Here is a 144179-nt window from a genome sequence, read left to right as displayed (position 1 = left end):
CTGTAGGCTTTCAAGATTACCTGAATCAGTTGATAGAGCTTCTCCTGCATTGAAATTGTTTTTTTCAAAAACACAAATAGATTTTTTTATATTTAATTTTGAAATTTGACATGGGGCTAGCCATATTCTTCATTTCCCAGGGTGCCACAGCCATGTGACATGTGCTCTGATAAACTTCAGTCACACTTGCAGTCGCTGCAAGTTGGAGTGATATCCCCCCCCAGCAGCCAATCAGCAGAACAGTGGCAAGGGAGCAAGATAGCAGCTCCCAGTAGGTATGGGAATAGCACTCAATAGTAAGAAATCCAAGTCTGGCTTGGGACTCTGGACTAGGTTGGGACTAGGTTACCTGAAAGCAGTTCTAATGTGTAGCGCTGGCTCCTTCTGAAAGCTCAGACTCAGGCACAATGCACTGAGATGGCGCCTACACACCAATATTACAGCTAAAAAATATATTTGTTGGTTCAAGAATAAAATTGTAAAAGGTAGAGTGAATTATTTGCTATATAAACAGTGTAATTTAGAAATAGAAAGTATACCATAAAATCATGACAGTATTCTTTTAAGATCGCAATTCAAAATGCTAATAGGCTTATATAATGCATTCAGTCTTTACATTTTTATCGGAAAATGGTGTCAGTGAAAAACATAATAGCATTTACTCAAAATAATAAAATCAGATGGGATTTATGAATATCAATAGCTAGGCATTGAATATTTCCCATACAGTGACATTAATTCAGCGCCATTATTCTGTACATTACAACGCTCAGACTGTTCCAACATTAAACAACTCATCTCATCAGCTTTTATGTTAAGTACTGACATTGAAAAAGCAATTTGAAGTACCGGATAAGTGAAATGTTTGTATAACTATGTCAAAATGTGGGATTCATTTCAGTGATGTTTGCTTCAAATAAATGGAAACATTTGTACTAATCTGATAACTATAATCTTTGTAAATAAAATGGCAGATTCTAACATTGTTAGAGAAAAGCTAGAAATTGCATTTTAGCAGAATAAATAACATTTTCTTAAAGATCCAAATTCCAGACCATTTTCTGTTTTTACTAATGCTTTATCTCCCATAGCAACATATGGTATATGACAAGGTACCCAAACTTTGAGGTGGGCCAGCCTATAGGCCAACAAGAGTAATATATGGATAAGGATGTTGCATATATCTGATGCGAGGGAAACCAAATCATTCTGACAATGTCTGTCATGTGGGTTTATCAGAATAAGGATAAGAGATTTTTTTCGCAAAAATGTAAAGGACCTAATTAAATTTTTTGGATTTAACTGGAAATCATTGAAGCAAATAAAACAATAAAATGGCTAGAAGCTTTATATGCTTCCCATAAATGTGGAAGAGATTGTGCCAAATCTTCATTTAGACCTTTTTAAGACTTCTGATACATGTGAGAGGGTTTCATTTTATCTCTAGGTTCTCTAGGAAGAAATGCACCTAAAACTAAAAAAATATTGTTAGACCAAGTGATAAGATTAATTTCAATGGTATATTCGTGAAATAAAGAAGTATCTATGTGGCTATGGATGCTTTGGGCCACTGAATAGTCTGTGGATCATAAATAAAAGTTTGCTATGTTAGGCTAATGCCACACGGAAAACTCAAACCGAGAATACCCTCCTATGCTTGACAATCCTCTTACCTGTCCTGCACCCAGAAGCATTGAATATGCCAAAAAATGTGGGACTTTGGTCGCAAAGTACGAAAAAGTCGCCGAAAATACGCCGATCAAATGATCGGAGCGTTCGTGCATTAGTAAACGTGCCCCTTAGCATTTTCGGTGGATATCGGCTATATGTGCCTGCACCCGAGTGTATTCAATACTATCGGGTGCAGGCACAGGTAAGAGGATTTTCAAGCATAGGAGCATATTCTCAGCCGATGCCGAGCCCTCAGCCCCCCGCACTTTCCTTTACAGCACCAGAGGGGGTCCGGGGGGTCACATCGCTAATGTAGAGGGCGCACTGGAGTGATTATTTGCCGCCCTGGTAACTTTGGTGGCACTGCCGCCTGAGGAGCCCCTGGTTCAATGGAACCATTGTGATTGGATGTCTGTAACTGTACTACCCTAAGGGGCTGATTTACTAAGACACGAATTCCGACCGAATTGGAAAAATTACGATTGGAAAACGAACATTTTGCGACTTTTTCGTATTTTTTGCGATTTTTTCGGCGCCTTTACGGCTTTTCGGAAATTATCGCGACTTTTTCGCTACCAATAGGATTTGCGCGAAAAAACGCGAGTTTTTCGTAGCCATTCGGAAAGTTGCGATTTTTTCGTAGCGTTAAAACTTGCGCGAAAAGTTGCGCTTTTTTCGTAGCGTTAAAACTTAAAAGGCGCAACGTTTTGCGCAAGTTTTAACGCTATGAAAAAAATCGCAACTTTCAGAATGGCTATGAAAAACTCGCGTTTTTCCGCAAAAATCGTATTGGTAACGAAAAAGTCGCGATAATTTTCCTGAAAAAAACGCAAAATACCGATTATTACGAAAAAAACGCAATCGGACGCATTCGGCCCGTTCGTGAGCAAGTAAATGGGCCCCTAAGGGTTTAAATCCTGGGAAATTCCTTTCCACTCAAATGAGCAGTGGTGACTTTTTTTGATGCATTAGCACCTTTTTTGATGCGACCAAGCCCGTTTTTTTTTTCCACGCTGAATTTTCGTATAAGTTTCACAAAACAATTCGCTAATGGCGAAATGCAGAAATTTGTTGTGAATCCATGCTGGGAAAAACTTTGCCCATCACTGTTTCTTTAGCAGAGAGTCCCGCTACTTTATATAGATAGAGTACAAGTATACAATTTAGTGAAAATGTTTATAGAAGCAATAAGACTGAACATTACTTATAATAATGTCAAATCAGCTTTTCAATGTGTAATTAATACCCAGAGACTTCACATCTAATGCTCAAATGCACAGATGTTAAGTATCTGCTGGGACATTGGGAGAATATAAATAAATGCATAGCAATAGCAATAATCAAGACAAGGATGACCGTAACCAATCATTGGAAAATATTGGTCAAATATTTTCCTAATCCAAGTCTTAAATGAGGACACCATTCCATAATATGTATTATTCTTAGAGGATTTATGCTTCCGTCAAAAAACCGCTTTGCATGGAAAACATAACCAAGGTATCTGAGTTTATTCTCACTGCACTTTCCCACCATCCTAATATTAAGTATTTTCTGTTCCTGGTTTGCTTCCTAATATATCTAATGACTTTATTCATAAACCTTCTGATCCTTTTCCTGTCCCTTACAGATGCTAAGCTACACACCCCCATGTATTTCTTTCTTGGGAACTTGGCCTTTCTAGACATGTCATACTCATCAGTCACTGTACCAAGGATGCTCTCTGACTTCATCTCCAAGAGCACAACAATATCCTATCCTGCCTGTATCACTCAAATGTTTTTCTTCATTTATTTTGCCAGTGCAGAGCTTTTCTTGCTGGCAGCCATGTCCTATGACAGATATGTTGCTGTCTGTCACCCTCTGCATTATATTCAAATCATGTCCTGGAAGGTTTGTGCTCAGATGATATCTGTTGTTTGGATTTTTGGGCTTCTTTATTCATTGATGCACACTCTCTTTTCACTGAGACTGACATTCTGTAATTCAAATATCATTCATAATTTCTTTTGTGACCTGCCCAATCTATTACACCTATCTTGCACTGACACCTTCATTAATTTTATGGTGGCATTTGTTGCTGGTGGAGGACTTGGAATGGTGGCCTTTACTATGACTGTCCTTCCGTATGTCCAAATCATCAGCACTGTCTTCAAAATCAAGAGCATTGATGGAAAACGTAAAGCTTTCTCCACCTGTACATCACACATCACAGTGGTCTCAACTTTCTATGGCTCTATCATTTTCATTTACTTTGTTCCCACGACAAGTTACTTATTCGTGCTAAACAGCCTGTTGTCAGTAATTTACTCTGTAATCAACCCTTTTCTAAATCCCTTAATCTACAGTCTGAAGAACAAAGATCTAATTTATGCATTTAAGAGAGTTTCACTTTCCACATTGAGATGCAGATTGTAAGAGTTAAAAGGAGAATTAAGCTGGCCATACACGCACCGATACTATCGTACGAAACCTCGTTTCGTACGATATTCGGTGCGTGTATGGCATGTCGGCGAGTCGACCGATATTGCAGGAAGCTGCTGATATCGGACGACTCGCCGATCGGCCAGGTTAGAAAATTTTGATCGGGCGCCATAGAAGGCGTCTGACCAAAATCTGCCGTAAGGGCTGAATCAGCAGAAGGAGGTAGAAATCCTATTGTTTCTACCTCCTTATCTGCTGTTTCAGCCCTGACTGTGTGTGGCGGATCTGACGATGTTTCGTGCGACCGATGGTCGCACAAAACATCGTCAGATCGACACCTGTATGGCCAGCTTTAAAGCCATAGAAGAACTCCAGTTATCTCCACAGACCACCTACCCAGGTTGGTGAGTGCCAACTCACACTACTTGGGGGCCTTTTCGTTGCAATGAGCAGTTAAAGCTTCAGCCTAGCATGGTCCATGTTAGCTGGATCGCAGGGAAGAGCACCCAATGCAGTGCAAGATAGCATTCACCAACACAACAGTGCTACTAGCATCTGCCTGCTTAGTTCCCGGTGTTGTGGTTAGGGGGCAGAGTTGGAGGTCTGCAGAGAACTGGGCTTCTTCTCAGGCTTTCCATTTTTTGAACATAGGGAACATTTATAGAATCTTTGTCATGTAAATAATAGAAAGGTAAATTTGTTGAAAATTTTGAATTTTTCACCTAATTAACAAGCATAGGTCATTTTTACTAAGGTGTAATGATGGTTACTGCTCAGTATGAGTTAGCAATAATTTCAGGCTTATCACATTATTTTGGCAATATGTGCCCTTTTATTAATTATCTCTCTAATAGCTATTTCAATTATTTGCTTTTCAAATTTTCTATAATGGGGTACAGGAAAATGACATTTGGACTAGTCCCTGCATAAACCTAAGGGTGCTGCAGAATTTAGTGTAAATACTGCAGGATTTTGGGTAAGGTTTCCCTTGGGGCTTGGTATCAATAGACTGTAAAGTGTTATAACAACTAAAGCCCCAACTCTAATTAGATAATCAATAGACTGTAAGGCATGGTTAGTTTTCCCTTAGGGAGGGCTGTCCAAATTGAGGCCTGTTAAAGCAGTCTTCTGTTACTTCATTGACTTTATTGGATGGCATAATAATTTTCATATAATTTAGGCAACAAATCTTTATCAATCGATCGATTTGTGAGTTTGAGAAAAAAAATTACCACTATACTTGAGCATTTTATTTTACACAATCATGTTTTTTTCCCATTGATTTAGGTTACTGGAGACTGCAGATGAAAACTGGATACCAACTTGCTTGAAAGCTTAAGTTACACCCCTTTGTTTGAAACACAATTATGATTTTAAGCATACAAAATCTATTTTGGTGCACTTTGCACACTGCGTGCTGTATTTGAAGATATCTTTCCCCTTGCATTGGGCACTGCCGGTGCTACTCAGCACTCAGTCCAAGAGGGGCAAGCAGAGGAAGGTACATAGGCATCCCCCCACCTGTTTCCTAACTTGTGTGTCATTCAGATGGGCAAGTTTGGAAGTATCAGGAGGCTTAGGCCACACTGGGGCCCAATCTGTACAGCCTGCCTACAGCAGTGCTTCTCAAGTGAGCATTAAGAAGCATAAGGGCTGATTCACTAAAGTGCATTAAAACGTGCGTTATTTATAGCATGCGTTAAAATTTTTATCGCGTCTAATGTTTCGCGTCTTAACGCACGATTCACTAAAAGCATACTTGCGTTAATTTACACACGCTGCTGCTTGCGTTATTTTAGTCGCGAAGACTATTTTCGTGCGGTATTTGACGGAACGAGCGCTAATCAACGCACCGTGTACAAATATTTGCCACTTGCGAAAAAAACCCACGCCATGTTAGCCATACACGTCATTACTTTTGGAAAATGACTGTACTGAAAATGACCATTTCCCTGCAAACTGGCGGCTGCATCACTCTAGGGCCAACACAGACTTGAATAAATCCCACTGCAAAGTCCATATTGTGTTGCCAAAAGCTCATGAACTGTACTTTTCTATAATTACCGCCTGCCCCAAATAGGTGTTAATTTTCACATAGACTAATGCGATATTTAGCGCGTCTAAGTTTTTGTGAATCATGCGTTAGTATTATTTCAGCGAGCAAATTAACGCATGCGGTAAAATTAACGCATGTGGTAACACGTAAATTAACGCTTGCGATATGCGACGTAACGCATGCGATAATACTATAGCGAACCGTGCGTTAATTTTCACGTCTATCTTAACGCAAAAAGGCGTGCACTAAAACTTATCGACCTTTAGTGAATCAGCCCTATATGCTTTTGCCCCAGCAGAAAATATATGATGCTTAATATGTCCAATTGTGATAAATTTAGCCTGTTATTAAACGGCACTGCCTTTCAACTGACAATGTTTGTCTGGTGACAAAATGATACATACATGTACAATGCTAATGCTCCTCATTCTAGAAATAACTGCAGCAATACCTCAAAGATCTTTTTTTTGATATTCAATAACTTCAATAATATATGCTATTTGATCAATAAAGGTTATGATGTTGAAAAAAAAAAACAGCCCTGCCTTTCACTATACACCCACATAAAAGAGCCATAGTGCCACTACCAAATTGTAACGGTACCTGGTGGCCTCTTCGTCATATATGCTGATGCCCACGCCCTCCTGTTCTGGCGTGCAAAAGTGCCCGCGTGTCCTTTTTAACTTGGTGCAATGCGAAATTCAAATATTTAAAGGCGTCTGCACATAATTTTGTCACCCAACTTTGTTTCTGCTTCCTGGTTCCTGGGTGTGTTATTTCTGATTGATTCTTCGTGTTTTGACCCTTGCTTGACTTCATTGATTGCCACCTGTACTGATCTTTTGCCTGTTTTCTGACTATGTCTTCTGGATCTCAATTTTGTACCTTGTTGCTAGCACGGTTTTGACCTTGGCCTGTTCCACCTTCGTCTCCAATCCATAAGTCTGCTTAAACACTAGGTTCCCTAGCCTGCCCAGAACAATTGCCCTGGTTCTCTAACCCGAGTAGCGGAGGGCTTCTCCCGAAGTGAAAGGTGGCTGTTATTGCACATTTGTCACCTTTTGTTACACAATATTTGTGTCACGCATGGCATCCCAAACCCAGAACAAAAGCCATGATCCTGGTCAGAGCTCACTCTTCTTCATATAAGTCTAGTTCTCTATGACAACCAAACAGCTGATAGCCTTTACTAGTCACCTGTTTAAAAACAAGCATCTTATTAGTCTGTTGGTGCTCTTGAAACAACCTGTGGGAATCCTGCAGCTACCGCCAGGTCCATGATGGTATTAGCTTCAGGGTTCCCCAGTATCAATAGGCACAGTTATGCATCAGAAGAGGCAGGATGGATGTCAACCATGTGGAAGTGCAGGAGCCTGTGTTGAAGCAAGTACCTTAATTTCATAAATATGCACTCCCTATTGCATCCATTTTAGAGTGCAGGCAATGCATTTATAAATAACCCCCTTATTTTGTTTCTGGACAGCCCTATGATCCATTCCACATTTTTGTGGACAGGCACAGAATGAGTTAGAAGCTTCTGGTTTCATATCTCCTCGCTTGTTTTTACAAGTTGGTTTCTAAAAAGATGTGTCAAACACAATGGTGGTTGGTTATGTGCCCGATTTATTTTGCCCTCTAACATCTGGAACTGGAACATTTGGCAGTGAGTTTGAATCAGGAATTAGGAATAGGTGTAAGGGGGGGGCATATTCACAACCTTGCTCATCATTTAGAGGTGCAGGCTAGGGAGCACCAACGGACACTGGGTGCTAGGGAGCCATGTACTTATCTGAGTAAAAAAAACCTTTATGTCCAGGAGTATCTCACTCCAGGTTATTAATACATACAAGATATAGATCACAGCAAATAGGCAAATGGACAAATGTGCTCAGTGGGTGTGTCCTAACAGGTGCTAGTTTGTGCCTTTTAGCTCTTATATGAACTATGTTTAATTTACTGTTACTTGCTGGCTTTAGTTAGTGTGTTTTAAATGCAGATGGTTTGATGGAATAGTATGTAATGTGAAAACAACAGTGTTTAGTAGTGAAGCGTCTACACCTTTCGTCAAACCGCCCACTTCCGGTAAAGTGACAGGTGCCCCGCCCCTTTTCTGGTCTAATGCGTCAGATGTCCCGCCCCTTCCGGTTTAAGTCCCACCCACTACACCCATCGATCGACGCTTGAGCCCCGCCCAGTACACCCACAGGAATGTCACCACGTGACCCTGAACAACCAATGGGATGTCTTATTCAAGGGGCGGCACCACGTGACCCTGAGCAACCAATGGGGATGGATTCATGGTTATTGAGGACATGCCCGGGCATGTATAGTGTTATGCCCGGACACGTCTGTGACTAAAAAAAAGGATTCTGCGCATTGTGGTTATAGTGGTTGTTGCATTACAATCATGCCACGACGGAGGAATAAAAAACACATATTACAAAGGCAATATTTTAACCCCAGAGCACCTGGCTCTTATGGCGGTATTGAAAACCTGTACAGAGAAGTAAAAAAACACAGGTTAAAAAGAAAAGATGTAAAAGAGTGGTTAAATCAGCAAGATGTCTATGCACTGCATAAGCCTGTTAGAAAGAACTTTAAAAGAAACAAAGTTGTGGTTTCAGATATCGACTCACAGTGGCAAGCAGATCTGGTATCCATGATAGATTTGTCTAAAGAAAATGATGGTATAAAATATATTTTGACAGTTATAGATGTCCTATCAAAATATGCCTGGTGTTGCGGCCTGCGCAATAAGACAGGGACAGCGGTGGCCACGGCCTTTCAGAGAATATTTGAAGAGGATCACCGAACACCGATTAAAATACAAACAGATCGTGGTAAAGAATTCTTGAATAAAGAAGTAAAGCAGCTTTTTGATAAATACAAAATAAGACATTTTGTTTCATCAGACACTGTGAAATGCTCTTTAGTGGAACGGTTTAACCGTACATTAAAGACTAAAATGTGGCGATATCTCACAAAACGTAACACTTTTAGATATATTGATATTTTGCCCAACTTGGTATATAGTTACAATCACACATATCACTCATCAATTCGGTGTAGACCAGCTGATGTTACAAAACAAAATTCATTAAAAATCTGGAAGAATCTTTACTATGAATATTTTTCTTCTAAAAAGATTAAACCCAAATTCAAAATCGGTGATGATGTCAGAATTTCTAAATATAAAGGAACTTTTAGTAAAGGGTATGAGCAGAGTTACACAGATGAAATATTCACCATTTACGATATAAACACCAGGGGGCTCAGACCGCTTTATAAACTGAAGGATCTGGCTGATGACCCCATAGATGGCTCTTTCTACGCAGAAGAAATACAAAAAGTTCCTCCAGATCAGAATCGCATATACAGAATAGAGAAAATTATTAAGAGAAAAAATATTGACGGCATTAATCTATTCTTTGTTAAATGGATGGGTTACCCCCCAAAATTTAATTGTTGGATTGAAGAGAATCAATTGACTGATTTATAGACCATGGATGAGGGATCATTCTATATGACCTTGCCCAGCAATGCATCCTCCAAGATATATCCTGACAACACCATATCTAATTACACAACTAAATTAGCAAAAAGTGTTGACCTTCGAGGGCCATGGGAAGTAGCCCTTACAGAAATACAATACCCCCACACATGGAACACCTTTGACCCCCATGAAGGTAATTTTGTCGTTGGGAAACAGGATGATCTTTTGAAAGAGTATCATATTAAATCGGGGTATTATAACACTATTAATGAGGTTGTGAAAGCAATAAATGCGAGACTTGATAGTTTAAAAATTCCACATGAGCATATTAAACTGCGTTATGATGATTTAGAAAGAAGCGTATCAGTATCTGAATCACCAATATACACTTTTGCACCCGGAGAAAAGCTTGCCCATATTTTAGGTATGGATGGTTATATAGCTCCATACGGTACCTCTCTACCAAAAGTCAAAAAGATTTATGCAGATATAAAAGCAGGATTTTACACAATGTTTGTGTACTCAGACATAATACAACATCAACTAGTGGGCGATAGTTATGTACAACTTCTCCGGACTGTAGAAATCAGTGGTAAAAACAATGAGATAATCACACAGCGATACACACGACCAGATTACATACCTGTATGCAAACAGCACTTTGATTCAGTGGCAATTTCAATTTATTCAGACCAGTGTAAACCAGTTAAATTCAAGTACGGTAAATGCCTGGTGCGATTACATTTTAGACCCCGCAAGGAACTGTCATACTAAAAATGCTGTCCAAAAGAACGTATGGGGATCCGGCTGTATATACCCATTATTACATTACACAAAGTGGCCATGGGCTGGATGGGTTCCGTGGCAGTGAATATATGTATGGAGCAGGAATCGGGGGTCTCTTCCGCGGTTTTTTTAGGACTATCTCCCCGATTTTTCGAAGAGGCCTAGAAATTATAAAACCACATGTAAAGAATGCTGCGAGAAACATAGTCAAAGACGCAGTTGCCAATGTCTCAACAGCTGTTATGGATAGAATGACCCGACCAGCGCAAGAACAAGAAGGATCAGGCATTGCATACATAAGTAAAAAGCCAAGGAAATATAAGAGGCGTTATAATTCAGCTTTCTTAACAATGGCAACCAATAAAAGCACACAACGTAAAAGACGCCGTGTGCAGAAAACAGCTAGACGTTCACCCGGTGACATCTTTTAAGAGAGCAACATGGCTTTTGTACACGACAGTTCTGATGAATGTGCTAAATCTGAACTGGACATCTTTCAAATACCTCCTACACAGACAAGTATTGAAAAATCCCTATATGTAGAGTCTCAGCCCATAGCGGCACTTGCAGACAATGCGCCGCTGGAATTTTTTATATCAGGGAGTGGTGAATATTATTATGACCTAAATAACACACTCTTGTACATACTTTGTAAAATTGTTAAACAAGATAACACAGTTATAGGGGATGGGGCTCGTGTGGGCTTTATCAATTACCCTATAGCCAGTCTCTTTAACCAAGTGGATATAACTTTGGGTGATCGACTCATTTCACAATCTGATAATCTATATACTTACAGAGCTTACATTGAAACCCTCCTGAACTATAGCCCACAAACTCTATCTTCACAATTCACGGCCGGCTTATTTTATAAAGACACAGCCGGCCATCATCATGATAGGACGCCTAATGGGGAAAATACAGGATTCAACAAAAGGGCCCGGTTTACAGCCGGCTCAAAAACTGTAGAAATTATAGGGCCCATTTATGGTGATGTTTTTAATTCACCGCGCCTGATTCTGAATGGACTTGATCTCAAAATTAAACTATCCAGAAATAAAGACGCTTTTTGTCTGATGACTGCTGATGCTGAACACTATAAAGTGCAAATATTACAAGCGGCCCTCTATGTTAAAAGAGTGCAGGTCTCTCCAGCAGTCAGAATAGGCCACAGCCAAGCGCTGTTGACAACAAACGCAAAGTATGCCATTGATCGAGTTTCTCTGAAAGTATACAGTATACCTGCAGGCACAAGGATCACAAACCACGAAAATCTCTTTCTGGGGCAAATTCCTAAAATTGTAATATTAGGATTTGTGGATAATGAGGCTTTCAGTGGAAGCTACCAGAGGAATCCATTATGTTTCCATCATTATAATATAAGTCACGCGGCTTTATATGTTGACGGACAACAGGTACCTGGTGGGAGAGGATTTCAGCCTACCTTCCAAAATGACGCAGCAATTCGTGAATACATGGCCCTTGTACACCTTTCTGGCAAGCAAAAATCAGATAATGGGATTTCAGTGGATCGTGAAGAGTTTATGAATGGTTTTACTTTATTTGGATTTGATTTATCACCAGATCAAGAACCCGGAGCACATTTCTCTCTAGTAAAGACGGGCAATCTAAGAGCTGAAATAAGATTTGCAGAACCTACACCAAACACCATTAATATGATTGTATATTCTGTAAATGCAAACATTATTGAGATCAATAATAGAAGAGAAATATTGTATGACTACAATTAAAAATGAATAACTTGGAAATTACCCACATTATGAAATCAGATGCAATTGCCCAGAGAATGTTTATGGGTGTGTTTCCATGTGATTTATTACCGCGACATAAGGTCCAACAGAAGCCTGCTGCATATATTGTAAATACAGACAGTTCAGAAAAACGAGGCCGTCACTGGATCTTGATCATTTTATGTGATAATAAGAACTCTATATTTTTTGATAGCTATGGGTTATCACCAGAAAATGTTGTATTTCCTAAGGATTTTATACAATTTTTAAAAAGAAATTCTACAAGAATAACATACCAAAATAGACAGCTACAGGATACTGTTAGCTCATACTGCGGTCATTACTGTATATTCATGTTACACCATATAGCCCGTGGTGTGTCTTATAAAAATGTATTAAAATTCTTTAATAGTGATTTTAAAAGAAATGATAGAATAGTAAAACATTTTGTAAATAAACGTATGCTGTATTTAACATTTAGACTTAGACAGTGTTGTCATAACAATCAAACATGTATACCGTATTGTGAAAACACAGCTATGATCTGTAACTGATACTATTAAACTATACAATAAACTTATTTAATAATGGACAACATTTGTGTGTATTTTCTAAAGCAAAAGTGATACATGCTAGTTTGAGATGCAAAGGGGGGGGGGGGGGGGGGGGGGGGTTGTCAGTGAACATATTAGGGAAGTGTGACCGTTTCAAATATATAATCACTAATGACAGATGTATGCCCTTTGGCCATCAGTAACTGACCAGAAACAAAAGACAAAAGCACATATGCTATATCAATTATATTGGCAATAAGTACCACATGTGTCTGGGAGATATGACCTCGGGAACTGGCCAGAAACAAAAGACAAAGCACATATGCTATATCAATTATCTAAGCACTCAGGACACTCTGTGTCTGGGGACTCTTGACCACAGGAACATGATCAGGGACAAAAGCATATACAAATTAGCAACATATGTTTAAATGGTATCTAGTCTAATTAATTATAAGTTGAGGGGGAGTGTTAAATATGGTAATATCTAAAACTTATAATTTAAGCAGACCCAATAGCAGTGCAGATAGTTTTGGGGCGTAATTTAGGCCTAGCCAATCGCAAAAACAAGGCATCTATGGGCGGTAATACAGGATGGCCATAAATACAGCGTACCATGAGACCTGGACAATACAAAAGTTTTATTCACAGAAACATTTTTCTGACGATAAAAAAACAAGGTATGTATTATTTTATATCTTTCATATTTTTATACTTGTAGATTTATATATATATATATTTTTTTTTAGTTATACCTTATTAATTGCTATATATATTTTTGTAATTGTTATATACAGAACATTTTAATCGCATTTATTTCTTAAAATTAATTATTATTTAGTTATTTGATGGCTTTTGTTCTATATTTTGTGCAACTAAAGCTTATTAAAATGTTATACTTTTATGTTCTGTTTATGCACATCATTTTAGTATACTCTGTAAACAGCCTGTTGTTCACACATAGAGGGCTGATGGTTTCCTAAAATTTAGACTGTTTTTTCAGACGCTTATTTTAGTATATATTATAAGGATAACGTCCCAGCGTAGATTTATAAGTCTGTTAAATTGATGTAAATAATGTTAGTATAGCTTCAATATTACATTACATTATTTGTATTGTGTTGTATTTCTAGATGTCTCAACACAGCGCTAATAGCATGTTTAACAACTTTGGGGACATTACAGATTCTCAGTTAGGTATGTTTTTACTTTATCTTTCTATGTAGCTATCTATCTATCATCTATCTATGTGTCTATCTATCTATCTATCTATCTATCTATCATCTATCTATCTATCTATCTATCTACCTGTCTTTACTGTATGTTTGATACAGTAATCATTGTTTAATTAGTAAACTTGCTATCTTTTTTTTTTATTTATTATTTCATTTTTGTTATAGCGGCTGTTATGGATGTTGTATTACCACCATTGCCCTATTCACAAACAGAAGATATTTTAGGACTAACAGCTAGAGGTAAGCGTACTGTATTGTTTGTACATTAATCACAGTTATTAGTATAGGGCTCAAATATAACGTATGATATCATAACCACGGCGCTTAGAAAACTATATTTTTATTTTAGACCTAAACATTCTTGACTGTGCAACTCTAAAAGAGCCCGACATTGAGATCATTGCGCATAATGTTGAGAGCCGTGCAACACACAAAAAACCATCACAGACTGAAAAAAGGGGGAAAACATTTCGTGAGTGTACATTAATAAGACATGTTGTTGCTTTGTTTTTGTTTTGTTTTGTTTTTTCACCAAGGTACCTAATTAGTTTATGATTTTGTCTCTTCAGGTAAAAAAATCAAGGCAAATAACGCATCAGAAAAGGAGAATATTCCCCCTGTAGAGCGTGTTTTGATGCCTTCAGCCCCACGTAAAGTAACCCAAGCTGAAATACACAATAGAACAACTAAAACATGTAAGTACAGAACTATAGCAAACTAATCTTCTTTTAAATAGTATTTACATTTTTTTTAATTCTATTTTTTCTTGTCTCTTTACAGCTAAGAGAAGTAAAACAGGCCAGATATCTGATACAAAAGAAAGAAGAGCAACCAAAAACATCACAAATCCTGTTGTTCCTGGACTCCACAAAACAGAAGTCGTTAAATCAAAGCCATTACTAAAAAATGATTTTAATGGATCAATAAGGACCTTGCCATTGTCTCCAGTTTCTAATCTTGATGAATCTACATCACAAGCTGTCAAGGGTGGTGAGTCAGCATGTATAATACCAAGTAATGTTATCAGGTATGTTCCAAAGCAGTCTGTTATACAGAGCACACCTTTAGCTGGTAGGGGTGTAAGTAATGTGAAGAGGCAACTCACATATGAAAATACCCCACCTGCTAAACAAAAACGCGTCGCAGAAACACAAACAGAAAACAGTTTAGATGTTGCGTTACCAGCAGAAGGCCTGTATACTCACATTTTACATTTTACAGGTCTTAGAACTTGGAGTAAAAAAGTACAGAGTGCATTGAGTCATATGGGGAGTCTAAACCACAGATGGCTTAACATGGTTAATTTTTTAGGGCACCTTAACAGACAGGCCATGGCATTAGGTAGTACGGCGCCTGAAGAGTCTAAGGGTGCAGAGATAATAGCTGTTTCTGAAAAGTACACAAAATTAAGTAAGGTTCTTAAGGCTTTTGAAAAAGAAATAGGTGAAACAGCATGACTAAAAATGGTTGGTGGTGGTAGGTTAGAAAAATTTCCCAAACTGTCTGTGAACAGAACTAAAACTATCAATCGGGCTGTTAAAATGTTAATAAGTGCCAGGGCTTCTTTGAAGGCTAGGGCACATAGACGTCTTTGTTGTAACAATGCAAATCTGCATGCTACAACATCGACTTCTTTACCCATTCAATCAGGGGTCCTCAAAACACATGACACACCACACAAATCTGATAGGTTACAAATACAGGCCACGCAACAGAATAGTGGGCGCAGTAATGTACAGGACAGTGACCAAAGACTGTGTTTGGAAGCTGTTAATGCTGATCATGATCAAAATACTGGTGTATATTTAGATGCTATTTACCATCAACAGAGAGACCTAGCCAACTTTAACGGTGTTATGTATATTGACCATTTTAGATTTATAAACTTAGACAGAATACACTCATTTGTGGATGCTGTTAATGCTGTGCATTCCAGTATTCAAAATTTACTGAACAGAACCTTACCAGACATAGCACCAGGAGATTTTGTACAGTTGCGTCTTGAGGGTGGGAATGCTTTTGACCCTGTATATTCCACAAAACAGTCTAGTGAAGCTTTTAATGCTGACACTTTTTTGAATTGCATTGCGAATGCTTTACAGAGTAATGCAGAATGTCTTGCTGGCAATTCTCTAAAACTTGTGGTAGTTGTGATCAGGAATAGGCGCGGTGGTGTGAAAAAACGGTTGCGTGCAATCCCTTACAGCAAAATTATCAGTGGTAAAAAGCAATGGTTGTATGATTTTAACAATTATACTACAAATCTGTGTCTGGCAGCCAGTCTATACGCCTTGATGGATAATGATGATGTCGGTGATGCCGTTTTACTAGAACGTGCCAAACAGTTACACAGGGTTCTAGACATACCAGAGGATCAGCTAGTGTCTTTTAATGACATTGCGGAGTTTGAAAATTACTTAAACGTTAACATTAAAATTCTGTATTTCAGTCAGGGGCGCTGGCAGTTTTATCATACAGGGGCGGCATCCAGAGAAAAGATTTTATTTGTTTTACACCATGAAAACCATTATTATGGTATTAAAAATGTGAAAAGTTTTATTGGTGAGTCATACTTTTGTGAGAGATGCAATTCTGTGTATCACCACAAGAATAATCATGGCTGTCAGCAGTTTTGTAAAGCATGTCATAGAATGGATTGTAGGGATGAAATAGGTATTCATCCTAGGTGTTTTAACTGTCGTGTGTTTTGTCGTTCAAAAGACTGTTTGGAATTGCATAGACAGCTGGCTCTTGATGACGAGAGCATTTGTAGACTTAAAACGTTTTGTGACTCCTGCTACCGATATGTGTGTAATGGGGATGAGCATAAATGTGGTGGGCTGCGCTGCAGTGTGTGTGGTGTGCGTGTTGGGAAATTTGACACACACATTTGTTACATGCAAAAGTGCAAAGCACAAAAAAGGTGTGAAAAATACATTATCTATGATTTTGAATGCATGCAGGAGACAGGCACACACATTCCAAATTACATCTATGCCGCAAACTTGCACGGTTCCCCCGCTTGGGAGTTTGAAGGTAACGACTGTGTGCAAAAATTTGTCCAGTTTTTTACTAGTGGCGTATTTGACCATTACACATTCATTGCACACAATGCAGGGAGGTACGATTCGTATTTTATTGTTCAAGAACTGATCAGGGAAAAACTCCAAATACAAATAATAAATCAAGGGGGTAAACTGTTGTGCGTAACACTACCTGATTTGAAAATGCGGTTCATAGACTCTTTAAACTTCCTGCCCATGAAGCTCAGTAAATTACCAGAAGCTATGGGCTTTTCAGGGTCCAAAGGTTATTTTCCACATTTTTTTAACACAGAGCAAAATCAAAACTATATTGGGCCCATGCCAAGCATCAAATTTTATGGTACAGATTACATGATGCCTGGTGAGAAAAATGAATTCATGACATGGTACACAGAACACAAAGATGACACATTTAATTTTCAGAAAGAACTAAAAGCATATTGCAAACAGGATGTGGAGGTTTTAAGAAAGGCCTGTGAGTGTTACAGAGACAGGATCATGGCAATGACAAAAAAGAAACGTACATATTACTGTAAGCGTAAAAAGAGGCGTGTTGTAGTCCGTAGATCTATTGATCCTTTTCAACTTGTTACACTGGCGTCTGTCTGCATGGCTATGTACAGATTTAAATTCATACCATTAAACACTATAGCCATTGTACCAGGAGACAATTACCACAAGACACAAAAACGTTTTTCTACACCGGCTATCCAGTGGCTTTTGTATGTAGCACATACAGAAAATATTCCTATACAGCATGCATTAAGGGGTGGTGAAAGGAGGGTTGGAAGGTACTTTTTGGACGGCTATGCTTTTGTTGATGGTAAGCACGTTGCTTTTGAATTTCAGGGCTGTTTTTATCATGGTTGTCCTGTTTGCTACAATGAGGCTGACTCCAATGATGTAACAAATTCAACATACGGACAATTATACTACACATTTTTGGTTAAAAAAAGATATCTGCAAGAATGTGGCTTTATAATTCGTTTGATGTGGGAGCATGAATGGCATGAAATGCTTGAAAAGGATGAACGGCTTAAAGAATTTATCCATAAAATGCAGTTTCCAATACCCCTGGATCCCCGTGATGCGCTTTATGGCGGTAGAACAAACGCTATCAAACTGTATCACAAAGTAGAGGATGGTGAAAACATAAATTATTATGATTTCACTAGCCTTTACCCCTTTGTTAATAAAACCAAGACCTATCCAGTTGGGCACCCAAAAATAATTTACGAAAATTTTGGTTACATCAAAAAATACTTTGGTCTTGCTAAGGTCAAAGTATACCCACCAAGGGATTTGTTTTTTCCAGTCTTACCTATGAAACTGAACAAAAAACTCATGTTCCCTCTCTGTTACACATGTGCTTTGAATTGTCAGGCAGAACTATGCACACACTCTGATGAGCAGCGCTCTCTGACTGGTACGTGGACGACTATGGAACTAGAGGTAGCTATAGAAAAGGGTTACAGAATAGCACAAATCTATGAGATCTGGCATTTTGACAATTCCAGCAATGACTTGTTTACACAATACATTAATCTACACCTCAGGGACAAACAAGAAGCATCAGGTTATCCAAACTGGTGTACTGATGCGGCCAAGAAAAAACAATACATTGCCGCATTTTATGAAAAAGAGGGCATACAGTTACGTGCTGATAAGATAGCCGTAAACCCTACAAAACGTCAAATTTCCAAATTATTTCTCAATTCATTGTGGGGCAAGTTTGGCCAGAGGTCTAACCTACCACACACCAGCATTGTCACAGACCCCGATGAACTTTTTAAGTTAGCATTTCTGCCTTACTATGAACTTTCTGAGGTTAATTTTATAAATGATGAGACAGCTGCTGTAAATTGGAAATACAGTAAGGAACGGTACACAATCAATAAAAACACCAACATCTTTATAGCCTGTTTTACTACAGCATATGCCAGACTAGAATTATACAAACTTCTAGACAGGCTACAAGAAAGGTGCCTCTATCATGACACAGACTCTGTTATTTTTGTGAGTAAAGAAGGTGACTGGAATCCACCACTGGGTGATTATCTGGGTGAACTGACCAGTGAGGTGCCAAATAACACACATATCACAGAATTTGTATCTGCAGGGCCCAAGACATATGGTTACAGGCTTAACACTGGTAAAACAACCTTGAAAGTGAAAGGCATAACGCTCAATGTTGCTAACACCCAGGTTATTAATTTTGACAGCCTGAAAGATCTGGTTCTGGATTACCCACACAATACAGATGTTAAGACGCAAAAGACAATAGGAACAGAACAATCTGGTATTGTCAGAAACAAGAAACGTTGGCAGATAGAGACCAGGACACTACGGAAAACACAAAAGTGTGTTTATACAAAGAGACAGCTGTCAAACGATTTTACAACATTACCTTTTGGCTACTAAATAGAGGCCATGGATACACGGCTTCAACATCCATTCTCCTGTATTTTAGCAGGACCATCAAATTCAGGGAAAAGTTATTTTGTAAAACAGCTATTAGTCAATGCTGAGACACTTTTGTCACACAAACCTGATAATATTGTTTGGTTTTATGCATGCTGGCAAAAATTGTATGATGAATTATCTTCTTCATTTCCCCATATTAGGTTTATTGAGGGTCTGCCTCAAACATTTATGGATGATGATTTGTTCCCTCCTGGTAAGGTAAATTTGACAATTGTTGATGACCTTATGGAAAGTGCTAGTGAGAATGTTGAAATAGAAAAAGCATTTACCAAGTATGTGCATCACAGAAATTTAAGTATTATGTATCTTGTGCAAAATGTGTTTTGTCAGGGTAAGAAAAGCCGGACAATAAACTTAAACACCAAATATATGGTGCTTTTTAAAAATCCGCGTGATAAGTTACAAATTATTACACTGTCACGACAAATGTACCCTGGAAAAACACGTTTCTTTTTAGAAGCTTTTGAGGATGCAACAAGTCAACCCTATGGGTATTTACTAGTTGATTTAAGATCCAACACCCCTGAGGAACTCCGGTTAAGAACGGGTCTATTCCCACCATCCCTACCAGCGGTGTACGTAGTTAAGAAAAATTGCTCTAAAAAGTAAGTTTTTTCATTGTTGTGTGCATTCTTAATACTATATGCATTGGTGGTAGGATGTCTAGCAGACTGCGTCGCAACTGGGCCCTTTTAAAAGCCCTTGTGACCGCTAGAGCATCTGATAGAAAATCTATTTTACGAAAAGCCAGTAATGATTTGATAGCCGCCATTAGTGAAATTGCTCTTAATGTGCTTAAAGGGCGAATACCTCTAAAAAAGCCCCAAAAGAGCATTCTAAAGAGGTGGCGAAAAGCTATAAAAAAACTAAGTGATAAAAAATTTCCTATCAGAGGTAAAAAACGGCTTGTGACACAGACAGGGGGTGTCATTGCTCCTCTTTTGAGTTTTGCGATTCCGTTAATAGCTAGCTTGTTTGGTAATAAGACTGCTAGCTAATCATAATGGAAAATGCTGATAAAATGTACCTGGTATCCAAGCTTGAACTTGACAGGCTAAAAAGACCCCTTCCCGCAGTACCTGACATCCGCCAGAGTGTTACACAGCGTTTAGATACTGAAATCAGTGAAATTTTACATAGGAATGACTTATCAGATGATGAAAAAATTAAAAGATACACAACTGTGTTGCAGAGATACTTGGTATTTGCTAAACAGGATGCAAAGGAATTGTCAACTTTAACATTGCTAATGCCTAATAGTACACAACAAACACCAAGTGCCATCAGTAACGAAGATAATGCTGTCCCAGAAATACTAAGACATGTAAATGTCCGTTTCAAGAAAAATGCAGAACTATTGTTAAACAAACTGCGACAGGCTGGAGAAATCACATCTTGGAATGAAAGAGGGGAATTTATTTACAAAGGTAAAACCCTCCCTGGCTCCAACATGTTGGACTTGGTACGCACTACCACACAGAGTCACGGAATGATCAAAAGCAAAATGCCGCATGGCTGGGATTCTTTTATGCACGCCATGGCTGAATTAAACATCCCCTCTACAGTTGTTGGCAATTCAACTACGAGATCACTTCTGGACAATGTAAAAATACAGTTACATGGGGCTTCTTCACCGCTGAACACTATGTCTCTTGGACCTTATAAAAAACAAGCTTTAACAACCGCATCACCAGGATTAACACAGGGTAGTTTACTTCCAAAGAAAAGAGGTTTCCCTTTGTTACAGACAACCTGGTTGACGCTGTAAATATTTTGTAACACTGTAAATACATGTTGTGTTTTAATGTGAATATTGATTGTATATTACATTTTTGTTTCTATTCATACTGTTTACCATTCTACTGTATGACTTGTTATTTAATAAAGAGAATTTAATGGATAAAAACGGTTGTGCTATTGTTATTTTAATAAAAGTTTAATAGAGGGCATAGCGACATGTTACAGAGAGTTTGTGCTTTTACAATATACAGCAAAAACTATAACCACACTGCGCAGAATCCTTTTTTTTTTTTTTTTTAGTCACAGACGTGTCCGGGCATAACACTATACATGCCCGGGCATGTCCTCAATAACCATGAATCCATCCCCATTGGTTGCTCAGGGTCACGTGGTGCCGCCCCTTGAATAAGACATCCCCATTGGTTGCTCAGGGTCATGTGGTGCCGCCCTTAAATAAGCCATCCCATTGGTTGTTCAGGGTCACGTGGTGACATTCCTGTGGGTGTACTGGGCGGGGCTCAAGCGTCGATCGATGGGTGTAGTGGGTGGGACTTAAACCGGAAGGGGCGGGACATCTGACGCATTAGACCAGAAAAGGGGCGGGGCACCTGTCACTTTACCGGAAGTGGGCGGTTTGACGAAAGGTGTAGACGCTTCACTACTGTGTTTCCTATAATACACCTTGTCACTTTTCTTAAAGGAACAGTAACACCAAAAAATAAAAGAGCTTTAAAGTAATAAAAATATAATGCACTGTTGCCCTGCACTGGTAAAACTGGTGTGTTTGCTACAGTAACACTACTATAATTTCTATAATAAGCTGCTGTGTAGCCACGGGGGCAGCCATTCAAGCTGGAAAAAAGGAGAAAAGGCACAGGTTACATAGCAGATAACAGACAAGTTCTGTAGAATACAATAGTGTTTTATCTGTTATCTGCTATGTGCCTGTGCCTTTTCTCCTTTGAATGGCTGCCCCCATGGCTACATAGCAGCTTATTTATATAAATTATAGTAGACTTTCTGAAGTAAACACACAACTTTTACCAGTGCAGGGCAGCAGCACATTATATTTTAGTTACTTTTATACACTTTCATTTTTTGGTGTTACTGTTCCTTTAACCAGCACCTACATATCATCCATCTCTGTTGCCAATTACTCATTGTCCATTGTTGGCCATATCTGCTCTCCATCCTCTCCCTCAATAATAACTGTTTTAGGGCTCATTTACTATTTAAAGGAGCAGTGCTAGACACAAATATCAACTCTCCTCGCAAGTGTATACAATTTATAGTAACATGATGTTGAAAAAAGACATGTCCATCAAGTTTAACCTGTCTATCAAGTAGAAATCTGTCTACTACTAGTTAATTCTTATTCATGGGGTGCTAGTGTGAACAGTAGCAATGCACAGAGGAAACCCTGTACTTCACCCCAGGGCAATGGCACGTGTAATAGCTAGGCCTCCCTGGTCCAGTTGGTCCTTTTTCAGTTCAAGTCCCCCCTTGGAGGTCCAGCCTTTGCTCAGGAACCACTTTAGATCATAGCACCAACCATTTAGCCGTGGTAACAATAATACTTTTTCACCCTAACTCACATCACAAATGTAATCTCACTATACTGCTATTTTAAGTTCAGCACCAATTTCTTTTTAATTAAGTTACTCCAATCATTTATGAGAATTCCTCTTAAAATCAAATCAGCTTCTCTAATTAATATCCGGAGACTTTAGGCTTCTGCCATAGATCCTCTCACTCAGATCCCAGATGTACATTATCTATTGGGACAATGCTTGGCTATAAAAGCAGGGATCAACTTGCAAAGAACATTATGTCAGTGACTGATGTATGGTGATTTAAATAGCTCCCACTCCGTTTCTTTTTCAATATATATAAATACCGCACTGTACATGTTATTATTTTAAGATGCAGGTTCACAAAAAATTGGAAAGAAATGGAAAACATAACTAAGGTATCTGAGTTTACTCTCACTGCACTGTCACACCAACCCCATGTTAAGTATTTTCTATTTCTGGTTTTCTTACTAATCTATTTAATAACATCATTGATAAACCTTCTGATCCTTTTCCTGTCCCTTACTGATGCTCAGCTACACACCCCCATGTATTTCTTTCTTGGGAACTTGGCCTTTCTAGACATGTCATACTCATCAGTCACCGTACCAAGGATGCTCTCTGACTTCATCTCCAAGAGCACAACAATATCCTATCCTGCCTGTATCACTCAAATGTTTTTCTTCATTTATTTTGCCAGCGCAGAGCTTTTCTTGCTGGCAGCCATGTCCTATGACAGATATGTTGCTGTCTGTCACCCTCTGCATTATACTCAAATCATGTCCTGGAAGGTTTGTGCTCAGATGATATCAGTCGTTTGGATTCTTGGGCTCCTTTATTCATTGGTGCACACTCTCTTTTCACTGAGACTGACATTCTGTAGGTCAAAAATCATTCATAATTTCTTTTGTGACCTGCCCCACTTGTTCCAGCTCTCTTGCACTGACACATTCATTAATTTTGTTGTTATATTTGTTGTTGGAGGAATTTTAGGACTTTTAGCCTTTGCAATTACTTTTCTTCCATATGTCCATATTATCAGCGCCGTCCTCAAAATCAAAAGCAATGATGGAAAACGTAAAGCTTTCTCCACCTGTACATCGCACATCACAGTGGTTTCTATTTTCTATGCATCCATCATTTTCATTTATTTTGTTCCGACCACAAGTTACCTATTTCTTTTAAACAGGATAGTGTCTGTAATCTACTCTGTAATTAACCCTTTGCTAAACCCCTTAATCTATAGTCTAAGGAACAAAGATCTTATGTCTGCATGTAGAAGAACTTTACCTGAAACGTTTGCTCTAAAGTGTAAACTGGATGATTCTGCCTAAAGAATATGAGAGCATTTATAGCCTTTATGGCTGACTGGTTCTAAACAAAAGGTACATGGTGTTTATATTTCTGGTCTTCTGCAATAAGAATGAAGCTGGTTTGGTCTATAGAACAGCAGTCCCCACTGTAATAATAGTATGAAAATGAATTAATGCGCTTGAGTTAGTAGTCTTTATATTCTTTATATGACATTGTCTATCTCTCCTGCTCTTGCCACTGTTGTAAATAGGATGGGAGTTAGGCTCTATTTTAGTAATGGGGGCCATTCAAAGTGTAACATGTCAATGTGATTAACCATAACATAGTATTCTCCATTCCTGAGTTGCTAGTCTTTGCAAGGAAGACCCAGATGCTGCCCAACTGGACCCACCAAAACAGAACTGACATACTCCAAATACAAACTGCAAAAGAACCCCCCACTACACAGATAGGACCAGGCCCAGACTGGCAATCTATAGGTTCTGGATGGATGGGAGATGGCCTTCAAAGTTTTCTGGATAATGGGTTTCCAGATAAGAAATCCTGTACATATACATTCTTTTTTTCATTTCTTCCCTTCAAAATAAATGAAGTGACCCTTGGCTATGTGGTCCATATGCACTTCAAACTCCCAGGTGAATTAAAATATGCATAGGTTTTTTTACAATAGTTAGTACAAGTAAAACATCTGTTTTCCGGTTAAGGGGTCTTTCCCTCATACCTTATGTCTGCTAAAAATCTTTCAAATGTTAATTTAACCCAACAGGATTTTTTTACCGCCAATAAGGATTAATTGTACCTTAGTTGGACTCATGTACAAGGTACTGTTTTATTATTACAGAGAAAAAGACTATCCTTTTAAAAATTAAAATGGACGGACATGCATGTACATCCTTTTAAACCCTTATATTAATTGTTTTGCAAAACACCAATAGAATGCAAATTTCCAGTATTGATGTAACCTTGGAATACATTTGAGAATATGAGGGAACAGGTATACAGTTATTCTTGTACATCTCACAGCATCAAAAAGAGAAAAAAAATGAATAAAGTTGTGCATAAAGTACTCAGCTCTTTTGTCATATCCTTAAATGGTTAAAAGATGAGAGGGTAAGGTACCGCTAATCCTATAGTTTATCCAAGGCTGCCAGATCTTTAAAGGGACAGTAGACATAAAACAGAACTTGTGCTGTGTTGCCTATTGTTTTAAGTAAGAAATATCCATGGTTTCTGTTGTATCTGCCACTGCACAATATAAATCTGGTTTCCCTTCCTGTGACTTTCTGATCCCTGATCAACTTCAAAGGAGCTGAGAAAAATAATTACCAGTCCACTGAGAATCACCTGATGAGCTACTCAAAGGCTGCTTAGAAAAGGTTTGTTTTTTCAGCAAAGGTGTTTTTCAGTGTATACTGCCCCTTTAAGAATAAATCATATTTATCTGTGATGAGACTGTTTTTTCATTTTTTTATTTACAAAGATTCAGTTGATTTTGTTTTTTAATATTTCAGCATTTATAGATGTGGACCTTCTGCCTTGCTGCTAGGAAAATGTGATTAAGTGAATGTTGTTGAATATGAGAAACACCTGCAAGGCGAGTACCCATGAGTGCCATATAAGGATCTTTCTGTCGATTGGCATACATAAGAAAATACATCAAGTTATAAACTCTTAATCAGATTTGAGTCACTGATGGGCAAGACCACCATATATGAGGCCTATTTACTTGATAAAGGACAACCTCAAAAACATTGATTATCTGAATTATTGTACGACTTTAGAGCTAAGTACTAGTGAAAGAGAACTTTATACCCCCCTTCTAAAAGCACTGTATTGATGGAGTGTAAGGTTATACCAGAGTTTGTGCCATTATTTCTTTGTCAAGGTTCTGCCCAATTCACCTTCATAGGTTTTAATGTAAGTTATGTCTGTAACACTGCTACTTGAGAGCAGGTAGAGCAAAAATGTAGCATGCCTCAGCCCAAGGCTGAGACAGACTATGCTGTTATAGCTCAGGGAAAATGGGTATGTAGGGACAAAAATGATTTAGTCAAATCTCTCAGTAAAGTGGTAACATTCTTTATTGCTTTGCACAGTTTACTATTATAAGCAAAAGTACATACATTACTTCCAATGCCCACCTCAAGGTCATTAATGAAACAAATTAAAAAACAAAGGACCAAGGACATTCCACAACTCTTTGTACTTTATTCTTCAGTTAGATCTATTGTTGTACTGTATCTAAAGCTTTAGCAAAGTCTAAGTAGTTCACATCCACTGCCATCCAAGAGTCTAGGTTCCTGTTCACCTTTTCACAGCAGGCAATTCTAATTGTCTGGCAAGATCTTAAATGCATAAAACCATGCTGGCATAAACTCATAGTACTGTGCTTTGAAAAGTATTGATATATCGTACCCCTGATGATCCTTTCCCTCAAACTAGGAGGCCAATAGTTTTTAAACTGAGCCTTTTTGAATAACGACACCACATTGGCAATTTGCTCATCTCTCAGCACCATGCCAAACTTAAAGAATCCTAAAAAATTAAATAAAGAGGTTTGGCAATCATACAGCCAAGTCCTTGAGCCTTGTTTACCTTCACATGTTCTAGTCCTCCTGAGTCACCTATTAATCAACAGTTATACAAATATGTTATTCAAACCTTCATAAACTGGTTCCTCAGTTAAGCTGACAGGTAAAAAGTAACAGTTCAGAATCTCTGTTTTTACTCTGCTCTCATCAACAAAATTACCTCCTTCAGTTACTAAGGCACCCACTGCTTCTTGGTTCATTTTTTTACTATTTACATATTTAAAAAATAATTTTGGATTCATTTGCTTCTATTTAGTATCTTAGTTACTCCCTTATAGAGTTGTCTCTGCAGCATAAGCTCATAGGAGATTTTTAAAATGCTCACCCACTCAGATGCTAGAGATGAATTCAGTATTAGTATCAGTTATTACAAGATCCAAAAGAAAGTCTTTCCTGGTAGGTCACCCATGTTAACAACTTGACCTATTTGTGAAGCCTCTTCCATGTATAAAAGTAGCTGGCCTGCATTGTTCTCACTTATGCTGAGTGGTTTGTAGCATGAACCAATGCTAATGTAGGGACCCATAGGGTTAAGCTCCCCTATGGCTTTAAACCCTACCTCTTCCTGATTGTACTGTTTCTGGGCAAAGTCCCATGTATCTAGTTTACAGTTATGTCACTATGCTTTATTGGTTAGCTGGTTGACCACACCCATTTCAGTCTCATATAGTGTCTAGCAAGGAGGTGTGGCTTCCTCTTTGGCTGCCTTCTGAATCTCAAGGGACAGTTCTACTGAGCCTGGGATCAGAAATAGGCCCCTGTAAAGCCAAGCCATTGCCCCAGAGCAACATCCACTCTGGTGTAGTCGGGGACAGAGCCCCGTGAACGAGGACTAGAAAGAATAGCAGAACACTATAGCACTCTCTAGGAGAGTGAGGTAGTTAGATCTAGATAGCAATGGCAGTTTAGGCCCCAACGAGAAGGACAGCTGTAAGTACCCTTCCATTTGGCACTGTTGCCTAGGGCCACGGATAAGATGCAGGATACAGGTTAGTGTAAAACCCTGATCCATGCCCAGCCATAGGACCCATACAAGTTAAAGGTTATCAACCTGAGAAGTGGAGTAACTATCCAGACTGTTCCCTCAAGGTGGTGCCAAGCTGACAGGTGCTTTACCCTGCCCAGTCTCCAAAAGAGGCGAGATAAACCGGTGGCATCCTCTTTTCCTATCCCTATAGGTGTCTCCTATATCTGCATTGTGAGTATATGATTTATCCCTGTATTTCTACATCTTGTCTTGGACAATAAAGAGTTAAACTTTGATTGCAAGAGCTCCTGGCATCCATCTATCCTTTAATCTGAGCTATTTCACTACACAGTGGCAGTGGGAGTTGTAGTGTAACAATACCCTCCAGCTATTTCCTTCCATATAGCGAAGGCCCTTTCCAGAGAAAGAGAGTTGCATGTACCCCATGTTCTACCAATAGCTAGTGTTTAAGCGCTTTTCAGCCAAAATTTTCTCAGTTACAGCAAGGTTCAAAATTATAGATAATGAAATACATTGGTGCATCAACCATTTAGCCATATTTACAATAATCTAAGTCAGAATTTATTTTTTACCCCAAATCACAACCTAGTTGACCTTTAAGATGGGCACAGAGGGGGAACCCTAGTTTTGGGGGTTTCTTACATCACTTAATATGATCTTAAGTGGCTACCATTTTAAGTACAATGCCAATTATTTTCTCATCACTCATTCACATTCAATGAGCATTATATCTGTGACTGATATTATATATATATATATATATATATACATATAAATAAAGATTGCACTATATGTATATATATATATTCTTCAAGTTTGCAAGTTCACGAAAAACAAGTAGCAATGGAAAACATATCTGAAGTACTTGAGTTTACTCTCAATGCACTGTCACTTCATCCTTGTATATTTTCTGTTTCTGTTTTTTTTTCCTAGTTTACCTAATGACTTTATTGACAAACCTACTGATCCTTTTCCTGACCCTTACTGATGCTCAGCTACACACCCCCATGTATTTCTTTCTTGGGAACTTGGCTTTTATAAACATGTCATATTCATCAGTCACTTTTTGACTTTTTGACTCTGCAGTGTGAGTCACATGGGAGCTGCCCGCTCCCCCCTCCATCCCCGAACATAGCAGCACCGGACCATGTGTAACTTTAGCAGCCAATCAGAGGAGAGGCAGGAAGAAAGAGACAGGAAGCAGACATGTGCAGTGGCTTTAGAACAGGGGTCCTCAAACTACGACCCGCAGGCCGGATACAGCCCCCCAAGGTCATTTACACAGCCCCTGCTGCATCCTAACCCCTGGCTACTACGTGTCTGCCTCAGCATATGCCACACTGAAGCACACAGGTACTAGCCCCCAACAGTCTGAGTTTAAAAAGCGTATTGAAGCATTACACAGAGCTTCAATACGCTGACACAGGCCTCTGCAGAAAGGGGTCGGCGACCCCCCCCCCCCCCCCCCCGGTGCCTCCACAGACTCCTGCCCTATACAGAAACACTACCTTCAGAGGTTATTTTCTCTAAAACAGTAGATATTTTCTTAAAGAGATACATAACATATTTTATTAAAATGACCTTTTATAAGTAAGCCCCTATGTTGTTTCTGGACAGCCCTATGATCCATTCCACATTTTTGTGGACAGCTACAGAATGAGTTTGAAGCTTTTGTTTTTTATGTCTCCTCTCCTGTTTCTACAAGTTGGTTTCTAAAAAGATGTGTCAAACACAATGATGGTTGGTTATGTGCCCGAAGTAGTTTGCCCTCTAACATCTGGGACTGGAACATTTGGCAGTGAGTTTGAATCACTTTAGCTCTCCTGTTATTTGGGCAGGAATTAGGAATAGGTGTAAGGGGGGGGCATATTCACAACCTTGCTCATCATTTAGAGGTGCAGGCTAGGGAGCACCAATGGACAAAGGGTGCTAGGGAGCCATGTACTTATCTGAGTAAAAATATCTTGTCCAGAAGCACTTCACTCCAGAATATTAATACAGTGCTCAGCAAATGGACAAATGTGCTCAGTGGCTTGTCCTAAGAGGTGCTAGTCTGTGCTTTTTAGCCCTTATATGAACTATGTTTTATTTACTGTTACTTTCTGGCTTTTAGTTAGTGTATTATAAGTGCAGAGGGGTTTACTGAATAGTATGTAATGTGAAAATAATTTCCTATAATACACTGTGTCACTTTTCTTAACCAGCACCTACATATCATCCATCTCTGTTGCCAATTACTGCTTCCCTGTTCAGTTTGTTACTCATTGTCCACTGTTGGCCATATCTGCCCCCCATCCTCTCCCTCAATAATAATAAGGAGCATTGCTAGACACAAATATCAACTCTCCTTGCAAGTGCATACAATTCATAGTAACGTGATGTTGAAAAAAGACATGTCCATCAAGTTTAACCTGTCTATCAAGTAGATATCTGTCTACTACTAGTTAATTCTTATTCATGGGGTGCTAGTGTGAACAGTAGCAATGCACAGAGGAAACCCTGTACTTCAACCCAGAGCAATGGCACATGTAATAGCTAGGCCTCCCTGGGCCTTGGTCCAGTTGGCCCTTTAGATCAAAGCATCAGCCATTTAGCCGTGGTTACAATAATACTTTTTCACCCTAAATCTCCCCTGAACTGACCTTCAAGCTGGGCACAGAGGGGAATCTCATTTTTTTATTTGCTTATTTTTACATCACCAATGTAATCTCACAAAACTGCTATTTTAAGTTCAGCACCAATTATTTTTTTATCATTTCCAGTTTCTTTTTAATTAAGTTACCCCAGGCATTAATGAGAATTTCTCCAGAGACTTTAGTATTTAAGCTTCTGCCATAGATCCTCTCACTCAGATCCCAGATGTACATTATCTATTGGGACAATGCTTGGCTATAAAAGCAGGGATCAACTTGCAAAGAACATTATGCCAGTGACTGATGTATGGTGATTTAAATATCCCCCACTCCGGTTCTTTTTCAATATATAAATACCGCACTGTACATGTTATTTTTTGAAGATGCAGGTTCACAAAAAATAGGAAATCAATGGAAAATATAACTAAGGTATCTGAGTTTGCTCTCACTGCACTGTCACACCAACCCCATGTTAAGTATTTTCTATTTCTGGTTTTCTTACTAATTTATTTAACAACATCATTGATAAACCTTCTGATCCTTTTCCTGTCCCTTACAGATGCTAAGCTACACACCCCCATGTATTTCTTTCTTGGGAACTTGGCCTTTCTAGATATGTCATACTCATCAGTCACCGTACCAAGGATGCTCTCTGACTTCATCTCCAAGAGCACAACAATATCCTATCCTGCCTGTATCACTCAAATGTTTTTCTTCATTTATATTGCCAGTGCAGAGCTTTTCTTGCTGGCAGCCATGTCCTATGACAGATATGTTGCTGTCTGTCACCCTCTGCGTTATATTCAAATCATGTCCTGGAAGGTTTGTGCTCAGATGATATCAGTTGTTTGGATTCTTGGGCTCCTTTATTCATTGGTGCACATTCTCCTTTCACTGAGACTGACATTCTGTAGTTCAAACATCATTCATAATTTCTTTTGTGATCTGCCCCACTTGTTCCAGCTCTCTTGCACTGACACATTCATTAATGTTATGGTGGCGTTTCTTACTGGAGGAATTTTAGGACTTTTAGCCTTTGCGATTACTTTTCTTCCATATGTCCGTATCATTAGCGCTGTCCTCAAAATCAGTAGCACTGAAGGAAAACGTAAAGCTTTCTCCACCTGTACATCGCACATCACAGTGGTTTCTATTTTCTATGCATCCATCATTTTCATTTATTTTGTTCCCACCACAAGTTACCTATTTCTTTTAAACAGGATAGTGTCTGTAATCTACTCTGTAATTAACCCTTTGCTAAACCCCTTAATCTATAGCCTGAGGAACAAAGATCTCATGTCTGCATGTAGAAGAGCTTTACCTGGAACTTTTGCCTTGTAAACTGTGTAAACTGGATGATTCTGCCTAAAGAATATGAGAGCCATTTATAGAATTTACGGCTGACTGTTAAATAGTTCTGAACAAAAGGTACATGGTGTATATTTCTGATCTTCTGGTATAAGAATGAAGCTGGTTTGGTCTATAGAACAGCAGTCCACACTGTAATAATAGTATAATAATTTAATTAATGCACTTGAATTAGTAGTGTTTATATTCTTTATATGATATGGGAGTTAGGCTTTTACTATTTTAGTAATGGGGGCCATATGCAAAGTGTAACATGTCAATGAGATTAACCACAACATAGCATTCTACATTCCTGAGTTGCTAGTCTTTGCAAGGAAGAAGTCAAAATGTTTCATATAATATAGGCAACAAATCTTTATCAATCTATTAATTTTTATGTTTGAGAAAAAAAATTGGCACTATACTTGAGCAATTTTTTTTTACACAATCAGGTTTTTTTCCCATTGATTTAGGTGAATGGAGACTGCAAACGAAAACTGGATGTCAACTTGCTTGAAAGCTTTAGATATACCCCGACTGGTTTTTTGTAGCATAGGTTTACATTTGAATTTTTGTTTGTTTGAAACACAATTCTGATTTTTTTTTTTTTAATTTTATTGAGATTTATAGAATAACAATCTGGTTCAGCACACTTATGGTACATTAACATTTGACAGTACAAATAGTTCAGGTTGTGCGAGATCTATGGAAACATTGATCATGATGGAATGACAAAACACATTAACGGTGACAATTTTTCCAAATGTGTGGGATTCCCATCAGTGAGGGCCAGTCCTGTGAGCCTCAATGCAGATAGTGTCTCTTGGGTCCATTTTTCATGTATATACAGTGGGGAGGGGTAATTGAGAGAAGGGTAACAAGTCATGTAACCAAGAGAAGAACTAAAAGGAAAGTAGAAAAACTGTGAAGGCGCAGTGCTCATTCATTTAGTTGATTACTCCAATATGGTTCTATGGTCCTTTTGCACTGATATAAGGAAGCATTTAAGCTAATATCTGTGCCGCTTGTCCATGTCATTTACACATACCAGACCAGGAGAAGTCAGCTAGGGGAAGAATGGTTATAGGTGCTATTACATCTGGAGTGCAGTCGTCGGAGGCCAAGGGGGAGTAAGCCGGTGAAATATAATATGTAATTCATTTTTATGCAGGTTAGTAGATCAGTGGGTTCTATGCCAGGTGGGGCAGCTCAAGTACAGAGTCTTAAGTTGTAGTCAATCTTTGATATTGTTCAGAATGTCCAAACTGGTTCCAATAAAACCACTTCTGTATAAATTTTCTTGATTCCTTATCAGATGTTGGTCTCATCTCCTCAAATCTGTAGATTTCTGACAGATTATACAGCCAGTCCTTTATCTTGGGGATCTTCGTTTGGGATTAGCAAATTTTTATTAGCAGAGTAAGATAATGGTGCATTGGATAGTGGTACTTTGGGGATGTCGGTGTCAGTTATTAATTTGATGGTGTCTCTAAACGGTGTCCCAGAATGGCTTAAGTAAAGGGCAGCTCCAAAAAATATGGGTTAGTGTTCCTGGGTTGCTTTTACATCCCTATAAAAGGGGTGATGCTGTGCAGTAGATTTTTGCTAGTTTTGAAGGATACCTGTACCACTGTGTATATATTTTATAATTCAGTTCCTGTATTTTAGTGCAAGGGGATGTTGAGTGAATTAGACGTGTTATTTTACTCTATTGGTTTGGCTCTATATTGATGTTGGGGTTGGGGTTAGGTTAGGTTGGAGTTAGGTTTAAGAGACATTTGAATAGAAGAGAGATTGCTCTAGCTGGTCCTTTGTTTAGGCTCCAGACCTGTTCTATTTCCGTAAGCTCAGGTCTCAAGTTTTGTGCTGGACTATGAAGCAAATGACGTAGCTGCCGATATCTAAATCTATCTAAATCTGTTTTGGTGCAGTTTGGTATCAGGTCTTCGATCTTTCTAATCTGTTGGCCTATGTAAAAGTAGTTTGCTCCGGAGTGTAGTTTCCTTAAAATTGTCCAGGTCTAACCCAGGGAGGAAATCTGGGTTGCCAAAGAACGGTGTAAGCGGAGTGGGTGTATTCCGCCATTTACCTGTGCAAGTTAGTGTATCCCAAATGCTAAGTGTGTACTTTTATTTGCTATCTGACTTGTCTCTATCCATAAACTAGCCCAGAGTGGAGTTACAAGTGATTCTTGTTCGATCCGGGTCCAGAGTTTGGTGTGTCTGTGAAAGGACCAGTCAAGACATCAGGTTAAGGTGGCTGACTTGTGGTATGCTTCCCAATTTGGTAGCAAGTACCTTAATTAATTTCATAAATATGCACTCCCTATTGCATCCATTTTAGAGTGCAGGCAATGCATTTATAAATAACCCCCTTATGTTGTTTCTGGACAGCCCTATGATCCAGTCCACATTTTTGTGGACAGGCACAGAATGAGTTAGAAGCTCCTCTCCTGTTTCTACAAGTTGGTTTCTAAAAAGATGTGTCAAACACAATGGTGGTTAGTTATGTGCCCGAAGTAGTTTGCCCTCTAACATCTGGAACTGGAACATTTGGCAGTGAGTTTGAATCACTTTAGCTCTCCTGTTATTTGGGCAGGAATTAGGAATAGGTTTAAGGGGGGCATATTCACAGCCTTGCTCATCATTTAGAGGTGCAGGCTAGGGAGCAGCAATGGACAAAAGGTGCTAGGGAGCCATGTCTTGTCCAGAAGCACCTCACTCCGGAATATTAATACAGTGTTCAGCAAATGGACAAATGTGCTCAGTGGGTGTGCCTTTTAGCTCTAATATGAACTATGTTTCATTTACTGTTACTTGCTGGCTTTTAGTTAGTGTATTATAAGTGCAGATGGGTTGACTGAATAGTATGTAATGTGAAAACAACAGTGTTTCCTATAATACACCGTGTCACTTTTCTTAACCAGCACCTACAAATCATCCATCTCTGTTGCCAATTACTGCTTCCCTATCCAGTTTGTTACTCATTGTGCTTTGTTGGCCATATCTGCCCCCCATCCTCTCCCTCAATAATAACTGCTTTAGGGCTCATTTACAATTTAAAGGAGCAGTGCTAGACACAAATATCAACTCTCCTCGCAAGTGCATACAATTCATAGTAATGTGATGTTGAAAAAACACATGTCTATCAAGTTTAACCTGTCTATCAAGTAGAAATCTGACTACTACTAGTTAATTCTTATTCATGGGGTGCTAGTGTGAACAGTAGCAATGCACAGAGGAAACCCTGTACTTCAACCCAGGGCAATGGCACGTGTAATAGCTAGGCCTCCTTGGGTCTTGGTCCAGTTGGCCCTTTAGATCATAGCATCAGCCATTTAGCTGTGGTTACAATAATACTTTTTCACCCTAAATCTCCCCTGAACTGACCTTCAAGCTGGGCACAGAGGGGAATCTCATTTTTTTTATTTGCTTATTTTTACATCCCCAATGTAATCTCACTATACTGCTATTTTAAGTTCAGCACCAATTATTTTTTTATCATTTCCAGTTTCTTTTAAATTAAGTTACACCAGGCATTAATGAGAATTTCTCCAGAGACTTTAGTATTTAAGCTTCTGCCATAGATCCTCTCACTCAGATCCCAGATGTACATTATCTATTGGGACAATGCTTGGCTATAAAAGCAGGGATCAACTTGCAAAGAACATTATGCCAGTGACTGATGTATGGTGATTTAAATATCCCCCACTCCGGTTCTTTTTCAATATATAAATACCGCACTGTACATGTTATTTTTTGAAGATGCAGGTTCACAAAAAATAGGAAAGAAATGGAAAACATAACTAAGGTATCTGAGTTTGCTCTCACGGCACTGTCACACCAACCCCATGTTAAGTATTTTCTATTTCTGGTTTTCTTACTAATCTATTTAATAACATCATTGATAAACCTTCTGATCCTTTTCCTGTCCCTTACAGATGCTAAGCTACACACCCCCATGTATTTCTTTCTTGGGAACTTGGCCTTTCTAGACATGTCATACTCATCAGTCACCGTACCAAGGATGCTCTCTGACTTCATCTCCAAGAGCACAACAATATCCTATCCTGCCTGTATCACTCAAACATTTTTCTTCATTTATTTTGGCAGTGCAGAGCTTTTCTTGCTGGCAGCCATGTCCTATGACAGATATGTTGCTGTCTGTCACCCTCTGCGTTATATTCAAATCATGTCCTGGAAGGTTTGTGCTCAGATGATATCAGTCGTTTGGATTCTTGGGCTCCTTTATTCATTGGTGCACACTCTCTTTTCACTGAGACTGACATTCTGTAGTTCAAGTATCATTCATAATTTCTTTTGTGACCTGCCCCACTTGTTCCAGCTCTCTTGCACTGACACATTCATTAATTTTGTTGTTATATTTATTGCTGGAGGAATTTTAGGACTTTTAGCCTTTGCAATTACTTTTCTTCCATATGTCCGTATCATTAGCGCTGTCCTCAAAATCAGTAGCACTGAAGGAAAACGTAAAGCTTTCTCCACCTGTACATCGCACATCACAGTGGTTTCTATTTTCTATGCATCCATCATTTTCATTTATTTTGTTCCCACCACAAGTTACCTATTTCTTTTGAACAGGATAGTGTCTGTAATCTACTCTGTAATTAACCCTTTGCTAAACCCCTTAATCTATAGCCTGAGGAACAAAGATCTTATGTCTGCATGTAGAAGAGCTTTACCTGAAACTTTTGCCTTGTAAACTGTGTAAACTGAATGATTCTGCCTAAAGAATGTGAGAGCCATTTATAACCTTTACGGCTGACTGTTAAATGGTTCTGAACAAAAGGTACATGGTGTATATTTCTGGTCTTTCTGTAGGGACAAAAATTATTTAGTCAAATCTCTCTGTAAAGTTGTAGCATTCTTTGTGCATTGTTTTGCACAGTGTACTATTATTAGCAAGAATAGATACATTACTCACAATGATCACCTCAAGGTCATTAATAAAACAAATTAAAAACAAAGGACCAAGGACAGTCCCTGTGTTACTTCACTAACAAAACTGATCATTAGAATATGTTCCGTTTACTACAACTCTTTGCAATTTATTCTTCAGCCAGTTCTATTGTTGTACTGTATCAAAAGCTTTAGCAAAGTCTAAGTAGTTCACATCCACTGCCATCCAAGAGTCTAGGTTCCTGCTCACCTTCTCATAAAAGGCAATTATATTTGTCTGGCAAGATCTTAAATCCATAAAACCATTCTAGGAGGCCAATAGTTTTTAGGCTGAAACTTTTTGAATAACAACACCACATTGGCAATTTGCTCATCTCTTAGCACCATGCCAAAGCTTAAATCCTAAAAATTTAAATAAAGCGATTTGGCAATCATACAGCCTAGTCCTTGAGCCTTGTTTACCTTCACATGTTCTAGTCCTCCTGAGTCACCTATTAATCAACAGTTATACAAATATGTTATTCAAACCTTCATAAACTGGTTCCTCAGTTAAGCTGACAGGTAAAAAGTAACAGATCAGAATCTCTGTTTTTTTCCCTGCTCTCATCAAAAAAATTACCTCCTTCGGATACTAAGGCACCCACTGCTTCTTGGTTCATTTTTTTACTATTTACATATTTAAAAAATAATTTTGGATTCATTTGCTTCTATTTAGTATCTTAGTTACTCCCTAGAACTGTATTTGCAGCATAAGCTCATAGGAGACCCTGTTATAATCACTGTTTTTGAAATAGTGATAAGACAAAACAGAGGCGCCAAAAGGATAAAATTAGCTAAAAACACTTAAAAACCCAATGGGTAATTGTTTTTGAAATGCTCACCCACTCTCATGCTAGAGATGAATTCAGTATTATTAGTTTTTACCAGAGCCAAAAGAAAGTCTTTCCTGGTAGGTCACCCATGTTAACAACTTGACCTATTTGTGAAGCCTCTTCCATTTATAAAAGTAGCTGGGCTTCATTCTCCTCACTTATGCTGAGTGGTTTGTAGCATAAACCAATGCTAATTTTCTCAGTTACAGCAAGGTTCAAAATTATAGATATTGAAATTCATTGGTGCATCAACCATTTAGCCATATTTACAATAATCTAAGTCAGAATTAATTTTTTACCCCAAATCACAACCTAGTTGACCTTTAAGATGGGCACAGAGGGGGAACCCTTGTTATGGGGGGTTTCTTACATCACTTAATGTGATCTTAAGTGGCTACCATTTTATGTACAATGCCAATTATTTTCTCTTAATTTCTAGTTTATTTCAGACAACTGAACATTGTAACTTTATAGTTAACAAGTATTAATGATAATTTCTTTTGATGTCAAATCAGCTTTTCTAATTAACGTCCAGAGACTTTAGTATTTATGCTTCCGTAGCTGATCCTGGGGCTCAAGTCACAGTTGTACATTCTCTTTTGAAACATTGAGTGAATATAAAAGCAGAGATTCACATTCAATGAGCATTATGTCTATGACTGATATTATTTATGTATGTATATATATATATATATATATATATATATATATATATATATATATATAAATACTGCACTATACATATATATTCTTCAAATTTGCAAGTTCACAAAAAATAAGTAGCAATGGAAAACATATCTGTCCGTTTCTCTTTTTTTTCCTAGTTAAACTAATGACTTTATTGACAAACCTTCTGATCCTTTTCCTGTCCCTTACTGATGCTAAGCTACACACCCCCATGTATTTCTTTCTTGGGAACTTGGCCTTTCTAGACATGGCATACTCATCAGTCACTGCACCAAGGATGCTTTTTGGCTTAATCTCCAAGAAAACAACAATATCCTATCCTGCCAAATGTTTTTCCTCATTTATTTTGGTGGTGCAGAGCTATCCTTGCTGGCAGCCATGTCCTATGACAGATATGACAGTTATCTATTACCCTCTGCATTATATTCCAATCATGTCCTGGAAGGTTTGTAATCAGATGATATCAGTTGTTTGGATTCTTGGACTTCTTTATTCACTGGTTCACACACTCTGTTCATTGAGGCTGACATTCTGCAGTTCAAACATCATTCATAATTTCTTTTGTGACCTGCCCCACTTGTTCCAACTGTCCAGCGCTGACACTTATTAATTTTGTTGTTACATTTACTGTTGGAGGAATTCAAGTAGCCTCTGCATTTACTTTTCTCCCATATGTTCGTATCATCACCACTGTCCTCAAAATAAAGGGCAATGATGGAAAACAGAAGGTTTTTTCCACCTGTACATCACAAATCAAAGCAGTTTCTATTTTCTATGCATCCATTATTTTATCTATTTTGTTCTCACTACAAGTTACCTTTTTCTTCTAAACAGGATAGTGTCTGTAATTTACTATGCAATCAACCCTTTTCTGAATCCCTTAATCTATAGCCTGAGGAACAAAGAGCTCATCTCTGCTTGTAGAAGAACTTTACTTTTATCTTAAAGTTTAAACTGAACTGGATGATTCTGCCTAAAGAATGTGAGATTCATTTATAGTCTATTATATGTTTATTCAACATTTATTTTGTGGTATCAAAGAGTTGCATGTACATTACATTAGTAATATTGCATTCACAATAATCATTTATCATAGAACTTCCGTATTTAGCAGTTTGGATCATTCTACGTAGGATTTATTATCTTGTATAAATGTTTAAGGCTGTAGTATTAAGTGAGTAACCACAAAAGTACCTAACAAATTAGAGCAAAATAAATAGGGAACAATAGGTCCCCTGTTACATAAAACATAAGAACATAAAAATGTTTTGTCCTGTCTCGTTTAGAATGTTTTATTTATTTAAGTTTACCTATCCTTTCTCCGTGGTTTTTTTTTTTCCTCCTAGGTATCCCCCTTCTGTTTTCTGTTATGTCAAGGTAAGTACCCACTATTTTCCCTATTTTTGAAATATAGATATTTCTTTCTAGGTCACCTGTCAGTGCTTGATGTCCTAAGCTCCCTTATCTGTAATTTTCCCAATTAATTCTTTCCATGGTAACCATATCGCAGCAAAGTAGGTATTTATTATAGATTGAAGATGTCAGGTCTTCCATCAGGCATATTTCATTCACTGACTCTATTGTTGGGGGGTTTTCACCATGAGAGCACCACAGCAATTCAAAGTCATGTGTGCCATAGGCCTTTAGAATGAATGAGATATAAAAATTAGACTAATTAAACTGAAGCTTTTCCAGCAGGATTGTGATTGGCACAGGAATGCTTGTATGGCTGTGATCCCCAACCAGTGGCTTGCGAGTAACATGTTGCTCACGAACTCCTTGGATGTTGCTCTCAGTGCCGTCAAACCCAAGTTCCTGACTTGGGGGCAAGTTTTGGATGAATAAAAACAAGATTTAGTACCAAATAAAGCCTCATGTGAGCTGATAGAGGCTACCTAATAGCCAATCACAGCCCTTATTTGGTACCTCCATGAGCTTTTATGGTGCTTGTGTTTCTCTCCAAGTCTTTTTACATTAGACTGTGGCTCCCGAGTAAGAAAGGTTGGGGATCCCTGCTGTATGGCATCATCTGAGAGATCCCAGGAAATTGTTTCTACTCTGAAGAGCATCATGCATGGCCTTGTTGGGTTAAACAAAGTAACAGGCAAATGTATATATGTATAACTTTATTTAGCACTACTTGCCATGTTGGACCCGCTCTCAAAACATTTTTTCCTGCTTTTCCCACCAAACCTATTTATTTTCCTATTGTTTTCTTTTTACATACTATCTTCTATCCTTCTCATTATTGTGAGCAGGAGGGCCCTGTGACTCCTGGACCAACCAGGAGTTTTCCTGGTATCCTGGCAGGCCAGTCTGACACTGGCTACTTGTATAAAAATAGTAACAGTAACAATGGAGGTTTTTGCTCTGTTTAGCTTACAGTTTAAGTTGGCAAGCTACTTACAAGCACAAGTTGGCAAGCTACTTACAAGCACAAGTTGGCAAGCTACTTACAAGCACAAGTTGGCAAGCTACTTACAAGCACAAGTTGGCAAGCTACTTACAAGCACAAGTTGGCAAGCTACTTACAAGCACAAGTTGGTAAGCTACTTACAAGCACAAGTTGGCAAGCTACTTACAAGCACAAGTTGGTAAGCTACTTACAAGCACAAGTTGGCAAGCTACTTACAAGCACAAGTTGGTAAGCTACTTATAAGCACACATAGCTTTGTTAAGCCTGTGGATAAAGAGTGTTTGTTCACTGAAAAAGCTGCCATTTCTAACAGCCATGGTATTAAAGAAATGTACAAGAATAGATGCTCTTACCTTACTGAATTGCTGCCGGTAGTTATTTCAGCTCATTAAGAAGGCAGTATACAATAGTATTTACAAATGAGCAAAAGAAATAGAACTGCTAAAGAAGCCAATAACAAATATATCGTTTTTTTCTTAGTTAAAAAGAAGAAAATGTGTGTTTTTCCAAGTACTGTTAATTGAACTTATGTTGAATAAGAGCATATGCTTTAACATGTACCCTGGAAATTAGTGATAAGTGAAATATTTAATCAGGTTTTGCCGTGAAAAAACACCCATAGACTCCATAAAAATAATGGAGTGTTTAAAATCACCATATTAATGCAGAGCAGCATGTAGGCATTAGCCTCTCCTGCCCCTACATGTATTTTAACTTGCACCCCAAATTATTAATCTAGCATGGGGTGTATAGTACAGGAAAAACCCAGGTGCAAGCATTTGCATAAGCCTCTAATTATAAAGATGTATCAAATATGCTTGTATCATAAACAAAGCATAATAATGTGTTTTGTCTTAATAAGAATAGCAATGACAAATATATTACAGGTGTAACTAATCCCAAGACATTAGCAGGTAAAAGATTTAATGGAGGAACTGAATGATGAATGAGAGTGAGGCATGTGGTGTATGTATTTCTCGTGGGGAAGAACATATCGCTAATGTGTACAATTTGCAAAAAAATAGAAATGTAGAATATGTTGTAAGCATTCAGAGAGCAAGACTTAGGTAGTGTTATTGTTTCTGGAAACAGGGACTTGGAATCTCTGGATCAATGCCACTACCCTTGAAATTAGAGACTCCAAACAGTAAAATCTCCTTTTGCTGCTAATCTTAGACTTAAGAATCAGTTGTAACCAAATTCTTCCCTCAGTGAAGTCCCTGGAAAATAACAATCTTTGTTTGTAACTTCAGTAGGCTATGCACTCACACTCTAGGGCACACTAGCAACACTGGGGGGTAGTATTCACCCACTGAAAAATGTCCTTTCAGCTCCTCGGCACAACACACTTCTCTCTCAGACATTTACATCCTCCTTTTCCTACAGGCCTTCCATACAGGTTGCACTTTAGTTAGAACCTCTCAGCCACACATCACAGACACCCCGAAGAACAAGATCTTATAAAGATCTTATAACATACTGACTTAAATTCCAGATATTGTACCAAATACACTTAAACCATGATTACAGCACTTGCCATGCAACAAATACATCAGTTACCTTTCCATACCGCCCAACTGTCCCGCTTTCTGCGGGACAGTCCCGGTTTTGTTAGCGCATCCCGCTGTCCCGGATAGTTCCATGAATGTCCCGCATTTCCGTAATGCGGGACATTCATGGAGATTATCCCTGACAGCGGGATGCACTGGCTGTAGTCAGGCGTTCGGTTCCTCTTCTTCAGCATCTCCTCTATATGCGGCTCCTTGTTCGGCGGAGCCAGGCCCTTTTATAAGGTTGCACCCGTGCGTATTGACGTCACACGCAGCATGTATGGAGGCACTGTGTGGGGGGGGCTACTGTGTATGGGGGGCTACTTTGTATTGGGGGCTTATGTGTATGGGGGGCTTATGTGTATGGGGGGCTTATGTGTATGGGGGACACTGTGTGGGGGGGCACCTGTGTATGGGGGGGCTACTCTGTATGGGGGGCACCTGTTATTGGGGGGGCTACTCTGTATGGGGGGCACCTGTGTATGGGGGGGCTACTGTGTGGGGGAGGCACCTGTGTATGGGGGGGCTACTCTGTATGGGGGGCACCTGTGTATGGGGGAGCTACTGTGTGGGGGAGGCACCTGTGTATGGGGGGGCTACTCTGTATGGGGGGCACCTGTGTATGGGGGAGCTACTGTGTGGGGGAGGCACCTGTGTATGGGGGGGCTACTCTGTATGGGGGGCTACTCTGTATGGGGGGCTACTCTGTATGGGGGGGCTACTGTGTGGGGGAGGGACCTGTGTATGGGGGGGCTACTCTGTATGGGGGGCTACTCTGTATGGGGGGCACCTGTGTATGGGGGGGCTAATGTGTGGGAGGCACCTGTGTATGGGGGGGCTACTCTGTATGGGGGGGGCTAATGTGTGGGGGGGCACCTGTGTATGGGGGGCTACTCTGTATGGGGGGGCACCTGTGTATGGGGGGCTACTGTGTGGGGGAGGCACCTGTGTATGGAGGGCTACTCTGTATGGGGGGGCTACTCCTGTATGGGGGGCACCTGTGTATGGGGGGGCTACTGTGTGGGGGAGGCACCTGTGTATGGGGGGGCTACTCTGTATGGGGGGCACCTGTGTATGGGGGGGCACCTGTGTATGGGGGGGCTACTCTGTATGGGGGGGCTAATGTGTGGGGGGGCACCTGTGTTGGGGGGGCTACTCTGTATGGGGGGGCACCGGTGTATGGGGGGGCAAAACTGGTACATAGTTATAACTCACTGCTCTTCTCTCTATATTTGTATTTTAATGTAGGAGTTGCTATATTGTTTTCCTTAGGTAGTACAGTATGAGGGTATAGCACATTTGCGTCTGATCCCGCCATTTCATCTATATAAAAGGAGTATTTTTTAAAAAAATGGGGTGTGGTAATTGGGGCGTGGCCACAAAAGTGGGCATGGTCAAAAACTGCCACGCTGCGCGCGCCAAATCTTTTTGTCCCTCTTTTCATTTTTCAAATGTTGGGAGGTATGCCTTTCTATGCAGGTGAATTCTTTGCTTGCTTTAGTGACACCAACTGTCTCTCAAGCCTTTATTTGTTTTTCATAACATCAAGAGAATGGTCTTCCAACGGCTTGACTGGTCCTTTGGTGACAATCTCCAGACCTGTGGATGCACACGCTGCTCAGGCAGTTGCCATAGGAATACATGATTTGCAATTTGTATTGTTTTGTCCCTGATATCAAATCTTAAAATCACTAGATGGCAGAATTCCCTGCATTGCCTTGTCTTCTATCACCTTTAAAAAATAAGATTAAGGGGCCACCATGTGCATGGGGGGTACTCCATATAAAATGTCTGAAACAAACACCTCTGCTAAGATCTTTACATCCCTTTATGACTTTAAGAGGTTGCTAATAGAAAACATTCCATGTATCATATATATTTATTTTAAAATTTCAAGGTTTTGCAGGTGTTGCTGCTGAATCCTTTTTACATTATGTTCCCATTTTTCGTGCTGCTGAATGAATGCAATAGCAAAACAGTGAATGTGAAACTGTTTCTCTCCAGTCTGTCTGACCATCAGAGTAATCAGCTTATTCTCTTCCTGACCTTTCCGTTCTTGTACATAATTACACTCATTGGGAACCTTCTCATCCTTTTTATCATCATTACGGACACATATCTTCATTCCCCTGTGTACTTTTTCCTTGGAAACCTAGTTTTGCTGGACCTGTGCTGTTCCTCCATCACAACCCCAAGGATGCTTTCTGACCTGAACACTAGAAATCACATGGTTTCCCTGTCAGCTTGTATCACCCAAATATATTTCTTTATTTCTTTTGCTACATCTGAAATCACCTTGCTGGCCGTGATGTCCTACAGCCGCCATGTTGCTGTGTGCTACCCCCTGCACTATATGCAAAGAATGACTTGGAAAGCTTGTGTTCAGTTGGCCATGGGTGTTTGGCTTCTGGGGTTCTTATATTCATTACTGCTTACACTATTCACAATGAGTTTGACTTTTTGTGATTCAAACACTGTACACAGTTTCTTTTGTGATTTGACAGATTTCTTGCACTGACACCTTCATCAGCACTGTAATCATTTTTATTTTAGGGGGATTCCTTAGATTAGGTTCTTTCATAAAAACCTTTTTTTCTCTACATCAGTTTATTTACCACTGTGCTAAGCAATCAGTACAGAGGAAGCAAAATGAAAGCACTTTCCACATGTACATCCCACCTCACAGTGGCTTTCATCTTCTATGGAGCTTTTCATTTTAACTACAAAATGGTTTCTGTTTTTTACACTCCTACAGTATATTAAACCCTATCATTTACAGTCTTAGGAACGAGGAGCTCAAGAAAGCTGTAAAAAGACTACAAGTATGAAAAGCACATAAGCTACAAATCTCCCAGGCAATTACGCTGACATTTATATAGAAGAAATAGCTAATTATCAATATCCCAAATGGAAAACAGCTTTTTTAACAACTACCTAAACAGACTAAGAAGTCCAGTAAAGATGTGTGCTCTTATTTTGTGCTTCTTTCTGCCTGTATGTGTGTAAATGCGACATATATTTGGATTCTTATCTTCAAAATTGGGAATACTTGTCAAAATCTTGGAGCATCAAAATTATATATCGAAAAGTTTTCTTCTATTGGGTAGCGACTGGGGTCGTACTGGGCCGCTGGGACACTGGGAAAAAACCCAGTGGGCTCTCTCCCAGACCCGATCCCAGCTGCCCTCCCTCTCCCGATAGTGTCTATGTGCGCTGGGGGTGGATGGGTCCCCTATGGGGGGGCATGTGCAGGAGGGGGGGTGTGGGGCCCCTGGTGTGGCAGCCCCAGTGGGCCAACACACCACAGTCTGACCCTGCCCCCTCCCCTTCTTTTGTCAGGTATGGAGGACTGAGGATCAGTGTGCAGATTGTCAAAGATTACATAGGAATAACAGCAAATTACCAATGTCCTAACCACCAGCTTTTTAACCACCACCTAAACAGACTAAGAAGTCCAATAAAGACATTTGCTCAATTTTGTGCTTCTTTTTATCTGTACGTGTGTAATTAACACAGATATTTGGATCATTGTCTTCACAATGGGGAATACTTGTCAAACTATTGGAGCATCAAAATTATATATCCTCTTGCCCCCTGTAGTAAATTAGACTATAATCTCTGCCCTTCAATAACCCCCTGTAGAGCAAAGTTTACCTTGGAAGGATAGGGCTACTAATGGGTTCCCTCCTAAAAATTTGCATTTTATTTTTCATTTTTTGTGTTAGAGATTTTTTTTTTATTTATTTATAAGGAGGCTCTTCCATTAAGGCTGTATACTAGCTTGGAGCTTTAGTAAGTTCTTTGCTTGTACTTTCCTTGTATTACTTGTAAACTGACCTACTTTCCAGTCACCTGATTCTATGTTTATCTAGAGTTGAGAGGTCAAAAGATTCCTAAGACAAGCCCATGGTCGGAATTTCAGCGTGCTGCAGGGGTTGGCGTAGAAGTGTTGCTGAACTACAGTATAGGTATAGTTACCAATATAGTTATATAGTTATATATATATAAATAGTATGTTTTCAAACATATGGGGTATGGAAGAAAAAACAACCTTTAAATGGGAAGGTTGAGAAATGATAAATGAAGTGAGAGAAAATGTAGTAAAATGGGAGTGTGAGCAACAAAGGCCCTTTGATTAATGTATGGCAATGGGTCTAAAGTAATGCTGACACCTTCAGTGTAAATGTATTATTGTTTTAACTCTGCCAGGTACCTGTATAAAGTCAAAACTCAAATGTTTGCTCCTTTATTATATGATTAGATTGATTGACTAAAACCATGAAAAAAAAAGCATCAAAGTTGTATTCTACTTAATGGGTCTACAAACTCTATATACAAATACTACAAAAGTCTACAAATACAGGTATCGGACTCCTTATCCGGAAACCCATTATCCAGAAAGCTCCAAATTACGGAAAGCCTGTCTCCCATAGACTCCATTTTAATCAAGTAAAGATTTTTAAAATTTATTTCCTTTTTTCTCTGTAAAAATAAAACAGGACCTTGTACTTGATCCCAACTAAGACATAAATAATCCTTATTGGATGCAAAACAATCCTATTGGATTTAATAAATGTTTTATTGGTTTTGCAGTAGACTTAAGGTATGAAGATCCAAATGACGGAAAGACCCCTTATCCGGAATACCCTTGGTCCCGAGCATTCTGGATAACGGGTCCTATACCTGTACCTGTATTAATATTTATATTATACAGTATTTTCTTAAACAGTTAGAGAGGCATTTTGCCTGCAAACATCACCTCCAAAAGTAAATTCCCATATGTCAATAAGGTATAATCCCATCTTTATTTGTTGGAACTATTGCGAGTAAGTGGGTAGGTCTGCTGGAAGCTGTGGTATAATGACATTCGGAGCAGGCTATTATTTTGACTGTTTGACTTTTATTTTTAGAATATTGTGACCTATCACCTTAAGATAAACATCTTTCTCAGTTTACAAGAAGTATAAGGAAAGAATTTTCTACAGCCTCTAGAGCCCTAGGCTAGTTTATTTTGGGATATGACCTTAATTGGAAGAAAACCCTCCTTATAAATAAAAGTAAATTCACAGTGAATATTTAAAATAATATATTTTGTGAGGATTAAGAGGGAGATTTATTAATGTTCAAATTTGATTTTTTTTTTTTTCACGATTCGAGTTTTTTTTTTTTTTTTTTTTTAACTCACACAATTAAATTTATGGTTCAAAAACTTAAAAGTCTTATATATGTCTTATAAGTGCAAAACATCCAAAAACTCAATTGCAAAACTTGGCCATCTAAAAGCTTGTGAATTTATGTAGAAGTCAATGGTAGTGATGAGCAAATCTGTCCCATTTCGCTCTGCCGGAAAATTAGCAAAATAGCGAAAATGTTGCTTGTCAAAAAAAATAGTTGCGTGCAGCGTTTTTTTATGTGCGCGACTTTTTTTCTTTGACACACAGCATTTATTTACACGTGACTATATTTTTTGACACGGGTGACAATTATTTGTCGTGCAGCAATTTTTTCTGTGGCTAATTTTATAAACTTACAAATTCCAGTTCACAAACTTGAAAATTGATAAATAAGCCCATGACTGTCCTTTTATAGGGGCAGTTACCTTTTAGTTAACTTTTAGTATGTCATAGAATGGCCAATTCAAAGCAACATTTCAATTTTCAATTGCCTTCTTCTTCTGACTCTTTGCAAATTTCAAATGGGGGTCACTGACCCCAGGAGCCAAAAACTATTGCTCTGTGAGGCTTCAATTTTATTGTTATTGTTATTGTGTTGGGTTGAAAACCCCCACAGACTGTTCTTCCACTTTAGCTTATTCTTCTGCTTCTGCTTCCGCTTCTTCTTCTTCTTATTCTATACCCCTACAGTTTTAGGGGTACAACACCCAAACTCCCCACACTTCTTTGCCCTATAGCGGAGCAGGTTGCTTGTGCTTTTCTAAGCGATCCCGCCCCCCATCTTTTTGTGGCGCCGCTCCGAACCCCCCAATTTTCCCATTGACTTTGTCAGGGAAGATTTTCAAACTGATGCCACTCTTACAGCTTTGAAGCTACACCCCCCAAACTTGAATAACATAATAATGGGGTCACCCCAAATAAAACAGCAACATTTGTTGGATGACCAAAAGTGGAAGGGGCCAACAACAGCCAATCAAATTTCACCCATCTACTTTAATGGGGAAATTGAAACTGCTGCAGCTTTGAGGCGACACTCCCCAAACTTGAATCACATAGTTAAGTCTGAATGAAAATATGATGATTGTTGGATGCCCAAAAGAGGGCGGAGCTGTGAACAGCCAATCAGATTTTACCTATTGACTTGGTGGAATCACATTTCACCTCACAATAATCCCTTTTAGAATTAACAACATACAGTACCTTTCCTAGGGCAGAGCCAAGAGCGTTGCAGTGGGGTGGGGGCCACTTCTGCTCACAGACTGCCTAGTATTGACTGAAGCGATTACTGCCACAAAGCTGTGACTACACCAAACATGGCAGCCACCAGCCCTGCTGCACAGCTAAGTACTTTAGCACCAGGTACAGGGCTGAGATTCTGGCAGTAAAGTTGATGAGTTTAGGAGGGGTCGGAGGGGCTCGAGGGTAAAAAATGTTGTAGAAATTGTTTCACTTTTTAAAAGAAGTTGTTAGAGGGGGCTCCCCAAGTAATTACAGCAAGCAATGCTTCATACTCGAGCATATTAATGGAAATGACCCAAAGCTTGTAGTACAAAAAAATAAAATTCATGCAATGAGCAAATATCATAGTTTATTTGTAATCAGGATATGAAATGCTGCTTTCAAATAACTATGAACCATCAGTGTATAAATAACATAACTGCAACCTCTTGAATACAGTATTTTAGCACTAATCACTTATATAGTATCAATTATAGCATAGCATCAATTAGAATTACTGCTACACCATAAATTGGTCACTTGACGGTTTAGGCCACAGACACACAGGCGTTCCATCTGCTTCTCTCCAGTCACAATCACAAACTACATGATACTTGGTGGCTCCAGCATCCAAACTGTAATATGTGCATTATGGGTTATCATATACCCTTCATCCCCAGAACTCAATACAAAGGCATCCAAAGGCAAAATAACAGTAGAGTGTAAAGAGGCATCACCGGCCTTTTTCTACGTAATGTTGGGCTTTTTAGGGTTTTTGGCTCTTTTGACTCTTACAGTTGCTTTCCTGGCAAGAAAATTACCAGATGGCTTCAATGAGACTAAGTTAATTGCATTTAGCATGTTGGTTTTCACCAGCGTTTGGATCACTTTCATTCCAGCCTATGTCAGTACTGTAGGAAAATATACTGTGGCAGTGGAAATATTTGCAATAGTATCATCCAGCTTTGGCCTTTTGGTGTGTATCTTTGCTCCCAAATGTCACATTATCATTCTTCGACCTCATCAGAATACTAGGGACTTTTTAACTGGTAAAACTTAGTTTAAAAAATTAAAAATAAAAATCTGGAGTTCACTTCTACAGGCCAATAGATCTTAATTTCATTTTATTTCTTGCTTTGCCTTAGTACTTGAATGTACATGCAGTGGAAAGTGCTTATATGACAAAAAGCATAACTGACTCCTGACTCCTTTTATTAGGAGTACTTATTGGTCCTTCAAATAGCTAACTGGTCCACTGCTCTATTAACCTGGAACTTTCTTACCTGCTTTGATAACTTTTCTCTAACTTCCAATGCGTCTTTCATGTCCTTCTCATATTCCTGCATCTGGGCCACTCTTGGATCTCCGTTCTGCTAACCTCTGTGTCATTCTCTTGACCTTTTCTTAATTAACTGTTTCCCCACTCTCTATTTCACCTAATGTACTTATATTTACTTATTTCTTCTTTACTACATCAACTTGCTTTCCACTCTGACCTCGCTATCATCAAATGCTTCAAGTACTTTTTCACTTGGGTTGTTATTCATACAATATCAGCAGCAGCATTCACAATGCCCCAGAGGTAGCACTTTGGTGCACCAATCCCTAGTGCTAGGTGAAGCTAACAGTGATGTATTACAGCAGGAATCAATCTGTTCCTGAGCCTGACCACTTGAGTCACTATACTGATTTTCCTTAAGGGAGGGACCTCAGAACAGGTCTGTTTATTTTGTTTGGGACATGTCATGGCCCATTGTGCACACGGATCCTTAAATACCAGCTTATAACTATACTGTGCGTAACTATAAAGTGTGTTATCGGTGTCTCCATTTCCTTCCTGTGTTACACCCACTCTGGGTGTGTCACAAACCCAGCATATTGAGTGTTCAGGGTTCTAAAAAAACTCAGGGTATCAATACTTGTGCCAGTGGTGCTATTATCTTGAGATAATTGTGCAAAACTAAATATAACCTCAGTCAATTAGTGGTTGTTAGGTATAATATGCTTAGTTTTCCTCTTTTTTATTAGAAATTAGGCTTGGAGCTCCCAACTTAGAGATGTGGAACCTTCCCTCAACCCAAAAACACTGGCTACACATAGAAAAGTATGTGATTCATCAGCTCACATTACAGCAGCTTGGTCCAATTAACCAAAATCACTAACAACTCCAACACTGTATCATACATACTGCTATTAATATAATAGTAGTATAAGATTTAGAAAGAAATATAAAGCATAACCACAATTCTCAGCAAAGCGAACACCTAGCAGTGTTCTTGAAACAAGAATTCCTGGCCTTTCCAAGAACTGGGAAACAAATGGCCTGAAAACTATGGTGCAACTATTCAACCCTAACATTCTAAAATCATTTGGAGATCTCCAGGTTCAATGCAACTTACCCAAACAGGACATATCTAAATATTTTTAAATACACCACCATCTACTCATATACTGTACCTGAAAGAGGGCCCACAACAGCAAACTGCTTTTGAACTTTTCTGCTACCGAACAGCAGGAAAATGAAAGGACTTATCAAACAAACACAAGGTCATAAACCATCCCACCGCAGAAAAACCAAATCACATCATGAAGCAAGAACAAGACCTGCATATAATATTTATGATGCCCCAGTGGATTCAGGCAGCAAAAGCACCAACCACACAGAAAATTAGAGGAAAATATTATGCAGATGGTATAAAATACCCAATATATTCCTTTACATGTTACTATAGGTCTCTGCAAATTGCTAGAGATGTAACAAAGCTGAAGGGACATTTCTCCACATATGGTCTCTTGCTTAGTGCTCTCTTCATTCTAGAATGATGTATCACCGTTACTACAAGAAACCACCAATCTACTTACTCAACTCACCCTTTCCCTAGCCCTAATCAACCGCAGATTACAGCATTGCCCCCCTCACCTAGGTTCCTAATACCTTGAGTCCAAGATGGTGGGAAACCACTGAAATCCCAAATACAGATAAACTGGTCAATCTCCCCATTTCCACTATCCCCTTTACTTACCTCTCTCTAGGGTTGATTCACTAAAGTGCGATAAAACGAGCGCTATTTATAACATGCGTTAAAAATTGTAGCGCGTCTTATTTTTCACGTCTTAATGTACAATTCACTAAAAGTATATTTGCGTTAATTTAGACGCAATGCTGTTTGCGTTAAGTCGCAAAGACTATTTGCGTGCGGTATTTGACGCAACGCGCGCTAATTAACGCAGCACGCTACTTGTCGTAGGTGCTAATTAACACACGTGCGCTACTTTTTGCGCGAACGCCATATTAGCCATACACACCATTACGTTCATATAATTACCGCCTGCCCCAAGTAGGTGTTCGCATAGACTAATGTGATATTTAGCGCGTCTAAGTTTGTGAATCATGCGTTAGTATTATTTCTGTGTGAGAATTAATGCAATGTGGTAAAATTAACGCATTCGGTTGCGCTCTATTTAACGCATGCCATATGCGATTTAACGCATGCGATAATACTTAAGCGAATCGCGCAATCAACCCTTCTTTCTTCACTTTCCCTACTTCTTTCTTCTCAATCTTCCTGTAATGACTTCATTATACATTACACATCGCTAATTTCTTCTACTATACAAACTAAAGATCTCAAGTTATTAAAATGATTTGCAAAATAATCACAATCTCTATTGAGAAAAAAATATACAGTAGTGAGCTAGTTATACTGAAACATTGACAAAACTGCCTCTTATTTCCTGCTCACGAGTAACCCTGACACTACTACTGGTGAATTTCAACCTAAAGATGCTCTAATGTTTTTAATGTTGTTTAGGGCAAGAACCACTCGTACCAGCGGTGTCAGGTAGTTCCCACTGATGCCACCAGGAGTGTTTCCCGCCAGCTAAAATACACCATTGGATAAACACCCCACTCTTATTAAGCTGAATAATTCTGCCCAGCATATTTTTCAATAATGGTAATAAAATTGTGTTGTTTTTAAAAATCACACTATATTAAAAACTACAACAAAGTGTCAAACAAGATTATCTTTCTTTTAAAGTTTTATTGATTTAAAAAAAATTACATAAAATGTGTTTAATCTGCTTATGTTGGTCAGTCCATGGTGCATCGGATCCAAAGTTCTGCACCATCTTTACATCAATAGTCCATAATGTTCATCTGCAGGACTGTCCATCTTCAGGCCTCTGGTTAAAATGTGGACCTCCAAGGTATATTTATGGCCACAGGTCTACATTAGGACTCCATCAACTTCTCTGCTGCCAGTTGCTTTGCTGAGCAGGGGCGTAACTAGAGACCTATGGGCCCACATCTTGGATCCAGTCCTCTCTCCTATTTCCAATATCTGCCAGGCCACCAACAGTGTCCTGCTGTTCTGGGGGGGAGGAAGAGTGTTCGCATCTTTTCAAACTGGTACAACGCATGATGTCATTGCGCAAGGCACGAAATTCAAATATTTAAAGGTGCCTGTGCATAATTTCATCATCAACTTTGGTTTAGCTTCCAAGTCTCTGATTTTGCCTATTCTAATTGCCTCTTCATGTTTTGACCCTTGCCTGACCTTCGCTGTTTGCTGCCTGTACTGACCCTTTTGCCTGTTTACTGATTACGCCTTGTGGATCTCGACTCTGTACCTCATTGCCTGCACGGATTTGACCTCGGCCTGTTCCACATTTGTCTCCTATCCCTAACTTTGCTCTAACGCTAGGTTCCCTAGCCTGCCCAGAACATTGGCCTTGGTTCTCTCACAATAAGACCTGGGTGGGACCCGAGTAGCGGAGGTCTCCTCCCAAAGTGAAAGGTGGCTTTTATAGGCAGAAGAGTGAGCTCTGACCAGGATCTTGGCTTTTGTTCTGGGTTTGGAATACCGTACGTGACAGTACTGTATCCCAAACCCAGAACAAAAGCCAACATCTACAGTATCTAGTAGAATTAAGTCTAAAACAACTGGACTTTTCTGAGTTTTTCTTGAAAACGTTTCACCACTCAGCCGAGTGGCTTCTTCAGTTCAAATGACTGGTAGGGAATTCCCCAGCATTTAAACTCTTGAGGGTAGTACACTCACAGACATCCAATCACAATGGTTCCATTGAACTTATTCAGTTAGGTGTTGGCTGAAACTGACAGGTGTAAGAAGGTATGATCCAATCACAATGGTACCAAGATTCTCATTGATGAAGGGGTTAATCCTTCAAAGTACATGACTGGAAGTGTGAACTGTTGTGAGGATGTCAAAGCAGCATTGTATGTTGGTGACAAGCGGTGTCGCAGGCCTCCTCTGTTCAGGGATGGTTTTTCCAGGCTGGCATAAATGGCCTCTTTCACACCTCTTTCAAACCATCTGTCCTCTCGGCCCAAAATATGCACGTTACTGTCCTCAAAGGAGTGACCTTTTTCTTTGAGGTGTAGATAGACTGCTGAGTCTTGTCCTGAGGATTTCGCCCGCCTATGTTTGGCCATTCTTTTACAGAGAGGTTGTTTTGTCTCCCCAATGTATAAGTCAGAGCATTCTTCACTACACTGGACAGTATATACCACATTAAAAGTAAGCTAAGGCTAAATCTTTGGCCTCATAAAACCTACTGAAGGGAATGTGGGATATAATTAAAAGCTGAAATGACACCCTGGGTTATGAATGCAGAAGTTCTTCGACTTTAACTTATTCTTCCGCTTTTTTTTCTTCTTCTTCTTCTTAGCGCCCCCCGTCCTATTGTGGCGCCACTCCGAACACCCCAATTTTCCCATTGTCTTTGACAGGGAAGATTAAAGTTCTTGAATAAATTTGCCTTTCTCTTCTGCCTCTTTCCAGCTTTCAAATGGGGGTCACTGACCCCGGTAGCCAAAAAAAGTATTGCTCTGCGAGGCTACAATTTTATTATTATTGTCATTTTTATTACTTATTTTTCCATGCAGGGCCCCTCACTATTCATATTCCCATCTCTTGTTTAAACCACTACCTGGTTTCTAGGGTAAATAAGACCCTAGCAACCAGATAGCTGCTGAACTATCAAATGGAGAGCTGCTGAACAAAAAGCTAAATAACTGAAAAACTATTAAACATAAAAGAGGACCAACTGCAAATTTTCTCAGGATATCGATTTCTACATTATATTAAAAGTTAATTTAAAGGTGAACTTCCGCTTTAAGCTAACTGATCACAAACACAAATGTTTGCAGATCCCCTCACACAAGTGCATGTATAAATACTTTCACATCCTAAGCATTTTAGGGTAAAAAAAAAGCCATCCCACCCGCACTATTGCATAGAATCCCTGGGAGTCAGTGGAAACCGTAATATGTAGTTGGGAGGTTCATTTTTACACCAGCAGCGAATCCACTAAGTCTCACATTAGCTGTAGGTCAGTCTATATATGGCCCATCTTTAGCCTCCCCAAACAAAAAAGTCACCCTCCGCCTATGCCACTATTTAAGGATCCAGCCAAACCCTGAATCCTGTGTGAAAGATTCGGCTGAGTACCAAACCAAATCTGAAGTCTCCTTTTCATACAATATTTTTATACCACTGTATTTTAGGTATGCAACCCCCATAGAGGTTATGTGATCCTCATGTGATTGTTTAAAGATCTGCAAAATCCCTAATCCATCTTTCAGTCCATTGGCTTCAAATAAACTGTTGCTGCTTCCAGGTTATTGTGTTCCACATCTCCTTGCTTAGAGCAGACATACCCTCATTGTTTTACTGCTTCACATACTCCTGAGAGAGGACAATTATGTCTTGTTCTCAACATTGTTATGCATTCTAGTGCAAGATGGGAATTGCCAAGCGTGCTTGCTGCCTGTTAAATTACTGCCAAGTGGATAACTTCCCAAAATTGCCAATCATTCTGCAAATTGCATTGTGATAGTGAAAATATCCTTGAGTGATTATTATGTAAAAAGCACTGTATTAGCTCTTCTACGGCAGGTTCATGATTTCTCTGCCTGTGATCATCATCTGGGCTTCTTTAACCAATATATTCTTGGCAGTGTAAGCGAATTAGGAATGTGTTTTGCTCCATTCTCTCCATCCTCTCTGTAAGAGAAGTCTCAAAGGCCCATTGCAGTGTTTCTAAACCTTTAGATAATCTTCTTTCTTTCAAGTGCTCTTAACATAGTGTAACACTTGTTTGGCTATGGATTAGTTAAACCAGGCTAGTATTTAGGTGAGCATGTGTTACATGTGACCCTCTTTCTTAGGATGGGCCTTCACTTAGGTGGAAGATACCTGAACAGAGCAGAGGGTGTAGTTGAACTACAACTCACTGCAGCTGTGTAGTGCAGTTGGTAAGAATGGACGCCAGAGAAGTTCTTGTTGTTTAACTATGAACAAGTTTATTGTCAGAGACAATGAAATGCAGGGTTATCATATACTCACAATACAAGCCAAAGAGGAAGTCACACCCTCCTGCTAAACACTATATCAGTCTGCAGGGGGCGTGAACAACCTGACTAGACCAATAGGGAATAGTGGTTTAAATGTAACCTGTAAAATAACTGTAAAATGCAAGCTTAAATATAAAGCTTTTTTTCCCATCCCCAAGTCCTTAGCATCATTTAAATTGTTCTGTAGAGATTGTGTTGCTTGTATGAATATTTATGGTACAAGTATGGAATTCAAAATGCTTGTGACCTGGGGCTTTCTGGATAAGGGATCTTTCTGTAATTTGGATCTCCATACCTTAAGGAGGTTTTTAGTGCAGAGAAAAATGCGCAACTTTTCCCAGATTTACTGTGCAGCTAAAAATCCAAATCCAACAATTCTCCAGCTAAAACTTGCCAAGATCATGTAGAAGTAAATCTGCCCCATGTCTACTAAAGAATCATTAAATAAACTAATAAAACTGTTTTGCCTCCAATAAGGATTCATTATATCTTAGTTGGGATCCAAGGTAGTGCTTTATTATTACTATTATTATTATAAGTACAAGTTTAATTTATTTGACTAAACAGGAGCTTTCTAGATAATGGGTTTCCGGATAACAGATCCCATACCTGTACTGTGATATCATATACAAGTACGCATGCAATAAATAAAGAGATATCAGTCAATACAAGGTAATCTAAAGCCTTTTCATGTCTTTGCCTTTACCCCGTGCTTTGGTGTCAATTTATGGATGACTGTGGTTAGAGACCTCCAATGTACCATAAATATAGTAAAGGTACTCACAAACCTTATGCTACACACAACACATTAGCTTTTTTTAACAACAGTTATCAGCCCCTACATCCCTCATTGAAGGGTCTTTCTCTATTACCCGTAGGAGACATGGCTGAGGGGTCCAGCTCTGTTGTTTTGCCTGTGTGGAACAATTGCCAAAACTAACCTGATAAGTAAGTGTGAATATGACTGGAAGATGGAAGGAATCCTGCTTTTCTATATAAAATCATTCTCAATGTTTCTTCTCTGTTTGACTTTGGCTCATTCTCTGCTTTCACTAAATCCCTGCCTGTCCCGTGTTTTATGATTTTTGCTCCCTTTGTCACAAGCCTTATTAAATTCCCCCTGAATTCCTGTTGCTGTTTAAGGAGATAGCTCCTGTGCCCATACAGAGCTGCAGTCTGGAGCTGAGTAGATTATGTCTATTGTTTTTGCACATAAGAATGTGGAATATTGCAAACAATGCAGTATTTATTTTACAGTTTACCATCTACTGTTTGGTAAACAAATCTAAGTTACTCGTACTTGCTCGGCTGCCTCTGTTTCTGTGCCACCTACACACAGACTCATGCGAGGCACAGGAACCGCACATATTAATGGAGACAAGAAATGACATACCTCAATCTGACAAGCACATATGCTATTATGCTTACTATATTATAGCAGATACAGCGGAGCAACAGGAATCTGGCTTTGATGGTAATGTTCTATTCTATCAGCAGTAGAACTGGCTTATGATTAAATAAACAGAGTGCCATGTTGTATAAATCAGCATTAAATTAATATTTGCCTACAGTAGGATAGCAAGTTGTTTTTGTCCAATAAAGGCCAATGGAACCGCAGTAGCCAAGGGCTTTTCCTGGATAAAACAGAGATACAAATTACAGTGGGATTTGATTTTCCTCGTAATCAGGTATTTATAACAAGCTGCCAGAGATTCTTCTCAGACTGGTGTAGATTGGTGCAGCCTGAAACAATAACAACATTTTATTTCCTAATAAATTTCACAAACTGTAAAATCTATAGTCTGGCAAAAAAGTGCTTTAAGTTACAACTGTGGTGTTAGCTCTGTAGGAGAAAGGCATGACTAAAAGTTTACATACAGTATATGTAGTTGGCTTGCCAGTCCGGAGTGCTATGTCATTTTAAAGCTTTAGCATAGCATGAAACCTCCAATAATTCTCTCATATAGTTCTGTGTACATTAGCCCTGCAATATTTAGTTCCCAATGTCCCCACCGCGCTGCAGCTCTGCAGGAGATATATTTGTGGTGGTATGGAACATTGCTCCATAATTTTGCAAAAATTTGCCGATCTTTATTTCTAGTTTTGCGCTCAGTGTGACTCCTTCTAAACTTCACATAAAGCACTCGATATCTCTGTTTGCTACTTAATAATACAGATGACATTAAAAATAAATGTTTATATTCAGGCAAAAACAACTCAATGTCAAGAGAAAGAAAATGTGAATATCTGATATTAGTTCCCATGGATGCCCAATCAATATAAGTGTAAGATCCCACAATACCTTGGGATCAAGGTTTCAAAATTAGACTTGTCCCTGGGAAACAAGTCCAGATGGGAAAACTGTCCCAGGAAACATCTCCCCTTGCTATGGGAGCTTTCTGGATAACAGGTTTCCTGAAAAATGATCCCATACCTGTACTATGAATAAATATTTATAAATCTACCCTATCTATCCTAATCTTTAGCTTTTAATCTTCTAGACATAAAGCAGACCCGGCAATGTAATAATGAGCTTCATGTATATTGTGCAGGAGACCTTGGCTCAAGGATTACTTACGTTGATATTTAAGGACTGGTTTTCAGCTTAGCTCTTATTAACATCTTTAATTAAAATAAATCATTATTGTGATCATTCAGTTTCCAAATTGTACACATGGCATGTAGTAGTAAGAATGTTTTGGCATGCCACACATTGTAAGTGAAACACAACACAGGAAAGGATTAGCAGGGCATGCTGTACTGGGTGCCAGCCATACATCTTAACTGTGAAGTCTGCAGCCCTGAGGCTCCCACATAGTGGGGTTGTAGTTCTACAACACCCCGGGGGGGGACCTAGTTTGACTTCCTTGGCCTGGCATAACAAGATGGCTAGCATAAGCCCTGTATTTACTGCCTGGACAGAAAAAGACAAGGCTTGGCTGTGCCCCCCAATGCTGCGACAGACTTTTTATCCAGTACAGACAGACCCGGGCAGAAGCAAGCTCTCTGCATGAGCACTAAGGGGTGAACTCTTTATAAATGACTTCTATTGTGTTGGACTTTGAATCAAATTCCTACATGCAGAAGTCACCAACAAGGATTAGGGGTTAAACCCATGCGCAATGCTAGTAGACATAGTAATTGGGCAGAGATTCCAACACTAAGTACTTAACATGGAACTGGATTCCAAGGCACTGGAAGTATGTGCTGGAATTTGCCCTTGCTAGGAATGCCAAATGACTTTCTAAAGTGTTACAGAGCACATGAAGGCAGAAAAACTGATAGAAAAGGACATGTTAAACATCCTTAGACATGAAAGAAATGTTATATATATATTAAAACTAGGAATACTGCCCCAAATATAATTAATTGAACAGAGTGATATCTCTACAATAAACCGACCTTTTATAAATATAGAGGTACTAAAACTGTGATTTATTAAGTTCTATTAGCGCTCTAGGCAACACGTCTGCTCGCTTGGGAGGAGGAACAGGGCCTTTGGGGGGGTATGTGCATGTGGGGGGCCCCTGGCCCGGTGGGCCCGCACACCCCCAGTCTGACTCTGAGCAATGTCATGAATTGAGGAGTGGGTGGCAGGGGAACGAGGGACAAGGCTAGGGGTGCAGAAGAAGTACTTGCCTAGTGCCCCTTCCCCCACTGCTGTACCCTAGGCACGTGCCTCTTCTGCCTACCCCTAGTCCCGGTTCTAACAATCACACAGAAACAAATCAACTCTCTCCCCCACACTGAAGCTGTCTCACACTCTGTACTCACATACAGCATTACGTGACCAGGTTGTAAGTCGGGATGACGTGGCGGATATAAGCAAAGTGTGAGTTCATATTTTAAAGCCAATATCTGCCATTTTTTTTCGCAGGCCAAGAAATCAGCTCCATGTGGAACTGGAGTTAAACCCCATTAAAGGCAGGGCCATATTTACAATAATAGCACTAATAGAAAAGTGCCCTGAAATAATCAGGGGAAAAACAAAAGTGATAGTTGCCTTTCACAAATAATCAGATGTTTCATAATCAGAGGCTTTTGTGCACAGATCTTTCAGACAAGTTTATTAGCAAATTCAAGGACACAGTGTAACAGCATTTGATGCCACTGAAGGAGTCGTTCTGCGTATTTGTACAGACTGACATGGTTTTTATTACAATTAATAGCAAACAGACGCAAAGCAAATATATTTATGCCATGGGCTGGGTTATTTAGGCACTAAATGTCAAGAAGTTCTAGGAAAATATTAAAAAATAGCTTAAGGGCTCTGGCACACGGGGAGATTAGCCGTCCCGCAACAAATCTCCCTTGTCACGGGCGACTAATCTCCCCGAACTACCATCCCACCAGCGAACATGTAAGTCGCCGGTGGGATGGTACATGCTGCGCAGGCGATTTTGGCAAATCGCCGAAGTTGCCTTGCGATGCATTTTTGTCGATTTGCCGAAATCGCGCCGCTGCGTGTGCCATCCCACCGGCGACTTACATTTTCGCCGGTGGGATGGCAACTGATGGCAACTCGGGGAGATTAGTCGCACGCGAACAGGGAGATTTGTCGCGGGCGACTAATCTCCCCGTGTGCCAGAGCCCTAAAGGCTTGAAGGCACTTGTGTGGCGCACCTTGACATTTCCATTTAGTGCTCTGTACTTCTGAACTCTTCAGCCATGAACGGATTTATGCCATTAGCAAGGCTTTCTATGAACACCCAGTTTGTTCTGAAATTATAATTATGCCTGAATCCAAGGCTGTCTGCTGTGTAAAATGCACTCACTGAAAATATGAAGGAGATATGACTACTCCCCAAACACCCAAGGCCACACCCACATTTTGTCATGCCCAGTTATGCGCATAAGCCCCTACTATTTTGTAGTAAGTCCCTCCCATGTGTTGTTAAACCAGTGGCCCATCAGATGTTGCTCAACTACAACTTCAGTACTAAAGACAATGTGAGCTATCAGCCGGCATCAGCTGGAGAGGCAAGTATCCACCCTGGTGGCTCACTAAGGATGCACATTGAAGGGCACTTAAGGGCTGAAGATCTGACGTATTAGCGAATAAGTTCCAAGTGAGGCTATTATCAGTCTGTATACGTGCACCAGGAATGTTTAACCTGCTGAGGGGATGCTGAAAGTTGTAGTTTAATAACAGCTGTAGGGGACAACACCCCTGTTGTATTCTGTACATTTGTTATATTTGTTCATATGGGTGAGGTACTTTTATTCCAAAATCACAAATTCAATGGAGGTGGGGCATGGCTCTGGTAGAAGTTAATGTCTCACATTTATTCAACTCCCTTCATGAATTCCAGAAACTCTGTAAAATAAAATGGATTGGATTAGAACATCATGATTAGGCATAATCTTTAGCCTAGCAATAGCCTCTGGGACTTTGGCTGTCTCAGTCAAGTGTGGGCACAGATTGCCTTATGATTCACTATATTCCATGTATATAGGATACCTTCCCAGTCTATGAAATAAGTGTTGCAGTAACAGGGCTGTAAATACAGGGATTCCATAGCAATAAGGCCTGGGCACCTTTGGGGAACCAATGTCCCCATATATAGGGGACAAAGAAGAAGGAGACTGTAGCATTAATTATCCATTTTACAATGCCAGGGTTAAGTGATATGGGTAAATAAAGGGTTCGGGATTAAAAAAACTGGATTAATAAATTCAGTTTAGAAGAAATCAACTCTCCTTAATCACAGCAACTCCAGTATGAGATCCTTTTGGAAACAGGACAGGTGGATACAACAATACCAGGCCCCAGAATCCCCCAGGCCCTGAAAGTAATGATCAACACTAATGGGATTGTATTCTTAGGGCTGGGGTAGTGTAAAGGAAGTTTCTAATTGTGGCCTTGCTTCAATAATGGCACAGGAAAGGGAATGCAATGTAAAGAAGAGGGCTCCTTGGGATGTCATAACCTTGACAGGTTTCATGTTCCCACCAACCATCTGGCAATTCTGTGTTTTATGGCAGTCACCTGCTGCTGGACATTGCTACACTTTTAAAAGTAACACTTTATGGCAGGCACCTGGTGCTGGGCATGTGCTATGTGTTATTTTGGGGCCTTTAATAGAATGTCCATAATAGCTTTAGCTGTAAATTATCGCAAAGGTGCCTGTCAGTAGCACTGTGTATGTATATTATGATCCATAGATCCCATATACCTACCGTCGTAATCAATCCTGCCGTCATTATTTTTATCCCCATCTCGCATGAGTTCCTCAATGTCATCTTCTGTGATTGTCTCTCCGGTAGCTTCAAGCATCATTTTCAGCTCATCCAGGTCAATGTAGCCATCTGCATTTCTGCAACAAAAAAATTCCTCTACCGTCAGCATGTCCTAAAGTAAATGTATAATAAATAATACAATATATAGTCCCTGTATATATCAATTCCCTTATATAAAGAAATTCCATATATAAAATTGGGCAATCAACTCACTGCTACAAAGAATACAACTAGTGTAGTAGTGTAATGCCACCCCAAAAATGTAGCTCCAACTCATATGTATAAGGACACTGTCCAAAAGAGTATTTTGATCACCATTTTGTTTTTAAACACTTTAGGTTGATGTCTTCTTTGTGGCAAAGGGCCTGCCTTGCTGATCAGTATGATCATTGCTGAAGAATACAATAGCTACAATATTGGAAGCATGAATAACAACCATTCCTTTGTATTTATAAGAGTGTAAATTGCTGCATTGCAGGGCCACTTTAAGCTACTGCTGGGTCCAGGCATCCAAAGTTCTTTTCAGTACCAGTACTTACTGTATATACTCGAGTATAAGCCTAGTTTTTCAGCACCCAAAATGTGCTGAAAAAGTCACCCTCGGCGTATACTCGAGTCAGGTGCCATGGGTCCCCCTAGACTAGCACCCTCTCTCCTTTGTGTGCAAATTAGGCCACCCGTAACCAGATATCCAGTGCCCTGGCCCACGCAATACTTATTCCCCCTTAAGTGTCCTCCGGGACCGGGTCTGCTGCCAGTTTGCCAATGCGCAATGAGCATAGGGTAGTACTCATATTGTTTTTGTTGACCCTCTTCTCCACTTACAGAGCTAGTTTACGGTTTTTCTTTTAAATAAATATTTAAAAACATATACCCCACTGATGCCTCAATTTATGTAATTTACTGGTTTTTATTGGGATTATTGAAACTTAGCAGTAGCTGCTGCATTTCCCACCCTAGGCTTATACTCGAGTTAATACGTTTTTCCAGTTTTCTTAGGTAAAATTAGGTACCTCGGCTTATATTCGGATCGGCTTATACTCGAGTATATACGGTATTCAGTAAATGTATGGGGTCTCTAATCCAGCAACTGCTATCTAGAAAGCTCCCATCTCCCATTTTAATAGGTTTGTGTTCCAGAGAAAAACTAATCCTTAATAAAGTAGTAAAGTTAATATAAATATTTTTAATTGAACCTATGGGCATTTACTAAAATGAATTCTACCTGGCATGAAGGTGCTTTTCGTTCAAATGAAATATGGCCTGGGCCCTGCCCTTAGAAAAATAAAGAAAATAAATAAGAGTAATTATATAGTGAGGGGTCCATCATGTAGGAGTATGGCCCCCCTGTCCTAGTGTACCCTGGGCTAATGCCATTTTGTGCAAGTGGCCCAGTTGCATTGTGTGCCTTGGATCAAACATTCCATAGGGATGAAAGCACCTTCTATTTTTGACCACAAGTCAGTGCAGTCATTTATCTTTGAAAAATGCCTCTACATATGTCTAATGGACACAGAAGGAATTCTTTGTTCTGGCATATATGCACTCACACCATTGCCTATTTACATGAGGAAATACTTCAAGTTAAAACCTTATTAGTTTCCTGTAAGTATATAACAGGGGTATATAAACATTGTTCTGACCCAAAGGGTTAACTGAATTTCTGATGGTAGTAAAGTTAATTATACAATATATCTGCCCATTTCACAGTCATGCTTTTATATCTGTTTCAATCTGAGGTACAAAATGCAGTGCTTCACGTTTACCTACTTGTCAAACATTCGGAAAAGGTCTGATAATTCTTCTTCTGATTTTCCTTTGCTGTCGTCTTTCATACACCGGACCATCATGACCAAGAACTCATCAAAATCTACCGTGCCACTCCCTGAAGGTAGAAATATTTACATGAATAACTGCACAAAAAAGATAAGGTCAATAGGGTACAAATTTGGCCAATAAAACCCATTGAGCTTCTGTGCAAGTCAATCAGAGGTTTATTTTAAACATTTAGGCAATTTCATTTTTTAAGATTTTTAAAACAGTCAATGCAAATGAATGGAACTATGCTATTTTCGTTTGGGATTAAGTTTTTCCGATTTGAGTTCATTGTGATAATTTAAAACTCAATCAAGTTTGATCACGATTTTTAAAACCATTTGGAATTTTTTTAAAAAACGCAAACCTGAAAATTGAGAAATCGGCCAACTTGTAATTTTCATAAAGAACATAATATAAAAACAAACCATCTTCATCCACTTCATCGATCATTTCCTGTAACTCCTCAGGGGTGGGGTTCTGCCCCAGCATCCTCATGACCTTCCCCAGTTCCTTGGTGCTAATGCAGCCATCTTCAGCGTCTTGCACGAAAATGTCGAAAGCTGCCCTGAACTCTATAAAGCCAGGCAAACAGAGAACCATTGTTACCCTCATACGCAGTGAGTTTCCTTCATACTTCAATTGACAAAGCCCCTATGTAAAAAAAACAGTTGACAATCCCTGGTCTTACGTTGCCCTTGGACTGGCCATTGCGCCTGGTAATGGGCCCTGCCTGATTCCAAGCCTTATTCTATTTTCTACTCATTCCCTTGCCATTGTAGGTCAATATATATATATACAGTATGTATATATATATATATACATATATCAGGCATATGCTACTCTCCACACTTAGTTCTTGCTATACTGAGCAGTCTGGGTCAATGTTATTTAGCAATTAGTGCAAAGATGCAGATTTTGGCTATTGGTTCCGTCTGTCTTGTCTGAAGTTCCAGCTCATTGGCCTGTGTGTCACCTTGGCTGATCAATAAATGATTGTACTCAGTTTGGATGGTTCCTAAAATAGTGGCTTTGGTGCATCCTTAATATATTTATCTCTTCATTATTCCATACAACTAATGCAGATGGATTTTGAAGGGGGGGGTTATATAAATTTAGGTAACCCTGTCCCCGTTACTGTCCCTTGCATACACATGCTCCCACCCCTCTCGTGTCACCGTGCATGCATGTGCTCGTCCACGTGTGGGGGCAGAGAGGTAGTCAGCCGGGATGCCTAGGGCACTGCCAGCTAAAGACAAATGTTATATGGGCAAAAAGAATGGCAATGGAAGCTGTTATCTGAAGGTTTCATTACTTACCATTTTTTTGCTCTTCTGTAAGTTGTTCAACCTAAAGAGAAAGAATATATAATCAGTGTATGTTCTGTTACTGAGCATCCAAGTACATGCCTCTGTATATGAGAAAACTTGGTGTTGGTTGTGTACACTTATATATGCCTTTGTTCAACATTAGCAAATTAAATGGGACTCCCATGTTCATTTTTATACTAAAGAACTTTGTTTTGTGTTTACCCTTAGTACCTCCATTTCTACTACCTCCAGGCTTCGACCCCCATAGTAATGAGGAGCATTTATTTAAATAAAAAAACGTCTGTGTTCACCTAAGGTTTACATAAAAGAGGTTGACTGTGCATATTTATATATAGTTATATAGTATAATAGTGATTATAAAAATCTCTTAGGGAGGTGACAGACAGGGAGATTAGTCGCCCCGCAACAAATCTTCGTTGCCGCAGGCAACTAATTTCCCCACAATGCCATCCTACCGGCAAGAATGTAAATTGCTGGTGGGATGGCATACGTGTCACTGCGATTTCCAGAAGTCGCCCGAAGTTGCCTTGAGAGGAAACTTCGGGCGACTTCTGAAAATTGCAGCAATGCGTATTCCATCCCACCGGCGATTTACATTCTTGCCGGTAGGATGGCATTGTGGGGAAATTAGTCTCCTGTGGCAACGAAGATTTGTCGCAGGGTGACTAATCTCCCCGTCTGTCACTCCCTTACACTGTAGAGGATATTTCCTAAATTTGTTTTACAAATAGTTTTTATTCTTTTTTTTTTCATACATTTTATCTGTCAGTATCTATGGGGGTTTTTTTGCAGCTGCAACCAACACAGTCATGCTGAGAGTCGCAGACAGATTTCACATAATGTAATGGGCTGATTCCAGAATGATCCAGCAAATTGCAATGCATTGTCTCAGGAAAGGAAATAACTGTTTGTGAAGAAGGATTGTAAAATACCCACTGTGGTTTTGCAAGTTTGGAAATGAAATGTTGTTTTCACTGTTTGCTCTGCATTGTGCAAGAAATGATCAAAACCATGGCATTAAATAATGTATAGATTCCTCAATATGTTAGCCCCCTCCATGAGACCAATTGCATTCAATGAGAGTTTGTTTTTTCTAGCACAGGGTCCACTCATGACAACCCCTTTACCAATTCACCTTTCCTCACCCTTTTAATACAACAGATAAAACGTATGTTCAGCACTAGCCCCGGTCAGTAAGGGCTATGGTTCATGTAAAGATCGCCCCTGGTAAATCTGCTCTTGTATAAATGACAGCACACATGGACAATAGTAGCCTACGTTAAATCCATTCTACTGTGGTAGAATAGCCTCAAAATGTTTGGGAAAACATACTGTCCTTCACGTAGTAGCCTGAAGTTGCATTGCATATGTTTGTCTACTGGCCATTAACATTACTGTAAGTAGGAAAGTATTTTCAGGAGATTAGTTATTATTATTAGTAGTAGTAGTAGTAAATTTACCACAGGCAACTAATCTCCATGTATGCCATCACCCCAAACTCATTTTTAACAAGGGGGCATACTGCCCCTTTATAATATATTTTATAATATAAAATAAAAGAGAGAAAAAGGGACAGTTGCTCATATATTTCAATTGTCATACAACTATTATCTCCTGTAATTGTACAGCCACAAATGCACTAATATGGTTGGACACCCAATCCACCATAAGTGCACTCTAAAGCTGGCCATACACACACCAATAATATCATACGAAACCTTGTTTCGTACGATATTCGGTGCGTGTATGGCAAGTCGGCGAGTCGACCGATATCGCAGGAGGCCGACTCACCGATCGGGCGGGTTAAAAGATTTTGATCGGGCGCCATAGAAGGCACCCGAGCAAAATCTGCATTCAGGGCTGAATCGGCAGAAGGAGGTAGGAATCCTATTGTTTCTACCTCCTTATCTGCCTGTTTCAGCCCTGAACGTTAGTGGCGGATTGAACGATCTTTTGTGCGACCGATGGTCGCATGAAAGATTGAAAATCGCCACGTGTGTGGCCACCTTTAGTGCAAGACAGTCCGTTGTGCAATCTTATTGGATCCCAGTTTGCACCGTCCTAACAGATAATCTGATATAGGTACAGTACAGTACGGCTGTTCTCAAGTAGGGTTGTCACTTGTTCCACCTTAGCCCTCTCCCAATTCCCATTTGAAGGTCAGTCCTGTACTCTCTGATTTTACTCTCCCCCTTACCCAGCTCGAAATATATTCTTAACTATCAGCTGGATCCTTAGCTCCTTAGGTCACTGCTCCTCCCCGCCCTGCCTTGCATCACAAACCCGCCCATTTTTTTGCATCATAACCCCAGCCCTACCTGACCCCCCATCCCCTGGCCAGTACTATTAGTGACAAAAGGTGGTGTGGGGTAAAGAAGTAGAAGGGGTGGCAGCTCCCATTACTGGCCAGGGGATGGGGGGCCATTACATATACAAATATGTGTTAGGTCACATCAGCCAAATAATGAACAAAGTTCTGTCTTTTACTCCCACACTTCTTTCCTGTTGCAGCATTATTTCTGAGGGAGCACACAGCCCATCACAAAATGGTGGCTCAAGTGAAAAGATGTAAAAGTTCCCTTTTACATCTTTTCCCTTAAGACAGCATTATTTATATGTATATGCCAATTTCCTTATTAGCATATACATTATCTGTTGGTGAGGCTTTTATTTACTTCACCAGTGGCCTGGATGCTAAAGGGAAACTGTAACCGTCAGCCAGAATTCTGGGTATTTTTACTCAGTGACAATGTAAAATGTCTGCGTATGGAACTAGGCCAAGCAAGGTGCTATAAGGGTATCCCTTAAATGTGGACCAGAAACTCAAACAATAATCAGAGAATTAAACCCCCACACACGTATTGTAGCATATAATATACCCTGTTTACTTGGGCAACTTTTTTTTCCCACACGCCTCTTTTATCTCACTATAAATACATTGTCAATGGGTGTTTTTTCTCACGCCTAGCAAGCAACATTTTTTTCAATTCAAAACTCATTAAGATCAATTCACCGCAGTTTCACAGAAAAATTTGCCAATGGGAAACGCAGAATTTTGCTGCAAATCCATGCCTGGTGGAAAAATCCGCTTATCACTAGTTATGTTACATAAACACTGACAGTTGTGAGGGCACAGCTTTGAGTATGAATGGAAAATTGCTTCTGTGTAGCAGTAAGGAGTGAGAGTTGCCATCTTGCTTGCTTGGCTATTGCATCTTCCATAATGAATATTAAAGGCACACAAAGCAAAATATTGGCGCAATTACCGTGTGTTTTTCCCACAATGCAGCACTTTTTTTTAATAATAGTGTATGCCCACAAAACACCATGTGTCATGTGTTCCCAATTCACTAGTGCAAGACAGCAGTTTTCAGTAGGGCTGGCCGCCTAACCAGGTATCCCTTGTGTCTCTTGGCATGTTATATGCTCAGACGTGGCTGGAAAAGTTAGTGCAGTAGTATAGGATATGCCTGGTTATGTAGGGGATAATGGCAGAGGATTTCTTGCAGAAAACTACCCTAGCCTAGTGCCTTTTTCACAGAAAATAAGCATTAGCCCAGGCCAAGAGCTAAGCAGTGTCGGACTGGCCCACAGGGATACCAGGAAAACTCCTGGTGGGCCCAGGTGTCTGTGGGCCCTCCTGCTTCTAACCATTTGGCCTAATTCATGGTCATTTTCTATTTCTCTATGGGAACAAATCGACTAAAAATATAAAAAACTATAGAGGTTGAGTGAGAAGGGGATGAAAAATAGTTTGAAGAGTGGGTCCACGGTCTAAGGTTTTCTGGTGGGCCCCTAGCATCCCAGTCCGACACTGGAGCTAAGCAATTAGTCACTGGGGGTTGCCAAACAAATTGTCACCCCACAGTGACTGTAGTTTCCTTGTCCTTTAATTTGAAATGCAATTTGTACTTTAGATTTGTACTATATAAATGTGACAAAGCTGAGGTAAACGATGTGGCAGCTGCCAGTCATAGAGCCAAAGGCCTACTCCAGCCCCACCATAAGAGGCTGCTAGGTTATAGCCACACCCTCAATTGTTTCTACATGGAAAAATTAACTATTTTGTTATAAAACCAAACTTGAGAGCCAGGAAAGCCATGAGCAAAGGAATATCACTACTGCTCAGCCAACCAGTGCTATTTCCTAGCTTGTGAAACACAAACAAATCCTGTCTGTAAGCGAGAAAAACAAAACAGCTGCTCTTTTATTGTTTTGGCCGGGCAGCGGCATAGCTATGGGCTTGGTGGGCACTGTATGGGGCTGGGAGACATTTGCCTGGTGCTGCTTTTGTATGCTTGGAGTAACCCAATCCATGTCCCTTGCAGGCTATTTATAAAGTGAAGATACAGGCGCAGGGAGAGAAAGATAAAGTATCCAATTGTTCCCATTTACACAGTGACAGTGGCATTTAACCTTAGGCCCTTTTATCTCCGCTGCACGCTTATCTCTGCCTCCATTATTGGTATTGTCATTCAAGTCTGAACCGAACACCAAATTTAGCTGAGCTCATGCATTGCCTTATGTAGGCATGAAGGTGTGGAGTTATTTGTACAAGAGGGGCTTATTACATTGCTCGGAAACTCAGTGCACAAAAAAGTGCCATGCATCACCCTCTTAGATCTCAAACCTGTGGCTTTGCAGCTGTTGCTGATCTACAATAGTCATTATTATTATTCTTCAGGGGATGCTGGGAGTTGTAGTAGAACAACAGCAGTAGAATCATAGCATAAAGGCCACTGCCCAGTTTTGGACGGTTCTTATGGGTTGGGCACATTATAGCATTAACAGAGAGCGGAACTTTGAAACATAAACTGAATTTTACACAGTATTTTTATACTAGTCTTAAGGGATAACCTTTTAGCTATACTTTAGCTACAACTCCCAGCATCATTTGTTGTTATTTGGTGCTAGAAAGCATATTAATACATCTGTCCCATTCTTGCAGGCAATAAGGTTAATGTCACATATAAATATAACAGACTATATAAGGGGAAGTCGTTTGCACAAGTTTAGGGTAACTTGCTGAATGGGGTGCCTAGCTGGCTGGAACTGCTGTTGCCTAGGAAACTAGAGCTGTCAGTTTCTGCCTCACCAGCTCAGGGTCTGTAAGGCAGAGAGTTATTGGAAAGTCCCTAATGCTTTGTGTAGTTTATCCTTCATTCTACCAGCCAAAATTAAAAAAGGGATTATAGATCTTCCCCATCACTGGCTAGCCTGTACTTGCAATGCCTTTTAAAAACTCAACCATGAATTTTACAAAATAAATTTGTCTACATTAATGTCCTTTTAAGGCTCTTCCGAATTAGAAGAATTCGGGACATGGCGGGCGCAGCCTGAACAATGGCTCTTTTTTTAGCCTACCCTTTTTGTAGCCTGAGTCGTTTTCATTTTTGGAATTGCACAGGACCCAAATAACTTCTGGGATTTGCCTCCTGTGTGCCGGGCAGTTTGTCAGGACAAATGGCTGACGTCTTTGGGCCAGAACAGCTGTTTGTGGATAATACAAGTGGCTTTGCATGGCTATTGTTCAGCATGTCTTGTATTAATAGCAGGAGGATTTGTCTGCTCTCTGGCTTGACAAGTAATTATCTGCACATAGGAAGGGGCCACTCTGTTAGTGCTGCCCCAGTTTTCTTTTCCGCTGATTATCTGCTCATTAAAGGACAAAGAAAGGTTAATACACTAGTGACAATGTGTCACCCCCATTGTACTAAATTTTTAACTTTTTTCCCATGTGTGGGGATCTTAAGGTGACCATACATTGTAAGATCCGATTGTTTGGCGAGATCACCAAGCAAGCGGATCTTTTCCCGATATGCCCACCTATGGGTAATTCGGCCAGGCCAAACAATCTTATTGTCATCGGTTCGGAGACCACATCAACAATCTGACCGCATCAAAAATCAAACCTACCCAATCAAGATCTGCCTGATTTCAGGCCAGGTGTCAGTCGGGAGGCCCGTCGTTCGTGCCCATACACAGGCAGATAAAATGCCAAAACGATCTAAAGGACCGATAGTGGCAGCTAAAATTGGCCTATGTATGGCCATCTTTACTCACTAAGCATCTTTTCTGGAAAATAATTAATTTTTACTAAAGTGCGGACATGAAAGCCTAAAAAAACCGCAAGGGAGCCTTGGGAAATACCACAAAGATAGATATGTGGGGGCTCAGAAAGTAAGATCCCTGGTGCAATTTTTATTAAACAGAAGCACTGGTCCTTAGTGATTTAAAGGAACAGTAACACCAAAAAATGAAAGGGCTTTCAAGTAATAAAAATATAATGCACTGTTGCCCTGCACTGGTAAAACTGGTGTGTTTGCTACAGTAACACTACTATAATTTATATAATAAGCTGCTGTGTAGCCACGGGGGCAGCCATTCAAGCTGGAAAAAAGGAGAAAAGGCACAGGTTACATAGCAGATAACAGATAAGTTCTGTAGAATACAATAGTGTTTTATTTGTTATCTGCTATGTGCCTGTGCCTTTTCTCCTTTGAATGGCTGCCTCCATGGCTACATAGCAGCTTATTTATATAAATTATAGTAGACTTTCTGAAGTAAACACACAACTTTTACCAGTGCAGGGCAGCAGCACATTATATTTTAGTTACTTTTATACACTTTCATTTTTTGGTGTTACTGTTCCTTTAACACACTAGATGGTACCTAACATATTGGTACAGCCCAATATATTAACCTTTCTTTATCATTTAAGCCTGATATTTGCTAGCTAATCAGGTAAACACTAGCCAGGCGGCAACCATAGGCTATTTCAGACTATGGTTATCTGTTAAGCCACTGGCTTTTTGATCTTTGGGGGGAGTTCAAGCCCCCACTTTGATATCCAACATTTGGTAACGACTCTCTTTAGCCTATAACAATTTGCTGACACATGAAAGCATTTTTGTATTTGTTATAGTTAGTAAGACACCCCAAACCTTACTCTGACTGGCATCTAGGATACCAGCTCATTGGTCTGGGTCAGAACCTTGCCTTAGGTGGCAGGAAGCAGCCAGTTACTAGTGGTGGCAAAAAGCCACCTCTGGTAACTTTAAAAACAGAATTTTCATGTTTTAAAATGAAAATTCAGCTCTGCCAGTGCAGAGAGTGTAATAGCACTGCATACCAATGCAGCCCCACTAGACCCACTCTGCTGCTAGAATTGTAAGCATGGAATGAGAGAGAGGGGCGGCATTGGCCTCAGCTGGCAGCAGCCCCAAGATCATATATATAGTGGGCAGGTTAGAAAATTCAAGGCAATTTAGGGCAAATTAGTGCATTGGTGCAGCCAATCAGATCAGCCCAATTTGGCCTGGCATGTAAGTGACCAAATCAGACAGACAGATATGCTCATTTGGTGACCATGCCAGAAAGTACGTTAATAAGTGTACAGTCAGCTTAAGCCCAAATAGATATTTTCAATAAATCTTACCCTTGAAAAGACGGACAGAAAGACAGAGATATATGGATGCTCTGGTAGATGGAGGGGCAGTATTTAAACAAACAAATGAATATACAGATAGACAGGCAAAATGCCCATTATCCCTGTAGAGTTTGTATAGCCCCACCATAAAGTCAGTGTGTATGTGTGGGTCAGGGGGGCGTTGGAGTGCTGTGCATGCAGCTGGTATATGCAGGACAAGGAGAAGTGAAGGACAGTGAGTGTGAGTGCAATGTGGCTCATTCTCTGTAATATAATTACTGCAAAGTACCTGTACTTCCATCTAAATCTCCTGATATCTCCAATAGTAGGACACTGTACACTCCCCTTCAAACTCAACATTGCATTAGGGGCATTACATGGTACCAACTCTGCAAGAGGGTTCTATACATGATGAAACATGCTGTATATTATTTCATACTGGCCCATTGTAGACTATGCCTGGCTATGATTTTTCACACTCCTGTTCAGGTCTGGAATGGGATACAAAATAGGCACTGGCATTTCAAGTACACAGAAGCCCAAACAGCCCCCACCAGCCCAATAAATAGTGACTGTCTATGGCACCTTACAGCAGCCCCTCTGGCATTTCCCAGAATCTACAGATTGCCAGTCTGAGCCTGCCCCTGGTAATGAGCTCTAGGGATGCACTGAATCGAGGATTCGGTCCGGGATTCCACCAAAATTTGGAGTTTTTCAGCACAATTCAGATTTGGCCAAATCCATTTGCCAAATTCAAATCCTTAATATCATGTGACTTTTCATCACATAAAGATGAAGTTTTTAGGCACACTCTGTGAGCACGGTTCTCTTTGTCCCATCCCTAGCCTCATTTGACTATGGAAATTAGGATTTGGTTCGGGATTCGGCTGAAAATTTCATGAAGGATTCAGGGTTTAGCCAAGTCCCAAAATAGTAGATTCAGTGCATCCCTATTAATGACATTTGGTATTTCAATATCCTCCGACCATTAATATGCAGAATGCAGCTATATGGGAAAATGATGCTGCTACAGTTTCATTGGCCCCCTGTGCGTTTAGGCCAGTACCAGTACCCTGCGGGATGTTGTATAGGTCCTTACTGAGCCCTACAGACCTGCACAAATCCCTAGATGATGCTATGTTACATATGCTATATTATTCATTATCTAGCACACAATTAAACCTGTCATAAATCTCTATTCATCTGATTAAAATAAGGCATTTACAGTTTCTATTTCAGAGATGTCTTCCCTGTGTTACTGCAGATAATGTGTAAGTTTATACAGAAAATGATTTACCCCTAATTGTAAACTATCAGGATATTAAAAGACACCTAGGAGATCCATGACCATACAGATTATACAGGTCATGAAGTTCTGGGGGACATTATTATAACATACATGTTTCAGCCAGTCATGTGACACAAGTATCATCATTAAGCACTGTTTAAGAGAATACATTTTAAATGTTCATAGTTATACTGTACATTTCCATTTTACATGAATATATGCAGCAACTGACAATATTTCCCATAGACAGCAGTCAAACAGCAGCAGAATCTGATTTGGGATCTGAATCCCATTTGTAAATGAACATCCCCAGTAATGCAGCTGAAGGAGCTCTACAAAGTATAATAACAAGGTGATAGAATCCTTTAAAGTTATTGTGCTTTGACCATATGAGCAGTCATAATTCATTGTTAAAGGTAATTCCTGTAACAATATGGTCAGTGCACAGTGTACTTAGTATATTAATATTTACAGGAATCTCACCCTTCCTAAAACCAAGGGAACTGAACAAGTTGTATACAAATGCCGATCTATATTGCAACCCCTGCATCAGCACCAACCCAGAAGGAGCCCCAGGAGACGGGCTGATGAGCGAGCTTTCAGCTGTAAGGAGTAGGTTAAAGAGAATGCAGAAAGTTGAGCACATACCGCTGCTTTGTAAATATCATCCATTGTGAGTGATGCTGGTCAGGAGCCCAGGAGCCAATTGTGCAACACTGGTGACAGCTGATGGCTCAGTTTATATACCCCCCCCCCCCCCCCCCCCCGGCACTGTTTGCTCCTCCTGAGCCACACGTCAGCCTTCCCCTATCAATGGACACTTTCCAGGACATCCCCTTGGGAAGACAAAAGAGCCCACCTCATGGTTTCAAGTGCATTTATTTATATACCCAGCAGGAGCTGTGTGGCCAAAGATTTCCTTTTTCAGAGATGGAGGCCACAGGTTGGTACTAACATATTCAATAAGGGAAATATCATCACTTCAAAACCATTTTATTCTTTTGTACTGTATGCTGTCCATTTATTTCTATATTCTGAAATAACTGTCAGATACATAGGAGCTGTCCGACCTGCACCCTCCCTGCTGCTTTTCACAAAACAGAGAGCAAAAACCCTTTTCTATAGGATATTTTTCCTTTATTTCATATATATAACATTTCATGCTGTTCCTGGTACCAGCTGTCTGTGCTGCATCCTCACCCCCCGTCTTGGCTAAAAGATAAATTCACTGCACGACTGAAAAGAGTTCTTTAAAGAGTTCTAAATGTGTCAAAACAAACAAAATGCTGGAATTCATTCTCAGAGTTTAGAGGGAATGCCATATGTTTTCGCCTACAGAAACACTGCTACTACTGACAGGTGCTAAAGCAAGTGTCTCTGAGCCGAGGCTACTGGTCACCGCCAGCATGTTTCCCATAGCTTGCTAAAGGGAGCAGTGACAAGATTTTGTGTGTTGTGACTGACACTGTCCTATACTATAGGCTTAAAGTTCTAGGGAAGAAAAACAAAAACTAAAGTAAAATGAATATATTAAATTGTGTGAAAACTATAGGATAATACTATAGGCACCACCTCTCCCTACTATACCTGCTATCCCACAGCCCCAGTCCCTTCCCAGAGACTATTATCCCCACTGCTACTATAGGCACCATCTCTCCCTACTATACCTGCTATCCCACAGCCCCAGTCCCTTCCCAGAGGCTATTATCCCCACTGCTGCTATAGGCACCATCTCTTCCTACTATACCTGCTATCCCACAGCCCCAGTCCCTTCCCAGAGGCTATTATCCCCACTGCTGCTATAGGCACCATCTCTTCCTACTATACCTGCTATCCCACAGCCACAGTCCCTTCCCAGAGGCTATTATCCCCCACTGCTACTATAGGCACCATCTCTCCCTACTATACCTGCTATCCCACAGCCACAGTCCCTTCCCAGAGGCTATTATCCCACTGCTACTATAGGCACCATCTCTCCCTACTATACCTGTTATCCCACAGCCACATTCCCTTCCCAGAGGCTATTATCCCACTGCTACTATAGGCACCATCTCTCCCTACTATACCTGCTATCCCACAGCCACAGTCCCTTCCCAGAGGCTATTATCCCCCCACTGCTACTATAGGCACCATCTCTCCCTACTATACCTGCTATCCCACAGCCCCAGTCCCTTCCCAGAGGCTATTATCCCCCCACTGCTACTATAGGCACCATCTCTCCCTACTATACCTGCTATCCCACGGCCCCAGTCCCTTCCCAGAGGCTATTATCCCCCCCACTGCTACTATAGGCACCATCTCTCCCTACTATACCTGCTATCCCACAGCCACAGTACCTTCCCAGAGGCTATTATCCCCCCCACTGCTACTATAGGCACCATCTCTCCCTACTATACCTGCTATCCCACAGCCACAGTACCTTCCCAGAGGCTATTATCCCCCCCACTGCTACTATAGGCACCATCTCTCCCTACTATACCTGCTATCCCACGGCCCCAGTCCCTTCCCAGAGGCTATTATCCCCCCACTGCTACTATAGGCACCATCTCTCCCTACTATACCTGCTATCCCACAGCCACAGTACCTTCCCAGAGGCTATTATCCCCCCCACTGCTACTATAGGCACCATCTCTCCCTACTATACCTGCTATCCCACAGCCACAGTACCTTCCCAGAGGCTATTATCCCCCCCACTGCTACTATAGGCACCATCTCTCCCTACTATACCTGCTATCCCACAGCCACAGTCCCTTCCCAGAGGCTATTATCCCACTGCTACTATAGGCACCATCTCTCCCTACTATACCTGCTATCCCACAGCTACAGTCCCTTCCCAGAGGCTATTATCCCCCCCACTGCTACTATAGGCACCATCTCTCCCTACTATACCTGCTATCCCACAGCCACAGTCCCTTCCCAGAGGCTATTATCCCACTGCTATTAGATTGCCTGCACAGTCAAGAGGAACATTTGCAGCCCATTACTTTTTAATAACTTTTTAAAAATACAACTATTTGTGGGGGCATGTTTATGTTGCCCTAGGCTAATTCACACTCAGGTAGAATGTTTGTTATTAGGCTATTATCCCACTGCTACTATAGGCACCATCTCTCCCTACTATACCTGCTATCCCACAGCTACAGTCCCTTCCCAGAGGCTATTATCCCCCCACTGCTACTATAGGCACCATCTCTCCCTACTATACCTGCTATCCCACAGCCACAGTCCCTTCCCAGAGGCTATTATCCCCCCACTGCTACTATAGGCACAATCTCTCCCTACTATACCTGCTATCCCACAGCCACAGTCCCTTCCCAGAGGCTATTATCCCCCCACTGCTACTATAGGCACCATCTCTCCCTACTATACCTGCTATCCCACAGCCACAGTCCCTTCCCAGAGGCTATTATCCCACTGCTACTATAGGCACCATCTCTCCCTACTATACCTGCTATCCCACAGCCACAGTCCCTTCCCAGAGGCTATTATCCCACTGCTATTAGATTGCCTGCACAGTCAAGAGGAACATTTGCAGCCCATTACTTTTTAATAACTTTTTAAAAATACAACTATTTGTGGGGGCATGTTTATGTTGCCCTAGGCTAATTCACACTCAGGTAGAATGTTTGTTATTTAGTAATGCATAAATGCCAAGGTCACAGAGGGCATAAGCCAGTCATTGAATAGCCCCAGGTATGGCTTTTCCCAGACAGGTTATAGTAAGTACCAAAGTCAAGCCACGGTCAAGGTAGGCAGAAGAATATCAGAGCAGGAATGGGTCAGTAGTCATAAGCTGGTGCAGGTTGGGGTAGTATGAGAGTAGTGCACAGGTGGATATTGGAAATGTAGGAATCAGAACAGCAGTTAAACTGAGTCCGGAACATAAAATAACCATGGGCATTAAAGAGCAGAAAACTATGAGCTACAAAAGGCAGGCACAATGTACTTGCTTGGACTTGATCTTTATATTGTCTGTGCTAAAAGAACCAAAAGCCATTAATTGTATCCAAGCATTCTACAGAGAGGCCTGACATAAGGCCGGAACATTTAGTGTCTCCATAAATATTAATATCTGTGTAGTTATATGCTGTTCAGGCAAGTCTTGCACTACATTGACTTGCCAGACACATTTATTTACATCTTATCTCTATTACTTATGAATCCATATTGCTCCTGGCAAAACAAAAGCCAAGTTCATCAAAGATCCATAACCAGCAGACAATGCATTTACTCATTAACTTAGCCCCCAATTCTAATGTTTGTAATATAATGCATGGTATCTGTATTGAATTGTACTGTACAGTCCTTATATAGAGCTGCACTGCACAAAACTACCCAGGCAGGCCTCAGCTAAGGCAACATATACATTGAGGCTGAACACAGCGGAGCCAATTGCAAACACACTGCAATAAAAACCGAGACAGCAACTTCAAAGAAAACTGTTTTTTCTATCCATGAGAGAGATATAAAACCTATTACATTCATTGCTGGTGTTACCGGCCCTTTCATTTACAAGAAAAGCTCAGTTTGGAGTTCAGGGATCAGACCTGGACTGGGATACAAAAGAAAATCTCATTCAGTCTCCCTATTTATCAGAATGTAAGAGTAAGGGGTGAAGAGTAGGAACACTATTACATCTCTACAGAGTTTAAGGCACTATTTACAAAGGGTCCCATGGTCATTTCTTTACCGACGCCTTCTTGAACAGCAAGGCATGAGGAGGGCCAAAATCTATATTGGGATCAATGTCAACTGAAAGGTTAAGTGAGATGACAATACGGCTCAGCATGCCAGCCCTGGGCGGCTTTGTCAGGGGGATAAGTTAGCACGCCACCTGCTCCCACCAAACAGATGAGCCTCTGAGCAGGTCAAATGCTCTCCCTGTCACTGTGCAAGCAGATACACTTTGTAGTATACTGGTACATATAACTAAAGGAATAACTTGCAATTGGTCTTCATTTTAATTATTTAGCATTTTGAGCAGCAGCTTTCCAGTTGCTAGGGTCCAATTTTACCTAACAACCAGGCAGTGGTTTACACAGAGACTGGAAGATGAAGAGATGAGGGCCTGGGTAGAAAGATAAGTACAGGTATGGGATCTGTTTTTCTGGAAAGCTCTGAATCAGTCTATTGGCTATCTCCAATAGACTGCATGTTAATCAGATAATTTCAATTTTTTGAAAATGATTACCTTCTTCTCTGTAATAATAAAACAGTACCGGTACTTGATCCCAACTAAGATATAATTACCCCTTATTGGGGCAGAACAGCCCTATTGGGTTTATTTAATGGTTAAATTATTCCCTTTTCTCTGTAATAATAAAACAGTACCTGTACTTGATCCCAACTAAGATATAATTACCCCTTATTGGGGGCAGAACAGCCCTATTGGGTTTATTTAATGGTTAAATGATTCCCTTTTCTCTGTAATAATAAAACAGTACCTGTACTTGATCCCAACTAAGATATAATTACCCCTTATTGGGGGCAGAACAGCCCTATTGGGTTTATTTAATGGTTAAATGATTCCCTTTTCTCTGTAATAATAAAACAGTACCGGTACTTGATCCCAACTAAGATATAATTACCCCTTATTGGGGGCAGAACAGCCCTATTGGGTTTATTTAATGGTTAAATGATTCCCTTTTCTCTGTAATAATAAAACAGTACCTGTACTTGATCCCAACTAAGATATAATTACCCCTTATTGGGGGCAGAACAGCCCTATTGGGTTTATTTAATGGTTAAATGATTCCCTTTTCTCTGTAATAATAAAACAGTACCTGTACTTGATCCCAACTAAGATATAATTACCCCTTATTGGGGGCAGAACAGCCCTATTGGGTTTATTTAATGGTTAAATGATTCCCTTGTCTCTGTAATTATAAAACAGTACCTTGCACTTGATCCCAAGGTGAATATAATTAATCCTTAATCCTGGTTTTAATTAATGTTTAAATTATTTTTTTAGTAGAGTTAAGGGAGAACTAAAAAATGAATATGGTTAAAAATGCCATATTTTATATACTGAATTTAGTGCACCAGCCTAAAGATTCAGAATCTTAATAGCAGCAAGAACCAGGACCTCAAACTTGTCACAGGAGCTCCCCATCTTGGAAAGTGTCTGACACTGCACATGCTCAGTGAGCTCTGGGCAGCTGTTGAGAAGCTCAGCTTAGGGGTTGTCGCAAATTATCAAGCAGAAAATGAGGTTGACCTGCAATATAGACCGATGCTACAGGGCTGATTATTAAATTCTGATACTAATTGCACTGGTTTGCTGAGCTGTCATGTAATAATTAGCTGTATTATTACTAATCAGCCTTATATTGTGACATTTATATTCTATATATACAGTATATTGTCAGCAGCACAGAACATGTGCAGGGAATCAGCAGAAAAGAAGATGGGGGGCTACTGGGGCATCTTGGGGGGCACAGATCTTCCCTGCTAAAGGGCTGTGGTTGCCTTATGCTGGTAGAGACAGAAGCCCAAAACAAAATGTACAGCATTTCAGCCCTTTAGTTAGGCTTTAGTTTTCCTTTAAAGTATGAAGATCCAAATTATGTATGATTCACTATCTAGAAAACGCCAAGTGCCAAGCATTCTAGATAACAGGTCCCATACTGTAACAAAAGGTAACAATAAAGATGTAGCCTCAGAGAGAAGTGTTTTTTTTTTTTGTTACCAGGGTCAGTGACCCCCCCCCTCAAAAGCTGGAAAGAGGTAGAAGAGGAGCAAATAATTCCAAAACCATAAAAATGAAGCACAACCGTTCTATAACATAAAGAAATGCATAAATCCACTCATAGTGCAAAAAGGTGATTTAGCACATGAAATAAAGGCTCAAGCCCATGTGAGAGAAGTCTCCTGAGCATAGGAACAGACAAGAACTTCTTGGAAGGCATGGCACAGGGTGCCCGTGGCTGATTGTCTGTACCGCCCAGGTGCTGTACCCCCTAGAAAACAATAAGATGGTCGCTATAGGCTATTAGACCTGTACCTTAATTTGTCCCTTTTATTACAAAAGTGAGAGGTACTTCTTATTGCAGGAAGGTGACCATGAATATCTTCCAGAGCCTTATTAAACAGAAAGAAAGAGAACAATAATATATATGTGTGTGTGTGTATGTATCTGAACGCTTTGGTCTCAATCTCTTTTTCTCTTTAGCTAGTGCAGTGTTCAACCTTCCAGCTGTAATAACAAATATATAATAATAACAGGTCCTGCCTGTGTACATGTTCAACAAAAAGCAGCAGCCCTAAGGGCTCTGGCACACGGGGAGATTAGTCGCCCGCGACAAATCTCCCTTGTCACGGGCGACTAATCTCCCCGAGTTGCCATGACCCGCCATCCCACCGGCGAACATGTAAGACGCCGGCGGGATGGCACACGCGGCGGCGCGATTTCGGCACATGTGCCATCCCGCCGGCGACTTACATGTTCGCGGTGGGATGGCGGGTCATGGCAACTCAGGGAGATTAGTCGCCCGCGAACATGGAGTTTTGTCGCGGGCGACTAATTTCCCCGTGTGCCAGAGCCCTAACAAATAAATCAACCCGTGTGTGTCCATGCCCTTAAGTGTCTGCTATTTAATGGGATTATATCTGTTTACCAATGCCAAATATAAAGTGAAGCTCCTCAAGTTGATTGCAATTAGAAGTCTGCCATATAAACATATGTATCCTTTGTATGTGCTTTTTCTCTGTAATAAAACAGTACCTTGTACTTGATCCCAAGTAAGATGGAATGAATCCTTATTGGGGGCAAAACAATCCTATTGGGTTTATTTAACATTTAAATGAATTTTTTAAGTAGACTTAAAGTGATACTGACAGCAAAAAAGTACTTTTCAAAATATGATTCTACATCCAAACATACCTATAGGCCATGCTGACCATTTTTTCCTGAAAGTTTTGTTTTTCTAAGTAAATCCTGTTAAAGATAGCTGGCCCCGACTGTCTGGCAAGCCGACTGTAGCTTCTGAAGCCGTCTGTCAGAAGTGGAGTAGCTGACGTCAAAAAACTGGGAGGATCCCAACATTACTTTAAGCAGCGTAACTAAACATGACCATGTGACCTCCCTTCCCAATGCTTGTGAGCCTGCAGCATTTACCTGTGGATGTGTTCTCTCGCTGTTTGTGAGTTTATTTTGCAGCTTTTTATGGTTCTCTTTCCCCTTTCTCTCACATTCTTGCAGTCCTTAGCCTGCTTCAAAAGGACTCTCCCCATCCGCATTACACGCACAGAGAATTAGCAGACGCCATCAATCTTTCACAGTTGAGGTCCGATTCCAACCACAATACAAGCTTGGAGAACGGTTACTTCAGCTTTACTCTGATTGATGGTTTCTGTTAATTCTCTGTACGTGTAATGCGGAGGGGAAGAGTCCTTTTGAAGCAGACAACGGACAGCAAGAGCAAAGTTTATTTCTATGTGTGTGTGTAACAGAAGGGAGGAGAGCCCCCTAAAAGCAGGCAATGTGATTGGGTGATTTTTTTTGATGGAGGCGTTTACATGGCAGTGCAGAAGAGCAAACATGGCTGCCTTGTGGAGTAGTAGTTGATCTGCTCCTAATAGTAATGTGACCAAACTGGATTTTTTTAAAATAACAGTTTAGAAGCTCATAACATAAACACAATGGCAGGTGTAAAAAATAAAAACGGGTTTAATAGGTGTCAGTATCACTTTAAGGTAAGGAGATCCAAGTTACAGAAAGATCCCTGGGTCCCAAGCCTTGTGCATAACAGGTCCCATACCTGTATTCTACAGGCCATGAGTAATGACCCAATAGTGACAAGACCATTAAGCCAGTACATGTACCCGTACCCGTAATACATAGAGAAAGTTGAATTCTCAGTGTTGCTGGTGTTTTCTTTGTTTCCAAATAGTCCTGTTACTTTGCACCTGGGTGCTGAAATGAGTTGGAGTGCTGTCTGCTGGAAATACAGGTATATGGTGTTTTTTAATGTTTCTAGACATACATTTTCTCAGCTCAAGGAAACCATGATCTGCCTGACTAATCTCCCAGCTGCCTCCACCCCCTTTAAATTGGCAGCATTATTCTACCCTTCCCTCATCTTGTTTCATGCCATGATGGATTCTGGGAGTTGAAGTCCCTCCTAGAGAATCTATGTACTGCCCATTGTGTCTCCATGTCTTCTGAAGGTTGGGATAACATCTCATGCCCACCTCAATTGCAATTCCCTTTCCCATAGCGCAATGTGGGGGCTAACCCTGCCCACAATCATCCCCTTATACTATTTGCTGAACTAAGAACAGTCCTTCTGCATGCTGAAAGTCAGGGATCCCCAACCTTTCTTACTCGTGAGCCACATTCAAATGTAAAAAGACTTGGAGAGCAACACAAGCACCATAAAAGTTCATGGAGGAGCCAAATAATGGCTAAGATTGGCTATTAGGGGCCTCTATGCACAGTATCAGCTTACAGGGGGCTTTATTTGGTAGTAAATCTTGTTTTTATTCAACCGAAACTTGCCCCCAAGTCAGGAATTCTAAATTACTACCTGGTTTGGGGGCACTGAGACCAACATCCAAGGGGTTGGTGAGCAACATGTTGCCCCTGAGCCACTGGCTGAGGATCACTGCTGTAAATGGACATGGAGCCACACAGGTTCTCTAAAAAGCACAAAGACATCCCATAATCCCTCACTTTAACATGGAACAAGGTGAGGGAGGGGCTGAATGATGAAATGGTCTGTGAGCTGGACACCGACCCTTATGGATCCATACCATACAAACAATGATGATTTCAGCACTACATTCCAGTTTGGAGATACTTGTCACACGTTATATTATTCCCCCACCCACCAACACCCAAACCCTTTCCAGGATCAAAGCTGGTCAACTTTTATTTACCTTTTAAACAGAATAAAACAAAGATTGTGTGGAGTAAGCACATCAATTTCAATAAAAACAAGTGTCTCCCCCCCCAACCACCCTAAAGCTCTATACTAACCCAACTGGGAACAAGGTGTCCCTGCTATTGACAGTAGAAGTGAGTAGGCTTGTATTTCTATATTATTTTAGCAGAGAGTTCATGAGGTCCTTCTGGGCTCGCCTACATACATAGATATACATATACAGTCTCACCTCTCCATACAGCTTCAACCAAATCTTGAGATTTAGAACTTTACACATCCCCATTTAAATAGTTATCTTTCAATAAATATACAATAGAATATAATCTGTGACATAAAGGCAATAAGGTCCATGTGCAGAAAAACTATTTGCCCCTTAGTGAGGGGAGTGGTGCTTTATGGCACATTGTCAGACAGGCACACTAGTAGCCAAATACAAGATCTATGTAATAATGAATGCATCTATGTGCTTCTGTTGTGGATTCCAAAATAGTGGGCACACACAAGCAGTGCTGTGATCACCATGCAGGACTCTCCAGTGGTTCCCCACAAAGTACATGCAGTCTGGCCCAATTAATTCACAATGATAGAGACTTATGGAAGTCATAATAAAGGTAGTAGAATTCTTAACGAAGAATGTAACAAATGAAAGTGAGTGTAGGACTGGCCAGACCAGGAATGACTTGACATAGTAGGCCAGCTTGAATATATTGCAATATATGGACAAACAATCCCTGTTTTGTTTAAAGGGGAGGGCATTTCTTGGTAGCTAAAGGGCTCTGGCACACGGGGGATTAGTCGCCCACGACAAATCTCCCTTGTCGCGGGCGACTAATCTCCCTGAAATGCCATCCCACCGGCAAAAATGTAAATCGCCGGTGGGATGGCATAAGCGGCGCCGCAATTTCCCTGAAATCGCGGAACTTGCCTTGATAAATCGCAGTGCCGCGTATGCCATCCCACCAGCGATTTACATTCTCACCGGTGGGATGGCATTTCGGGGAGATTTGCTGCGGGAGACTAGTCTCCCCATGTTCCAGAGCCCTAATGCACAGAATGTATTAATGTGTTTAGCATATTGATAATAGGTGAGTGTAGTGGATCTCTATTCTTTGTCTGTATTTATGGCAGTCATACACATGCTTATAGAAGCTTCACATCCAGATTAAATCAGCAGTTTTCCCATGTATAGGAAATAGCCTGCCCGGCCAATATCTGGAAAGTCAGAAATCCTGTTGGGAAAGGATCAGATTGGGTTTTTGATGCAATCCTCTCCCGTACATATCCGTACACCACCATTATATAGGGCCACAAAATCAAAGCAGCCCAATTTGGTAACGGTCTGCACATGAGGTTTGGCAGCCTCAGCAGAGTTGGACTAATGAGGAAATACCTTGTAATGGAATTACCTGGAATGCAACACAGCAACAACACCAACTACCCATGGGGATTCATGCTGGAAATTAAAATGATCAGGAAAAAAAAAAAAAAAAAATACAGTAACAGGTGACAAATTGCCTGTCCGATGTACAGAATGTTTGAGATTAAGTAGAGCATTTCTGCACAACTTTATGGGAACACCTACAGAACTGATTCAGTGATCTCAGCACAGCAGGATACATAGGGTACAGTTCATATAGAAGGAGTATCATTGTAACATTTTGAAGAAGGAGCAACTATAAAACTTATGGACCATGGAAACAAAGTCCTAATTCAAGAAGGAATAAGGTGAATGATGAAAATTGGAAGTTAGTAAACTGGAAAAGCAGGCACAGTGTGCAGAATCTTTTGAAGGCTCAACTGAAATTACTTAATTACAGATGATTTCTTTTCATACCAACAATTCCAATACAGTTTGGGGGGGGGGGGGGGGATCATGCCCTAGACCACGGAAATCATCACCTCACCAGCAGAGAATGCGTTCCCTGGCCTTGATATAGGCAGTGTCAAAACAAGAAAGAGAATAAATGTAAACTTCATGTCACGTCTCCTTCATTTCTCAGGGTAAAAACAACTTTCTATGCATCGTCAATCAGTTTCTCCCCATTCTCTTCTTCATTTCTCTTCTCAGCCTTCTCCTCTTCCTCCTCATCTATTCCATCAGTAAAGGTATCTCCCTGACCATAGGCAAGAGTTGTTTTAGCCAAGTCCACCTCAATAGGGAAGATGTCGGCCTCCTTGAGTACTTCATAGCACTGGTCATTGTATTTGGACATTGCTGAAACAAATCGTTGCAGCTGGAACACAATATCGTGCACTGGAAAGAACAAAAGCATAGTGAGAGTTAATGGGGCAAATCTAGGAAATTCAGCTAGAACAGTGACACTACATGAATGTAATGTATATGCAATCAGCTGGCCAGGCTTAGGGATCTGGCAAACTTAATTTAAAAGTTATTCCCTTTTTCAACTAGAACCTTTAATACGATTTGCAATTTGTCCCTAGTCTATGGTAAGAGCTCATCATGATCCAAGAGAAAAAGGTGGACATTTCAATGTCTGAGCCAGAGAGTTTTTCATAGTACGGATCTAGCACAGATGAACTTTGTATGTGGCCAAACTAGTGGCAGGCAAAGGCTGTAGGTTTCCCATGACTGGTCTCTATACTACCATCTGGGAATTCCTATACACTCACCATGTTTTTGGTCAAGCAGTTCAATCTTCTCTAGGACATCTTTCCTCATCTTTGCAAAGCGCGCGCGTGCTTCCTGTCGGCACCGCAGAATGAGCCGATACTCATAGTTCCCGGTACCAACACGATATAGGGGTTCTCCCAAGGCCTGTAAAAAAACAGAAAAATACATTAAAGGGGAACTCTGGCTTCTGAACCAAAATTTGTTTGAGCCCCACACATTTCATTTCAAATCCTGGCGGGTAGGAGGGACTGTGATGTTCCTTTCCTTATTGACATCAAGTGTGCAGGGAATTGTGTGATTTGGATAAAGGGGAACAGAGGGCCGGGCTTAGGAAACTGTTCCAAACCATAGTATGACATTAAAAACAATGATGGTGCTGCATATTTTTTAATTGATTTATATTGCAAAGTTGCTTGAAATTGTATTTACTTTTCAAAAAGCTTAAGTTGTGTTTGGGTGGCATTCCCCTTCATTTTAGGAAGTTATGATAACTTTAGTTGTATTATAAAAAGCTCAGGATGGCACGTCAAGTGCGGAACAGTACACACAGCCTAAGGCTTTTGTCACCCCAGACAGGAAAACAAGTGTCTGGAAAGAAAATATAGGTAAGTTTAGGCAATACTCACAATGCTACTGTATTCTTCATCATCCATTTCCTTCACCTTCAAGCAGTATGACTAAAGAAAAAAACATTTTTATAAAACTTCAACATACACTACTGCTTCCTCCCTCACTATCCTCTGACAAACCCCAGGTCTGAACAAATAAACCAGCATGGAGCTTGCTTAAAAACAAAATTATCACTCATACACAAGGTTTGGTAGACTCTAACAGAATCAAGTCTAAAGCAACTGAACTTTGATTTTTTTTATTAAAACATTTCACCAAGCTTTGGTAGAATGTATATAAAAAAATAGCCATAGCAACATAATTGTATCGTTTATACAGGAGCAGTTGCCAGCTCCATGTTGAAACTACAGTCAGGTGATCCCAGCGGAGCCAATAAAAGGAGGAACCATTTGGGAGGTTTAACCTTGAAGGCAAGCAAGTTGCAGGTAAAACAGTCCCTGTGTAAAATGTATAATAAACAGTAGAATTCGTAATGAATTAGATGAAAGTGAGAATTTGCTATAATGGTAATATGTGTTCTCTGCCATGCAATGGACACTGATAAAGGAAGCTGTAACTGACCGCACAAACAAATCTGATACTCATATGTAGTATGTGCTTTCTGTCTGGTATTGTCCCATTAAGTATAAACAATTGGGAAGATACTCCAGCCAGTCAGTTGGCCACAAATCACAGTGTGTGCAGCAGGGATGTCCCACTTACCTGACTCACTGGGGCTCATTTATAAATACTGGGCAAATTTGCACCTAGGCAGTAACATACAGCAACCAATCAGTGATTTATATTTTTTAAATCAACAATGAAAGAAGACTTCAAATTGGTTGCCACAGGTAAATGCCCAGGTGCAAATATAAAGGACCCCCCACTGTAGTGTCACTGAGGAGTTCCGTGACCATATACAAGCATAAGGGTCAATAGCCAAGTGCTATGGAACTCCGAGGTGACTTCTAATATCCTCATATTTTACAAAAGAGGGTACATTATTTATTATAATACACAGGTTTCAGCAAGTCATGTGAATGAAATTACATATCTAAACACCTATTATAACAGCTGACATCACTAAGCACTTTGTATAAGGATATAATTTACAGGGAAATCATGGCACTCGGTTTATGTACTCACCAGATATTCAAATTTCACATCAAGGTATTTCCGGATGGTGAGCTTGGTGTCAGGAATTGCTTTATTAAGGTAAGTGTTTAAGTCACTCAGCATCTGTTGGGAGAGACAGAGAACTCAGGGCTGCTAGTAGAAAGTAATGCCCTCCTACACAGTCAGAAGCTTTGCATCATAGAGATTATTCCATAGTCTGACATTGTTAGCAATGCATCCTTTAGTATAACCCTGCCCAGAGCAGGATAACAATAGCATATGATTGGCCAATCACTACTCATACCGGTTTTATGGTCTTTAGAAGGCCAATTCCAAATTTTTCAATGCTGCGATGTGCGTCTGCAAACTTGACAAAAGCTTCACTTGCAGCCGGCTGTGGTTCCCGCACTCCGATGACTGAGAACACATCCCCGAAAGCTGCAGCAAAAAGATTTCAGATAATGTTACACGTGCACCGGTTATCACTAATGGTACAAAATGCAGAGCAAAGCAACAGGACAGAGGAGTATGTGAACACAAAGTCAGTCAAGGGGAACTTCACCTGTACATTAACTATCGATAAGTTTACATAGATCTATTCTAAGCAACTTTTCCCATGTCATGATGTTTATGGGGTGGTTTTTATTACTAAATTACACTGTGTACATTGCAATTTTTATAGCTGTTATACCAGTGTGCAAGCAGCCTTATCAGCAGATTGTGCACGATCCTGAGCTTTCAGTATGAACCAGCATTGCACAAAGACACTTATTTGAGAGCTACCATTTCTCCTATTCAATAATATCTGGATAAGTCCTGGGGTCCTGGTTCTGTTTCTTCTGCTTGTGTGCAACTCTCATATCTACCACTAGGTGGGGCTCGGAAGCATTTTTAGCAAGGCAAACAATTTCTGACTTTATTTTGATCTATACAATGCAGAAACCTTCTACAGAGTAAAGGCCCCCATACACGTGCCGATAGAAGCTGCCGATATCGGTCCCTTGGGAAGAAACGAGCGGCCTGGCCGACCGATATCTGGCCTGAAATTGGCCAGATATCGATCGGCCAGGTTAGAAAGTCCAGTCGGATCGGGGACCGCATCGGCTCGTTGATGCGGTCCCCGAACAGACTGCCCCATGGCCGCAACTGTAATCCGATCGTTTGGCCCCAGGGCCAAACGATCGGATTATTTTTTTTTTTAAAGCAACTTCCTACTCGATATCGCCCACCTGTAGGTGGGGATATCGGGTAAAGATCCGCTCGCTTGGCGACATCGCCAAGCGAGCGGATCTTATAGTGTATGGGGACCTTAAGGGTGGTGTGAGGTGCCAAAAACCATTGCATCTCACTGTATATAATGTATTTGGAGCTAAAGTTCCTACCGTTTCTTAATGCATTTAATGTATTTCGGAATGAAGTTCCCACTGCCTCTCACTGTATTTAAGATGTCACCCAATGTGTTGCGGATTACTGAATGGAAAATACATTGCAGCAAGCAATGTGGTTTAAATGTGACTATCCAAATGTTGGAAATCTGCAATACCTGTGGGTGACAAATCTGAAAATATCTTTTTTTTTTTTTTGGTGTCCGTGTGAATTGTGGGTATTAGAAATGGCTGCAACACCATGGGAAACGAAGAATATGGCTAGCCCCATGTGAAATTTCAAAATGAAATATAAAAAAAATCTGTTTGTGCTTTTGAAAAAACAGATCTCCATGCAGGAGATACATGATAGAATCCCTTTAGTTTTTAGTAACATTTTAAATTTTTGCCCCAGTATGTCAAATAAAATATTACCTCTGTGTGTCTGGGAAAGCTCGAAGAAAGATCTTAAGAGGCGCTTGGTGTGTTCCATCATACCTTGTTGAGAAAGAGATACCGGTCAATGTCAATGACAGAAATCATGCAGGTTATTATCGGTGATTAAACTAGACGTCTTATGAGAACTATGTACCGATGGATAAAGGGGAATGCAAAGCTAAAGGGGAAAAGAGAAGCAATACAGGTGTCATTGCAGCTCAAAGCTAGTGTCACATGACCAGTTTCCCTATAGTGTATAAAGGGTCAGTGCATCTTAAAACTGATTTTAGTAAGACAGATTATACAATTTTTTTTTTCTTTAAACCTAACGCTTGAAATTCAAATGGCTCTCTGGTTACTAGGTTTTATTTATCTTAGCAACAAGGCAGCTGTTACAAAGTCAGAATTAAGTAGATACAGGAAAGCCATGAACGGAGACAGAAGCAATAAAAAAAAAAAAAAGAGAACACTAAAACCGAAGCCACATAATCTGGTTTTGCTTGCTAAATGTAGCCATCAACTGAGACTATTTGCAGTTGCAAGCTGGAAAAAAGCTAAAAATGGTGGATCATATTTCCAAACATAATTTTTAAAAAATTAAGGCCAAGCAAAAAGTTACTTATAACAGGTTTCCAATTATAATAGTAAAGGGTAAAAGAGGAGATTGTTCTTTAATGACAAATGGAACAGATCAATAGCTTTCCAGGTTTCTTGTTACACTACCAGGACGGTGCATAGAAATAAAAGCTACCCTGTCAGCCCTAAGCCAGCAGAAGAGGCTATCCCATAACAGACAAGGCCTACAGCCCAACCCTCACAGCATTTGGTACTAGAGCTGTACAAGATGAGCGAGTACCAGTTAACAGTGTCCCCTCGGGTCACAACATCGGTGTGACACTTGCCTAAGGCAGAATAAACATGGCACCGCACTGGATAAACAGGTTCTCGGTGTGCCAGCAATCCGCTTACCTCGATAAAATTCCCCTGTTTTTTCAAGTTCTTCCAGTCTTTTAACTAAACCATCTAAAAGACAAAAAGAAATAAATAGTTGCTAAAACTGAATACGGGCAGCATACATTTAACCAACCTAATGAAACCACCAGTGAAGTTTACAGTGGAAATAATTCCAGGTCATTGCACCAAAAAAAGCCTTATACAAAAAATCCATTGCAGTCAATACATGCAGGGACACAGTCAATTTGCCAGGTCTTTAAAGGGGACATATTGTGTAGAAAAACAAGAATGTGCCGGTGCATTCTACTCATTTATTAAAATGTCTCTAAAAACCCTAAGTCCCACCCATCTGTTCCACTTCATGGGGGGGTGGTTGCAGCTCTCAGCACACTGCACTGTAGGATAGGAACCAATTAGGTGGACCTGAGAGGGAACTAAAGCCTGTATTTTCTTGTGTGACTGCAGGGCTGTGATTGGCTATCCCCCTCTTACGGTGCTTCTGGCAGGGACCACTGCAACACACCCACACCCATCCCCTATGGGGAGTTCCAATAAAGATACCATTTTTAAAGATAATGATTATTTTTAGCCCAGATTGAAACTGGCACCATATATTATTTATTATTGCCTGAAAGATTTGGGGGCTTCACTTATGCTATAGGTCTCTTTAAAAAGTGTTTCTTTGGTACCTAAAAGAAACATCCAGTGCTAATTTCATCTTTCCATCATAATCGAAAACTAATAACTTTGGTCCCATACACTGTCAGTCAAGTCAAGAAAGGGCAGAAGTTATATTTGGATGCCTTAAAAAAACACAACAGTAGATCCAACTGACAAGGCATAACTATTAAAACAGGTGATTTACCATTACACAGGATGGCCCGACTCAAACCCAATGCATCTGCCGTGCCGGAGCTCAGGTTTTCCACTAGCCGATGCTTCACCTTTTTCAGGACTATGAAGACACAAAAATAAAAGTCACACACAGGCATAACAGAGCAAGCATAAGGAGTATATATGTTTTTGGGTTTTTTTTTTTTTACCAATATCCAGAGACTTTCCCTGCTTGGGGTCAGCTTGTAACTTGTTGTAGTGAATAGTCACTTCTCCCTAAAAATAAACAATGAATACAAAATTATTCAAGATTTCTCTGTTCCCTTTTCAAAGGGTCTACCTATTACCAGTCAACAAACAAGACTAGAAGTCTGTACTTAGGCTAGTGCCACACAAGGCTGATTCTTGGCCTGCGGAAAAATGCAAGCAGAGAATCATCTCCTACATTGCATGCACCAGAAGCATTGTCTCGGCCTGGGTGCAGGTGGACGCAATAGATATAATCTGAAAATACAACGTTTTTTGGCTGATACCCACAGCATTGGCCTGCACCTGGGCGGAGACAATGCTTCAGGGTGCAGGCAATGTAGCAGGCTGGTGCCAGGGTAGGGACTGATTCTCTGCCTGCATTTTTCCACAGGCCAAGAATCAGCCATGTGTGGCACTAGCCTTACCAATCACGCTCATCAGCAAGAAACCCTGTAAACAAATGCAACCAATCAGCAGGCAGATTTCAGACTTAAGTTTAGTACAGTGAAATAATAAAAGTTCCATTTGGTTGTTTTGGGTAAACAGACCAGACAGAGCCAACTTTGCCCATATTACAGAGTTTGTATAAAGTAGGCCCCAGCTTTTGACAGTTAGGGAGCGTTTGGGAGATTGCTTGGGTTAGTTTGGATGAACCTAGTGCATCTCAATTTCGAAAGTGTGCCAAAAATTCCCTGTTAGATCAGGATTTTGATTGGGTGTCATGTCCTGAGATTGCTTTACATCAGCAGGGAGAACACTGACCATCTTCAACAGTCCTGGGAAACTCACTCATATTCAGATTTTAGTACTTATACTTAATATTTGGCAACAACTACAAAAAATCCACTTGCTGGGGCAGCTCACTGCCAATTTACAGACTAAGATTCTAATCTACACAAATTTCTCAAGCTTAGTGAATTCCTTGTGTGATGCAAATATTCAACTCATGACAAAGATTTTAAGAAGGATTTTCCTCAGGAGCAGGGTTACTAAAGGTCCCTCATTCACTCCACTGGATAGTAGTGCTTGCTCTCACCTTGACATTCTGAATCATCTTTGCCACTTCTACTTTGGTTTTGCCTTTAACAGATTTTCCATTCACTCCAGTTATTTCATCTCCTGCAGCAATGGTTCCATCCAAGGAGGCTGGGGTGTTGTCAAATACCTGTGAGTTGAGTTTAGAAAGTTAAAAATAAATGTACAATGGCGGTCAGGAAAGCAGACACAACATCATGTATTTGTTTAAAGGTGCAACATGGTTAAAAATTTTGAGCCTAATTTTAATTAATTTTTTATTGATTTTTTAGTAGACTTAAAGGTATGGAGATCCAAATTACAGAAAGACCCCTTATCCGGAATACCCTTGGTCCCGAGCATTCTGGATAACGGGTCCTATACCTGTACTGAATAAAAATGAAGGAACTGCAATGAATGTAGTAATACACAACAAAGGCATATATAAAGCAGTATGTACCTGCACTATATAAAGGCAGGGGCAGTGCTGAGCTCCACCGCCTATGCTGATCCCAATCACATTCTGAGAGTCCTTTTTGAGGGTTACTGTTCCAGGGACTGTTGGAATCCCACTGAAATGCAGAAAGGAACACAGTGAAAATAGAACAGAAAATGTATAATTGCAGTGCATCTTTCAGAAGATCAGCTACAGCTGGGATCCCCAACCTTTTTTACCCGTGAGCCACACTCAAATGTTGGGGAGCAACACAAGCATGACAAATTTTCATGAGGGTGCCAAATAAGGGCTCTTTGGTAGTTCCTATGTGGACTGGCAGCCTATAGGAGGTTCTGTTTGGCAGTACAACTGTTTTTTATGCAACTAAAAGGTCCCTAATGTTGGGGTGGAATACAAGAAAGTTAACTGGCTCCTAATAAAACTGACAATAGCTTGTGTGGAGGTCATAGGGAACCTAGATTGTGAGTGTCACCGGGGTTGGGACTCATGTTAATAATAAACAATGTAGGATAAGTCAATGCTACATAAATGATAATAATAAGAGTAAAGAGATCACCTGCCTTGCATGGACCACCTGCAGGATGAATATTTCCTATGTTAACAGCTGGGGGTGCTATAAAATACATACAATTCTCTTTTTAATTCCAGATACCTGTGATATCTAGATGCTGTATGAATTAGTAAGTCAGTTCCAATGTGTGCTCATGTAGCCTGCAGCATGTACCATCTCTGCTCATTACTACGTATCTCTTCAATTCATGTATCTTAACTTAGTACCAAGTATGCACACATGCTAACTTTATCCATAAAGGAGTATCCCATAACATAAGACCCTGCTATACAGAAAGCCAAAATGGGTGGAGCTTACTGAGAGCAGGTGGGGATTCGAGTGGATCAGGGTATTGTTGTGAGGGATGTGATTACTTCAAACCTACATGTTAAAGGACCATTAACACTGTAAAATTACAATTATTTTGTACTGATATCCTAGTCATTTGCAACATTTGAAAGATGTTTCCCTTAAAGAAAACATCCTGATTTTGTTGAATTGAAACGCTCCTCTACTTCGAGCATTTGTGTTCCATTGCACACCCACCCATTCCGTCTTAGGGCCATTGTTTTCAGTTGTGATTTAGAAAATGCAAAGCTTGGTCCAGATAGCCCTACAAAGTGAAAGTGAAAATATTTTTTACATTAAAAAAAAGAAAAAAAAAATCATTCTTATAAAAAAATGATGGAGAAGTTCCAAAAGTGTGAATTTGGGTTAAGTGGGTAATTTTGTTAGTATTATTGATCCTTTAAGGTGTTACAGATAAAGTGAGTTCTGTATAGAGTAAGAAGGTAAAGGGAACATCAGCAGCCCTATAGAGACTTTAGATTTCTTATGACAAACACATCATTTAGTATTATATATATATATATATATATATATATATATATATATATATATATATATATATATATATATATATATATATATATATATATATATATATATATATATATATATATATATATATATATATTGGGTTAGTCCTGTTAATTTGAAAGTGTGAGTTGAAAACTATGAAACTGTATAGGTAACACTGTTGACGTGTCACATAACTGTGGAAAAGAATATATTATACAAGTACACAGAATATAATAGAAATAACTTACACAATATACAAAAGTACAATATACTTACACCATATATAATATACAATAACTTGTATAACTATATACAATATATCCTTACATACACATACAACTTACACATCCTTACCTAATCCATTTCGACCACCCCAGCAGCAGATTTAATCAAATAAGGCACAAAAGGAATAAATGCCCTAATGACACAGTAAGGCAATTCAGGCCATGATGCTGCCTGGCTTATTTCTAGCTCAGCCAAGTGGAGGAAATTATGCCCTGTATCATTTCCCTTCATGCCAATGGCAATTCAATTTGGATCACCATACTTATATTACTTTAAAAAAAAAAAAAATCATATAGCCATTAAATAAACCCAATGGGATTGTTTTGCCACCAATATGGATTCAAGCAGCTTAGTTACGATCAAGTACAAGGTACTGTTACAGAGAAAATGGAAACCATTAAAAAAAGAAAAAAGAAAAAAATTATTACGTGCTTAAAATAAACTCTATGCTAGATGGTTTCCAGAAGAGATCCCATTCTTGAACTACACAACTTATTGTATATTATACAAAATCAAAACGCTTTGAATGAATGCACAGTCAATCAAGCTATATATTATAAAATGTAGATTTTAAAAAAAGTTTCTTGGGTGAATCAGGAGAACAAAAGGCCACACCGAGAATTCTCTTTTAACAAATGGCCTGAGGGCTCAGTAAATGTGGCATAGACACCCTACTCCCATCAAAGCAGCACTGAGTATAAACAGAGTTTTTACTGAATGCTTACAAGTTTAAAGGAGAACTAAACCTCCCCTAGGTAGACGGCGAGTACAGAAGCATTTTCTAATGGACGGAAGATGGCGCCTAGGTACTCTGCTGTGCTGCTTTTTTAGGTCAGGATTTTAAATAGGGCCACTTATCAGTGTAATAGGATGTGCAAGAAGGGAGATGTGAGGGGGGTTGATGGAGGGCAGTTTGTACCTAGGCAAGGTTTAGTTCTCCTTTAAGATGGGTTGCACATAACATACACATTGTTCCTTTATTATATATTTTGTGCTTTTTACCATAAAGGTTTCACTTGTATAATTGTGTTTAACTTATCATAAGGGAGACCTGTGTATAACCTTTGCAGTCTATATATCATATGGGAGTCTTATGTATGTCCTGTAAAACCTAAAAAAGGGAGCCGTTTTGTAGTCTGCACCAAACATACAAGTGACTCCTTGGGCTGCACACAACATGTATTACTTCCTTATGAGAGGCTGAACACAACATACAAGTGTCTCTCTTATGATAGGATACCTGGTCACACACATACGGTAAGGGTATATTAACAAGTCCACTCACAGTTTGTCCTCTTCAAAGTCATAATCCAGATCAGAAAACATCTTAGATATTGCTGCTTACAAACTCTCTGCTGAATCTTTGGATTCCCCTTTTCGTATTCCCTCCTCTCCTGTCAAACACTGAACTGAGGTGAAAAAAAACAGAGAAATATGTTAGCAGTTCAATAACATTTGCTTTATTGCTTATGCCCCTAAAATTACTACTTCAGGATATAGTCCTAGTCCGACACTATAACATTACAGGAGAAACAGACAGTAATCATTATGGCTCCTCCCTTAATTATAGGTAATAATTATTATTATAACCAACTATACATATATTTTTTTATTTATTTATTTGAAGAAAGTCAAATGTTTGAACTGGTATAAAATGAGTTAAGGTAATATTCCATATGACAGTATAATTTAATTGAACTCTAAATTAATGACTGAATTGCAACCAACTCACACAGCAGTTTTTGTGTTTTGTGCACGCTGCTGGGTGGCTAACTCCAAGTCAGAATCATGTGTGTAACTTTCATTCTGGTAGTTCCAGCACAAGGTAATCTGGTCTGCATAAAAAGAGAAGAAAAGAGAATAGTAAGCTAAATGTCCAAGAAGGCACAATCACCAACAGCATTCATAAGGCAATTTAAAGGATATTTACAATAAATAACTGTGATGTCACATATGGGCCCAGTCCAACCATCTGGGCACATATTTGCTATCGGCTATTCATGTAGGTGAACGTGGCTGACTATAAAAATGAAAAAAAAAAAAAAAATCACTACTGCTGCTGCTCTGCTATTTGCATAAATGGTTAAATCACACAACACACAATCAGGTACAGGTATAGGACCCATTATCCAGAATGCTTGGGACCTGGGGTCTTTCCGTAATTCGGATCTCCTACCTAAGTCTGCTAAAACATTATTTAAACAGTAATTAGTAATTAAACCCAATAGGATTGTTTTGGCTCCAATAAGGGGTAATTATATCTTAGTTGGGATCAAGTACAGGTACTGTTTTATTATTACAGAGAAAAGGGAATCATTTAACCATTAAATAAACCCAATAGGGCTGTTCTGCCCCAATAAGGGGTAATTATATCTTAGTTGGGATCAAGTACAGGTACTGTTTTATTATTACAGAGAAAAGGGAATCATTTAACCATTAAATAAACCCAATAGGGCTGTTCTGCCCCCAATAAGGGGTAATTATATCTTAGTTGGGATCAAGTACAGGTACTGTTTTATTATTACAGAGAAAAGGGAATCATTTAACCATTAAATAAACCCAATAGGGCTGTTCTGCCCCCAATAAGGGGTAATTATATCTTAGTTGGGATCAAGTACAGGTACTGTTTTATTATTACAGAGAAAAGGGAATCATTTAACCATTAAATAAACCCAATAGGGCTGTTCTGCCCCCAATAAGGATTAATTATATCTTAGTTGGGATCAAGTACAGGTACTGTTTTATTATTACAGAGAAAAAGGAAATCAGTTTTTAAAATGTGCATTATTTGATTAAAATTGAGTCTATGGGAGTCTATGGAAGATGGCCTTTCCGTAATTCGTAACTTTCTGGATAATGGGTTTCCGGATAAGGGGTCCAATACCTGTATAAGGATAATTTAATTAAACATTAATGTAAAACAATATCAGTACAGGTATGGAATCGGTTATCCAGAAACACATTACCAACACATTCGAATTATGGAAAGGCCAGCTCACATAGACTCCATTATAAGCAAATAATTCTAATTTTTAAAAATGTATTTCCTTTTTCTCTGTAATAATAAAACAGTACCTGTACTTGATCCCAACTAAGATATAATTACCCCTTATTGGGGGCAGAACAGCCCTATTGGGTTTATTTCATGGTTAAATGATTCCCTTTTCTCTGTAATAATAAAACAGTACCTGTATTTGATCCCAACTAAGATATAATTACCCCTTATTGGGGGCAGAACAGCCCTATTGGGTTTATTTAATGGTTAAATAATCTTTTAGTAGACTTAAGTTGTGGAGATCCAAATTACAGAAAGACCCCTTATCCAGAAAACCCAAGGTTCCGAGCATTCTGGATAACGGGCCCCATACCTGTACCATGTTGTTGCACCAATATTTCTTTTCATTCAAACACAAAACATTAGCTTTGACTGGTTTAATGTAGTTATTAAAATAAAACCGAATAACCGGCTGCTATGAGTTAATGCCCTTTGGCCAGTTTTCCCCCATACTAGTAAAGGGGCAGCTAGCAGCTAGCAGGTAGCTATAAACTTCAGTATCCATAGTCCATAATGAGGCAAACAGTACAGGAAAGAAGCCTATAACTAATAACAGCTTATGGTTGTGCTTAATCATACAGTGCATTCAAGTAGTATCTCTCCAACAATGAACATATTTGCTCTGCCATCCTAATTACAGGCAATTTTAGTTACCCTTTATTATCTATTCCTGTAAGATAGTATCCGCTCTCCCAGCATGCAGTGTTTGATTTCAGGGAATAAAGGTCTCTAGAGAAAGCTGCCATATTACATCACCGCTACCTCCAGGCTACGTCATGAGTGTTGCAGAGAGCTTCAGAGTCAATGGATTCCCGCACGACTATCGGACAGCCGAAACGCCTAATCCCATGTTCCCGGGGGATTTACACAATCCAGCAGCTACCCAATCGCCATAATACCTGTGCTTATAACCCCCTGCACCTGCACCAGCCCTTACCTGTTTCATACGCCCGTCATCATTCCGCACGTCAGTTCCGCTTCGGCCGATACGCAGGCGCAGAAGAGCCTACCGACGCAGCGGCAGACATATTTGTATCGGCTTGTAAAAACCACTCGGGGTGGAAAGCACAGGTTTGAACAACACTCAAATATAGTGACATTTGTTATTTGAACCTTTATAAGCCGTAACTTCCGGTTGTTCACGTCTCACTTATGTTCTTGATGCTTGCATTATTCATTTGAGTCCACTTTAAAGATGGCGGCCACTGGTGAAGGCTGGGGGCGCTTCCGTTCTGACATGCGCAGTAGGTGACGCTGTATTTTTCCCTTGGCTGTGCTATAGATAGGGAGAGAGGCTAAAATGGCCAGTCAGGAGGATCCTGTGCAGAGAGAGATTCACCAGGATTGGGCCAACCGGGAGTACATCGAGGTGATCACCAGCAGCATCAAGAAAATCGCCGACTTCTTGAACTCATTTGGTGAGAGTGGGGGCGGCGCTGTGTCCTGCAGGGGATCCTTCCTAGGGCGTAGGGCCGGCAGGGCTGGGCACTGTATGCCTGGGCGATGGGCAGCGCCTGTGTATAGGATGCCAGCCTCTCCATCCTGCCCTGTTAACTGCAGCTCCCAGAATCCTCTGGGCCTTGTGCATCCCAGTAGCTGTACAGCCTCCAGTGTGACAGTGTCGCCTTGTTATTATCTTACCAATGGCCATGGTGCCTACACTATATAACCATGGCTTGCTACTCCATTACTTGTGTCAAACAAAAGCAATTTATACACTGTACTATATAGATCCCAGCATGTACATTGCAGTGGGTAATTACACTATATATAGAGTGAAGTGTAAGAGTGAAAGCAGCATTTACACTGGGGGTGTAATTAGTAACCTTATTGGGGATATTGCCCATAGTAACCGTCAGATCTTTGCTTTTGTTCTCTAACTGTTCAAATCTAATTGCTGATTAGTTGCTATGGGCAACATCCCTAGTGATGTTGGCTTTCACTCTGTAATAAATAAGCCCCATATGTCTATGAGCAGGGAGAGGGGGAGAATGAAAGCAGCATGTTACACTGTGTGAGTGAAAGCAGGTACATTACAGTGAGCAGGGGATGGAGGGCCCGCACAGGCTGTAGGAATGATGCAGTGATCATGGTGATGGTGGCTAATGGACCTGCCTCTAATGCTTCTTTCCTCACATCCACTAGTAATTGGGTCACTGGGATGCACTGAATCCAGGATTCTGCCAAGATTCTCACACAAATCTATGCCTCTCGCCAAACCTAATTCTTAAAATCAGGTGATTTTTTTTTTTTTAACCCTCAATTGTCCAATTGTCAGTTCGGTATTCAGCCAAATTGTTCACGAAGGATTTGGGGTTCTGCCAAATCCCCAAAATAATGGATTTGGTGCATCCCTATTGGCCACCTTTTCTAAGCAGTACATGAATCTGCATGGTTGAACCACAGAGTACATCCTGGTTGGCAGTATTTGCAAATTAGGGACACTTTGTTGCTGGGTGCCTTTGCCTTATTGTGCCACATCTGCCTCATGTGTGAAGCATAGTGCCATGGTTAAAGGGACCGTATGCCTTCTTTTTAAACATTGGATAATATATAGGTCTTGTGCTGAACATACTTTTGACTGTAAGGAAACGTTTATGGTTTTTTGTAAGCACCGCAGAATTAGAAATTGGGACTAATTTCACTAATATTGAGAGTATTGGTTGACATTGCTCTTTAGGACCAGGAAGGAAACTGTGATTTTAGTTCCATTTTCTAATTTTGCCATGTTTAGTGCAAGAAATAACAAAATCAGAGACAGGGCCACTCCTGCAATGAGGCAAGGCACACCACACATGGTGTGATCGGCCAGTTACCAGGGGTGGCAAAAAGCTGCCTCTGGTAAGTGGTCTGTGCACTAGTGATTCCGCCACCCATTTGACCCACTGATGCTGTAGTTGTAAGTGCAGGGTGGGAAAGGGGAGGCGGCGTCAGGGCTGCTCCCTCAGAAGGATTATGGGATTGGGAGGATGCAGGCTGAGGGCAGCCGACTACTTTATTTAAGTCTCAAAGTAGATCTGCAGAGGAACAGGGGGCTGGGCTTAGGGAACTGTTCCAAACCATATTAAAAATCATAAAAAAAACTGCATATTTTTTTAATTGATGTATTGCTTGAAATTATGTTTTCTTTTTAAAAAGCTTAAATTGTGTTTGGGTGGAGTTCCCCTTTTTTTTGCCCAGTTCCTGCAAATGTAGTAGTTCCTGTTAATGCAATGCATGTAAGTCTATCGGTATCTTTTATTTTTTGTTACACTGCAAATATAGGCAGTGCTCTCTATGGCTGACTTGTGAAATGCGTTGGTCAGTGGTAACCTTATACTCTGCTTTCTTCAAGATATGTCTTGTCGCTCACGACTGGCAACCCTAAATGAAAAGCTGACTGCATTAGAAAGAAGAATTGAGTATATAGAAGCAAGGGTATGTAATGTTATATGTTTTGATTTGGTGGGGGGCACAATGTCACATGGGGCATACTGATATTTTGTTTGTCACTAGGAAGCAACCATGGCATTAATAGGAACCTTTTATAGATCACCCTTGACCTGATATGACTTGTACATGCTGACCTTGTGACTTCCTGTGATGTAACCCCCAGAAATCTGTGGGTCTTTTAGCCACTGAAACAAATAGCATTGATTGAAACACCCTATGTGACCATCTAATGGAAATATATAATGGAGATATATTGCCCAATACTTTTGCCCCCACTGTTAATTTACTGGCTGGCTGACATGCACTGAATGCCACCTGAACTCTCCATATGCCGGCTATGTGTAAAGCCCCCTTTTTGCTTTTAAGCAAGCTTCATGTTGGATAAGCAAGAGAATCAAATGCTTATTCACAATGAACTAATAAAGCTCTTCTGTGCCAAAGGGCACATGTACCATCTCCCCGGCTGTCGGTACAGCAGCAAATGCCTTGAGACTGAGGGGTGGCTATTGGAGAAACCATCTGCATATCAAATAAATCCTTGGCCCTCTGCCAGTCAGCTTCAGCAATTTGCTCTTGAAAATGGCAGCTTAAAAATTACTTAAAGGGCCACTATACCCGCTAGCAGAATGGTGCTCACAAAAGGGCGTATAGCATTATATTAACTCGCTGTGCTAGCTGTGACAACCTTGGGCATTGTACCCTTATGGCCACATCCCAGTAATATATGCAGCCCTAGACACACACACACACTCTGGCTTCATGTATTTGTATTGTAACACAAGTGGAGGCCTAGGGAAGGAAGCTAAATAACAATGGCTGCTTAGGTGTGCTAGTAATACCTTCATACAACCTAGGCTAATAAAGCTAAAACAAGAAAAGCATACTTTAAAACATGGATATTTGAATTTAATATATGCAGATGGCAAATAAAGGTATAGTGGCCTTTTAAATAAATTGCAAAATAGGACACAGGCCAGCATAGCCTTACTTCTAATTACACTTCAAGGGCCCTTTTTAAAATGCAACATGTCAGCCATGTATGTAAGCACTTAAACCTCTATTTATTTCTTTAAATAAATCTTTAGTTTCTGATTGTAATTAAATAGTTGAACTATCATGTAGTTGCCCTTAGAATCTCACATTGTTCTTCCTTTCTTCCCCCTCCCCCCTTTCCTAATGCTTCTCCTCTGGAATGTCAGAATAATTCCTGTGCTGAGTAAAGCTAAATGTCTTTGTTTCGCCTGGGAAACCATCCGAGCTCCACTTTAGTCTATCAAGTAATGTTTGAACTTCAAAAAACAGGACACTAGGACATGCTGTGGGCAGTTGGTGGGATAATGCACCTTGATGGGACATTTACCCCTGGTGTTAGACCAGCAATGGGCACACTGTGCTGTGCTGGAAACCTGCTGGCACACATTAAAGGGGTGGTCCACCTTAAGGTTAACGTTTAGTATGTTATAGAATGGCCTATTTGTGGGCCTATTAATTGATCTTCATTTTTTATTTGTTTTTTCATAACTTCAATTCCACTTCTGTCACTGGCAGCCATAAAACTATTGCTCTGTGAGGCTACAATTTTATTATTATTTTTACTTTTTATTACTTATCTTCCTATGTAGGACCTTCTATATTTATATTCCTGTGTCTCTTTCAAACCACAGCCTGGTTGCTAGGTTAAATTGGACCCTAGAAACCAGATAGCTGCCAAAATATCAAACTGGAGAGCTGCTGAACAAAAAGCTAAATAATTAAAGAAAAAAAAACACACACACAAATAATAGGAAATGAAGATCAATTGTAAACTGTCTCAAGATAGCACTCTCTACACCATACTAAAAGTTTTGTAAAGGTGAACAACCCCTTTAAGAGGACAGTTTTATTGCAACTAAATTTTCATAATAAAGTTGATATAAATATTCAACAAAGGAAAAAGCATATTCCCTATGTGCCCTAAAAGGGGGCAGGAAACATGTTTATCTGACTTCCTATTGCTGGAATCTTTGCAGCATGGTGAGGTTTTAGACGTGAAAGGAAGGACAGGCAAATCCACCACTTTATATGGCTGGGTCTCTTGTATAACACAAAATGACACCTTTGTGATCCCAGTATATTGTATTATATTAGGAGCAGAGCAACTGGACTTATAAATTACCAGCAGGAAAGCCACACAAAGCTGTAGTCAGTCTGCTCATAACTTAAATAAGGACAGTGAATTGATGAAACAGAAATTGGAATAATGTGTTTTCTTGGTGCCAGATGCATCAACTGCAAGTCTGCTTTATATACAAAAAACACCTTTCCCATCTAAACTTCTGTTAGTGTGCTACGGGCTTGGCATGCTAATGGGTCCTTCTGTCCTGTTCAAACCTTGAGTGCTACATGTTTTCCAGTGGGTGTGTGGGGCTCGGTCCCTTATTGCATTGGGATCTAGTCTCGACCCCAGACTGTTATGTGCATGCGCAGAGACTGGAGCTGCCAGTCGTGTTGGTTATACGCTCAACATGGGTGTCACTTTGCATAAACCTGCTGTGGTCTTGCTTGTGTTTGCCTTCCCTATCCCCTTCTACTCTTCCATGGATAATTTTAGAAGCCATCTTTCTGTTAACAATAGTAAGGCAGGGCATCAGGCTACATGCTCCCTGTAGTCCAGCAGAGAAAATCACATCTCGCTATTCATTTGTATAGGATTTTTAGGGGCATATTTGTAAAATAGTGAACCAACACCTGCCAATAAAAAAAAAAATCACCACAGGGGAAGCGACCAGTTCAGAACAGCTGGAAGCCAAGATCTGGGATAGTACTATATGTACTATAATATGTGATGCTGTACATGGCAAGCGGAACAGCAGCCCTCTGCAGCTTTGGGCTGGGAGTCAGAATAGGCCCTGGAATCAAGTACACGGAGCCCCAAACAGCCCCATCTTTTGGCATTTACCACAATCCACAGATTGCCCTATGCAACAAGAGGAGGAGGCAGAACGAACCTTAGTACTTTTCCTTAGCGCTATTTGTAAGCAGGAGAGGCATTCTTCTACGTAAAGGTCTGACTAAAACGAAGAACCAGCTGGCAACTGCTTATTGTTGTAGGCACTAACATAGAATAGGACATCCTGGCCTTACGTAAATAGGTCCTTTATATCTGTTTTGACATGTCATCCTCTAACTAACTGGGATTGCAGCAGGGTCACTTCCATTCTAAGGCATGGTCTACTTTTGTTTTCATTTTATAGACCTAGAAACCAGTCCTACTTTGCATATTTATCTTAATGGGGCAATATGCATTTATGTTCAGTATTCTGACTTCATCTCGAGCCATATCGTGCCATACAGATCACATGAGCATTGTTGCCACATCTCATTTTTGGTTGGCTGTTGGGACGGAACAGAGTTTCCATTTCTGATTGGCTCCCAGTAAGCAGTAGGTTGTGCAGAGAAGCTATGGGCAGCCAGTATAGGTGAACTACTGCATTTGGGGCAACCTTAGTCCCAGTAGCCCAGGGTGCTACTATAGAGAAAGCAGGCCCTGTGACTTTTGGGTACCCATGATATGTACACATACTGTATATAGGGCCCAGTAGGGCATTGACTTTCAATATATGTCTTCTTCCTGAAGATTGAGGCCGGTAACTTCTAGACACACTAATAACTGGTTCCTCCCTGAATAGAAGACAGGATAACAGTCATTTTGCTGAACATATATGTATATTGGCCCCTTAAATGTGTGAATTATAGTTTGTAAATCTGTCAAATGTGTGTTGTTATTCTTAGAATATATAGTTTATATATGTAGCTTGTGGTCGGAACTTTACTTACCCCCTTTTTTTAACCCTTAGGTGACCAAAGGTGAGACCCTCACATAGAGAAATGCACCATTCCACAAGTGTTCCGTGCTTGCTTTTTATAAATAAATACTCTATGGACCTTTCCCCGGCCTGAAACTGTAAGCGGCTCTCCTCTTCGTCACTTTGCTGCCTTTACAGAGACAACACGAGTTTTCCCAAAACCTTTTCTTAACGAGTTTTGCTTGTTCATTCCTCAGTTTCCTTATTTCGTGACATTCGGCCTGAACTGCTGTACAGCTTGTGCTCTTGCTATGTACAAACCTACTCACAGCTCACTAACTACATGCATTTTGTAATATGTGCAGAGATGGACTGTAACGTGCCAATTATGTAACGTGGTTGTTTGGTTTCCTTATTCTTTGTATCGGTGTTTCAATAGGTTTTATTTCTCTTACAAATAAAATGCTGAACTTTTATTCTGGAATGTTCTAATGTTTGAATTTTATCTGTGAGTTTATTGATTTATTATCTACATATGAGCACCCAGATAAAGAGGAAAATCCATCAACTAAAAAAAAAATGTGTTTTTGCTCTTCGGTCAGTGATCCCCATTTGAAAGCTGGAAAAAGGCCAAATTGGGGGGGGGGGGGGGCATATTACTCGAGATCCATAACTAACAGATCATTCTATAATATATATTAAAGGAGTACTGGTTTCGTGATCGTGATTTTGTGTACTTTTTATTTCTAAATTACACAGCAAATATTTCACTCTACCATTTAAACTTTTATTCTTGAACCAACAAATGTATTGTTATTAGCTGTAATATTGGTGTGTAGGCGCCATCTCAGTGCATTGTGCCTGAGTCTGAGCTTTCAGAAGGAGCCAGCGCTACACATTAGAACTGCTTTCAGGTAACCTATTATTTCTCCTACTCCCATGTAACTGGAAGAGTCCCAAGCCGGACTTGGATTTCTTACTATTGAGTGCTATTCTGATATCTACTGGGGGCTGATATCTTGCTCCCTTCACATTGTTCTGCTTATTGGCTGCTGGGGTGGTGGTTTATCAGAGCACAGGTCACATGACTGTACCACCCTGGGAAATGAAGAATATGGCTAGCCCAATTTCAAAATGAAATATAGAAAAACTTTTTTTTTTAAAAAAATATATTTTTTAAAATATTAGAAGCCATATGCTATTCTGTATCTAATGACATGGCCATATGTCTGGGAGCCACATTGCTGATGAGATCGCTACAGTGCTCCTAAAATTGCTGCTGCTGGTCACTAACCAGAAATGTAAGTTAGGTGGCGCTAGCCTGCTGACCGGAGAACTGGTGGTCTTCCTCCTGCCTCTTGCTTGGTTGCCCCTGGATTTCATTGCCTTTCCCAGCCTTTCATTGCCTTTCCCAGCACGGACTCAAAATCCCATCCACCCCATCCCAGTGTAAAATAGTGTCACAGTGCAGTGTCAGTTGAAAACAGCTGAAACAAGAGGGGCTAGTGCAGCAATGATTTAATGAGAGTTAAAAAAATATAATAGAGCTAGTTACTTATTGACACGTTATTTACATAGCGATTCGAAAATCTCCAAAGTGCGCTTAATTTCCCGGATTTGTTTAGCAAGTGTATGGATGGGCTGCATGGATCTGTCCAGTTCTTCACATCGAGCCATCAGTGTATACATGCCCTACAGACAGAAACACAGACACTGAATATCAGTTTGTACAGTAGCTCCCACCTCCAGTACCTTGTTAGCTTGCAAATGAGTAAGGGGCATACAATATGTTGACAAGTCTTCAATTCCCTCTCTTGTTAGCTAACATGCCCCTCTGTACAAGCCCCCCCACCCAGCACCCTGTGCCTACAGTTTAGGAGATATTACATACACAGAAACAAGTGTACCTCTTACTAAATTAGGTTTGTTATAGACAGTGAAATTCTGAGACAATTTGGAACTGGTTTTATTTTTTAATTATTAAGATTTTTCTTCAGCAGCTCTCCAATTTTGATTTTAAGTAGCTTTTGTTGTTAGGGTCCAAATTACCCAAGCAAACAGGCAGTGCTGTGAATGAAACACTTTTTGCCTGTCGGGTTCACAGACACATTTGAAAGTTGGAAAGAGGCAGAAGAAAAAAATTATTCAACCTGCTAAAAGTAAAATGCAAAAAAAGGAGCACACCCTGAAAAATAAATGCCTGGGTGCCAGTAATGCACAGTACATCACTCTGTAGGTCCTTTCAACAACACCAAAGTGTATTAACTGGTTCAAACACCTGCTAAAAGTAAGTGCATAAAGTCTGAGAATATCAGTCTGGGTACTTACCTTGATGCTCATATCAACGGATTCTCCAAGGCTGTCCACCGAATCTCTGTAGGTCTGAATGTACCCAACACTTAGTGCCGTCATCTGTTGATTTAACATAAGCTTCAGGTTAACTATGCCTCCAACTGCAGGATTCCCAATACATATAGCTGTAGTATAACATTTACACAGAGGGAATTCACAAATCACATGGCATTTGTACTATGGGTTAGAAGTCGACCAATCTTAATTTCCCTTCGATTGCTGTTTTGCAGCGATGGGGTCCTAGGTCTGACTCCAGCCAGGGCACTATCTGAAAAGGATTTATATGTTCTTCCCATGTATGTGCAGGTTTCCTCTGGGTACTCTAGTTTTCTCCCATTCTCCATGTACAGGCAGCCTATAGGGCATGTATAACATTAAAATTGTTTCCTCCACTGGAAATGCTGCAGTCTGGATGGGCTAAATAATAGCATTAAAGATGGTATGTTATAGAATGGCCCATTCTAAGCAACTTTTCAATTGGTCTTTATTATTTATTTTTATTTGAGCAATCAGAAGGAGCCAGTGCTACACATTAGAACTGCTTTCGGGTAACCTATTGTTTCTCCTACTCCCATGTAACTGGAGGAGTCCCAAACCTGACTTGGATTTCTTACTATTCTGATACCTACTGGGAGCTGCTATCTTGCTCCCTTCCCATTGTTCTGCTCATCGGCTGCTGGGAGGGGTGATATCCCTTCCAACTTGCAGCTCAGCAGTAAAGTGTGACTGAAGTTGATCAGATCACAGGTCACATGGTTGTGGCACCCTGGGAGATAAAGAATATGGCTAACCCCATGTAAAATTTCAAAATTAAATATTATAAAATGGATTTCAATGCAGGATTCTACTGGAGAAGCTCTATTAACTGATGCGTTTTGAAAAAAAACATTTTTCCCATTAGAGTATTACTTTAATTTAAAGGTGAATAATCCCTTTAATGGAATACTGTCATTGGAAAACATGTTAACGCATCAGTTAATAGAGCTTCTCCAGCAGATTTATAAGGTAGCATGGACCTTACAAATAAGGATAGGGAATACTCTGTGCATGGAACAGTCAATTTCTGCTTAGAAGCATTTTACACATAGGGCAGACGCTACCCGAGTAAAGGGATTTCGCATAGACACATAGACTGTTATTATATTGTCATTCCGGGTGACTGGCGTATGAAAGAATACCATTCACACACAACTGAACGACTGCTGGAACTTACTAAGGAAATGGTTATAAATAAGGACTTTGTGCAGAATAACCCCTTTGTGCAGAATATCCCACTTACATTCTGGATAGTGCCATTCAGGCTTTTCATCATCTGATCTACTTTGAGAGCCACATCTTGAGTATGGATCTCCAGTTCCTTCAGCACCTCGGGGTCTATTGGGGGGATGTCTGCTTTACTTCTCTGCAGTGTGTGACGACGGACAATACTGTTGGCTAAAATTAAAAATGAAGGGGGAAGTTAGTGATAAAATGAACCTTTAGAACAGTGTAGGCAGTATGATCTGGATCTGCTGCCATTATATGGCTGCTATAAATCATAGTACCTTTCTCTGATGTATGCTGAGTATGGCGGACTGGAGCCCCGACGCTGTGTTTCTGATGGTCTCGGCTGCCACCTTTTCCCACAGTTCCAGCTCCATCCATGTCTCTTGCAGATAGGCACGTTCTCCCTCAGCAGTGGCAGCTCCTTTAAGATATATGCCAATAATAGGGCTCAGATAATGCAACAAGAATGGCTTCCAACAATATGGTCCTGACACAATGTAGGTGCATGATTCTTTTGAGGACTGTAAGTCTGTGCCATTAGCTTGGCAGGAAAAATTATAGTTGGGCCTCTGATAGTGGCTTAAAATACAACTCCCAGGCCCCCTTAGCATGCTGTTGTATTTCAGTAGCATCTACCCGGCCATGGGTATTCCATAACTACTAGGCCATGCAGCTATTACAGTGTGCAGGAACCCCTCCTATATAAGTTATCTCAAACCAGCTCTAAGATACTTTTGGGGCTATCACGGTTATCAGCTGAAATCCAAGGGGAGCTGTAGACAGCAAATCTGGGAAACAGACGGACCTTGAACCACAATGCCAAGGTGCACTTCTAACATGTGACCAAATAGTGCAAATAGGCAACTATATAGTTTTTAAGATTTAGCTTTTTCAGAAAATCTACACTCCCATGATGCACTCTGAGGTGTTCAATCAAAAGAGGGTAAAAACATCAGTGATCGAGCAGTGCAGTCTTTTGTAAGTAAAAGTGTTTAATTTGTTGGAATCAGCAACCACTGGTTTGTAGGGCATATTTATTATAGTGTGCAAGCCAACATCACCAGTGATGTTGCCCAAATTAAGCAATCAGATCTTTGCTTTTGTTTTCTAACTTGTTGGTGACCTAAATGCTGATTGGTTGCTATGGGCAACATCACCAGAGATGCTGGCTTACATACTATAATAAATATACTTCAAAGGCTACAGAAGTTATAATGCACTATAATGTCACAGACAGTCGCTGCAGTTGGTCAGTTTGCTGCCCTTTTGGCATGCCGTGCTCCTATCATACATACTTTTGCCTAAATCCCACATTGTAATTTAGTCATGATGCCGCTGCCAAATTACCGAAAATGCTGCATAAAAGGGTCATTTAGCAAATCACCTGCTGCAAGTGGTAGAGTATGTGCCCCCCGAGAATACGGGGGGCACAAAAAAATTGCATCATAGAGTGCTTAGCTACAAATCAGCTGATGTGGGTGATGTGTGCCTTGAACTGAATCTAGCAAAAAGTGCAAGACAACCCTTACTTAAGGACTGGGCTCGGTAGCACCACATGCAAACTTGGCCATCGTGGGTCTGAATGATGATCAAGTTAGAAGGTGGGATGGGGGTACCCATGTGCCAACCCCAGCCTGCTGTCATGGATTCATCAGGGAGGTGTGAGGCGCTGGTCCCACAGTTCATCACAGCAATGGGTTTTTTTTTTTTTTGCAAATGTAAATTATCCCTATTGTTTTCAGGTATTTGCAGAAGAAATCCAGGTCCTATGATGAGACCAGAGTTCCACCCCCGCACTTATCTCTTGTATGGTGGGTTAAGGGTGCTCGCATCCCTAGTGCAGAAAACCAATTCTCCATTTTAAATACTGATATGCGGTAACTTGTCACACACTGTCACCTGAGGTAGTAGTGATTACCTGGAGGGGCAGGTCTCACCTCCCTGACAAATACAACACTGCCATCTGAGGCAAGGTTATAGGGGAAGCCCATGCAAAACATTCACTCGAACGTGGACAGCAATAAAAAGTTAGAAGAGGTGACACTATAAAAGTTTATATTTTTTTACAAGTCACAAAGCAAAAACATGCATTTCATTAAAAAAAAACTTTCTTTCATGCCAGAAATAGCCATAAAAGTTATAAATGCCCGGTGTGCTTTAAAGGAGACATATTGGATAAACAGAAAAAAACACTAATTTAGTAGGCAATTATGAATAATATATGGTGCTGGTTTCACTTTCGGCTACACATTAATCCTATTTGTAAAAATGGCTTCTTTATTGCAGTTCCTTATAGTTCCTATCAGTTCTCTGTTCGTGTTTCAAATGAAGGGTGCACGTGTCCCTGCCAGAAGCACAGTAGAAGTGGGAGAGCCAATCACAGCCCTGCAGTCACACAAGTAAAGGCAGGCTTCAGTTCCCTATCAGGTCAGCCTAGCTGCTGATTGGTTCCTATCCTATAGTGCAGTGTACTGAGAGCCAGCGGCTCCCCTGCACATCCAGAGAATTCCGCCAGCAGGAAGTGGGACAGATGGGCGGGGCTAGTGGGGTTTTGGTGGAATTTCTCAATAAATCAGTAAGAAACACAACTTTTTTTAAAGCACAATCCTTCTATGTTTAGAGGGGTATAATTCGCTGGTACATTCTTAATTTTTATATGATATGCCTCCTTTAACAAAATCATCCTATGTCTTTTCTACTATGTAGGCACTATTAACAAGAAATGAATAACCAGCTAATAAACGTTTCATAAGTTGAATCCAGTAGTATGGCATAGTAAGTGTTAACTCACCCAGATGGGGCACGGCGGCGCTGGCTGGCCTAACTGTGAGTGAAACGGATCTCGGTAGCCGCTTGCATCCTGGTGCTGTGTCTGTGAATCAGAATAAAGGTAAAATATAATCAAGTCTGCACAAAATAAATCAATAATGTAATATGCAATAAGGGTAATGGCACACTGGCATCTTGCCCACTGCTGCAAACAAAGGGCATCAAAACGCCTATCCCTTATTGCTCCTGATTGTAGTGAATGAAAAGTGCTGTATTGGACACACACGGAGTGGTGACTGCTAATGGCCCTTTGCATTCACTACTATCAGTGGCAATGACAGGCTGACAGGGGCACTTTGAGTGGCAGAAGTAGCCAAATTGCCCCATGTGCTGAAGTCCTATGGTAGCTGCAGGAAATATACTGTATTGCTCTATTCACACCGGCAGCAGACTGACTGGATCACTCAAGGTGGGGGAGCAGCACAACAGGGAGATGGGCACAGGGCAAAAAAGGAAGAACAGACATAGGAGCAAACAAGGGACTGGGGAAAATAGAGAAGCAGGGGACATAACATGTCATTCTCATCTCCTAGGATTATAAGCCCCCCCCCCCCTTCCTTCCTTACAATACACACGGCTGCTCATTTTACCTCTTATAAATATAATTCTATCAGACCTGCACAGGAACCCTCTCTGAGCCGTGTCAGAACCTGAAATGATGCCTGGGCGTGTCCTTTCATTCTTCCACAGGAAGTGGTCATAAGAGTGAGTGACAATCAGAACGGAGCAATAGCAGCCTATGTCCCGCCCCCATGTTTCTCTGTTACTGCGGCTGCGTGTTCTCCCTCTAAACCTCTGTGTGACGATTAGATATTCTCATGTACTGTGTGTAGCTCTGCCATTGTACTGTGTGTAGCTCTGCCATTGTACTGTGTGTAGCTCTGCCATTGTACTGTGTGTAGCTCTGCCATTGTAGGGTATTCACATGTACTGTGTGTAGCTCTGCCATTGTAGGATATTCACAAGTACTGTGTGTAGCTCTGCCATTGTAGGATATTCACATGTAGTGTGTGTAGCTCTGCCATTGTAGGATATTCACATGTAGTGTGTGTAGCTCTGCCATTGTAGGATATTCACATGTACTGTGTGTAGCTCTGCCATTGTACTGTGTGTAGCTCTGCCATTGTAGGGTATTCACATGTACTGTGTGTAGCTCTGCCATTGTAGGATATTCACATGTAGTGTGCGTAGCTCTGCCATTGTAGGGTATTCACATGTAGTGTGTGTAGCTCTGCCATTGTAGGATATTCACATGTACTGTGTGTAGCTCTGCCATTGTACTGTGTGTAGCTCTGCCATTGTAGGGTATTCACATGTAGTGTGTGTAGCTCTGCCATTGTAGGGTATTCACATGTACTGTGTGTAGCTCTGCCATTGTAGGATATTCACATGTACTGTGTGTAGCTCTGCCATTGTAGGGTATTCACATGTACTGTGTGTAGCTCTGCCATTGTAGGATATTCACATGTACTGTGTGTAGCTCTGCCATTGTACTGTGTGTAGCTCTGCCATTGTAGGGTATTCACATGTACTGTGTGTAGCTCTGCCATTGTAGGATATTCACAAGTACTGTGTGTAGCTCTGCCATTGTAGGATATTCACATGTACTGTGTGTAGCTCTGCCATTGTAGGGTATTCACATGTACTGTGTGTAGCTCTGCCATTGTAGGATATTCACATGTACTGTGTGTAGCTCTGCCATTGTAGGATATTCACATGTACTGTGTGTAGCTCTGCCATTGTAGGGTATTCACATGTACTGTGTGTAGCTCTGCCATTGTACTGTGTGTAGCTCTGCCATTGTAGGATATTCACAAGTACTGTGTGTAGCTCTGCCATTGTAGGATATTCACACGTACTGTGTGTAGCTCTGCCATTGTAGGATATTCACACGTACTGTGTGTAGCTCTGCCATTGTAGGATATTCACACGTACTGTGTGTAGCTCTGCCATTGTAGGATATTCACACGTACTGTGTGTAGCTCTGCCATTGTAGGATATTCACACGTACTGTGTGTAGCTCTGCCATTGTAGGATATTCACACGTACTGTGTGTAGCTCTGCCATTGTAGGATATTCACATGTACTGTGTGTAGCTCTGCCATTGTAGGGTATTCACACGTACTGTGTGTAGCTCTGCCATTGTAGGATATTCACATGTACTGTGTGTAGCTCTGCCATTGTAGGGTATTCACATGTACTGTGTGTAGCTCTGCCATTGTAGGATATTCACATGTACTGTGTGTAGCTCTGCCATTGTACTGTGTGTAGCTCTGCCATTGTAGGGTATTCACATGTACTGTGTGTAGCTCTGCCATTGTAGGATATTCACATGTACTGTGTGTAGCTCTGCCATTGTACTGTGTGTAGCTCTGCCATTGTAGGGTATTCACATGTACTGTGTGTAGCTCTGCCATTGTAGGATATTCACATGTAGTGTGTGTAGCTCTGCCATTGTAGGGTATTCACATGTAGTGTGTGTAGCTCTGCCATTGTAGGGTATTCAAATGTACTGTGTGTAGCTCTGCCATTGTAGGGTATTCACATGTACTGTGTGTAGCTCTGCCATTGTAGGATATTCACACGTACTGTGTGTAGCTCTGCCATTGTAGGATATTCACACGTACTGTGTGTAGCTCTGCCATTGTAGGATATTCACACGTACTGTGTGTAGCTCTGCCATTGTAGGATATTCACACGTGCTGTGTGTAGCTCTGCCATTGTAGGATATTCACATGTACTGTGTGTAGCTCTGCCATTGTAGGATATTCACACGTACTGTGTGTAGCTCTGCCATTGTAGTATATTTATCTCACACTTAAACACCGGTAGAAATATACAGGGTGCTGGCTGTTCTATGCCTGCAGCGGTTTTCGGTTACACTTAATTCTGCGGTGCACTTACACCCCTTTATTATGCGGTAGAAAAAGATCGATGTAAAATGTGGTGTTAAATAGATGGCAAATTGCTGGTGTATAATTTAACGCCACCTGATCGTGGCATTTGATGCCATAATTGTACATCACTATAGACTTTGTAATCATTACAGTTAATGGGAACAATTCAGGTGCCAATGAATGAATGCTGTATTTTCACACAGCAATGTATGTGTCTGCTGTCTTTTACTTCAGATTTTTACACAGAGATACGTAATCACCTAATATTACCCAGCTTGTTAAACACACCATTTCTTTGCACTGTAATGCTGCCATTCAGATGGTAATGTTTGGGTATTTGGCCAATTTTTTTAACATAGCATGATATATAGGCCCCTCCTGTTTAGGGTCAAGAGCTACTACTAGTAGCTACTTGTCACGGCTACTAAAATAGACAATGCTGATCAGTTACTGATAATTGTCTCTATTTGTGTTTTAGCAGAGGCGATTCTCAGTATTGTCTATGGCAGGGTATTTTCTGGACTTAAGTAGCTGAGAAAAAGTAGCAGCTACTAGTAGCTCTATGTGTCTTCACCCTTAAGGGTATGATGTTCCTTGCTCAATAACTTACAGAATAGTGTGCTGCCTCTCACTGTTTTAAAGGAGAAGGAGAGTTTTAAGGGTGAAGACACACGGAGCTACTAGTAGCAGCTACTTTTTCACAGCTACTAAATGACAAAAAAAATCCCCTGCCATAGACAATACTGAGAATTCCCTCTGCTAAAACACATGTTGAAACTGTTATCAGTAAATGATCAGCATTGTCTATTTAAGTAGCCACTAGAAGTAGCTTCACCCTAAATCACTTTCCTAAGTGATTTAGACGCGGCAGACGATTTCGGGAAATCGCCGAAAAAGCCTCGCGAGTCTTTTTCGGCGATTTGCGCGAAATCGCACCGCCGCGTCTGCCATCCCGCCGGCGACTTACATGTTCGCCGGTGGGATGGCAGGGGGAAGGCAACTCGGGGAGATTAGTCGCCCGCGAGCAGGGAGTTTTGCCGCGGGCGACTAATCTCCCCGTGTACCAGAGCCCTAATACCCAGGGCCAGTAATCCTGTTGTCTAAAAACTGCACCAGCCCAGGGTATTTCTGCAGAAGATCCTCCTCGCCATCTTCTTCAGAGTCTTCTGCACAGTAGACTGAAAGCCAAATGAAAAGCCAGCTCTTTCCCTCTAGTGTGTATGTGCACGCTGGTTACCCAGTGAAAAGAAGAGAGAAGAGAAAGAAAGGTTGCACCGAAGAACTTTTGCAGAAATACCCCAGTACAGTGCATTTTTCTGCAAAGAGGAGCACAGGGTATCAGGTAAGCTATTACAATCACTGGGGAGTGCCTAAGGTTTGGCTGACTTTCCTTCCCTGTTCTGTAAGCAAGCAGAGGAAAAGAGGGGTGTACTAGCCCAATGTGTTTCCTTGTCTCTCCTACTTTCTCAGGGGCATATCAAATTTAACACAGTAAAAAGAATTTATACAATAGAAAATGATGTTAAAGGAAAGCTTTACAGCCACTTCCTGATTGCCCCTTGTCTAATATGTGCATGGGGGGTGTTTTACCGGTGCCACCGTGGTTGTGGAGGGTGTTTGTGTGCGGTCTTCTGGGTCCACACAAGTGTAAATGCACCTTTGTACCTCTTGCTGCTGGCATCTCTTTCTGTGGTGCCATTTTGTGTGTGTGTTACTCCTTCACACCTTGCTCATGTGCAGTTATAGTTCTGAGCACTGATGTCCGAAGAGACCACAGTAAGAATAGGGATTCAGGTCAGGATAGTTCGATATTACTCCCTGAACCCTAATACTGGAGGGACCACTAGCTGGTAGCCTTTAAAGTGCATCCTACAATCTGCCATATTATTTCCACAGTGGTGCCATTGCCAGTCCAGTGTAACCGATGTTCTGCCAGGCTAAACTAGAAATTATATTTTGGCTAAAGCAGCGTTACAGTCATAACAAGTGGTGGTCAGCTGTCCCAGAACAAGAATTGCCTGCACTCTCAGGGACAGCTGGTGGGCCAACTAGTTACCTTAGCACAGGTGGATTAAATCACAGTTTGCGGTTGTGTTTATCAGGTTGCAGGGCAAGCCTGTTCCATCACCTTTCCCTTGTATATGTTAAAAAGGGTTGACCCTTGCATGTTTGTATTTTTGTTGTTTCTACTTGTTTGACTTGTTTTTCAGGAATTTTCAAAGCACTGCCTCTTAAAGTAGAAAGAAAGTAATTTTGGCATATTACTGCCAATAGATTAGCCACATTAGCAAGCTAGAACGCTATATTTATTCTGTAGAAAGCTTTACCATACCTGAGTTAACAGCCCTAGAAGCTCCGTTTGTTTAAGATAGAAGCTGCCATTTTAGCTTGGTCTCTGTAGCATCTAGCTGCTGGTAGCTCCGATTACACAGAGTTGGGAAGGAAGAGAAGGAATGCTGACACTGAAGAACATGTATACACAAAAGAATAAAACAAACCCTGTGTTTCTTTTGATAGAGGTGCAGTGTTTTTGTGAGTGCTTATGGCTGTATTTAGATAGACCTTTTTGATAAAGCTTACTTAGTTTTACCTTTCTCCTTTAAATGGCAAGTGTTTTTGATTTTCACATTGTACCTTAGTTACATTTGCTACCTTTACACACAAGGTCTTCTTATAGGGTCTGTTTAACTATAAAAGGTATGTAAAGAGTGGATGGGAATTTCTAAGCCACCTGTAGGAAGGCTGATGGATTTCCCACAAGGATAAGTCAGCTATATGGTCATCGTGTCCATACTCATTACAGAACTGCAGCCCCACAAGCTGGATTTGGCCAGACAGTCCTGGCAGCAGCTTCATTTTCAAGCACTGTTTGTTTCCCACCTTTGTATCTTAATCAACATCAGCTATCGTATCAATATTCTATTTGTCAGGATTGTCCAGCCACCATGCACGTACCAGAAATTAAACAGAACTATTTTAATGACCCATGTATGGCTTTTTCCACACCGAGCAGATTCAGCTGATTCGCTGGCCTCTGCTCACTCCTGTGACTGCACTATGTTGGCCTGGGACATATGCAGAGAATACACAAGTATGTAATTTGCTCAATCTAAGCTGAGGCTAGTGGCTGATTAATGGCCTGTGTTTATATGCTTTATGGCAATAGCCTGAAGGTGGCCAAATTTAAGCTGCCAATTCGGCCCCTTCAGACCGATTCAGCAGCTTATCTGCCCATGTGTGGGGCCCTCGAATGGGCTTACCCAACCGATATTTGGCAGGTTTGATTTTCCCATTACTGCAGTGGCTCATTGATGCGATCATCTCTCTTATAGTTTGTGTTCCCAAAGTTGTACAGGTAAGGGACCCATTAACCAGAATGCTTGGGACCTGGGGTTTTCCGCATAAGAGGTCTTTACACAATTCGGATCTTCTACCTTATGTCCATTAAAAAAATTATTTAAACAGTGATCAAACCCAATTGGATTGTTTTCCCTTCAATAAGGATTAATTATATCATAGTTGGGATCAAGTACAGGTACTGTTTCATTATTACAGAGAAAAATGAAAACATTTTTAAATATGTGAATTATTTGATTAAAATGGAGTCTATGGGAGATGGCCTTTCCATAATTTGGAACTTTCTGGTTAATGGGTTTCCAGATAAGGGGTCCGATACCTCAGATTTTTGCCCAATATCGCCTAACTTAGGTAGTGTATTAGCAGCTTAGGACCACCTTAACAATCTACATCCCTGGCCCTGTGTCAGTAGTATGTTTCTAGCTGTTCAATGCATTTACACTGGCCTGAAACCAAAACAAAGAAGAATGACAGAAGAGTTTTCATGGTTTGCAAGACAAATATTTTTAATTCATTAAGAAAAGATAATTGTCCTGTAATACAATATTCATAATATAAAACACAGGAATTATTAGACAAGATACCCAGTGTGACATAAAAGTGTATACTTTTTTGACTACGATACATTATTTCATCTCTATTTAAATGTAGAATTTGTTTTGTTATGGGGACAGGGGTTGTGTCAAGCTCTTACAGATATCATCTTACTCAAGCCTGAGAAATAGGATTTCTCGCGTTCGCTCATCACCTCGAAGTGGAGAGGCTGCCTGCAGAAGTTACATTCGGCTGTAGGATGAGGTTTCAGCTCCAGGTCCACACTCTTCCAGGTGGTCAGCAGCTTGTCTGTGGGAAAGAACAGCAACATATTGTCACTACTGTAATACATAGGTTTCACAAGAAGAGTTCAGCTTGGTTACCAACAAAGGGCAAATTTGTTGCACATGGTAACCCTATCACTGATTACTTTAGATCTTTGCTCTGCATTTATAGTAACAAATGTAACTGTAGTTTATAGAAACAAAGCTGCTGTGTAGCAATGGAGGCAATTAAAATAGGGATAACTGGCACAGGTTAAATAGTGGATAAAATAACACCATTATATTCTACACAACTTATCTGCTATGTAACCTGAACCTTTCCTCCTTACAGCTTTCCTCATTAAAGCTAAGGAATAATGCCTGGAAACAGCTTTCCCAGAACTGTATCTTCATATTAATCAGCAAACAATCTCCATATTGTCTCTTGAACCAAAAAGCAAAGACTGTGTTAAGTAGCTGTAAGCACTGCTGAAGAACACTTACCCAAGAAATAACTCATCATCTGAGGGTTGTGGTGAGGTGTGGGTGCAATCCTCAGGAGTTCCTCTCCACGCGCAACAGTGGGGTAGTTAATGGCTTGTACATAAATGTTATAATCTCTCATCAATTTGTCGCAAATCTCAGTATTTTTAGCCGCATCAGAAACCTGGAAAAGAAGGAAAGTAAATCTAAATAAACATGCTTTGGGCACTGCAGAGTCAGGAAGTGGATACAGATAAATCATGACTAGGGAAAAGCACCTTTTATTAGCTTTATACTAAGGAAAAAAGCAGGGAAAACGATAAGTCTTGGCCTTGAACACAGGTTCACTGTCTTAGATCTTGTTCGGACATCTTTTAAATGTCAGTGACTTTTTCAAGTTTTATTGTCATATACAAATAACAATGAAGCATCATTACTGTAATGACATTTTTTGACCTGTGTTCCTCCCAACTTTACATAGACATAAAAAAAAAAACAAAAAACAAATATTAAATATAATAAATGCGAGCAATAAAGGTACAAGTATTTACAATAAAAAAATGCAATGAAATATTTGAAATTGTGCAGTGAGGATTTAAAGTGGCTTTGCTTAAAGTGACACTGGGAAGAGTCCAGTTATGGGGAGAGTGTTAGGCAGAATGTCAGCACATGCTTAGTGGGCTCTGGGCAGCTGTTGAGAACATGTGCAGGGAAATCAGCAGAAAAGAAGATGGGGGGCTACTGGGGCATCTTTGGGGGGCTCAGATTTTCCCTGCTAAAGGGCTGTGGGTGCCTTGGGCTGATACAGAGCTACTGAAAAAAACATAAATAATTCCTCAACCACACATAAAAAAAATTAAGGCCAATTGTAAATTGTCTTAGAATACTGCTCTCTACATTATACTACGTGTTAATTTAATGTTGAACAACCCCTTTAAGATTTAGCTCTCCTTTTAAAATAATATTAATAATTTCTGTCTGCACCTGTCAGTGTTAGTGAGCTATAAAACATTACTTTTAATAAAAAAAAAGAACACTTTCTTCAATCCTAGTCATGCTGCTACAATGGTAATGTAAGTGCATCTGTAAAGCAGGCCGGACTGACAATCTGTGGGTTCTAGCTAATGCCAGGGGGCTGCTGTAAGACAGTCACTATTTATTGGGCTGGCAGGGGGCTTTTGGGGCCTCTGTGTATTTGAAATGTCAGGGCCTATTTAGACTCCCAGTCTAGACCTGCTCCAAAGCAAAGTGCACAAGCAAACTAAATCATAACCTTACCCTGATAGGGATAATATGACTCGGACAATGGACCACTGGGAGGCCTGAATCCATCAGCATCTGTCTCATGAGCTTAACATTGCGCTGGTGCTGGCGGCGGAGAGCTTGACCTTCTTCACTCTTCAGGACTCTCACAGATGCTATTGCTCCAGAGAGAAGCATGGGCGGCAAAGAGGTTGTGAATATAAAACCAGCTGCGTAGGATCGGACGGTGTCTATCAGGGCACTTGTACTAGCGATGTATCCACCAACACAGCCAAATGCTTTGCCTTCAGAGAGATAACAATAACAAAGGAATTAAACCTCAAACATATTGATAACAGTAAAACTGAAGTGAAATCATTAAATACAGTGTTCAGGGTGAGTGATTATGTAGAAGGCCTAGACTTCATATCCTTTTAGTAAATTATACATTAGACCTTTAAAACTAGAAGGGAAGAATATTGCAAAAATTCTTCATACCGAGTGTTCCTGAAATGATGTCCATTTTGGCCATTACTCCATCGCGGTCTCCAATGCCTCCTCCCCGTGCACCGTACAATCCCACGGCGTGCACTTCATCAACAAACGTTATGGCTCCGTATTCATGAGCCACATCACACATTTCTTCCAAAGGGCAGACTGCACCTGTAGAACAGATTGAGAGAAACCTTAGCAAAGAACGGCCAATTGTGCTTCTCAGAACACTTACTGTTCTATAATTGGTTTAGAACAGAGTGACCTAGACCTGATGGGAAATAAAATCAAATTCCAGGTTGTTGAATAAAAGGCACCAAACCAACATAATTGATTGTGGATTAGTCTTTTGTTAAAAGGTCTTTTGTAAACATCTTATGTTTTTTTCTCCCTTTTTTAATCTGCAAAATGAATTTAAAGGAGCAGTAAACCAGACCCCCATCCCCTCTGAATGTCCCTTCTCCCTTTTACATGGGCAGAAAAGGCAGACCTGCCCAGCAGCCACTATCTTTGTCTACCTCATTTACAGTCCCTGGTGTAAAACTGAAGCATGTACACCAGAAATGATCTGTTCCAGGCTCCCAATGCACATGCTCCTGGTCTCAATTGCAACCAGAGAATTGGAGTGGTGAGTTATGGTGGCCACCAAACCCAGTGCTTAGTTCTGCTTAGGTACAAGGGAGCAATGCTATTGGGGAGGGGGCCAGTGTGGAGGGCCCATTATGCTTAGTAGAAAAGTACATCTTTCTCCTTCTGCTTAGAGTGTTTGGAGAGAGGGGCTTGTGCAGGGACCCCATGCTTACAAAAAGAGCTTGCCTCTACTTTAGGAATAAATTTAAACAGCTTTCTTTTTGTATTCATAATACAGAAACATTGAAAACCAACTCAAAATGACAGATGATTTAAATAAGTCTTTAACCTGCTTTCCCCAGTTGTAAGTGAACTACAGCACCGACCATCCTCAGGTTGTGAGAGCTGCAGCACAGTAACAACTGGAGAGCTGAAATAAAATAATGGGGGGAGTACTTTGCCTTTAGTCCCTATTACTAAAGGCAGTACTTGCTATGGTCCTAAAGCTGCAGTTGACTACATCTCCCAGTGTGCTTATCGGGGGGGGGGGGGCATGGTTCAACAACAGCTAAGGGTGAAAACTGTGCATTCCTGCTCTTAAGGTATGGAATAAAAACACAAACATATAAACAAGAAAGCACTTTTTAATGGGGAAATGTAATAACGTTAAAGGTTTTGCGCAAGATCAAGTCATTAAATGTTTGCTTTTGGACAGCAGACCAGTAAATGCTACCTGGTTTACTAGACCTCGAGCAAACTGTACCATTAGCAACTTACCATCCATAGAGTGGACAGTTTCAAAAGCCACAATTTTAGGGGTGGAGGGGTCAGAATTCTTGAGGAGCTCACGAAGATGGCCGACATCGTTGTGACGGAATACATATTTGGGAGCTCGGCTGTTTCGGATGCCTTGGATCATGGAGGCATGGTTTCCAGCGTCTGAATAGATCTCACATCCTAAGTTGAAAAGGAAACCAGATGCAGGTTTTAGTATTATTTATTAGCATGTTCTCCCCTTTGCTATTAGCCCTGTGCTGCAACCAACATAATCATCCCTTAAACCCCTAGAACATTCTTTCATTGGAAGGCAAATGGCAAACTAGGGTAATGTGTTGTGATATATGTAATTACTGCATAATTGCATATTATATTAACATGTGACAGCAGATATCTAGATAACACCCAGATCTTTAGTACTACAAACTGAGCCTGTGTGATGCATGCATAGTAAAGAGTTCAGCAAGGTGTGTCTTCTTTCATAGCCTGTTCACCCTGTCACACTGCTGTCCTCCAACAGCTAAGTAGGATAGTGCAGCCAGTACATTCATATGTTGTTTAACATTGTAGATAAAGCGTAACCTCTGCATCCTAGAATACTCATGAGTCAGTCTCTGCGGATCCAAGAGCCTTTAAACAGCTTTTACATGGCCCACTTTAGTCTCCTACATTCAGCTTTCCTATCACTCAGTGTATGATAGAAATGTGTGTGTAACTGCTGGCACTGACTGAATGTTACAGCAGCACAATGTGGCCAAATGGATGTCGGGACTGTTAATCTATGCAATCCATGGTGTTTTCAATGCTTTGTTCACAAAACATGCATTTTATTCGCTGTGAGCATTAGTGATAAAAGGGACGCTCTGTTACCCCTAAAGCTTGTCATTACCAGCTGATTTATAGTGCGCTGAGTGCAACAGCTGCTGCAGGCATGTATTGTTAGAAAGGTAATGCCTGGGGGAGTTATACAAAGTATAGTAACAAGCCACACATGGTTCATAGCAGATTTTAAATAAGCTTTGGTTGGCCCGGACTAACACCAAATAGGCCGGAGTATCACAAAAGAAAGATATAGCTCCCGGCAAACCAGCAACAATGATCCCCATATAGTCGCACATTACAAAGAAGTGTTAAAGGGCACTAGTGCTTTACTAGCAGCCTGGAATCCAATAAACCAGGAATTTCCCACCTGTGGCCCTCTAGCTATTACAGAGTATCCACCCAACATCCTAGGTGTGGCCACAATCATGACTAAAATCTGGGAAGCAGCAGGTAGGATAATAAAAAAAAATGCTATATAAATCCCTAATTATCTCTGTAATTACTGCAACTTCCTTTTGAGATTTTCCCATATTAACAAACTACTAATTTGTTTGCATTTTATTCTCATCTCTGCCTTGATTTTTCTCCTATTTCTATAGGCTGCCCCCTCAATTAACAACAGTATCATTGCTACTTGGCCATTTCACACATCTTTAAAAAACATATTTCTGTTTTTATGTCTTGAATGCTGTATTGAGAGCATTTCACATGTTGCTCCATTAAACCCCTGAATTACACCCAGCTGCCTTCTCTTCTTTTAGGCCCCTGTACCTAACATAACCCCCCATGCACTATTGTAACGATCTGCAATTACATTCCTTACCGGGCAGCATTTTAGCCAGTGTGAAGAGTGTCGAGTCATTGGCCACAAAGCAGGAAGAAAACAATAAGGCGGCATCTTTGCCATGGAGATCTGCCAACTCATGCTCTAACTCAACATGAAATTTACTGGTTCCAGAGATATTCCTGGTGCCGCCGGCCCCCGCTCCATGTTGTTTAAGAGTTTCCCTAAAAAAACAAAAAAATTGCTTTTCTTCATATTTAGTATAGCAAATTCATTTAAATACATAGAGCAAATCGAGATATTAAACACACTTAATTGTTTCATCCCAGTCACAGCCCCATTTATAAAAAAGGTTTTATTGTAAGAGGAGACACATATATTTGTACAGTATATCAATATACAAATATATATATATGCACACACAGAGGAACCTCAATTTTTAGACTCAATTTTAATCAATTCTAATTTTTAAAAATGATGTCCTTTTTCCTCTATTGGAGGAAAAACAATCCTATTGAGCTTATTTAATCGTTAGATAATTTTTTAGTAGACTAATGGGGTTATGTAATAAAAGACATTACGTTTTCAAAGGAACAGTAACCAATCAGCAGGATGCCTTTACTGGTCACCTGTTTTAAAGCAAATATCTTATTGGTTGCTATGGGTTACTGCTCCTGGGCAAACTTACTGCCTTTAATGACATATAAGGGTCAAGGTATGAAGATCCAAATTTCCGAAAGATCCCTGAGAGATCTTAGAAAGAAAGAGAGAGAGAGAGAGGGAGAGTGTGTGAGTTTAAATGGCATCTTGCTAGTTGTCTTGCAAAGCTTTTTAGCAGGTAAAATAATTCCAATCCTCTTAAGGATTTCATGTCTGAGTGAAGCTTTTTATTAGCATTATCATAGCTAAGGGCTTGTATTGGTAAGAAAAAAGAAAAAAAAAACAAAAAACAGTGAATAGACGGACAACTGAAATAAGAAACCTTCCTCGTAACATGGTCGCGTGGGAAAGAATAAAGCTTTATATGTGAAAGCCCCACACTGCTATTAGAATTCTATTCATATAATCCACAGAACAGAGAGTGCTGGGATAATTGCACACTCACTGCACTTCAGCCCCCTGTGTTGCACAGGCTGGAGAATAAGTTTCTGTGAAATAAGTACTGCAGGCGATTTTGTCCCAGTTGCGAGATTCACCCGAAGGAAACCGCATTGTGTTTCAGGAGAAATGAAATAGGAGAAGGTCTTGCAACAAAAACATTGGCAAACGGTTATGAAGCAAAGGCCCATTACGAAAGGTGCATCTGGGTAGGATTACTACATGCATTCCTATTGTCTGTCTGTTGTACAAGCTTCCCAAGGAAGAACTAGATTTGGGTCACGGTAACCATGTCATGTCATGATAACCATAGTTATATCACTGTACCTTTATCAGTAAAGATCAGGGACAGGTATAATATTATTAAAAATAATAATATTTCATTCTTAAAGTGCTACAGGCACCTTACTATTAAAAGAATCCCATTACTCATGCTTAATGCAAATGTCAGACACAGACAGTATGTTCTCTGCTGGCCCACTACTTCCCCCACACATGGGGTAGCTCTCCCCCAAAAATTTACATGAGCAGTTTCTGCCCAAAATCCACCCTGTCTGCAAAGTAACAGGTAGATCCCACTGCTGTCAATGCATACCCCCAGGCAAGGGACCTGAATTTGCCTATCTGACATTGGTCTAAACCACCCTTTTTCAGTTATTTTTTAAAATGCCCTCCCTTCCCAAAACCCTCCATTATTTGTCAGTTCCAAATGCACAGTGTATGAAAAAAGCTAGAGTCAGGGCAAGAGGGCAGATTAATATGAAGCAAGTATATGAACATACTTAATTAAGATATTAATTCTACTTGAAGACCCAAAAGAAATGCCTGACATGATTGATATCTGTACTCTGGCCTAAAGGCGTTGATACACGCACCAATTTCAAAGTTTTGTATGATAATTGGTGCATGCATGGTGAAAGACAAGGTGACCGAGTGTAGTGTTAATGCTGAATCTTCAGATATGGGAAAAGAATTCCTTTGTTGTTACCTGCGTATCTGATAATTCAGCTCTTAAGGTTAGTAGAGTGGATGAACGATCTTGCCTATGAGCAACAGTTGTGGGAACATTCGTAATTGTAGCGTGTACGGCCACCTTAAGAGTAGGCGTGTCTCTTTGATAAAAAATAATGACCCTGAATTACACTGCAATGATGAGACTCCAGCTATCAGATCAATGTGACCTTGGCTGTGTAAACACATAGCATGCAGGCAAAGATGATGATTAACTTGTTAGGATATATATGGGCCTGTATGGTATGATCAGCCACGTGTATATGAAGCAATCATTAGGTTTTAAACTATCCAAGTCACGCAAGGAAAAAACACAGAATAAACGAACACTGCACTCCATCAGTTTGTCATTTGCTGTGTGATGTACGGTTATTTGAAATAACAGAACTGTGTTTGGGATTCGCCCTGCCAAAATAACACATCACGTCCCATTCAAAAGTAAAAAAAGAATTCAGAAAGGGCGCGTTTCTGTGCAGAATCAGTGAGGCTGATTTACAGCATTGGCCTCCATCAAAATAACGCAGGGCTAGTTTAATTGAATCATTCCAAAGGAGATTGTAGTGGCAGATTTATATTAGTTTTTATATTGTATTATATTTATATTAGTTATTATATTACTGTGCCTGCAGTGCAAAATGAATGACTGCTTGAGACACAGTAAATGTGCTCCAAATGCCTTGACATAACCTGACCCATTAAAGGGGCACAAAAGCCAACTTACATCACTGCTCCTACCACCTTAGGGTGGCGACTCATTCCCAGGTAATCATTGCTGCACCACACAGAGACAGTTTTCTTGCTTATTAAAGTGTCGGAGTAATCGTCAGCCATAGGGAACACTTCCGCACGCCGGTTGACAGTTTTGAAGACGCGGTAAGTATGGTCGTTTTTCTTCTCGTCAATTTTCTTTTCGAAAAATTTGTCATACTTGAAGGTCTTTACAGCTGAGGAGGGTTAATCAAGGTTAATCAAACATTTATTGCACTCCCATGACACAGAAGATGCACAGTCATTACACAGTGTTCTGACAATATTTACTTTGCCAAATACACTTTTACCCAAATTTCACATTATTTATTAACAGATAAGAGGCCCTTACGCACAGGGGCACTAGGGTTTGGCATTGCTGGAATGTTCTAGCCATTTGGCAGCTGCACAAAGAATGTGTGTGTTTAGGAACATTACTCCTGTTAGAGTCATAATTCTCCAGATGGAAGGATGTAGCCTCTTAGCAACATGATACAGAATGACAAAGATATGCCTGTACTTGTGTGTACAAGTGGGGGAGTTGTATATCTTTGCAGCAGTAAATGTTTCTGACTATAACAATATTTATACATCAAATGGAAAAGATTAGTGATGCGGCCCAATTTTTTTTTTTTTCAGGATACAGCTGACTTCTAAAAGTTCAGCCTAATTAAATCCAATCCCTTATGGTCACGATAGTTCTGTATACTGAAACTGACTTTTTCTATATTACAAGCAGCTGAACAGCAGTCATTTAACGCTCAACCCCTTTTGCTTTCTGAGCACTCCTTCTCACTCAGACTATGAAGACCTCAAAGAGTTGCCTACTGTGCATGGCTGGTTTTAATTGGAGCAGAGGTAGGGAGCATGCCCAGTAGGCACCTCTTTGAGGTCTTCATAGTCTGAGTGAGAAGGAGGGCTCAGAAAGCAAAATGTAGCAGAGCTTTACACTAGACAAGGAAGTCAGTAAAAGAGCTGCAGTTAAGCGGTTTGTAATAGAGAAACAAAAAAATCTGCATGCAGAGAATGAGGTATATTATTCGGCAGCTGTTTAGATTAATTTTTGGGGATTTTACAATAAAAGGCTTACTTATCCTTTATGATGCTTTGAAAGGTATACACCTGGAGAAAACACAGACTTGCATTCTGAGTGCCTACAGTTGGCTATACAAAAGCCAATAATAATATTGGACCAACCTGGCAGCTTACTATATGCGGGCCACCCACAGTCTGCCCAATCAACATCTAGCCAAGCATCACCCAGATATCTATAAGGCAGGTTAAAAAATCCTTTAGGAGGAGAACCACGTCAGCACGTGCCTGCATAGGACCCAATCAGTTGCCCAAGGGCCAATGATCAGATAAGCCTGATTTGGTTCAGCACATGGGTGGCCAAATTTGTATGATCGACTCCTGCAGTCACTTTTCCAAACAAGGGGTCTATTTGTGTATGGCAAATAATTGCTTTGTGTGACAACTTCCTCTCACAAGACTGGTTCTCTTTTTTTTATCAGTGAAGTTAGTATCATTTTCATGTGACTCCCTTTCATAGAAATACTTACCTTTAGGCATGTTATCTTGAAGAAGATGGGAAACTACTGCAGGCCTCTGATGAAGCACGCTCTCTTGAAATTTCTCTAGAACGCTACGATTTTTCTGCAGGGTCATTTTTGCTTCTCCGGCACCTTTGGTGATTGGCCCACGCAAATCTAAAATGCACAAGAGTGAGAAAGGTCACTTGATATTTAGCAAAGAAATACCATTAGTTTTCTCTGTACTGCACTATGAATTATATCATATAGATCAAGAGGTAATATATAGAGCAATAACTGCAAAAGGCAATTATAGTTCTCAATTTCCAGAGGATTAATATCCCTGTAGGCTGACATGCTGTGTAACACTGGAATTTCCAAATATAGCTATTGCATGTTGCTAACCCCTTGCAGGGCTGTGGTTGCGATATAAGGAAGTTATAACACCCAATCTGATAAGTATGTGTGGCAATAAGGTTTTCTGCAACAGGGAAAACAAACATGAAACTTACCCCCAGGCTTAAATTATGACATTGGGTATAATCTGATATGTACAACTTCTCACCAAGCTGAAGGCTGCCTCATGAACACAAGTACACAGGGAAGGCTAACTTAAGTATATTAATCTAAGCCTGGGGCCTGGAGACAAAATTCACATGATACTGTATTGCTGTGCTGTGCCTTTAGCTATAGTGCAGTCAAATAAGTTTGGATTAAGATACTTAATGCAGAATAGTTCGGGAGGCATTCCCTCAACAACACTCAATAGTCAATTAGGGAAAAGCAATGTCTTATGACCATAGGTGGCCAACATCATGTAGCCTTTCTGCAACATCAGCAATGCCACTGCCTGTCCGTTGCCCCATCAGTTGTATTTGGCACTGCCATATAGAGCGCCTAAATGAAGCTCACACCACCAGGCAAAGCAACTCTAGGTGATCTTGTTGCTGATAAAAACCTGTAGTGCCACAGCATTTACTGCAAGTAATATAAATAAGTAACACCCTGAATATATTACGCCTCATGAAGAGATGTCTTTTTTAAATCCCCAAACTGAGACAGCCATTCTGATCACTTCTCAGTGGTAACAAGACTAGAGCATGAAGTCAGAGCAACATACCTTTTCTCATTGTTTGCATCTTCTGTACATCCTCCTGAGTCTCAGGGCTGGCCTTGCGAATGACGCTGCTGTTTTCTTGCACCATCTGGGCCGCCAGAAAAGGACATTTTGATGCACTCTGCCCACTTACTGCGCCAGGGTGATCTGCTGGCACTTGGGATCCAGTTAGGCCTCCCTGAACCTGGGTCCTGTTAAGTGGTGCTGGAAGAATTTAAATATAGACTTTAGATATTGTATGACTGCAAGTAGTAAATATGCAGTAATATTGTGCAAATATGATAAGGTCACATGCATGTAAAAGTTTATCATGTGTATCGTTGCATTGCAACTGCAGCATTCCATACCTTCTAAAGTCAACAGAAATGGGCTTTTTTTTCATTTTCCATTTTATCAAATAGAATACTAAGTGCTATTATTATTCCTTCCCTGAGTTAGTGTAAACCAGTGGCAGAAATAAAGGCGTTCGCAGTACTATTATTTCTGTGATCATGACGCATGTTGGTAAGCCACAATAAATACAACAATTCAACTTTATAAATAGAATATTTATTTTACATCAACTTTTACAGGTTTTTTTTTTCCATAAGGGCACATAACATGGACATACACAGAAACACAGACAGTAGGTAATGAGGGCCCTGCCCAGAGAGAAGGGACACAGTTGTAATTAACTGTATGACTGTACTATATTACAATAAAAGAGCTTTCTACTTCATAATGGCAACTTACAAATAATTGGGCACCTTCATTTACTGCAGTGAGCAAAGTACAATTTCGAGTACAATCACCGGTTTTCCCCAAGAATGTTGTTGTTGGCGATTCTCTTGATGCAACTGCACTATGTCCACCTCAACTGCGGCAAATGCTTTCTAAAGCTGGCCAAACATCCACCGATATTATTGTATGAAACACTGTACGTACAATATTCGGTGCGTGTATGGTGGCTCAAAGAGGCGGCCGATATCGCAGAAGGCTGTGGATATCGGTTGACTTGTCAATTGGCCAAGTTAAAAGATTTTGATCTGGCGCCACTGAAGGTACCCAACCAAAATCTACGTTCAGGGCTAAACCAGCAAGTGGAGGTAGAATTTCTATTGTTTCTACCTCTATCTGACAACTCAGCCCTGAATGTCAGTGGAGGGTGGGAACGAATGGTCCCACAAAAGAATGGAATTACTAAGTGTAAGGCCACCTTAAGTCTGCCTGCCATCATTTTTGGTGCTTGCTGGTGTCAATTCTGGTGCTTGGCATTTGAGTGATGTGTGCATTGTTTTGCCACAAGTGTGCGTCTATAGCCGCAGGGTGCTGAGGGAACCCTGGAGCTACTGCCTACTCAGCAGGTGGCAGTAGCTCCAGAGTTTCTTTGCGGCAATAGGCACAGCAGTACCTGATTCATAACAGAAGCCAGGAACGACTGACTGGTGCTGAGTGCAACTATACAGAGGTGCAGCATTTTAATACAAATACCTTAAATGAAAGTTCTTTTAGGTGCAACTCAATGCAGTGAAAAGCACAAGTTTCCCACTGTGCCTGCCACTGTAAATAAGACATAATAAATCTATGATTAGAACACTGGCCACCATTACTAAGAGCTAAATATTTTTTTGCCAACTCAAGCAACATGTGGTCATGCGGCATTCACATATTAAAGAGTATGAGCTTATGTAGGTGGTGCTTTTCTCTTTATGCCCAGTGTTGCGGATCTGCTCTAGTACAGTGCCTTACAGCATTCAGGCCTTTGCTTCAATTAATCAAAATGTGCAATTAGGTAGATCTGATTGCTTTGTGAATGCTATGGGTTGGGCGACATACAGTGAATGAGGGCCATTTAGTTAGCCACAAGACACATGAAATGTAAATGGAGCGACCTTTGTGTTAATGTTCAATCTATTCTGACTGTAAAAGAGGATTATATCTATTCCAGACACACCTTGCTGGGCACAGTCTACTGGGATTGTTCCCTTTGCTCTGGTTTCACAAGTCTTACAGGCACAATTGGAAAAACTCCTTTCACCTTGCACATAATTTGCCAGTCATTGTGAGTTCGTGACACGTCACAAAACGAGAAATATAATAAAACCTATTTAGTTTATGATGTTTTTACAGTCAAATGGGTCATCTACAAAAACAACACAAGTGGAGATGCCAGAGAATATTAGAGAATGTTAGAGAAGCAGCATGTCTCTGAGCCACAAGACAAGACAAATACCAGAACTGATCCCTGCCTGACTGTATGGGTAATTGAGACTGTGTGTTCTTTGCCAGAAATCATGTTTGAACACAAACGCCTATGTGATTAAAGCGCTGGAAACCTCCATCTGATCTTACAACAATGGCTTCCAATTCCATAGCCTAAACTGTCACGATGACCTGCAGAGGGTACTGCCGCACCCATGAAACAGCACGTACTGCTCCCATGGGAGGGCCAACCGTCATGAACATTACATTTTCCATTCCTTCTTATGCTCATTAGAGTAAATACTTAAGTGCTAGAGATCTCTCGTTGCCCTGAAGAGCTTACAATCTATTTAGGGTTATACAACCATGGGTTAATCAGTGAGACATGACTGGCAAAACTGCACAATACCAGACCCATGGTGCAGGACTTCTACCCATCAAGTCTCATTTAACCCATTAGGCCTTATACTTATAGTGTGGTTCTTGCATAACTGTGCACTTATTCACAGGCACAAACACTAAAATGCTAAAAGGAGAACTAAAGCCTAAAAATGAATATTGTTAGAAATATAAATTTTATATGCTGAACTTATTACACTAGGCTAAATGTTCAGCGTCTTTTTAGTAGTAATGATCCAGGCCTTAAAAGTTGTCCCAGGAGCCCCCCATCTTTGTTAGGAGTGTCAGTGGGACTGCACATGCTCAGTGTGCTCTGGGGAGCTGTTGGGAAGGCAAGTTTAGGGGTTGTCGTAAATGATCAAGCAGAAAATTTGCTTGAGGTTTGCCCGTCATATAAGCTGATTCTACAGGGCTGATTATTACCTGTATAATTTACTAATCAGCCTTATATTGTAATGTTTATATTCTATATATAAAGTATATTGTGAGTGAGTCCCTAAGCTCAGGTAAGTGCCAGCAGCACAGAGCATGTGAAGGGAATCAGCAAAAAAGAAGATGGGGGGCTACTGGGGGCATCTTTGGGGGCACAGATCTTCCCTGCTAAAGGGCTGGGGTTGCCTTGGGCTGGTACAGAAGCACAACACATAATGTAGAACATTTCTGCCCTTTAGTTAAGCTTTAGTTCTCCTTTAAGTAGCCACATATGCCAATAGGGTGACCAATGTTTTTTTTTATATGTTGTATATGTATGTTATATGTTGGGGTGTTTGCACCTTCATGTATTTAGTTGGGTTTACGTGTACTGTGCCTTACAATAACATATAGAAGAAATGATCACAACACATAGCTTATACTTCTGAAAAGGCCAGTTTATAAAACTTACTTGTTCCACTTTGGCCCCAAACTGCATGAAAAATAACTTTTTATGCCCTTGGAATAACTGGACCCTGCACCCTCTCTTCTTTATTATAGCTGTCCTGACATTTGGCATGAACTGTAACTATTCCCTTTCAAAGGCAGAACAAGTGATTATACTCACATTACAGTACATTCCCTTCTCACGCTTATATTTAATTTTGAAATAGTAGTGCCATATTAAAACACAAAAGCTGCCAAGTCACAACCAACTCAAACAGACGCCTTATATCATAATGATCAGTCTCCCAGCATACATTATACAATTATAGACATCCTTAGCATCAACACCAGTCTTGGTGCAAGAGTAAGAATTATGTACTTAACAGAAATAAGGCCTGAATCAGACGTAATATAGGAAGGGAGAAGCTGTCACTAAAACAAGTCCAGCAAATCCTGGATCAGAATATAACCCAAAATGCAATCCTTTGAAGAAACCTGCCATTTGTCACATTTCCCGTGTTTGTGGTGTGCTAGTGATTATCTGTACCTTTGGCCTAAAAACTGTCTCACCTAGAGGACAGCAGCCTGACACATTCCTGAAAATAAAAGGTCATGTTGTGAAGCTACAGAATGTATAACTTAAGGACATAAATAAAGAATGGAAGAAGTTGTGTTGGGTGAAGCAATAAGGTCCATTGATGGCTGATAAAACAAGGAGGAAGGGCTCAAAACAAGAAAGAATTTACTGATCTCTAATTAAGGTGACTGACCCAGGAATTAGGCTTCCACTCTACCCCCTCAGGGCATTAGGAATATATTTTCTGGACACTGGCCTTAGGGCAGTAAATAATGAATAAGCTACTAGGAGAACTGGAAAGAAGTAACTAGAGACATCTCCCTCTTAGATTGTAAACTCTAAAGGGCAGGGCCACCTTCATTTTGTTTCTTTAATACGTAGAATTTAATCTTGAATGTATTAGCACTAGTGCCATTAGTATAAGCACTTTATAAATAAAAATATACATACATGTTGTACTTTATATGGATTATATCCTATTAAAGTATTGTTCCAATGTACAAGTGGCCCTTTATAAATAACAATATACATACACACAGTTGGAAACTACCAGCCTGTTATGAAAAGTGGATTTTCAACACCCAGCTGCTTAAGATATTCTGCAATTGATTAATAGCAGCTATACCAGCACTGAGCACTGAGCACTGAGCACTGAGCACTGAGCACTGAGCACTGAGCACTGAGCACTGAGCACTGAGCACACAGCTTTAGTTACCCTTTAAAAAAAAAATCTCTCTAAAGGGCTAAAGTAAATGAACTAAGTAACTTCTGTCTGACACTGATTTACTTACTCTTGGAATCTGATGTCTCCTTGGTCTCTTGCTGATGAACAGCCGACGTACTCAACGAAGCACATGACAAGGGCTTGGTCCCCATCATCACGGGGCAGTTCTGAGCATAGGTCACCAGAGATTTGCCCGCTTTCTGCAGGAAGGTCTGGGATACACGGGAGAGAAAGGGACAGCGGCGCACAATGGTATCCATTATCGACGGGGATTTCAAATCTGCAAAGAGGAAAAAAAAAAAAATCAGAGTGATAATTACAGTACAAACTGTCTATCGTTCAATTACAATTTTTTTGTATGGGATCTATTTACATGGGACCTGTGGTTTTCTGGATATGGGATCTGCTTGTCATTTTGATCATCACTCTGTAAAGCTACTAAAACAAATTCAAAGATTAAAAAAAAATCGCCAATGAGGTTTTGCCACAAGCACAGGTTTATGCAACTTGTAGAAGGGCTCTATGGGAAGTGGCATTCTGGATAACAGAACCCATGCCCGTATACCAAATCCTAACTGAGGACTTTACTGAAAGAGGAAGAATCTTTTACAGGGCAGGCAGACTTGCCATTGGCCCCAAGCTTTTTGGCAGCCTCTGGCTTCTGAGAGCTGACTGATGCTTCTAAACTATCCCTGAACTAAACACCTTCAGCTCTGTATGAAAAGAATACACTCATATCGACCTGTGTGTTAGAAGAGCATTAAGTTGCTCTCATAATACAATGACATGTATACAAACATGTGAGTAGGTTAGGGATGAAAAAAAAACTTATTCCGATTTAAAGGACTACAACTCCCAGCATTCTCAGCAGAGCCGGTACATCTGTAATGTATAAGTACAGAACACTTGTAAAATAATGCCTGCTCCCATAATGAGGCACAGACACGTTTATAACTTGCAGAAGAGGGAAATATCTGTCAGATCCACTCACCAATAGCACGAATAGAAGTGAATGGCAGCAGTCACCCCTGGGTTTTCCTCTCCCGGCAGCTAGCCCCGCAATGTCACCTGGTAGAGTGAGAGCTTCCGGCTGCTGCCTAGCCAAGTCCTCTCACGGTTCCGCCACGCCATTGGTTAGATGTATAGCCCGCCCCTTCCACTAACCAATCGTGGCATGATAGTTGTATTGCTAAATACTGTATTTGCCCGCCGTGCCCTTAACACGCAGAGTACTGATGTCATTGCACGCCATGAGTTTCTCACAGGCTTTTTCCGTAGGAAATAGGAGAGCCTGTTGCTTCCCAGCAGCAGAACTTTTATTTCATTCTAACTATCCTTTTATAATAACAAGCGAAGGTTACATAGGAAATGAACAGTCCAGTTGGTGGTATCCTTAATAGGGCCATCTAAGAGTAAATATGGAGTAAATTCTCACCTTGTAAAGTCTGATATCTGATTTAGTTAATTTGGAGAAAAGAGGAGTTGCTGGAGGAAGCTCTCAGGGCCCCTGTACTGAACATCTGCCTATAACTACATGTGCAGAACTGCTGCTTTCCCACTGTGTGGCCTTGCCCAGCCTGGGGTGCTGCCCATGGGATGATTAATGCCAGTTATTAATAGGGAAAACATGATACAGATAACCCTGTAGATCTACATAGTAACTAGAGGCAATCCGTTACCTCCCAACTAGGACTGTTCTCCCAGTCCTGCTTCCCACTATACACTTCAGATTATTTTCAAACCTTTTGGGGCCCTTCTAGCTAGCACGTGAGTTAACACATATTGCACAATTCTGTGCTCTGACAAAAGCCTAAACTCTATAATACCTTTTATACATACAGTCCTACTTCAGAACATTAATAGGATTAAACAACTTCCTATCTGAGCCTCCTTATTGGCATATTTCACAGGTTTAGAGGAGAACTAAAGCCTAACTAAAGAAGTAGGGCATAAATATTGTACATTATGTTTTGTGCTTCTGTACCAGCCCAAGGCACCCACAGCACAATATAATGTATATATAGAATATAAATATGATTGACTGATTAGTAATTAACACAGATAATTGCTACATTGCAGCCCAGTTAGCATTAGAAACATCAGTAGCATCAGTTTATATGACAGACAATATGGCATTTTTAGCCATGTTCATTTTTAGGGTTTAGTTCTCCTTTAAGGGGAATAAGGGAGGAGTTAAGAATTAGTCTATACACCAAAGCCCTAGCTGCAGAGAGACACTAGCATTTTCCTTTAAATTGAGAATTACCCTGGGCGTTACTTAGAGACAGACAGAGAGGCAGCAGCAGGCAAATCTGTGTGTGTATGGAAGTGCTACACAATCCTTAATCCCTAATGGCAATGACACAGTGGCACATCTCCTGCGGGTAACAAAGCACCAGAAAATACCCTGCAATCTGTATGAATTCATATCATTGCATTTTCCCACAATTACGCTAGATTGCAATCTGGGTTTTGCATGTAGCAAATTAAATGCACACAGAAGGAAAGTTATTTTGAGCCTCTTTGACACCTATGGGAGATGGAAATTCCCATGCCCGACAAAGCATAGGTCATTGCCCGTAAAGTTTGTGCAGGTCACTTAATATTGCTCTGGAGGCAAGTGAAAAAGCAATAATGGGCACAAAATCAGACACAGAGACTAATGCAGGGATCCCCAACCTTTCTTACTCTTAAGCCACAGTTAAATGTAAAAAGACTTGAAGAGCAACACAAGCACCATAAAAGTTCATGGAGGTGCCAAATAAGGGCTACAATTGGCTATTAGGTATTAGGGGCCTCTATGCACACTATCAGCTTACAGGAGGTTTTATTTGGTGTTAAGTCTTGTTTTTATTCAACCAAAACTTGCCCCCAAGTCAGGAATTAAAAAATAACTACCTGGTTTGGGGGCACTGAGAGCAACATCCAAGGCGCTGGTGAGAAACACGTTGCCCCCGAGCCACTGGTTGGGGATCACTGCACTAGAGGATCACTTGTATCATCTTTTATTCTCTTAATTCTCTTTCTTACATCTTCTTGGAAGAAAATTCATAGATATTTTAGTTTGACTAATGTTATTGTTTTCATTGCCATCTTTTTACAGGGAGGACATTAAACCAATTGTGGTGATAATTACAGAGTGCAGTGGACAATTGGTCTGTAGAAATGGATCAAAAGGTCAGTGGGTCTAATTGCTGCTACTAATTACTGCATTTAATTGAAGAAAATAATGAAAAGTAAGGTGCTGAAAGCATGTATTCACATTGTTGCTGTACAAGAAGCATTATTACTAATCCTGCTGAAAGAGATTGTCATGATTTTTATGGTGTTCTTTTTATTTCTAAATTACACTGTTTACATCTAACATTTTATTCTTAAACCCACAAATGTATTTTTTTAGTTGTAATATTGGTGTGTAGGCGCCATCTCAGTGCATTGTGCCTGAGTCTGAGCTTTCAGAAGGAGCCAGCGCTACACATTAGAACTGCTTTCAGGTAACCTATTGTTTCTCCAACTCCCATGTAAGCTTGGAGAAGTCCCAAGCTGGATTTAGTTTTTTTGCTATTGAGTATCTTCCCTAACTGATGCCAAACATATACCAAACCATATGTGAAAAAAGTAGACAATAAACTATTAGAGCATTTTACTCAGTCCACCCCTGAGAAGTCTGGGTTTGGTGCTCCTTTTACCAGGTTTGGATTTCTGCAGATTAGCTTTGGTTGCTTTCATACAGAAAACCTACAATAAAAAATATTAAAAATAGCATTGTGAAACCCCTGACACTGTTTCACAGAGGTTAACTAGAAAGAGATACAACTTTAAATATAACACCCTGAACTTGCTCAGTTCACTCTGCAAAGAACAAGATTAAACCCAACCTAAGGCCAAATTTCTGGCACAGACACTGCTCAAGGTTGGAAGCGTGGGTGTAAGAGGGGAGGGTGCTGTGTGCTGCCAGAAATACATAATCTATGACTTAATATTATATATGATTACCTTGGGGTTCTGGACTCAGACCTTCCTTCTCAAGGCTTCTTTATCTAGTAAGGTTAGGAGATAAGTTACCATTTCAGGGTTTCAAGTTCGCTAGGCTGTTTTGATTGCGTTTTTAACCAGTGCAGCCCTTCGAGCTGAACTTTTTCACATTATTTGGTAAACTTAGCCTATAGGCAGTGGGATGCTTGTGTAATATAAAGCCTAAAGGCTGCTGAATAAATGCAAGGCTGAACCTCTATTAGTAAATGAGGCCCATGATTTCTGATGGCCCTGTGTATATACTATTTGATTAAAAAATTAAAAGATATCAGGAATTCTTGTGTTAAAATGCTAAGAAACTTTGTGTGTAATACACCGGGGGTAAATCAGATTCAGTGTCAAACAAGCAGCTTAACACATTGGGTGCATGAATGCCTGGCAGTGCTTGTACTTTCTGTAATTCGGGGCTTAAAGACCAGAAAAATGTGTCCAGTATTCTTTTGTATGATGTAAATCAGCCACAATTGTGATGAAAATGTTCTTATTCTGGTTGGCAACAATTCTACCATTTCACATGCAAATGATGGGTATGCCCCATTTTTTCAGCAAAACTACACCAACTGACATAGGGTGCTTTGGGAACCCCTGAAGTACTGCTTGTTCAGAGGTGCTCCGTATTGCCCCTAAGAAACAGCTGAAGCAAGTGAAAAGCAGACCAGTATATTTACAGAGAGATGAAATAATGTATTACAGATGAATTTTATTTAAAGAACTAAAGCTTAACTAAGGAAACAGACTAGAAATGTTTCTGTACCAGCCCAAGGCAACCCCAGCCCTAGGCAACCCCAGCCCTTTATCAGGTAGGATCTGTGCCTCCATAGATGCCCCCAGTAGCCCCCCCATCTTCTTTTCTGCTGATTCCCTGCACCTTATCTGTGCTGCTGGCACTTACCTGAGCTTAGGGACCCACTCACAATATACAGTATATACAGACTATAAATATCACAATATAAGGCTGATTAGTAAATTATTCTGTTTCACATTATATGGTAGCTCTGTAAAACCAGTGCAATTAGCATTAGAATGTTAATCAGACCTGTAGCATCAGTTTATAAGACAGGTCAGCCTCATTTTCTGCTTCATAATTAGCGATGACCCCTAAGCTTAGTTTCTCAACAGCTGCCCAGAGCCCACTGAGCATGTGCACTGCCCTGGACAGTTCCTGTAACAACTATGAAGACATATATCATTACTACTAAGTTAGTTCAGTCATTTTAGTCTATAAAATATGGCATTTCTAGCCATATTCATCTTTGGGGTTTAGTTCTCTTTTAATTTTCCAGCCAAATGTCTCTCCATAATAACAAAAAAAAAACTCCAAAGCTATAAGCAAAGCTTTCGAGTGAAAACAACCTGCTTCGATATAAAGAAAAAGAAGAATTCCATTTCAAAGATTAACCTAAAATTATTTTTTTTCTCCATAGAAATTTGGCCTGATAGTCAGCAGAGCAATTATTATTTCAAGTAAACGTGACCACAGTTGTTATGTACAGGATTCTTATCTTGCTTTTATAATGCACTGCTTAAAATATATTGTGCTACACATGAAGATTTGGCTTCTGATTCGGGATTATGTGAATGTCACATATAACAGTGTATGATTCATCTAAACTGATTTGATCACTTATAGAACTAAATGAAAGGATAAACTCAGATGTTGAGCTAGACATAATATTGACAACAGATGCAGTTGCAGAAGGTCCTGGTAACCAGTAATTAAATTTGTTGAGGAAATTGCAAATAGTGTTGTGTTTCCATCAGAGTCAGGCATCACATCCAGCTAACCTTCTAGAATACATTTAGAAACATTTTGCAGCTAAACTAATGTCCTATGTTGATAGAAAGCAGATATCTCTGTGACCTAGATACATCTGCAAGCTTCTGTTTATTCAGCTGATAGGAGCCTTTACAGATATTACTTGGAGCTCCATGCCCTATGGCTGGTCATCGTTTCTATCCAATTTCCAAAATGCAGACTCTAAGCTCTTACATATGTATTTCTTATTTTTTTGTACAATTTATTTTTTTTATGATTCTACAGTCTGCTCCTAACTAAAAACGTATGCAGTATATATACAAACTGACTGTATAAATTCATTATTTATGTATGTTTGTATTCATGTGCACAGGGTGGGTTCTGTTGCAAGATAAGACCCTGAATAACTTCCGGACATACTTTTTCCAACTACACGGTTCTTCCAGCTGTTCAGGCTGCCTATAGAAAATAAATACCCCTAAACATCCAGAGGCGTGGAAAGCAGGAGTTCTAATGTGGCACTAGAAGAAAAGATAAATGCAGAAAGAGTTTATATTTGTCCTCCAGGAAAAAACAGAGATATCCAAAACTAAACACCACTGTGCACAGACTCAAAGTAAAGGGCAGAAGCTTCCCAGCAGAGATATCTTTGGCTGGGCCTGTGGCACCAGGTTCATAGGGTTGCAAAGGTGGAGGGGAATATTTAGGTCCCCTAAATGCTCTTCACTGCCTGCCAGGACTGAGGAGACAAGGGGGTGCCTTGCAGAACATTTCTACTTTGAGCCCAGTGAATGCTAAGTGCAGTTTTTGGAATAGGTATGTGCCAATCACAGGTATGAGAGCAGAGTGGCATCATTAATGGAGTGAATCTAGATTTGCAGTGGTTTATGTATATACGTCTGTGCGCCCTATGCAAACATTGAAACTTAGGCCTATCTACCCCAACACACAAAGTATATCAACGTAATTATACAAGAAATAAATGGTTACATGGAAAGACATGTCATACTGTCAAACAGCAGAATTGGACAACAGAATTCAGAAACAGTATTTGGCCAGTCTATCCTTTACAAATCACTCTGGGCGAATGTCAAACCTAATTTGCAAATTGCAATTTGAGAACAGTTGACAAAATTGCATTAGGGCAGTGGCACACGTGGAGATTAGTCGCCCCGTGACAAATCTTTGTTACCGCGGGCAAATAATCTCCCCGCAATGCCATCCCACCGACAAGAATAGAAATCGTTGGTAGGATGGCATACGCGTTGCTACGATTTACCGAAGTTGCCTCTCAAGGAAACTTCGGGAAATCATAGCGACATGTATGCCATCCCACCGGCGATTTACATTCTTGCGGGTGGGATGGCATTGTGGGTAGATTAGTCGCCCGTGGTAACGAAGATTTGTCAAGGGGCGACTAATCTCCACGTGTGCCACTGCCCTTATTTGTGGGGGACAAAAGAAGTCTGCAGTGTTTAATGTCCCACAACATCAAGGGTTTAAATTCAGAATCATGGGGCAAAAAAAGAGATTTGGCCAACTCTTTGGTGCAAGAAACAAAAATAGTGGGTCTAAAAATAAATTGTAATTTGTTGGTGTTGCTTGCACTTTAACGCCTTATTTACCCAAATGTACTTTACATTTTTGTTTATTCGCATAGAATGACCACAGTGAGGCTGAACATCCATACAATATCTTTAAGGTATGTTAACATGGGCAGCTAAATCCTGACCCGCTGCCTGTGGGGGCCATGCCTGGAATGCTAGGAATATGGAATTAAGGGAGTAGATTGTGAGCACAGGTTAAACAAACACTGCACCCAAAACCTTTCCCTTTGTATCTGTAGGTCCTGTGCTCCTCAGGGCAAGTAACGGGCATGGAATACATTTGCCTACCAATATATAAGCAGTTTTCATGTGCAAATATTAAGCTCTAGAGCATACCCCCCAACTGTCCCGCTTTTCTCGGGACAGTCCCAGTTTTTACAGCGCGTCCCGCTGTCCCAGATTGTTCAATGAATGTCCCGCATTACGGAAATGCAGAAGGAGCCGCATAAGGAGCAGGAGCCACAAGGAGCAGCGTCTATGGGGGGCATTTACTATTGGAGGTACTCTCTATGGGGGCAATTGGGGGCTACTGTGTATGGGGGGAATTTTCTATTGGAGGTACTCTCTATGGGGGCAATTGGGGGCTACTGTGTATTGGGGCACTGTGTATGGGGGGCTACTGTGTATGGGGGCACTGTGTAAGGAGGGCTACTGTGTATGGGGGCAATTGGGGGCATTTTGTATGGCGGGTACTGTCTATGGGGGCACTGTGTATGGGGGCTACTGTCGGGGCAATTGAGGGCACGGTCTATTGGGTCAATGTCTATGGGGGGTACTGTCTATGGGGGCAAATGGGGCACTGTGTATGTTGGCACTGTCTATGGGGGTGCTGTCTATTGGGGGCACTATTTTAAAAATGAATTAAAAAAATGGGGTGTGGTAATTGGGGCGTGGCCAAAAAATGACCACGCTGCACGCGCCAAATATTTTTGTCCCTCTTTTCATTTTTCAAACGTTGGGAGGTTTGCTAGAGCCTTCTGAGTAACCTCTGGTGACCAGTGTGTAACTATTTCCTTATCATATGTACAGCTAATATTGGAGACATGGTCATCCCTCCAGCTAAGAACCAAACCAGGTCTCCTAACTGTTCCTAACTGCATATTAACATTTTCATTTGTGCTGTATTTTATAGTATTGAAAATCTCACATCTAGCCGATCTGCCTAATGGAAGGTAACCAGTGTCAGATTAAAACATGCACAGAGCTCTATACCAAGTGTTTTTCCCCTGCAAAACAGGAATAGTATAGTAATAGGATAAAGACAGTGTTGGGTCACCCCAGTGTGATAAGGAGTCAAGTGATTCCCCAAGAATAAAAGGGCTGGCAAGAAGGTAGAGTCAGTCCTTAAAGGTACAGTAACACCAAAAAAATGAAAGTGTTTTAAAGTAATTAAAATATAATTTAATGTTGCCCTGCACCGGTAAAACTGTTTGCTACAGAAACACTACTATAGTTAATATAAATATGCTGCTGTGTTACCATGGGGGCAGCCATTAAATCTGGAAAAAAGGAGAAAAGGCACAGGTTACACAGATGAGCTCTGTAGAATATGACGGGGCTTTATCTCTTATCTGCTATGTGCCTGTGCCTTTTCTCCTTTGAATGGCTGCCCCCATGGCTACACAGCAGCTTTGTTTATACAGTATAAACTATAGTTGTCTTTCTGAGGCAAACACACCAGTCGTACCAGTGCACTATACTGTAATTACTTGTATACACTGTTCCTTTTAGGGCTGACAAACCTCCCTTGTTGCGGGCGACTAATCTCCCTGAAATGCCATCCCAACGGCTAGAATGTAAATCGCTGGTGGGATGGCATATGTGGCGCCAAACTGCCGTGCCAGGTATGCCATCCCACCGGCGATTTACATTCATATTCACGCCCCTAAGGAGTAGAGGGGATCATTCATCATCCTTTACTACATCAGCTTACAATCTAAAGTCCCTATTGCATTCCCAAACACTATGATCACTTTCGTCAGAAGCCAATTTACCTGCCTATATATTTTTGAAGTGCGGGAGGAAACTAAAGTACGCAGAGAAACCAGGCCCAGACTGGCAATGTGTGGGTTCTGGCAAATGCCAGAGGGGCTTCTGTAAGATGCCATAGACACTCACTATTTATTGGGCTGGGGGGGGGCTGTTTGGGCTTCTGTGTACTTGGTATGTCAAGACCTATGTATTCGCTCTCCTCTGAAATACACGGTGCCCCCACCCTACTCCCCACTCAGCGCCATCCCCCGGTCTGATGGAATTGTGCGGTTCAAGCAGCAGTAGTGCCGTACCAATTAGCACTGAGCGCTCCAGCAGCCATTTCTGAATCAGCACCGTCACCAAGCAGATTTATCCCC

General features: G+C 40.4%; 8 protein-coding genes across 14 annotated transcripts; 4 read left to right on the top strand and 4 right to left on the bottom strand.

Annotated features, from left to right (window-relative positions):
- The first annotated feature begins 10867 nt into the window (after positions 1-10867).
- On the top strand, positions 10868-12178 carry LOC116410512 (uncharacterized protein F54H12.2-like). Its single transcript, XM_031901354.1, has one exon. The coding sequence runs from the start codon at positions 10868-10870 to the stop codon at positions 12176-12178; it is 1311 nt and encodes a 436-aa protein (XP_031757214.1).
- Positions 12179-12865: 687 nt separating this feature from the next.
- On the top strand, positions 12866-16639 carry LOC100492666. The gene is made up of 6 exons (XM_002938314.5): positions 12866-13412; positions 13866-13929; positions 14133-14207; positions 14317-14439; positions 14537-14662; positions 14748-16639. Exons 2-6 carry the CDS (start codon positions 13866-13868, stop codon positions 15422-15424), a joined length of 1065 nt encoding a protein of 354 aa, XP_002938360.2. The 5' UTR covers positions 12866-13412; the 3' UTR covers positions 15425-16639.
- Positions 16640-23186: 6547 nt separating this feature from the next.
- Positions 23187-24140, top strand: LOC105947090 (olfactory receptor 1019-like). The gene has a single exon (XM_012961976.2). It carries the CDS (start codon positions 23187-23189, stop codon positions 24138-24140), a length of 954 nt encoding a protein of 317 aa, XP_012817430.2.
- Positions 24141-59940: 35800 nt separating this feature from the next.
- Positions 59941-74692, bottom strand: tnnc1 (troponin C1, slow skeletal and cardiac type). Its single transcript, NM_001004776.1, is given in 7 exon segments — positions 59941-60176; positions 60510-61213; positions 62077-62213; positions 63907-64021; positions 64380-64526; positions 65271-65301; positions 74648-74692. Coding segments are annotated over 6 exon segments (486 nt in total). The 5' UTR covers positions 74672-74692; the 3' UTR covers positions 59941-60176; positions 60510-61181.
- Positions 74693-84949: 10257 nt separating this feature from the next.
- pick1 (protein interacting with PRKCA 1) lies at positions 84950-99307 on the bottom strand. Of its 5 annotated transcripts, none has more exons than XM_031900172.1 (15): positions 98956-99200; positions 96979-97081; positions 96532-96655; positions 94647-94713; positions 93554-93665; positions 93116-93244; positions 92040-92106; positions 91862-91951; positions 91012-91065; positions 90040-90102; positions 88545-88678; positions 88271-88363; positions 87142-87192; positions 86515-86659; positions 84950-86137 (listed from the first exon to the last, which is right to left on the bottom strand). In XM_031900172.1, exons 3-15 carry the CDS (start codon positions 96551-96553, stop codon positions 85899-85901), a joined length of 1266 nt encoding a protein of 421 aa, XP_031756032.1. In that variant the 5' UTR covers positions 96554-96655; positions 96979-97081; positions 98956-99200; the 3' UTR covers positions 84950-85898.
- On the top strand, positions 99286-106002 carry brk1 (BRICK1, SCAR/WAVE actin-nucleating complex subunit). Of its 2 annotated transcripts, XM_018093034.2 has the most exons (4): positions 99286-99372; positions 99584-99719; positions 101636-101718; positions 105570-106002. In XM_018093034.2, exons 2-4 carry the CDS (start codon positions 99602-99604, stop codon positions 105594-105596), a joined length of 228 nt encoding a protein of 75 aa, XP_017948523.1. In that variant the 5' UTR covers positions 99286-99372; positions 99584-99601; the 3' UTR covers positions 105597-106002. The 2 variants fall into 2 exon arrangements, with proteins under 2 accessions (XP_017948523.1, NP_001015994.1); NM_001015994.2 differs by lacking the exon at positions 99286-99372 and having other exon boundaries at positions 99585-99719; positions 105570-105999.
- A 1017-nt stretch (positions 106003-107019) lies between these two features.
- Positions 107020-112652, bottom strand: borcs6 (BLOC-1 related complex subunit 6). Of its 2 annotated transcripts, none has more exons than XM_002941931.4 (6): positions 112556-112652; positions 111928-112008; positions 109415-109557; positions 109150-109304; positions 107847-107930; positions 107020-107210 (listed from the first exon to the last, which is right to left on the bottom strand). In XM_002941931.4, the coding sequence occupies exons 3-6, from the start codon at positions 109512-109514 to the stop codon at positions 107085-107087; spliced, it is 465 nt and encodes a 154-aa protein (XP_002941977.1). In that variant the 5' UTR covers positions 109515-109557; positions 111928-112008; positions 112556-112652; the 3' UTR covers positions 107020-107084. The 2 variants fall into 2 exon arrangements, with proteins under 2 accessions (XP_002941977.1, XP_012817188.1); XM_012961734.3 differs by having other exon boundaries at positions 112582-112618.
- Positions 112653-118707: 6055 nt separating this feature from the next.
- Positions 118708-135497, bottom strand: alas1 (5'-aminolevulinate synthase 1). Its single transcript, NM_001008071.1, is given in 11 exon segments — positions 118708-119062; positions 119521-119683; positions 120778-121046; positions 121240-121404; positions 122581-122760; positions 124226-124410; positions 127017-127239; positions 128605-128751; positions 129695-129895; positions 134498-134710; positions 135422-135497. Coding segments are annotated over 10 exon segments (1887 nt in total). The 5' UTR covers positions 134691-134710; positions 135422-135497; the 3' UTR covers positions 118708-118901.
- Between the last annotated feature and the right edge of the window lie 8682 nt (positions 135498-144179).

The sequence above is a fragment of the Xenopus tropicalis genome, chromosome 4 (genome assembly GCF_000004195.4).
Source record: "Xenopus tropicalis strain Nigerian chromosome 4, UCB_Xtro_10.0, whole genome shotgun sequence".
NCBI classification, from domain to species: Eukaryota; Metazoa; Chordata; class Amphibia; order Anura; family Pipidae; genus Xenopus; species Xenopus tropicalis.
The sequence above is the reverse complement of the archived record's forward strand: the minus strand, read 5'-3'. Positions and strand labels throughout refer to the sequence as shown.

Excerpts from the sequence above, each read along its gene's own strand:
- LOC116410512 (XM_031901354.1), top strand. The coding sequence starts at position 10,868 with ATGGCTTTTGTACACGACAGTTCTGATGAATGTGCTAAATCTGAACTG.
- LOC100492666 (XM_002938314.5), top strand. The coding sequence starts at position 13,866 with ATGTCTCAACACAGCGCTAATAGCATGTTTAACAACTTTGGGGACATT. Across the intron at positions 13,930-14,132 it reads CATTACAGATTCTCAGTTAG|CGGCTGTTATGGATGTTGTA; the intron begins GTATGTTTTTAC and ends TTTTTGTTATAG. Across the intron at positions 14,663-14,747 it reads CAATAGAACAACTAAAACAT|CTAAGAGAAGTAAAACAGGC; the intron begins GTAAGTACAGAA and ends GTCTCTTTACAG.
- LOC105947090 (XM_012961976.2), top strand. The coding sequence starts at position 23,187 with ATGGAAAACATAACTAAGGTATCTGAGTTTACTCTCACTGCACTGTCA.
- pick1 (XM_031900171.1), bottom strand. The coding sequence starts at position 96,553 with ATGACTTTGAAGAGGACAAACT. Across the intron at positions 94,714-96,531 it reads GACTTTGAAGAGGACAAACT|GGCTATCTGGACCAAGCTTT; the intron begins GTGAGTGGACTT and ends TTCACTTTGTAG. Across the intron at positions 86,138-86,514 it reads ACTGCTTGACCAAAAACATG|TGCACGATATTGTGTTCCAG; the intron begins GTGAGTGTATAG and ends TGTTCTTTCCAG.
- brk1 (XM_018093034.2), top strand. The coding sequence starts at position 99,602 with ATGGCCAGTCAGGAGGATCCTGTGCAGAGAGAGATTCACCAGGATTGG. Across the intron at positions 99,720-101,635 it reads CGACTTCTTGAACTCATTTG|ATATGTCTTGTCGCTCACGA; the intron begins GTGAGAGTGGGG and ends GCTTTCTTCAAG. Across the intron at positions 101,719-105,569 it reads TTGAGTATATAGAAGCAAGG|GTGACCAAAGGTGAGACCCT; the intron begins GTATGTAATGTT and ends TTTAACCCTTAG.
- borcs6 (XM_002941931.4), bottom strand. The coding sequence starts at position 109,514 with ATGGATGGAGCTGGAACTGTGGGAAAAGGTGGCAGCCGAGACCATCAG. Across the intron at positions 109,305-109,414 it reads TCAGCATACATCAGAGAAAG|CCAACAGTATTGTCCGTCGT; the intron begins GTACTATGATTT and ends TTTTAATTTTAG. Across the intron at positions 107,211-107,846 it reads CCGTTGATATGAGCATCAAG|GGCATGTATACACTGATGGC; the intron begins GTAAGTACCCAG and ends TTCTGTCTGTAG.